The 144,179-nt window shown below is 38.2% G+C and overlaps 2 protein-coding genes and 1 long non-coding RNA gene across 13 annotated transcripts; 1 reads left to right on the plus strand and 2 right to left on the minus strand.

Annotated features, from left to right (window-relative positions):
- The first annotated feature begins 2,489 nt into the window (after positions 1–2,489).
- LOC131221456 (pentatricopeptide repeat-containing protein At4g04790, mitochondrial-like) lies at positions 2,490–95,974 on the plus strand. 2 transcript variants are annotated; one of them, XM_058216709.1, is made up of 17 exons: positions 2,490–2,944; positions 4,047–4,094; positions 4,662–5,294; positions 13,695–13,871; positions 16,145–16,209; positions 34,172–34,279; positions 36,683–36,758; positions 40,600–40,670; positions 43,773–43,868; positions 50,214–50,312; positions 52,652–52,771; positions 62,877–62,981; positions 77,803–77,967; positions 78,060–78,187; positions 78,274–78,343; positions 95,281–95,498; positions 95,693–95,974. In XM_058216709.1, the coding sequence occupies exons 1-17, from the start codon at positions 2,626–2,628 to the stop codon at positions 95,865–95,867; spliced, it is 2,673 nt and encodes an 890-aa protein (XP_058072692.1). In that variant the 5' UTR covers positions 2,490–2,625; the 3' UTR covers positions 95,868–95,974. The 2 variants fall into 2 exon arrangements, with proteins under 2 accessions (XP_058072692.1, XP_058072693.1); XM_058216710.1 differs by lacking the exon at positions 36,683–36,758 and having other exon boundaries at positions 2,490–2,950; positions 40,557–40,670.
- On the minus strand, positions 15,148–15,848 carry LOC131221458 (uncharacterized). The gene is made up of 2 exons (XR_009159284.1): positions 15,276–15,848; positions 15,148–15,240 (listed from the first exon to the last, which is right to left on the minus strand). It is a non-coding gene; the product is annotated as an uncharacterized LOC131221458 (long non-coding RNA).
- A 17,758-nt stretch (positions 95,975–113,732) lies between the features above and the next one.
- LOC131221459 (zinc finger CCCH domain-containing protein 13) lies at positions 113,733–135,060 on the minus strand. 10 transcript variants are annotated; one of them, XM_058216718.1, is made up of 12 exons: positions 134,619–135,060; positions 130,876–130,890; positions 129,772–129,882; positions 129,503–129,536; positions 128,470–128,611; positions 128,248–128,304; positions 126,707–126,804; positions 126,031–126,102; positions 125,554–125,768; positions 116,438–116,652; positions 114,371–114,580; positions 113,733–114,073 (listed from the first exon to the last, which is right to left on the minus strand). In XM_058216718.1, exons 1-12 carry the CDS (start codon positions 134,746–134,748, stop codon positions 113,978–113,980), a joined length of 1,395 nt encoding a protein of 464 aa, XP_058072701.1. In that variant the 5' UTR covers positions 134,749–135,060; the 3' UTR covers positions 113,733–113,977. The 10 variants fall into 10 exon arrangements, with proteins under 10 accessions (XP_058072701.1, XP_058072699.1, XP_058072702.1 ...); XM_058216716.1 differs by having other exon boundaries at positions 129,745–129,882; positions 134,619–135,059; XM_058216719.1 differs by lacking the exon at positions 130,876–130,890 and having other exon boundaries at positions 134,619–135,059.
- Positions 135,061–144,179: the final 9,119 nt, after the last annotated feature.

Consider the following 144,179-nt stretch of genomic DNA (forward strand, 5'->3'; position numbering starts at 1 on the left):
TAATTGTTAAAGTCTTTGTGCCAGAGCAGGTGACATGAGATATCTCAGTCTCTTGCAATATTTGACATTTAGATCCTTTAATTCTTCTAGACAATTGTTCTCGAAGTTGAAGCTCCAGGCATCTTCTCTGTTAAAAGAGGAGGAAAGATATAACATTTTAGAAAGCGCTATGATATCAAATTCTATTTACAAGCAAGAAAAAGAATAGTATGCCTGTGTCTTCCCCAAGAATGAATAACATACATAATCACTTATTGTGAAATGGAAGACATGTAATGAAACTGATAATCCCAATTGAAATGCTAGCCCCCAAACTACTAGATCTAAAGTTGTTTTCTTGAAAAGAACTAACTCGTAAGTGCATTCTATAACCACATCAGTAGTCAAAGAATCTCTATATATCTTCAAGTTGAGGACACCTCTCCACATAGGATTGCATTTTGCCTAAATTATCACTGGTGTTCTTTGTTAGTACCGAAAAGGAAACCAATAACGATTTGGGGAGGTAAAGGGCAGATAAACTAGATTTCTCCTAATATGGTCTATGTTTTCAAGGCCAACCTAAATACTAATCTGATAGAAAGAAGAATGTTATGTTTTTCAGGCAATTTCCTATTATGTCTAAATGAATGCTTGTTGTGGACCTCTATGAATGAGAGTTTAATCCGAAAATACTCATGCCCTTTCCTCCTCACTTGGATCGGTGATTGAACGTTCAAGAAGCTGAATGTGAACATGATTATGTTCAGCCCCAGGCAGGCCTTCTTTTAGCTCTTTTGGACTTCAGCTGGAACCTGCGGCAGCTGCTGCTCTATTTTTGGTGCGGGCGGCAGTAGGACATGTCCTGCTGATTTTTCATCGTCGGTAGTAGTAGAGCCTTGAAAGAGGCTACTTGTAGACGACACGACTCTCGACATTCTCTTTGTAGGGAGACTTTCAAAGCTTTTCAATCTCCGATAGTGATGGTGGCTGCCTCCTTTTTCTTCCTTGGGGCATATATCATGTTTGGTTTTGGCTCTATCATCATGTTTTTTAGATTTCTCTTTTTATAGTTAGTTCTTGTCTATATGGGTAGTTGTCATTGTGATAGGTGTGGCCCGTAACCGTGTAGGGCCCACCCAAATTTGTTTGTTCCCATAGTTTTCCTATATTCAACAAAAATACTTTAATAGCTCTAATTAGTGACATATGTAGTATTTGACACAATGGTTGTAATAAGCCCACTGAAATATATGCTTTGTCCGAAAGAGATGAAATTCCAAGTCTCGGATGGGCCACAAGCACAAGATCATGTCCAAGTGACTAACCAACTATTTTAACTGTTGATTTACATGGATAATGTTTGGACGGTGTTGATCATCATATTAAAGTAATTAATGGTGATGCCATTGATAATCTAATTATTGTTGGATATCATTAGTGGGCCATGTGCCCAATAGAATAATAGTATGGTGACACGCATGTTACATATGCAACTATTGAATTGATTTTAGGTGTAATCCAAGCTCTTATTGTGGATTATCAATAATAGGGGATTAGAAACCCCCTCAAATCCCCTCATATTCTCCCAAATCCATGGTGCCAAATGACCCCTTATGATAGAATCTAATAAGTTGATGAGTATGATTTCATATAGAACTTTTCGTCGACTCACATTAAACACCTAACAAGTTAACTCTAGCATAAGTTGGTGGAACTTAGTCTAACATGCGTGTACTTTCAATGATACATCAAGCCCTTAGACACTCATTATAGGTAGGTGATCCTCTCATGTTGGTAATTTTCATTTTTATAGATAAGTCACGTTAGATAAATGTCATAACATATGGTGATTATAGTATTGTGTCTTTCGATTGCTATCTCAACGTATATATACCCGTATGGATTAAGATATATGCTATATCAAATTTAAATTTATGGAACTCTTACATGTTATGCGTCTAGCATCAACTCACACTCTCCTGTGGCGTGGTCCACTCGAGCTTTGTATATGCTTCAATTTTGGGATCATACCATAAAAAGAGTGGTCCACTCGAGTTTTGTATATGCTTCGATTTTGGGATCACACTCTTAAAATAAGCTGCTACAGCGGATGGATGGAGTGGATAAGACACATAATTCATGGTAGGGCCACAGAGTTTACTCAGTACCCAATCTTCCCCGTGAAACAAGCGTTCTGAACAATTCTGGTCCCGCTTTTTACATTCTGCTGTCTGATCCATCGTTCATCTGTTATACGAGTGGACGGCAATCGCCACCGTCCAAATCGGGGATTCTACTGTGGGCGGCACATAATCTCAAATTTACACTGATCTGATAATCTTAACCGTTTGATTATGCTCATTGCATTTGGACTGCAGAATTCTGATATCTAACATATCCCGAGCACTAATCTCGCACACACAGCACACCTGTTGCTTTTGAGCGTATGGGCCGGGCTCCACGCGCCGGTGGGCCTTGACAGATCTTCCCTCTCTTTTCCACCCCCGCCATCCCCTCCCTCCACTGTGCTCGCTCCTACCAAAGCTTCTCGTTTCCTCCCGCCCGAAACCTTAAAAAGCAAAAACCCTCCAAATCTCAATCCCCAGCCAAAGGCTTCTCCCTTGGAATGCAACAACGCCTGAAATGCGCGGCCCAGAATCGAAAAAACTAAGTTCGATTTTCGGCTCCGCCTTGAAAAACATCTCCGAGAAATCCGATTCCAATCCTTTGGCTGCCGCAGCAGCTACTGATAAAACCATAAAGGAGCTGATTTCATTGCCTTCCTCATCCTCATCCTCCAGCAGCAGCATCAAATCCAGCTCCGGGAAGCCGCTGAAGTCGTCGAAGAAATCAGCTAGGGTTTTGTCCAAACCATCATCTGCTTCGTTGTCTCGGCCGAAGAAATCCCGTTCGGAGACCAGAAGTGAAACGGTGGATCTGGATAAATTCTCTCTCGACTCTGGTAATTGTATCCTTTTCCCTCTCTCATTATAAAACCTGGATAGCTGGCTAATGCCAGTTTCCAAAATGGTTTTTTTTTTTTTTTTTGAAAATCCCGTCTTTGGATGTGTGCTGTGATTCCCGCTGTTCATGGCCTGTTGGACATGTGTGCAGTGTATGGGGGACTGTAATTCCCACTGTGTTTCAGAATGGCATTTGAAAATAAGCTTTTGAAATGCATGCTGGGATTCCCGCTCGCCATACATGGATTCATGGGAAATAGGTGTGCTCCCTCTTCTGTTGGCATACAGTGTATATACTGAAGCTGAACCCTGATAAACCATACGACACTCATCTAGGCCAGCAATCGTGCAGCTGGAACCCACATTTCTATGGTACAGATTGTCCATCTGGTTTGGCCCATTTTGGGTTGTGAGTGGGTTATGCCTCAAAGCATGTCCCAGAGTATATCGTCTTACACTCTCCTGTGTAATTAGTTTTGTTGTTGACTATGGACTTTTGGCTAAACCATTGGTTGGACGGCTGATAATACAATGGAGGAATATATATATATATATATATATTGTATTGCGTATACATTGTAGGACATGAACATGTCTGATCACTGAAAGGTGGACCCCACCTTTGGCCTTTTTGTTTGGTTGAGCTCCGTATAAGCCCTCTTATCATCGTTGTCATCATCATCATCATCATCAGTATTATTATGTAAAATGTCAACTTCACAATGTGCAGTGGGAGTCTGTGTAGAGAATCTAGAGATGCACCCCATATTCCAAAGTGGTGGTAGGAATTTTAACATGCATTTCAAAATCTATTTTTAAACATTCAAACATTGAAGTCGAGTACTTGATAGATTCCAATTAACCGTCTTTAAGTGATGGGATGTATGTTCACACTGGCTCTTGATGCTCCTCATGCACAGCGAAGTCATTCCCTCATCATCATCATCCTTGTCATTTCGTAGTTGTTGTTATTATTATTAGTGTTGACAGCATTTTTTGAGTAGTCAATAGGACAAAAAGGGTTTTTCTATTCTAAATTTTTTGTTTTTTGTTTTTTTTTTTGTTGTTTCTTTGTTTTTTTTTTTTTGTTTTCTTCTGTAGACAACTCGCCAGGAGAGGTATTGAAGGAAATATCTTCTATATTACGTGGTATGCTCTCTCATAGAATACTATGCAGTGTTATTTTTTCTTCCAATTGCTTTTCATGTAATTCTGTTAGAGATCCAGTTCTTCACTAATGGAGAAATTCCCTATTGTCCACTGAGTGGAAGTTGGAGCCGTCGCCTCCTCATTGAGGCCATTGATCTGATGGCCGTGTGGAGAGACCATGCCTCAGTAATCTCTCTGATGAGATAACCATGACTTTAAAAAAAATAAATTTGATTCCTCAATAGATGGTTGAGATGAAATGACAGAAACAATCTACATTTGACTGGGGAAAAGCGCAAAGATTGAATGGTTAGTATCTTCAAATGGAGGAGATTTTTGGGTGTGGTCCATCTATGGTGGCGCTCACCAGATTGACAGTCTTGATGACTGAGTCATGGGCCTCGCCTGTACAAGTTTAGTGCATAATAGGAGACTTCCTTATTTTTGAGTAATAGAGACTTAGTCTCATACTTGTATCATCTTTCTGAAGAACATTCAGAATTATGCTAGTAAGACCATGTTGGTTATTCTGCTTCATTTCTTTGTTTGATTTTTATTACATTCCAGGCAATAACTCTTTGGACTCGCTCAGCGTACCTGCATCTAAAAAGCCTGATGTCGGGAAATCGCTGGACAAGGTCTTAGACATGCCATGGTTCTCGAATATGTCCCAGACCTGCATTTCACTACGTCGGAAGGAACTTTCACGGGAAAGAAAACAAAAATGGATTTTCAAGAATACCCAAACTCATCGTTTTGAGGGTTTAGTAAGAATGTGCGCACAAAAGCTGGGCACTGAAGCAACTCTTGAGGTTTTTGGTAAACTGGGAAGAGAAACTGGCGTCAAAGAATACAATGCCTTGATAAAAATATGCATAGAGAAGGCAAGGCAGAGTAATGATGAAGAAATTTCATTAGATGAAATTCAAAAGGCCTTTCAACTATTTAGATCAATGAGAGAGCAAGGATTTCAATTGGAAGAAGAAAGTTACAGCCCATTGCTTATGTATTTGATTGATATGGGAATGATTGAGGAATTCCACTTCTTTTGTGGACTTATCAAAGATGAGAACCCAGGTTCTTTTTCAAGATTGGGATATTATGAGATGCTGCTTTGGATTAGAGTAAACAATGAAGATAAGGTTCAGGAGCTATGCAATTCAGTTGTTGATAGTATTGAAGATAGTCTTGATTTAGCTGGTATGTAATTTTACATCAAATGGTAGCTTCTTCATATTAACTTGATTGTGTTCTATGAATCTTGCATGAGCAATGTTACTTTCCTGTTTGTGCTTCAGTTACCCTTCATGGCATGCAGTTTATGTCAGTGTTTTAAATAGCGCATAGCATATTGCATAGCGTTCAACCCCCTAACTTCTATTATTATTATTATTGTTGTTGTTGTTGTTGTTATTAAAAACTAGAAAACACATGATAAATAGTTAGAATAAAAAAATAGACCCTGGGCCGTGGCATAGAGCGCCACAGTGGACCCCACACAGGTGGGCCATGGCATAGAACACCATAGTGGACCCCACGCATGTGGCCCCACACATCTTTGTTAAAAAAAGATCCATAAAAATTGGCCTCCTAAAAAGAAAAAAAAAAAGAAGAAAAAATAACAAAAAATTTTCTGCAGAAATAAAAAGAAAACTCGTTAAGAAAGATTAAAGGGCCAAAACATACATTGAATAGAGATTCAATCAACCGGAAGCTGATTTTTTTGAGCTATGTGCCCGTGTGGTTGCGAAAAGGGGAAAACGTGATTTCTCTGTTGTTTGGGCTTCAATGCTCTTGAAAAATACAACAATAAGATGTTCTTGTAGGGCTGATTCAATGATAGAAGCTTCATCTTCAAAGGGCCTTTTGATCGGGAGAATTGAAGTTCTTCATGGACCGGGAGTTGCGGCAAGTGCGTCACTAAGATAGGGCTCTCTTTAGTAACGTTATAAGTAAAAAGGTATTTCTTAAAATATGAGTCTCCCACCATCTATTGAGAGGAAAAAAGTCTCAGCTGTACATTTGGAGGCCCATTTTTGAATGGTTTAAATTGTAGAAAAGGTTAAATGAGTACATATTTATAACCTACGCAGTGCCACGTGTGTGAAGGATGGTCTGGATAGCTCTACATGTTGCCACGTGTGAGAAGTATGGGCCACCACCATTTTAAAACACTTTGCTAACTCATAGAATAAAATAGATCTTTTATTTTAAAGAAAATGAAGCATACTCCTAAGGCATACGCAATACACGCTACATGTGCGTAGCGTACGCTACAACCCCTATAGCGCACACTACAGGGGAAATACGCTATTTTCATGTGCTACGTAGCGTTTTTGGTACGCTGCGCTACACCGCTACGTAGAGTATACTGCATGCTACTTTACATGCTATTCACAACACTGGTTTATGGTAGATCTTGATTCCAAGTGTTTAGATCATTATCATCATCAACAACTAAGCGTTATCCCAACTAATTGGGGTTGGTCACACAAATGCCATTCCACTCTATTAAGGACCATATTCTTAGTTAAAACATATCTCATCAAGTATTTTCTTACTATCTCCACTCACATCCTTTTGGGCCTTCCTCTTGCCCTTGTAGAGCTTTCAACTTCAATTGACTAACTCCTAACTAAGGTATGCAAGATCGGTTGGGTGGATTCTTAGATTGAATTTGATGATCAAAACAAGTTATTTCAAGGATTTTGTTAAATCGAAGCTTCGTGGGTCATTTTTCAGATAATCTTTAAAAATAGGTATTTATACGTTTTTTTTTTTTAAAATCTCTGTTGTTATGGTTGAATATGATGTGTTAATCATAGTAGAATGTATCAATGTGCATTTAACAGATTATGCAACTGATTTTTTTAATATATATATATATATATATATATTATTTTCGGACTATTTTCGGCCAATTTTTAAAAATCACGAAAATTCATTTTTTCCAATGTTTTTTTTTGTTTTAACGGTTGAATATGATGTGTTAATCATAGTAGAAAATATCAATGTGCATTTAACAGATTATGCAACCGATTTTATATAGTTTTATTTTTTTAAAAAACTTTCCAGATTATTTTCGGCCGATTTTTAAAAATTACGAAAAATGATTTTTTTTTCAATGTATTTCTGTTTTAATGGTTGAATATAATTTGTTAATCACATTAGAACATATTAATATTAATTTAACATATTATGCAATTGATTATATATATATTTTTTTATTTTTAAAAAAATTTTTGGACTATTTTCGGCCGATTTTTAAAAATTATGAAAAATCATTTTTTTTTTCAATGTATTTCTGTTTTAATGGTTGAATATGATGTGTTAATCATAGTAGAACATATCAATGTGCATTTAACAGATTATACAACTGATTTTATATTTTATTTTTTATTCTCGGACTATTTTTGACTGATTTTTAAATATTATGAAAAATCATTTTTTTCAATGTATTCCTGTTTTAATGGTTAAATATGATGTGTTAATCATAATTCATATTAGAACATATCAATGTACATTTAACATATTATGCAACTGATTTATATATATATATTTATTTATTTTCAGATTAGTGAGTTTATGTTTATATTTTCTTATTTTGGATAGGTTTTTGAGCTTCGTAGGGTTTATAACATAATTTCTTCTTTATTGATTAGATTCAGAAGTTTGAACTTTATTTTATTAATTTATTTACATTAAGTTTTAAGATTTAAATTAATTAATTCATTCTCCTATAAAAGCTATATTTAAACTTAGATAATCGAGTAGACTCTCACATAGGCCATATATATAATATACCTAAGAAAATGTTTGGGTCTGACCAACAAGGAAGTGAGTATATTGGATGTCAACATTGTCAGAGGGTAGGTGATACTAGGCACCAAATGAAGTGTAACTATTGTGACAAATTATGAACCGGTGGAATTATACGTCCCAAGCAACATTTGACTCATCGAAAAGGTCAAGTTGCAGGATGTACTAGAGTACTAAAAGAGATAATGATCTTAATGCAAGCTAGTTTGGATGAGTTGAAGGATAAACATGCTGCTGGGCAGAAGAAGAAAGATGAGATTTGGAGGCGGCCTGACAGGAGGTGTTTGGTCTTGAATATATGGGCGTTGGAAGTAACTATAGTTACGATAGAGAGCTTGTGTCTTGCTTGTGAAGAGGAAGAATGTTGGTGCATGTTTGGCGCGAGGGCATCTATACGTGATACAGCTTGGGGGGGGGGGGGGGGGGTAGGTTGGGTGGATTACGACGTATGTTTGGAAGTTGATGTGAGGCATCTTCATGTGATGCCCCTATACATTTGGACGAAGAAGTAAATGAGCCCAGGAGACCCTCTATTGATTCAATCTTGTTTAGGAAAAAAATCAACTAAACAAAAGAAGATAAAACAAACGTGGAGTAGAACTTCCATTGAGAAGTTAATTAGGGCAGCAATAAAGTTGTTTATACATGCCAACATGCCTCATAATGCGGCCAATTCTCCATATTGGCATGTGGTAATTGATGCAGTAACAGAAGCAAACGAAGGAATTAAAGCTTCCACGGCTAGGGAAATTAGGGAGAAATGGACAGATGCAGAGTATGCAGATTTGAAAGCATACGTGGCTGCCTTTAAACCCATATGGCAGGCCAGAGGAACGATCATATGCAATGGTTGGACTGACCCAACTAGATGCAATATGATTAACTTTATGGTGTACTGCCACTTAGGAACTGTGTACCATAAGTCAATTGATGCCTCGGCCGAAACAAAAAATTTTAATTATATTTTTTCCCTAATGAATAAAGTGGTGGATGAGATTGGAGAGTAGAATGTGGTGCAGATTGTGACAGATAACAAAGCAACATATAAGGCTGTAGGACATAAGTTGATGATAAAGAGACCACATATATTTGGGTCACCATATGCTGCCCATTGTATTGATCTTATATTGGAAGATATTGGGAAAAAGAAGAGTGTTAGGGAAATGGTCGAAAGGGCAAGACAAGTGACGACATTTATTTACAACCATAATCAAGTAGTCGCGATAATGAAGAAGTTTATGAAGGGACGAGAGTTGCTAAGGCCTACGACGACTGGATTCACAACAAACTTTATAGCCGTGGAGAGTTTATACCAACATAGGGGAGAGTTAAGTGAGATGTTCTCCCGAGATTGGCTCAATACAAAACATGGGAAGAAGATATCGGGGATACCAGTTGAAGTTGTGAAAACCATACGGGATAACAAATATTGGAAGAAGGTTAAGAGGATCCTAATAGTGATGGAGCCACTAATGAGAGTACTTCTTGTTGAAACCAACGAAACACCTACCATGGGCTTCCTCTACGATGCCATGGATAAGGCGAAGTTGGCAATTCAACGTGATTGTACAAGCTGTGAGTCTTATTGGAAGATGATCGACAAGAGATGGACAATACAACTCCATCACGATCTTCGTTCAGCAGATTACTACCTAAATCATAGGTACAGATATGCCTAATCATTTGTTGCGGATAATGAAGTTCGCGTCGGGCTAAAGAATGAGATAAAGAAACTAGAGCCTGACTTAGATATGCAAATAAAGGCGTTGAATGAATTAGATACATTTGAAAATTGCCAGGGTAGCTTTGGAGACGCTCTTGTATGACATGTAATATCTAGGCTGCAACCAGTTGAATGATGAATGAATTTCGGAGAGAGTATGAAGGCTTTCCAAAAAATTGCGGTAGAAGTTTTGAGCCAGATAACATCTTCTTCTAGCTGCGAAAGGAATTGGAGTTATTTTGCACTTATTCATTCAGAGAATAGGAATAGATTGCAGATTAGGATGTTGGATAAACTTGTTTTCATGCACTACAACATGAGGCTAAGAATGCGACGACATCATAAGAGCGTTACAAGTGCCAGTGACACGGACTACTGTCCAATAAACTTGGACAATATTTATGATGATGACGACCCACTTCTACCTTGGTTGGAAGTAAGGGAAAAATAGATTGAAGATGCAGTGAAGAATTGAAAGTTGATGACCTAATTATACACACGGCGCAACAAGAGAGTTGTGCAGCTGTGTTGGACCCAGAAAGAGGGGCAACTTTCATGCAAAGTCTGGCTCAAGTTCAACGGAAGAGTACGAGCAATAGTAGCAGTGAGACTGAGTCGGATGATCATGCTGGCGATGGTGATGATGCCCCTGATGCTGGCACTTCTGGTGTTGCTTAGCACAACACACAACCGTCTACAGATTGCAAGGCCAATGAACATCGACAAGGTACATGAGGTCGGACTTTTGAGTGCCCTGAGTCACGATACAGCTAGGAGGAGGAGGCTAGGTCCAGTGGTGCACCGAGAGGTCCAGAACATCAGCAGGGCCATGGTCCCGGGCATTATGATGGATATTCTTATGGAGGTGGAGGTTGAGCAACCGCAGCCTGATAATGGCGATGACATGGAGGTGGAGGTCGAGCAACCACAATAAAGCAGATTTTCATTTTGGTGGTGAGTGGTGACTTGTGATTTTCATTATGGTAACTGTAAGTATATATTTTTATTAAGGTAAGCATTGTTATATACCCATTAGTCCATTACCCACATATTCACCAAGCAAGCACACACTCAACACTGCCGAACTTGTACTTATACTAATTATATATATATATATCAAGGTATCCCAAATCGGTTACGTAATCAAGCGGATGACACTGAAAAAAAAAAAAAAAAAAAAAAAACCTTACATTTTTCCTTTCTTCTGCTTCTTCTTCTTCTTCTTCTCTTTCTTCTTCTTCTTCTTCTTCTTCTTCTTCTTCTTCTCTCTCTCTCTCTCTCTCTCTCTCTCTCTCTTCTTTCCCCCTTTCCCTCTTTTTTTTTTTCTTTTCTCTCTTCTTTCCCTCTTTTTTTTCTTTTCGTTTCCCTCTCTCTCCAAACTACTGCTGTAGGTACGTGTCACGCAAAGACGAGCGCTGACAGTCCTCGAGCTCCGAGTTGTACGAACGGTTCAAAAGGAGATCAAAGTTATATGGGCTCCACAGTGATGTATTTATTACATCTACACCGTTCACCTATTTTCAGAGATCATTTTAGAGCACCAGCCAAAAAATGAATTATATCCAAAGATCATCTGGACCACACCAAAAATAGCAGCAGGGATAATGATTTTAATTTTTAGGGCGCACGGTAACGTTTATTTTCCATCCAATCAGATCAGACCCAAGTGGGCCTCACCATAGTGTATATATTTTATCCATATCGTCCATCCATTTTGCCACGTCATTTTAAGTCAGGATTCAAAAAATTAGTAATATCCAAATCTCAGGTGGACCACACCATAGAAATAGTGGTTATAGAATGCTCACCATTAAAAATTTCCTAAAGTCCACTGTAATGTTTATTTTCAATCCTGTTAATTGGGTCACATTGACGTGGATGAAGGGAAAACACACATGTTAGCTTGATCTAAAACTTTTTTAGCCCCTAATAAATTTTTAACGGTGAACGTTTAATTATTATTGTGGTGCAATCCACCTGAGCTTTGGATGTGCCTCATTTTTGGGCTCATGCCCTAAAATTATTTAGCAAAATGGATGGATGGTATAGATATAACACATTCATCATGGGTGAGGCCCAAAAAACTTTGACAAGTGTGCTGCACTTTACATCTGAGTCCCTCCTAATTCAAGGCTTAAAAAATTGTACACGAGACATATATTAACTTGAAATTTGACAATTAAATTATGGACTGCAATTGCTAACTCACAATGCCAAAATCAAATTATTTGAATAGTTTTAATTGTTAATTTGTGAACTTTTATTTTTTAAAATAGGGCCTTTTGATTTTTTTTTTTTTTTTTTATGATTCACTATCCAATAAACGTCCACCAATTTATAAGTGGGATAATGACAATAAATGGCATGAATTTGAGGCTGATCTGGAGAATAAATTGGTCTTCCAAGTCAGCCCCAAATTGGCAACGCTATCTACCTGAATTTAATTTCATTTTTTTAAAGAACTATTGGGAGAAATGATATCAAGATGTTAAGTATATAAATTACATATTTAAAAAATTAAATATATGAATTTTGTAGTCAAATTCAAGTTACTTGGTTAAAAAATTAATCAGACCGGCCGATACAACTTCGCACTAAGGAGTGGACCGTTACACTACCATAAACATGTTCCAATTTATAAATGAATGCATATTTGGAATGCTTAGAATATTCTGGATTTAATCCATATTTTTTCATAATTTTTTAGAAAAAAAATTTGCACCATTATGGGGCGTTACGCCCCCGTATCCGTATCGGTATCGGAGGGCACCATTACGCCAACCGATACCGATACGGGACACCTTGATATATATATATATATTTGACTTGAGGATGACATGACATGAATCACAAGATAGGAGGAGAAGTCTTTGACATGTTGAAGACTTTAAAATAGAATGAACATTGTAATTTATGCAAGTCTAGGGACCTCATATGTTAATATAGAATAAATTATGAAAAATAATTCTAAACACCTACACATGTAAGATATTTTGATATTACATTCATTTTAATATATCTATCATAGATATTAGGTAGTTAGAAAATTAAATATGAGTTTTGCAGTCAATTCTAGGTTTTTAGGTTCATAAATTCATCAGACAACCCGATACAACTTCTCACCAAAGAGTGGATCTTTACACCACCATAAACACGTTCAAAATTATAAACGAATGCATATTTGGAATATTTAGAATATTCCAGATTTAATGGATATTTTTCTAGATTTTCATGACAAAATTTTTTTTTTTCGACCATTACAGGCCCCGTATCGGTTGTTACAACCCCGTATTGGCTGATACGGGGCGTATACGGATTGGTAATGGTGGGGACCGTTATGCCCACCGTTACTGCAATGTAAACCTTGCTTGGAATTTACACAGTTGAAAATATTGGTGATATTGATATATTGGCTATACAAGTGACACCTAGAATTTACATAGTCGAAAATATTGCTGATACATTAACAATACTTAGCGATGCATTACCAATACTTGGAATTTTTTAGACTACTGGTGTTGTCGATATTGCCGAGAGGGAGATACGGATAATATTGGGGATACTTCAAACAATGACGAGAACAACTATTTTTGTTTATAGGTTACAAACTTGTTTGGACCCTACTCACTTCTAACAATATCTTGTTTGTTATAGAATAGCAAATAGCATATGGTTGGAAGTATGTTTAGGCTACATAGTACACACTCCCACATCTTTCAGCGTAGCAAATTATTGCACAAGTTAATTGAAAACACATTTAAGGAAACATTTCGTCTAAATATATACTCCCACTAAACTTCAAAAATAAAAATAAAAATAAAAATAAAAAGATAAAATAAGAGTATACACTCCCACATCTTTCCGCTTAGAAAATTATCGCACAAGTGAATGAAAACCTAATTAAAGATACATTTTGTGAAATAGTTCCTTTTTTTCCCTTCTTTATATGGTCTTTGTTTGACACTCCTTTACACTTTGTTAGAAGTTCCTGAATTTATTTTACTTTATTTTTCTTCAGCCATAACTGGAATCTCACCAGATTTTGAATTGTTTGACAGTAAGCTATTTATTGGCTTTGTGCGAAACTGATAAGGAGGAGCTTTTGCAACTGTTAGAGGTGGTGGATATGACAAAAATTTCATCCATGGAGTATGTAACAACAATATTTAAATCATTAGGGAGGCTGTTATTGGAAAATTTTGCAGAGAAATTCTTTTTGGCATTCAAGATATCAGGTATGTATTAATTTATTTATTTAACTTCATGCATGTAAAAAGGCATGCTTTCTCAATAATAGTTCAAGTCCCTACCTTATATTATGAAGAATGATTGGAAAAATAAGTATGTTTTGACATGGACGCATTATTGCTTTTGGTGATCTGCCAAGAGTGTATGTCACTGTGTTTTCCTTTTACTATGGGTGGTTGCTCCCTCGACACTTTGTTTAAAAGACAGCAGCTCTTTATTATCTTCTGCTGGATATATTTATAATGAATTTGCTACTTTAATGGCTTGCAATCTATCTTATAGTGCCTGTTTGTTTGATTGTTTGTTTGGTTTTTTTTTTTTTTTTTTTTTCCGTATTAAATAACTTTATAAGGTAAAACATATGCTGGAATCAGGGTCTTTGTTAACTATTTTGTTGTCAAATATTCTAACAATGGTTATTGGTTTTAGTTGTGTTCAGTTCTCTTTCTTTTTATCACAAACTCATGTGACTCAACATTAGGGAAAATTTCCCATGTTGATGGGGCATTTCTTGTCACTTGGAGGTCCTTGTGTGTGTGTGTGTTTTTTTTTTTTTTTGAAGGTTAAAGCAATTTTATTAAAGGATCTCTGAGAAAGTGGAAAAAAAATACAATCTTCCATAGACTTAATACAAGAGGCCCCACAAAAGGATGAGCCTTCAAAAAGACCTCCACCACCTTGAAAGCTTCATTGCGGAAGCATCTCCCATTTTTTTCTCTCCAAATAGCCCATAGGGAGTCTAGAAGAACTAATCTCCACAATACTAAAGTGATTCTTCCAAGCCCCACCCCATGGAAAATCAAGAACAAATCCCCCACTGATTTGGGCATAACCCAAGACATTTCAAAGGTTCTAAAGAAGCTACTCAATATTTGCCTAGGGAAAGATTAGTGAATGAAGAGGTGACAAACCCTCTCAGCATCCGTCATACACATCACGCATACATTTGTTAACACCATTGACCGTCTCTAGAGATTATCAACGGTGAGAACTCTTCTTCCTCTTCCGACTAGCCATCCGAAAGCTGCTATCTTTGGAGGGGCTCCGTAGTGTCACACCTTAGTCGTTACCACTCTCAATCCGACCTCTTCCGAGTGCCTCAATAAATCATATAGAGACTGAACCAAAAAAACCCTGATATATCCTTTAGCAAATGCATTTTATCCCTTCATTTCTCAGCAGCAATCGAAATTTGAGACGCTCAAGAAGTCTTCTTCATTCATCATTCCTTTGGTGTAACTTGCAATGGATTCATTTTAAAAAAAAAAGATACTTGCAATAAATCCGTATGCATGTCATCTTGTTCTTTTATGACATTTGGTTTTTCTTATATGCTCCAATGGGCATGTTACATGCCTGCTGAAATAAGGATGTAGATATCACGTGAATACATTTCAGAGAAATATTTCCCTGTAAGAGATTTATTTTTGGATATATTGCACTGGAACCCCTTTTGATATAACAATTTCAGATCTACAAGATTAGAGTTTGTCATACTGATAACGGTTATGGATCCTACCAAGGCAAACGAGTTGGTTCTCTCTAGCTGGAGGAGTAGCTTCAACCTTCTACTAGCCACAGTGACAAATCTTGTTCTCAGCAATTTCTCTGCCAGAATTTTCGCAGGGGATTTTTAAAATTTGGGGTTTTTCTGGGGATCTTATTGGGAAAATCTTGCCATAAATAGAAATGATTTAAAAACATTTATTGTCAATTAATAAATAATTTAAAATTTAAATATATACTTAAATAACAAATTCGTGAAGGTTTTGACTATTTTTCCTGTTAATATCACAATATTATTGCAATAAAAATGTGATATTTTAAATTCTGCTGATATTTTGAAAATCAGGCGACGTTTGTCACATTACTAGTATCTTGTCTTATGATTACCATCATGGATGTTGTCTAGTTCTTTGTTTTGAATAAAATTTCTCAATATCAGCAAAAACATAGCTCTTGAAACATATGGTGCCACATGCACGGATGCTGCATGATTGTGTCATGGGTAAGGTTTTTAAACATTTTTATTTTTCCTGAAAAGTGGTAAAGTTCATAGACTTTTTCTTTTTTTGAAAAGTGGGAGGCTTTTGTCTGTTTTTTTTTTGGAAGGTGAAGTATTGATATTTGGTAGTGGTGCAAAATTAAGTACGTGTGTGTTAGCTTTAAACTGTTAAGATTTTATAAGGCTTAGGTTAAAATGGTTACTTCAGAAATTTGAGCCAATTTTACTTAGTGATGTCTTCCTGGGTTAATGCAGAGGCTCGAGAAGAAGATATCTCATCCTTCATCTATAACTATGTTATTAGCATGCCAAACTTAGCGGTGAGGAACTTCTCATGGAAAAAAAACACTGGTAATGCTCATGCCTGTTTGTAAAACAATATTTGTTCAGGTGGATATAAACGCTTTTCTTGGTTGCATTCATTGAAAGCTTTTACAGTTCACAGTCAAACGCTTCTTGAATTGAATGTGAGTGAATTTATGGTTAAGGGATGCTCCGGAGAGATTTTCTACTCAAGAATCCTGGAGAAAAAATAAAATAATAATACATCCAATGGGATTGGAAATTGACCTTTATTTTGAAGAGGACATAAAGCACTGGGCCCTATGACATTTTCTAAGGCTTTCCCAACAACTTGATGGTTGAGTTGGTTGTGGAAGACCCGGGAAGAGGACATAAAACACTGGGCCCTATGACATTTTGTAAGGCTTTCCCAACAACTTGATGGTTGAGATGGTTGTGGAAGACCCAGGCTTGAGTCCTGCTCATGAAGTGGCTTCAGTATGGTCAAAACCCAACCCCAGAAATTGGGCACCCTCATATTCTTCTAATGGCAGGTCTAGCCTATATTCTCTATCAATCTTTTTCCCTTTCAGTAAATGGTCAAAATTCTAAAAATTGTTCAACCAACTCATAAATTTTTTTTTTTTTAAAACTATTAAGTTTATTTTATCTACTAAGTCAGTTATTTATAGATAATTTTTTTAATGAAAAATCCCCAAAGGGAAAATGAAAATTCAAGAAAAAGTGAAGTGGGTCCTCTTGTAACTGATATTCCAAAACTAGTAACCTTTAATATGAAATAATTTTCTACGAGTCAGCTTACTTCCACAGTTTATAATGAGTAAACTCTGGCATCTATAAACTGATAATGTTCCTTGTATATTTGAGTATAGTGTCAAAAGTAAAAGTAAACTTTTATATATTCTATATGCACATGCCTAGTTATATGTTTATTGGGCAAAAGAGTTCCCACAATTTCACATTATAAAAGCATAAAAAAGTAAAGTTGGAGGGCAAATTTCTTGAAAACTTACAGCTAGGCAATGTCTGTGTTTGTGTAAAATCCGTTGGAAGTATGGAATTTAGTTTTAAATCAGCAAAAGCGATAATCCTTCGGAGACCAGCACTTTTGGCTGTTTGGTGGTTGCTATGGAAGGAATGGAACAATAGAATCTTTAGACACAAATTGGTAAGTGTGGGCCATCTAGTAAGCGGGCATGGTAAAATAAGATCATGGGCTAACCAAAGATGATCTCAGATTAGGACGTATGGAGTTATTAAGAACATAAAGCAGGTCAATAGATTAGTCACCGTGTGGGCTCCCCTCTTATGGGGACGTGGAAACTCAATTTTGACGGTTGCTCGAAAGGAAACCATAGTCTGGCTGGGATTGAGGGAATTATGAGGAATGACATGGGGATCACTTGTTGAGTTCTCGCGGGCCCAGTTGGCCTGTTGAATCAAATGAGGTTGAGATAGGGGCTTTGTGGGTGGGGACCAGTTGGCAGCCCTAATCGTTAGAAATTATTACTAAAGACAATCAAAGACACCTATTTTTCGACTCCTAACAAGTAAATTTCTCAAAATCTTTACTAAATAAAGATGCTAAAGAACCAAATTACAACCATACATAGGATCCCTGGTTTCCCAGCTCTTCAAAAATCTCTTAGCACAACTCAAAATGTGGGGCTAACCAATTACCAAATGGGCTATAAGACCCACAAATTGCCTCTTGGGTCCACATCTTCATCGCATGCTTCTTGCTATCGTTCCCACTCTCATAATTGTTTCAATCTGAGATGAATCTACCATTGATTTGATTGATGGATCAACTGAGAATTTTGTCTACGGACATGCTAGTGGATCTACAAAGGAACACTTCCAAAAAGGAAAAAGAAAAAGAAAAAGAAAAAAGAAAGATCTGCAAATGAATTGGAGAGTGATATGGTGGGTGAGCTATAGGTCGAGGTGAGATAGGAAGTGAGAAAGTGTGATGATCACATTTGTGAATCCTAAGGAGATTGTTGTAGTTGAGATGGATGCACATGTCTCATCCCAAAAATGATTGTAGCTCGCAGTTTAGAGGCTTGTAGTAGCGGCAATGGTGATATTGCGACTAAAAGCTAATTAAGATCAGCAGTGTTCCTCCTATCCAAGCCTGAGAATCTAACACTGTAGTAGTGAAAATCAACGTATAGAGCGTACAGACTGCAAAAACCAAAAGAAGGAATGGCATGATGTATGACACCACATTGTGTTTGCTTTCATCACCATCACCAAGACCGAAGAAGAATGGCGATTTCTACATTGTCTTGTCTTCTCGAACAGGGTTCTACTTGGTGGAAAGCTGTATGCCATATGAAGGAGCTCTTTGAAAATAACAAGTGCTTGGCTAGTTAAGGGAATTGTAGCTTCTAGTTTGACAATTGGTGGGTAATTCTCCTCTTATGGAGGAAAATCTGAATGGAGGCGTCATAAAGCAGGATTTATGGCTTAATTATGTTTTGCAAGTGAATGGAGTTTAGGATTTCAGTCATTTCACTTCTCTTAATGATGCTCTTCATGAAGATATTATGCAAGCGATAACAAACTACTGGCATTTCTCTGTTTTCTGTATAGGATTTGATGATTTGGAAGCTGTTTGTTCATGGAAAAATTTCCATCAAGTCAGCTTGGAATGTGCTGTGAGCCTGTGTCAAAGTGGCTAGAACTTTATTCATGCCCGCTGAGTGCGGCACAAAATCTTTCTATTAAGATTTCATGCTTTTATGTGGAAGCTTATTCAGGGTCACATTCTTGTTGATTTGGAAGTTAAAAAGAATGGAGTTTACTTGGTTTCAAAGTGTGTTTTCTGTAGAGATTCTCACTTGATTGAAGTTCCAAATCATCTTTCTAGCAGAAACTGGTGGCTTAGCTTTGGAAGTTTTTGGCATCATCCTCGACATTCCTTTCTCTGAAAACGTGTAAATTAGTCCGTGTCTTCAACAATGGTTTTCAAGACTGTCGTCTTCTGAAATCCAGCAGAGCATTTTAGTTGGCTTAGTTCTTTTGGACGTTTATTGGTGATCTGAAAAGCTAGAAACAAGTGCATTCATGAAGGCAAAGTCTGCTTTATTCCGCAAATCATCATAAACAACAGTGTTTCGCTCCAAATTCAGAGGAAGGCAAGAAATTTAGAAGTGACCATTCTTTCTATCAGAAATTACCATTCTATCAGAAATTGGCTCTTTCTTTTATCAGAGAGAGAGAGAGAGAGAGAGAGAGAGAGAGAGAGAGAGAGAGAGAGAGAGAGAGAGAGAGAGAGTTTATCCTAGCTGGGTGATATGAAATCTAATTAAATTTTTTTTTTCATGATATTTTGCAATATATCGCACGATATCGTGATATATCATGGCTATCGCGATATCGTGCGATATATCCACGCTCCCCTTTTCTAAATTCTTAATATATTGTGCGATATATTGATATTGAGTGCGATATCAAAAAGGATAAACGGAAACCAACATTGTTTTGTTTGAAAATCCTTAAAATTTCAGAAAAAAAAAAGAGAAGATTTTTTTGGCCAAAATAATAATAAATAAATTTAAAAAAAAACATTTTCCTATTACATTGTAAGGTGATTTTGACCAATCAACTCTAGTGTGTTGGAAGAATATCTTCGAAATTTCTCTAAAATCGCGATTGGAAGCTTTTTGGGGCCACATTCTAAAAGTTAATTATTTTTTAATTCTGATTCGTTTTTATATGTTGTAAATAGTGCCAAACGGTAAGAAATCCACGGTTCTCTATATTTTATAAGAAAAAATATGGATTTGGTGCTTTGATTTCGAGATTTGGGAGAGATGAGCCGAGTTGCAGAAAATTAGAAAAAATTAGAAAATTTTCAATTTTCTTTTTTCAAATTTGTTGCGATCTTAGTGTCCAAACATGCAATCAAACATGTATATTACTTGATCTACACATTCTTGGCAATTTAGAGATTTTGTCAAAAAAAATAAAAATAAAAAAAATGTTCAAATATATATATTTTTTGAAATCCGCAGGTATATTTCTAGTTTTCTACTAATGTTGCTTTTGAATGTAATGCTTGTCTTTCCATACATGTCTTCTTACATTTATAATTTTATGAATTGACTTTGAATATATTTGCATTAGTCTAGTTAGATGGTGCATACATTAGGACCCTATATAAAGGAAACCCATGACATGCACTTAAAAAAAATGATTTTTTAATTTCTAAGTGTATATTGGTGTCTTTTTTAACAATCCCTGATGTTTCATTGGAAAATTCAACCGATTTCTCAATGTTTCTCCATGTTTCCCAACAACATCTATAAATTACGCAATACAATTGATGTATCCTGTGCAATAACTAATATGTTTCCATATCCCAAGCATGCGATACATTATGCCATAACGTTATGGAAAACATTGGTTACAACTTTCTGGATAGGCTATAGGGGAACCGCAATGGTGTCGATCTAAGGAAGAGTTGCGAGTCCACTTGTAGAGCGTATGATTCGTTAGGGATGCCTAAAGGGAATCAAGTGCCCAACTACAAGTCTTTCTGTGATGTGGTGAAAGGGAAGTTACACATTGCATCAATGGGTTGACACTGTAACAACAAATCCTGCATTAAATGCATATTAGGAGCGAAGTTGTGGGGCCTAGGTCGAGGAGATGGAGTCAGGTAGAAAGGTGAAGATTCACCGAACAACTTTCCTAGTTCCTAGAAGGTGTTGCCGTGTTGGAATGGTGCTTGGTTGTAACCGTCAAAGAAGGGTTGTAAGCTAAGGAAGTCGAGGAGGATTTCGTTGCTAAGGCCCTAACAACTTTTTGATGTGGATTTTCCTATGCCCATAAGCTGATTTGATTTGGTCCTTCATGCAAGAAGAGTCTTAAGGAACAAACCAATTTTCTCTATATGTCAATGGGCAAAGTGGACCTTGCTAGGTGAAGGGTAGGAGTGGTTCCAACTATGGGACTTGTTGCTAGAGTCGTGGATTCCGGATGTGCTAAGAATCATAGGATCTTGCATTGGGGAGGTGGTTGAGATAGATCCAAACAAATTTCAACAAGATTGAATTTAGGAAGAAAAACTTTCTCTAACTCCGATTTGATGCAGGACATGAAAATTAAATATGATATGTAAGATTTCAGGCTTTAGATCATACTAATTTAGAATCAATCACATAAAAATTCCACATCCCACATAAAGTCAAGCATTCAACAAGGGGGATCTACGAGGGTCCAAGCCTACACGCGAGGGCTGGATCAATTGACAATTATGAACCAAACAATGCTCAAAGGAGAGTAAATTCATCCACACATGTAAAGGATTATTTCCCAATCCAAGAGATTCACATGTTTCAAATCGGGAAAACCTTGGGTTTGCAAAAGTAGAATAGAACTTGGGATTTAGGATTATCTAGGGTTAGGGTTAGAGAAATAAGGTGGGATAGGGATGAAATAGAGGAGAGAGAGAGAGAACCTGTAATCAGTCCACACGTGTGGACAACAATCTGACCTGACACATGTGCGTGGGTTGCAGCCCGCACGTGTGTGGGGCCCACGAACCCAAAAAGGGCCAACTAGGGGTTGGTCGGCCAGGGATGGGCCACCCACACACCAAGTTTCAGACCAATTGGATGACTGGTGTGAGCACGGTACTTCACCGAAGTTTCAGCCCGCCTGTAGGGCCTGATTTTGGAAATCTACTGTAGAGAAGGATGGGCTGCAAAATAAAGGTAGATTTGAAGTTTGGATGGTTGGGGAACATGATGAATATATAGGGTAGGAGATGGGGCGATTTGGAATGGGTGTGGCTTCGCACCACGGTAGTTAGCCTTTCGAAGAAGGGAGGGTTTTGCACCCAATTGGATTTCTACAACCCAGAGAATTAGAGAGGCAGAAAAAATGTAGAATTTTATTAATAATCTTCAATGAAAAAAAACTTACAGGGGTTGCCTATTTATAAGAAAACCCTATACCCCAAAAGCCGCGCCATGTGCGCACGCTATTACTTAGAGACGAAGTAACAAAAATAACAACTAATCAAGATGTTCCTAATAATGATAATAAGCAAAACTCAAGTCCTAGATCATCTATGGTAGTAGGCCATGATCATGAGATCCAATGGTGGGATCCACATGATGATCGGGTCCACCCCAAGGAACCAAAACACAGTCCTCTAACTAGGTGGCCCTCCATGGATGTCGTCATCGATCTAGATCGAAGGTGGGGCCCTCCTTGCGTATGTGCGTAGGGGGGGCGTCCGTGTGCGCGAGATGTCCCCATCACGATTAGAATTGAGGTGAGTGTTGTGGGCATGGTGGTTGAGATTAGGGTGCTTGAAGGGAAAATACTGGGGAAGATGAACATGGAGTTGGGAGGAGAAAACCAATGTCAAAAGTAGGCAAGCTTGATAAAGGATTATAACCTTGAGCTTTTGGGGGAAGACGAAGGGTTTTCGATGTGTCACAGACTACTAGCCAATGTCACAAACTACTAGCCAAAGTAGACATGTGCCTTGTAGTGAGTTGAGCACTAGGCGGTGAGGGGGATGTCTACGTGTTATTGTGCATTACAGTTGGATTCAAGGATTTTGAAATGGCGACTTGTGTGAAAGTTTTGGAGCATGTGATTTCCTTTAGGGCCTATTTGGATTTGTTGAAACATAAATTGAGGAAACACCTTTTCCATGAAAGTGGTGTTTCTGTTGTTTGAGTTTTAGGGGAAGGAAGGTGATCAAATCCAAATGTCATAAGTGCGTTTGTGGTCGTAGATGGTGTCAACCCCAATGGAGCATGGTACTTAGGATGACATAGAGGTAGTGTTGTGTGGGGTGCCTTAGACAAGTAACTTGGAGCTTGAAAACCCTTCGGAGTTGGCATTCGAGGAAACCAATGAGGACACTAGAGGACCTACTCGGGTGTACCAGAGATGGAGACGACCACCCACATTAGCGCAACTTTCTGTGGATGGGAGACGAGTTCCAGATGGGGCCCGCTGGCCATTTTAAATACCCTACATGCATTGGACGTGCATCAGGAAGACCCCACCTTGGGATGACGCATGTGGGCTTCTTAGGAGATAATTTTAGTCATAGTATTTCCATTTCGTGTCGATCTGACTGTTGGATCTTTTAGATCAGGCCATCGGGCCACCAGATCTTTTAGATTTGGGCTCCTTGGACTTTGATCTTGTTTTCTTTATACTTTTTTTTTTGTTATTTTTATGAGTTATTTGATGGTTGAGATTGATAATATATGTTCGAGTTTTCTTATTTTGGATAATAGGCTAGTTTACTTAAGTGAGTGACATAGTTGTAATTATGCTGGATTTAATTTCGAATTTTTAATTATAAAAGCATTGGGGGGGGGGGGACTTGAGAAAGAAAAAAAAAAAAGAGAGAAGCTCTCTTGTGTGAAAGAATTTTCCTCATTGTTTTCTATGGTTTTTTGAAAAAAAAAAAACCGTCCATTCCAATTGAATTGTGGAAAGGTACAAACTTGTTTGGTGGTGAATTCCCCAAGGTATTTTTCTTCTTACATCCTTCCTCTTTCTTCTTCGAAAGGTATTCTTCTTCTTCTTCTTCTTCTTTTATCTTCTCACTACAACCTTCTAAACCTTAGATCTTCAATTTTCTATTTTCCCCAATTTCTTAAAACCCTAATTCCAAAATCCCCAATTCCCATGAACCCTAATTTTTCAAATTTCAGATTTCCCCCTTCTTAACCCTAATCATAAAACCTACAAATTTGTCCATTGAGTGTGGAACGTGCCTATGCTAAATTGGAAGTTTTATCCTTCCATCGGTCGTAGTTTTAATTGATTTATGTGATTTCTTAGCATGCGGGCATGTGATTTAAGTTAAATTAGATTTTATTTCCTATTGTTTACTCTTAATTAATTGGTAGGTTAGCGTCTTTTGTTAATTGAATTACTTTATGGACTCTTTCATAATCTCCACATTGCATGCTAGCATTAAATCATGTGTCCTGCATCAAATTTGGTATTAGAGACCATAGGTTTAGCATAAGATTTTTGTGTTGCATCTTGGTTAGAGTCATATCTAGGGTTAGTAGAGCATTCATTGCATGTAGGATCATATTGCTGAATTTTTGTTGGAGTATCCTATTGCTGAGTTTTCAGCTAGCGCTTCGCCTTATACCATTGCTGAAATTTCAGCATAGTAATCTTAAGTTGTCACATTGCAGAATTTTCAGATTACATTTTTGCTGAATTTTCAGTTTGGCACCGTCGCATTACTATCCTGCTGAATTTTTTCCACAAAGATTTGAGGATAGCGACTTGCTGAATTTTCTGGTTAGTATGTCTAGCGTGATCTCTAGGTTAGTAGTATCATTGTCATCATATTGTCCTAGGACATAGGGTTTCCTTGAGAGTGTTCTTGTCTATGCCCACTCGTTCAGGACGTGGTTTTGGCTTACATTCTACTATGAATCTAGAACAGATTGCCGAGGCTCTTAACGTTATTAACAATCATCTAACGACTATTGAAGCGCACAATAAGATCATTGCGACTCAATTGACCGTGACCAATGCGCGTATCAATCGGCTTGAAGCCTCCCTTCAAGCGAACACTGACATTGGGGAAGATGTCCAATCACAAGTCAGGGATCAAATTGAAGGAGTTGAGACTGTGCCACTTGTAATTATTAGCCGCACCTTAAGCCAAATTGTAGAAAGTGATGATTGGTGCAAGAATTCAATTTTCCACACTTACACCAAGTGTGGTGGCAAAAACTGCAAGGTGATCATTGATAGTGGCAGTTGCATCAATGTGGTATCTGCTCACACTGTGGATCGCTTAGGTATGCTAGTTATTCCTCACCCTCAGCCCTATCCAGTCTCATGGGTTGATGCTTCTTCAATTCTGGTTTTTTAGCGTTGTCCCATTCCCATCTAGTTTTGTTCCTATACGAATACGTTGTGGTGTGCTGTTTTGCTTATGAATATAGGCCACATCATTTTGGGCAGGCCTTGGTTGTATGACATGGACGCAACACTATTCATTCGATCGAATACGTGTTCATTTCTGTATGGAGGCAAAAGGATTTTCTTGAAGTCTCTTCCGCCCAAAAGCATCCCTAAAAAGGAGGTCAAGACATGTGGTCCTGAAGATGTGACGAAACTCCAGCTTGAGTCTCTTTCTACAGTTAGTGCCAAAGAGTCTGAAAGAGAGACTAAAACTGATTTGATGTTGTATGCACACGTGGCAAGTGAGGTCACACATAAGATTATTATGGAGATGCCACCTGAGGTTTCACCCAAGGTTAGTATAGAGTTACCAGTTGAGGTGAGTCCGGTAATGGAGGAGTCCAGTGTTGTCATTCCAGAGGACATACCGGATGAGCTTATACCCATGCGAGACATTCACACATTGACTCTACCAAACCTTCATCATGATCAAATGTGTCCTAAGGAGGACATGGATTTAGAAAGACAAGTAGATGAGCCTATGACCTCTATAGATTGCATACCCATGTCTGTGTTCCATAGCCCTTCATAGTTTGCATATGCATCTGCACAACACACGCATGACTTGCATGTGGAGATTAAAAAAGAATTAATATAAGTAATGAAACATACAAAATGATTGCTGACTCACACCATAGGTTTAAAGAGTTTGTTATGGGTGATGAAGTCATGATTAAAATGTCTAAAAAGGTTTCCACAAAGAACCATAAAAAAATTACAAGCCTGTAGCGCTGGACCATATAAAATCTTGAAAAGATTGGGTTCGAATGCTTACTTGATAGATCTTCCACCTAACATGGGTATCGGTTCCACATTTAATGTGGAAGATCTTGTACCGTTTCATAGACATTCCCCTAACCCTCACATGAACTTTGATGATGATACCCCTGACTTGTCCCAAAACCTATGGCCATTACCTGACCCCTCTTCTCAACCTTTACCATCCATACCTATGAGAAGAGAGGAGAATGAGGATATCTTAGATGAAGAAGTGGTTTCCACACGACATGACGGTTACCAGGAGTACCTTGTCAAGTGGAAAGGCAGACCAAAATCAGACAATACGTGGACCACAGAGTCAGAGCTTAATTGACGAGACCCGTATCTCCTCGAGCATCACTGTAGCTTTATTTCGCCAGAGGCGAAATCTCCTTAGCCAAGGGGAATTGATGAGGACATCAGAGAACCTACTCGGGTATACCAGAGATGGAGACGACCACCCGCATCAGCGCAACTTTCTTTGTGGATGGGAGACGAGTTCCAGATGGGGCCCGCCGGGCCATTTTGAAGACCCTACATGCATTGGACGTGCATCAGGAAGATCCCACCTTGGGATGATGCATGTGAGCTTCTTAGGAGATAATTTTAGTTATAGTATTTATATTTCATGTTGATCCGACCATTGGATCTTGTAGATCAGGCCATCAGGCCATCAGATTTTTTAGATTTGGGCCCCTTGGACTCTGATCTTGCTTTCTTTATGTTTTTTTTTTTTTTTTGGTTATTTTTAGGAGTTATTTGATGGTTGAGATTGATAATATATGTTTTAGTTTTCTTATTTTGGATAATGGGCCACTTTACTTAAGTGAGTGACATAGTTGTAATTATGCTGGATTTAATTCCGAATTTTCAAGAGAGTCTAGACCATGGGCGCAGAGTGGGCTAGACTCTCTTGTGTGAAGGAACAAGAGAAGGAATTTTCCTCATTGTTTTCTAGGGGTTTTTTTGAAAAAAAAAAAAAAACCTCCCAATTGAATTGTGGAATGGTACAAACTTGTTTGGTGGTGGATTCCCAACGGTATTCTTCTTCTTACATCCTTCCTCTTTCTTCTTCGAAAGGTATTATTATTGTCATTCTTCTTCTTCTCCTTTCTTCCCACTACAACCTTCTAAACCCTAGATCTTCAATTTTCTATTTTTCTCAATTTCTTAAAACCCTAATTCCAAAATCCCCAATTCCCACGAGCCCTAATTTTTCAAATTTCAAAATTTCCCCTTCTTAACCCTAATCATAAAACCTACAAACCTGTCCATTGAGTGTGGAACGTGCCTATGCTAAATTGGAAGTTCTATCCTTCCATCAGTCGTAGTTTTAATTGATTTGTGTGATTTCTTAGCATGCGGGCATGTGATTTAGGTTAAATCAGATTTTATTTCCTATTGTTTACTCTTAATTAATTGGTAGGTTAGTATCTTTTGCTAATTGAATTACTTTATGGACTCTTTCATAATCTCCACGTTGCATGCTAGCATTAAATCATGTGTCCTGCATCAGAAACTCTCTCCATCTTTCTTGTATAGATTATAAATGCAGGTGGTTGGGAGAGTGCGTGATTAAATCTGCATTGTCACAGTGTGCTTCATTTTTATCTAGTAGGAGCCCTTCAAGTTAAGCTAGGGAGGTCTCTATTAGAAAAGGGTTGAGAAGAATTTATAACAAAACCATTTTGGATGTATGCTAGGAAGGTCAGCCATTGAGGTTGTTTTCATACTTTGTTGATGAAGAAATATAGTTAGAGGAAGGATCTCCACATGGTTCTTATTGACTTACAAAAAGCTTACGATCGGGTCCCTAGAGAATTAACTTGGTGGATGTTGGGAGAGACAAGAGTCTCAAGTGGATATATTAACAAAATTAAGGATATGTATGATGGTGTGGTAACAAATATGAGTACAACTAGTGGAGCTTCAAATTATAGTAGGCTTACACCAACAGTTGACACTGAGCCGTATCTTTTTTACATTGGTCAAGGACTAGATAGCAAGGCATTTATAAGAAGAGGTCCCATGGTGTATGTTTTTCTCAGGTGGCATATTTTTGGTTGATGAGATGAGGGAGGGGGTAAACACAAAGCTAGAACTATGGAGGGATGCTCTAGAATCTGAAAGTTTTAAAATTGGTTGGAGTAAAACGGAATATATGGAATGTAATTTTACTAACAAATAGGATTGGAAACATGGAATTAGTTAAGACTTGAGATTGTTGAGGAAGTACTGCAAAAATTACAATTTTTGATATCTTGGGTTGATAATTCATGAGAGCAGAGAGATTGAGAAGGATGTTGCTCAGAGAACTAGAGCGCCTTTGCAAGTCTATGTGATCTTCGCATATCAGTTAAACCAGGGAAATTTAATTGGATAATTGTAGGACCGCCATGCTTTATGGGATAAAATGTTTAGCAATTAAGGAACAACATGTTCATTGGAGTGTTGCTGAAATGAGGATGTTGAGATGGACAAGTGTCAGGTTGAGAAGGGATAGAATTCGAAATGATTGTATTATAGGGAACTTAGGAGTAGCACCAATAGGTAGTAAGATGAGGGAAAGTAGGCTTAGAGTAGGCTTGGATGGTTTGAACATTTAACAGAGACCTCCAAGTTGAAGGTTCTAAAAGGGCAAAGGAAAGGCCGCAAAGGACATGGGTGGAGGTAGTAGGAAATACTTGATGACCTATGGTTTAATTGAGAATGTGGTCCTTCATATATTGGAATTGTGGAACAAAATTTGTGTCGTCGTCCCAAATTAGTTGGGATAAGGCTTAGATGGTGATGGTCATGATGATGCAAAGAGTGGAAGAATCCTTCTAGGCACACGATTGTTCATGAATCATAAACAATTCATCACTTTTAAACAAAATCATTGCAATTAACTAAACATGAAATGACTTAAGAGTGCCATCCAGGATTGTTCCCAAATCATAGAAAGGGAGAAAGTAGCTATAAAACTCTATGAGATGGTTATTTTTGCTTTGCGTTATGTTCAATAGGTCCCATTGGCAGTAGAATATGACTTCCAAGACTCTTTATAGGTTAGGTGTATAGCATGGGGATACAACTATAGCCCTGTCGCCTAAAGAAATTGTCTTGACCAGTGTTTTAAATATTGACGATATTGGCCGATATATCCCACGATATATTTTATATCCCACTTGTGCGATACGAAACGCATTAGTAGTGGGATATATTCGACATGTTCGATACGGTGAGCATTTTTTATATTTTCGATCACTTTTTTTTTTCCTTCTATAAATCATGCTAAATCAATGTCAAATTGTTACAAATCCATGATTTTTCATGTTTTGCATGAAAAATCATGGATTGAGAGCTTCGATTTTGAGATTTGGAGGAGAAGGACCGAGTTACGGAAAATTGGAAAAAATCAAAATCAACCATGTATGTAACCTAATCCAGCGGTTCTTCTTTTGCTTTTAAATGTATTGCTTGTGTCTTCACACGTCTTCTTACATTTATAAATTAATGAATATACTTTGAATATACTTACATCAATTTAGTCAGATAACACAGATTAGAACCCCATACAAAGAAAAACTATTATGTGCACTTGTTTTTTGTAATGTTTTGATTTGTGAGTGTATTGATGTCTTTTTTAACAACCACTAAAATTTCATTGAAAAATTCGACCAATTTCCAATGTTTTCCCATGTTTCCAATAAAAGCGATACATTACGCGATACAACTGATATATCCTATGTGATAACCGATACGTATTTGTATCCCAAGGGTGCGATACGTAATGCGATACCAATATTTCGAACACTGGTCTTGAATACTTTAGCCTAAACTTGATCATATTTAATTCATGTTTTATTGTTGTGCTAATTTTTAGTGTTTGGTAATTTTTTGTAATCTTTAGTAATATGCTACGATATCCTTTAGGGCATGTTTAGATACATGGAATCCATGGTAAAGAAAAGGAAAAATTAATAGTCACTCAATGATGATTTTGATGAGAACTATTGAAACATGAATTTCAACCAATGTTTTAAATATCGCTATCGCATAATGTATCGCACCCTCGGGATACGGATACGTATTTCTTATCGCATGGGATATATCGATTGTATCGCATAATGTATCGTTGTTGTTGGGAAACATGGGAACATTGGGAAATTGGTCGAATTTTTCATGGAAACTTCAAGGATTGTTGAAAAAGACATTAATACACACTTAGAAATCAAAACATTAAAAAAAAAGAGTGCACATAATAGGGGTTTCCTTTGTATGGGGTCCTAATACATAATAGGGGTTTCCTTTGCATTATCCAATTGAACTGATGCAAGTATATTTAAAGTCTATTCATATAATTTATAAACGTAAGAAGACATGTATGGAAACACAAGTAATACATTCAAAAGCAAAAGAAGAATCACTAGATCAGGTTACATACATGTTTGATTTTTTGTTTGGATACAAAGATTGCAAGCAATTGATTTGCGAGAAATTGAGAAATTTTGATTTTTCTCATTTTTCCGCTACTTGCCCCATCTTGCCCAAATCTCGAAATCGAAGCTCCAAATCCATGATTTTTCATGGAAAACATGAAGAGTCATAGATTTGTAACAATTTGACACTGATTGAACGTGATTTATAGCAAAAAAAAAGAAGAAGAAAAAAGGATCAAATATCGAAAATGCTCATTGGATCGAATAGGTGGGATATATCGGCACTACTTGTGCATTTCGTATCGCACAAGTGGGATACAAGATATATTGTGGGATATATCGGTCAATATCGTCGATATTTAAAACACTGATTTCAACTTTAGAATCATTGTTTGGATAAGAAGTGGAAGTCTCATATTTCTCTCACAAAAGTTACCTAGTTTTGATGCAGGACAATTAACCATTTTCTCTAAAAGCTCGAATTGATAGATCATGACGAATTAATCGCTTTATCTTATAGCCCAGGCCCCACATTCCATGGGTTAGGACCTCGACCGAACCCCCCTAGTGGGCCTCACATTGCATGGGCACTGCTTCATATGGGTGGGGCCCGCCTCAAACAAGCCGCCCACCCCGAGTGTGTCCTCGCATCCCACAGGCTACCCCACTCGAGCCTGGTGTGAAAATGCCCCCGCATTAATCACCCCCAGTGAGGAGTCTCAAACACGAGCAAGGTGTTAAAAAATGGTTACGTTTTGGTCGTAACGACTGATACGTAACGGTAACCGCTGTGACTGTTACGCGTTACGGAGCTGTAACGGCCACCCCCCTTTTTTTGTGCCCGTAACGGCCGTTACGGGGCCGTTACAGTCCATAACGGCCGTTACAGTACCGTAATAACTGTTACGGGCCTAAAGAAAATAGGAAAAATTGAAATAAAAATGGAAAAAAAAAGAAAAAAGAAAAGAAAAAACTTACCTTTTTCTTTCTTTCTTTTCTTCTTCTCCTTCTCCTTCTCCTTGTTCTTCTCCTTCTCCTTCTTCTTCTTCATCTTCTTCTTCTTCTCGGGCTGCTGCGACCCTTCTTCTCTCTCTCTCTCTCTCTCTCTCTCTCTCTCTCTCTCTCTGTCTCTGTCTCTTTTCTTTCCCTCATTTCTTTTCGGTTTCCCTCTCTCTCTCTCTCTCTCTCTCTCTCTCTCTTCTTTTCATTTCGTTCTTGAAAAATGAAAGCACTTCAAATTTCATTTTTAAAATGTTCGGCGGACCTGCGGTGCACGCCGCACAGTGCACTTGCAGAAATCAGATTGCGCCCACAGAGAATGTATGTGGTTTATCCACACCGTCCATCGCTTTTTCAGCTCATTTTAGGGGTTGAGCCCAAAATTGAAGCTCATCCAAAGCTCAAGTGGACCATACCATATGAAACAGTGGAAATAATGATTTCCACCGTTGAAACCTTGCTAGGCTCCACAGTGATGTTTATTTTTCATCCAACCTTCTCATAATTTCATTCAAACATGGATGAATGGAAAATACAAATATAAGCTTGATCCAAAACTTATATGGCCCCTGAGAAATTTTCTACGATAGACATTCAATTCACACTGTTTCCTATGGTGTGGTCCATTTTAGCTTTTTATATGCTTCGTTTTTGAGATAGGGCCCTAAAATCATCTGGTAAAATGTATGGATAGATTGGATAAAATACATAAATTATAGTGGACCCCACAGAGTTTACTCATTACGCTTAGCGTACTGAGTAACTAAGTACGCAATCCGCCTCTGCACTTGCACTGTTTTGTTAAGTGGGCCCCACCTTGATTTATGTGTAGTATATCCATGCGTCCACTATATTGTTTATTTTCCATCGAACTTGTTCATAAGGTCACATAGACTTTAACCTTGATGAAGGGAGAACACAAATAATAGCTTGATCCAAAAAAAAAAAAAAAAAAGTCTTAACAAATTTTTAATGGTGGGAATTAAATCCTTATTTTGTGGTTCACCTAAGTTTGGATTAACCTCATTTTTTGGACCATGCCCTAAAATAAGTTGGCAAAAAGGATGGACCACATGGATATACAACAAATGCATTGAGGTGTGCCCCACTTTTAAAGGGATACTCACTAGTGGTCCACCGAAGATTTAGATTTACTTGAATTTTTGGACCATGCCTTAAAATGAGTTGGCAAAACATATTGATGGCATTGATATACAAATACATCGAGGTGGCCTGCCTGGCCCACTAGTGGTCCACTTGAGATTTAGATTTACCTTATTTTTTTCCAATGCCCTTAAATGAGTTGCCAAAACGGATGGATGACATGGATATATAATACATAATCGTGTGGACCCTAGTACATGGCCCTAAAAATTTATACATGATGTATATATCAACCCAAAATTAACCAATTAAATTTTGGGACCATTGTTGCTAAGTCATAATCCCAAAATTAAATAACTCCTATAATTTTTACCATTAGTTTGCATACACTTGTCTTTTGAAATAGGACCATTTGATATTTTTCATTTTTCACTGTCCAATAAATGTTCACCAATCCATTAGTGGAATAAGTGCCAATGGATTGCATTAATTTGAGGCTAGTTTGGGGCATCAAATGGTCCCCAAACCAGCCCTGAATCGACAACACAATTTACCTCAATTTAATTATATATATATTTTTTAAAGATTTATGGGGGAAAATGATATCAAATTATTAGGTATATGAATTACATAATGGGATGTGAAAGTCCCCAAACTCTATATATTGAAATAAAATGCATGTGAGTCATGAAGTATGCAATGCGCTAGCACTATAAATAAAAGGAAAACTTGAAAATATAAGATGTTTTGGTATTACATTCATTATAGTAAATTTATATAGATATTATATAAATTTGAAAACTAAATATAAAAGGTTTGCAATTAATTCCAGGTTGGCAGGTTCATAAATCCATCAGACAACCACCATAAACATGTTCCAAATTATAAATGAATGCATATTGGGAATATTTAGAATATTTTGGATTTAATGGATATTTTTCCATAATTTTTTGAGAAAAAAAATTGCACCGTTACACACCCTGTATCGGCCGTTACGCCCCGGTAACGGTGGGCACTGTTACGCCCATTGATACCGATACCGAACACCTTGAACACGAGACCTCCTGCTCTGATACCAATTTGATGCAGGACAATTAACTATTTGCTCTAAAAACTCGAACTGATAGAGCATGGCGAATTAATCCCTTTATCTCATAGCCCAGGCCCCACATCCCATGAGTTAGGACTTCGGCCAAACCCCCTTGTGGGCCCCACATCACATGGGTACCGCCTCACACGAGCCACTCGCCTCATACGGGTGGGGCCCGCCTCATATGGGCCGCCCACTCAGAGTGTGTCCCTAAATCCCACAGGCTACCCCACTCGAGCCCGGTGTGAAAATGCCCTTGCATTAAGTTTCCTGTGCCGAGAATCCAAATTATGGAAAAGTGTAACGACTGCTTGCTGGAATCCACCATTTTCTTTGCTATCCAAAAAACAGAAGTCATCACATCAAAGGGAAAACACTTCTCCTTTTTTTTTTTTTTTTTTCTTTGGTTTGGATTCTATGTTTCCAAACATGGTGTTAGTATCAAGCTGCTATAAGCTATCATTGAAAATTTCACATGGCTATTAAATCTTCACTTGGAAGCGTATTTGGTTCTTTTCAATCAAAACCCCAAGAACTTAATTGTTTCAACAGTATTTCAGATGAACACTTTATGCTACTTCTTACTAAATCTTTTGCACTTCCTGATTTTGAATGCTTAAGGTTGAAGAAGTCATTTCAAAATTTAAAGACTTGCATGAGAAACTCGAAGTTCTACCTTCTTCCGCATCATATGACAAGCTCATTACGTATTGTTGTAATTCACTTCAGGTGGGGATTCTTTTTAATCTAAGATAGATAAAGTTTTATTTTATTTGAGTATAGGGAAAGCTTGTTCCTATATGTTGTGGCATATTTTGAATATTTATTGTCATGTAGTCTTATTCTTCTATTCATTACCTTTTGTGAAAGCATGCATTAGCAGGGATTATTGAAGTGTTCGACATAAAGAGTACTAGGGGCCTGTTTGATTTTCAAATACTGTGTAAATGCTTTGTAAATAGGTAATAATTTCTTACCTAGGTAATTACAACATCACTCCCAAGGCTGACGCTGATTGAACACTAAAACCAAGGGCGGATGCCAAATAAACGTGGGGCCCACCGTGATGCACATGGCTTATCCAAACCGTCCATCCGTTATGCCATCTGATTTTAGTACTTGAGCCCAAAAATGAGGCAGATCCAAAACTCAAGTGGACCACATCATAAGAAACAGTGGGAATTGAATGCCTATCGTTAGAAACTTTTTGGGGGCCCCAAAAAATTTTGGATCAACCTGCTATTTGTGTTTTCCCCTTATTCATGTCATGCTGACCTTATGAACTGGTTAGATGGCCAACAAACATCAATGTGGGCCCGATATAGGCAACAACTTTCAACGATGGACCTTTTAAAGCTACTGTTTCCGTTGGTGTGGGCCACTTGAACTTTGGATCTGCCTAATTTTTTGGCTCACACCCCAAAATGTTTCGGTAAAACCGATGGATGGCATGGATATGCCGTATATATTATGGTGGCCCCACAAATTTAAGTCCATATTTTTGAACTGGTTTTCGAGACGGAAATACAACCTGATTTGCAAACAAGCTAAAACAATGATAATTGCCTATTTACAGCCCATTTACGGAGGATTTAAAAAATCAAACAGGCCCTAGAGGTCAATTTTCTTTCAATGTTCACAAAGAATGTTAGTGATGGAGACAACCGACCTCTATCCATTCCTTGATTCTCATTGTTAGTGTACTTTCTAAACCCTTAGTATGTTAAGTAAATTGAGCAAGTCTCTGTGCTTTAATTATCTCCTTTCATTGAAATTGTTTAGTAACTTGAAGTGTGGCATGTTTTGTTCACTTGATTGGGTTTGTTGTTTTAGCTTTTTATTCATGCTACCAAGACCATTCAGCTCGCATCGTGGACCTCAGATGAACTAGTTATGGAAGAACATAGAGATCCCTTGTGAACTTTTTGGTCCAACTTGGATTTTAGTGAGCAGGTGATTCAAGTGGGAGAATGGTAGTGAGCAGCTGTGGCTTATTTGGAACAATTGAGTATGATGGCTAGTGACAGTTGCATGAACCTTTAACCAAGGTGCCACTCTTGCTTTATGCTTGTGTTCCTGCTCCTGCTCCTGCTCCTGTTTCCTAGCCCTTTGCACTTGTTAGCATTTCAAAATAGTTGTTTCCTCCCTCCTGCACTTGCAGCCCTCTCTCAGGAATAAATAAATAAATAAAAATCTTGCAGTCCTCCCTCCTGCTTGCTCTCATGCTTTCTGCAATTCTAGTCTTAGGAATTCCAACTTATCTAATTTTCACTTGGAATATTCTCCTCTTTTGGGATTAGCAGGATTTGATTCTTGCTAGTAAGTAGTGGGAGTACGGATCTTGCATTCTTTCTATAAAGTGGATGGTGAGAACAAGGTTTAAGAGCCATTAGACAAGCTTAGAAGAGTTAAGAGTGCCGGTTTCAATGGTAGTTTCTTAAGCTACATTGAATTCTCTGGGAATGGGGGTATCGCGGGGTGTACTCAATTGGAGAGGTTTATTTTGAATTCTCCAGCCCCATTGGCATCAATGACTCAATTGCAGAGGCAGCTGCTTGTCTCCATGACTCTCAGTTGTTTGTGGACTATAATCTCTTCAGTATCGAGGGTGACTCACTGGCTACGGTAAAGATTTACATTTCTCCTTGCTCGAAGAGATGCCAATGGTAATGCAGGTGCTTTGAATAAAGATGGTGCGTCTACATCCTCCCTCCGTGTAGTTGACAAGAAATGAGTCTCCAGTTTTCTCTTTATTTTTGTTTGGCTTGGATGGTCTGCTATCCTATCTTATTTTGTTTCTTGTGTTTTATTTCAGGGTGGTGAGGTAATGCTGTGTTTGTCCTCAGTTATTGTATTTGTATGAGCATGTTGTCTCAGCGGGGGGCCTTTTCTTGGCCAGTTGTCTCTCCTTTCTCTTTCAATAAATCTAATCAACTTAAAAAAAATTGTATCTGCTTGCGCTCTATTAGCCAATTTCAAATAATTTTCAGATTTCTCTCTCTGAAATTATTATTGCTTTAGATATTTGACATCACATTGCTGCAAATTTTGTAAAAATTAAACAGTTGTTTCATACCTCCCAAGCAATTCTAGGTCTCTGCCACAACGTTGCTTTTCCAATGGTTCATGTAGGTTAAATTAATTGACTCAGCTGATGATATCAGGAGGGTCTTCATCAAATTATTGATGCGAATGTTTCAGAATTTGGGTACGGAGTTATGCAGTTGACCTAATCCATCCCTTAACCTAAACCTAATCCTGTCCTATTCCTACTAGGAGTCCTCAATAAGATGAAGAGTGTGGAGCCCGGCCTGATTTTGGTCCAGGACCCCACACCTTTGGTTTCTTCAGATATCTCTAGCTGGAGGAAGTCTGATTTCTGCTAGCTAGAGAGAAAATTGATCTTCGGGGGTCCTCTTTGGGTGGCGGGAGTCTCTTTTCTGCCAACCAGAGAGCCTTTGTTTAGTTTTCTGGCTGGTGGACAATCTTTTCCTCCCATCTACACTGCACATACTGCAAAATGCCATTGTCAGGCCATCTTTTCTCTCTCTACCACTATCTGGTTATGATCTTTAGGTCCATTTGTAGCCCTTGAAACATTCTTTTCAATGGGCCCTAGATCATCCTGATCTGAGCTTTGTGCACTAAACAATGGACCCTGCAGTCGGAGGCTTTGCAATAGTTGTTCACTGAAATTTTACAAAAAATATAGAAATGCTTCTATGAAAATTCAAAATCCAAAATTCCTTTCCCCTCCAAAATTTGAACTTTGTTTTCTACCCAAACACCCCTAGAGTATCCTATAAACTCCCCTCCTACCATTAGAACTCTACCCATGGAAATTCCAAATACTAATTTTTTAAAAGGGTAATTTGCAATCCCAATTTCCCCCCTTTTGAAGCCAATTCTCTAATTCAAAATCAAATTCATCAATACCCTTTAGAAAATGCCCTAGATTCCTTCCAATTACTTTTCGACTATTCAAAATTTCTATAAATAACCTTCCTCTCTTAGATAAAGAGGTCTTAGCAATGTTTGCAACATCGACTGTATAGGCCCAATGTTATCAAATCACATATGCAATTATGTGTGATTAGCATAGTTGCATATGCAATCACATGGTTGTATATGCGATTGCATATGTTTTTATTTTTATTTTTTTATTTTTATAAATTTAAATATATTAAAAAAAATAGAAAAGGGAAAAATTTTAAAAATTTTAAAAAAGTATGGAAAACTTACAAGTACCACTTAGAAAATAATGAAATATAAAAAATAAACAGTAACATAGACCATGACCTTGACATTTCCCACGTTGTTGGAGTTGTGAGTCAATTTTTACATAAGCGTTGTCGACATCATCTCAAAGTAGTGAATCATAGGCTCAAGTACTTAAAGGCTTCCCTAGGTGGACTCATATATTCCAATCATGGTCACCTAAATATAAGCTGATGGTGCAATATTGATTGAGCTGGTTGTACATCTAATTGTTGGTCCACAACTGGTTACTACATATTTGTGGGAGGCATTCTTATCACATGGAAGAGCAAAAAGCAGTCTGCTGTGACCAGCTCTTTTGCCGAAGCTGAATATTGTGCAATGGAACAAGTCGCATGTGAACTCATTTGGGTCAAATCCCTTATGAATGATGTGGATTTTTCCATGCTCGTGTCTATTCCTATACATTGTGACAATTAGGCAGCAATCCACATTGTCTGAAATCCTGTCTTCCATGAGAGGACAAAACACATTGAAGTCAATTGTTGCTTTTAAAGAAAAGCTAGTTGCCAAAATTCTTCATACACCTTTTGTTCACTTGGTGGATCAATTAGCAAGTATCCTCACCAAAGCATCCTCATCCATTCACTTATGCAATTCTATTAGCAAGCTTGGTGTTTACGATATCCATGCACTAGCTTGAGGGGGGAGTGTTACTGTTTCAATTGTATGTATGGAATACAATGAGGGGAAATATGTAGTCCTATGGTACTCTAAAGCAGTGCTCGAAGTATCGGTATCACCTTACGTATCGCATCCTTGGGATACAAATACGTATCAGTTGTCGCATAGGATATATCATTTGTATTAGGTAATTTATTGCACTTTTTGGGAAATACGGGGAAAGTGGTTGGAATTTTCAATGAAACTTCAGGAATTGTTAAAAAAGAACTTAATACACACTTTTAAATTATAACAACTCAAAAAGAAGTGCACATAATACATTTCCTTTGTATAGGGTCCTAAGCTATGTGCTGTTTGATTGAACTAATGTGACTATATTCAAATTGAATGCATAACATTTAGAGCATGTAATGATCATTTTGTCAAACACTCCTAAATACTTGTAAATTAGTCTCAACTGACAGCTGGTTGAAGGGAATTTCGAAAAAAAATATTTTAATAATATTTTATTAATTATTAATAAAAAATGAATTTTATTTTCCAAAAATTGACAAGGACTTAAGAAATTAGTAAATAAACCATCATACATGCTTGATTTCATGTTTGGAGTGCAATATTGCAAGCAATTTGGGAGAAATTGGTGAAATTTTGGTTTCCCCCCAATTTTTCCCAAATTGGACCACCTACACTTGAATTTTGAAATTATAGTGTATGCAATAGTCATTTCATCAAATACTCCTAAATACTTCGAAATTAGTCTCAGTTGAAGGGAAATTTTGAAAAAAAAAACAAGGAGAACATGAATAACCAATGGATGTCAAAATCAAAGCTCCAACTCTATGATTTTTCATGCAAAACATGAAGAAGCAAGGGATTTATAACCATTTGACACTGATTTAACATAATTTCAACAAAAAAGGGGTCGTTAATTGAAAATGCTCACCAGATCGAACATGTGGGATATATCGGCACTATTTATGTGTTTCGTATCGCACAAGTGGGATACAAGATATATCGTGGGATATATCGGCCGATATTGTTGATATTTAAAACATTGAGTCTAAAGTACCATACCATTCCTTGGTATCTTTTTATCTTTTAGATGTGTATCTTAGAGATTAGGATTATCTTTTTGTAACCCTTCAGTATAAATAGATGGCTTGGGAAAGGGGACAGTCCGTTCTCTCTCTTTCTCCTTTCTTTAATTGTTCCCAAACCCACAACACAAATTTCCATTTTTTAAGGGGCAAAATTATGTGTTGAAATTATGAGGTTATATCCAAAATGAGTTCATATCATTCCAATGTCATACAATGCAAGCAGCGAAACACAAACAATACAACAAAGAAACTGAACGGAACAACAAATATACCGTGGTCTACGACCCACGTGGAGTCACGAGGTGGTTTGAGATCTCCCCCCCTATTGTGATTTGTCTGCCAAATGTGTGTGACACCAAAACACAACTACAGAGGAAATCTCCAAAAGATCTGGAAAAATGCTTTTTTCTTGTTTCTAATTTTTGCTGTTTTGGTTGCTCGACTGAAAAGGTGCTATTTTATCACTAGAGGTGTGCCGATATATCGGGACATGTCAGCAATATATCAGTGATATTATCGTCAATATATTTTAAAATATTTATTCCAGATTTCCAGTCAGATATCATCTCACACTTATAGGGAAATGATATATCAGCCGATATCATCAATAATTAAAACGGTGCGTGTGTGTGAGTTCTTTCAAGTCCCACCAAAGTGTTCATTGGTCATTCATGACGCTCCCCCCAATCATCGCCTGACTTGCATTTCACCTTGAACTTTAAAAGTTAAGCTGCCATCGAAATTGAGGTTTCAAGTTGGGAACTTCTGTCACATCCGTTTTAAGAGCACCTTCAGTACGCTAATTTGAATGCTGTGTGATAAATAACATATATGAGGTGTTGCATAAGAACTAATGTGATTCAAGATAATGCATTTTGCTGAATCTCTTAATTTATATGCTAATTAAATATTTTAAATTTGAAATGGCTTAATCAATTCTCTGTTTTCTTTCTTGTTTTACAAGGCGAATTAATACCAAGCTTTTTCTTATAATTGTTTGGTAGGTGCATGCAGCTCTTGATATAGTTGATCAAATGTGTCAATCAGGTCTGGCCCTGTCTGTTGAAACTTTTCAACCAATTCTTCGTGCGAGTGAGCAGAGCTTTGAGCTTGATTTGGTAAAGTCCAACGCTCTGCTTAATTCATATTATATCTTTCGTCTTGTGCTTCACATGATTATTCTATGTATTTCTATTAATACACATTACCTTCGCAAATGCATGAAGCTTCACTCAGAAGAATTTTCCATGTTGCCAAATATACATTGTGCATGCCTGAATGATATGTAAAAGTTCTTTCTTGGTTCTTATCTTTAATATGAAGATATTCCCTATGGCATATTTTGCAACCTAATACTGGAGCCAATTTGCAACATTTGCCTCAGCTCAATGCACTCGGACATAATATGAATATGAACATCAACTGCCTTTCTAACTCAGTGGGTGATGAATCTAAGTTTCCTCTCTTCTCATTTGGATATATATATATATATATAGGTTTTTCCATATAACCGCCTGCCTTTAGGGTCATTGACCTATCATTGCCCAATTTTAAAATATTTAAATTAACAAGCTCATGCTTTGCACCGTTAGTCATCCCAACGCTTGCGTCTAATGGCGTTAGTGTTTTATACTGTTGAAAATCTGTATTTTCAAAAATGACAAAACTGCCCCCTAAGTAATGTCAACCAGCTCTTTTACTAAAGAGTGTGGATCATTGGTGTTGAAGGCAAGAGCAAATTGCATGTGGCTGTGGTGTCCATAGAGATGTCCATGACAAATCCACTTCATCCATCTGTTTTTAAAGACCACAATAGGACAGGATTCTAAAACTCAGGCAGATCCAAAACTCATGTGGGCCACACCAACAAAACAGTGGGAACAACAACGTCCACCACTGAAACCTCCTGGAGCTGACCATGATGTTTTTATGCCATCCATACCGTTCATATAACTATTACCGCTCAGATAAACTATATGAACACATATCATACTGATATAAATATCAAGTGGACCACATCATAGTAAACAATAGGAATTGGACTCCTATTGTTGAAAACTTCTTGGGGCCACAGAAGGCTTTGATCAAGTTGATATTTCTATTTTACCTTAATCCAGGTCTGTGTGACCTTATGAATGGGTTAGATGGCAAATAAACGTCACAGTTGGTCATATGAAGGTTTCAATGGTAGTTTGTTCATTCTCCACCACTTTTAGTGGTGTGGTCCAATTGAGCTTTGGATTTGTCTCATTTTTGGACTCATGCTCTAGAATGATCTTGAAAAATTGATGGACGGTGTAGATCTAATACATAAATCATGGTGAGGCCTAGACGAGCTTCACATGGTAAAAGTTGCGTTGTGTAGTACGCAATTTATTCAGGAGCAAGAAAATTGGTGTGTTTGTGAGCTCTTATCATCGGCAATGACGTGTACCAATGAGATTTCTTGCAAAAGGCTTTCGCAGAAAGTTCATGCACTAGGATGCTAGGTGGGGCCCACCGCGTTGTTTGTGAGATATCCACACGGTCCATCCATTTGGGAGCTCTATTTAGGACGTGCGACCAACAATGAGGAGGATCCAAAACTCAAGGGGGCCACATGAGAGGAAATAGTGATCATTGAACATGCACCATTAAAAACTTCCTAGGGCCCACAGTGATGTTTATTTGTCACCCAACCTATTCATAAGGTTACACAAACATGGATGAAGGGAAAACATATATATTAGCTTGATCCAAAACTTTTATTGGCCCCAAGGAGTTTATAATGGTGGGCGTTCAATCACCATAGTTTTGTGTGGTAGGGTCCACATGTGATTCAGATCTGACTCATTTTTTGGGCTGACTCCTAAAATGAGTTGGCAAAATGGATGGACAGTGTTGATCACACAAATAGATAAAGGTGGGCCCTGTCAAATCTTCTCACCCACCCCCTTATAACAGGGTATAACCGTAAATACCAAAGGGAGTGAGAGCAAATATGTCTTTTTACACCTTAATGGTGTTTTTCCGACCCTCGGTGACAGTCAAAGTCCAAGAGGCAGCTATTTTTCCATATTTGTAAAGCATAAGCTTGTTAATTTAAATATTTTAAAATCAGGTGATTATAGGTCAATGGCCCTAAAGACGGACGGTTATATGGAAAAACCTCTATTTTTTTTTATAAAAAAATATATATCTAGGGTTCATAGTTTTAGATATATGGTTTTGGGCATTGAATATAAATTTAGAAATAGGATGATGGGATGGTTTTAATTTTAAGATATAGACGCTTAGTTTGGAAAATAAAAGTTAACTATTGAAAATTACTCAATATAGATACTTTAAACTTGTGAGAGTGCATAAAGGAATCATAGAGGAGTTTTGTGGTCTCCTGGATCAGGAAGCGAACTTTTGTAATCCCTTGGGCCAATTTGTTTTCGCCGTAGGTTGGGAGTACTCTCTGCTTTGGTACCATGCTGGAAAGCTAGGAATGAAAATATTACCCTTTGTTTGGAATAAAAATTTGTATTATATTGTTTGTACAATCTGCTAAAAGCGATACCACAGTGGTCAGTAGTGAGTATCACTTTCCATTGATTCAAACGGATGGATCATGTCCTTACCATTGCTAAGGTGCTGAATTTTTCACTGTCTTTGTAGTGGTGCTTTTGTTTGCATTAATGATTTGCTAGTTGGAAAAATTTTCTTAAATAGAAATTCATTAAATTTGTAACTGTTACGGAATATTGATAGCAATTGAGTGTTTGTATCATTTTCCATATCATACATGCGTGAGTCCAGCCAATGAATCATGGGTAGAATGTGTCCTGCATAACCGATAATGATTGCGATGGCAATAGTTTATTGTTATTTCCATGGTATCCAGAAATGGTTATCCATGTAATGGTAAGTATCCAGAAATGGTTATGCATGTAATGGTAATGGTGGGTACTGTTATGCATTACGGGGCCACAATGACCATTATGGAAAAAATGGCCCATAAGGGCCGTTACAATTTTTTTTTTTTTTTTAATTGGCCATAACAGGCTAACAGCCTTTACAGACCATATCTCAAATTCTCAATGGTAACGACGGTGGCCATTACAACAACTGTTATGCTATTAAATACCTTGGTTATTTGTCTGTGTATTTCTTTAATTGTGCTTTACTAGGTGTAGGTGTTTATAAATCTTGATAACTTTCAATTATTCTGACTTCACTCTAAATTTGATCCCAAGGTCCATCCAATTTATTCAGTTATACGTCACTATGATTTGAAGCCGAAAGGCGTGACCTTCAAAAGCATGATAAGTTTGTGTGTGAAGATGAAAGATGTAAGTCTCTTTCCTTTGTACTCTTTTTACTCACATGAGTTTATAGTTCTCTTAGTTTCTTTTCGTGTGTGAAGATGAAAGATGTCTCTATCCTTTGTACTTCTTTGTTTACTCAGGTGAGTTTGTAGTTCTTTTGGTTGGTAGTATAACATTTTAGGTCTTTTTATTTGGCTTTTCGAATCTTGTCTGTCAAGTGTCAATCACTGCTATTCAAGGTCCTTTCATTGGTAAATGAAACACATATTAAAATATATTGGACTTATTCCATAAACATTTTATAAATTAATTAAAACCTGTTTTAATGCTTAAATTGTAGAAAATTAATAGCTAAAAGATTTAATTAAAAAAATTTTGAACTTGTTTTAGATTTATCGACTTCTAAGATGAGGTCCCATAGTGTATGTTGTCTGCAATTGTGTAGTGCCATGAAACTGGAGAGGCGGGTAATGCTCAATTGGAGGTTTGGGTGAAGGATTCAAAATCTAACGGTAAAAAGGAAAGAGGAGGGAGGGAGGGAGGTTGTCCTAAAACTTTTGCCAAACTGCCAAAGGAACTAATCTTGTTTCAAATCCTAATCAACCTAGCAAGTTCCTTGGGAGCAACACACAACTATTTGTAACCCAGTTGAAGTGGAAAGGAGCGAAGCCAAGAGATTAGAGATGGCTAAGAATTGTTTGTTTATGAGGAAGGACAATACTAAGAGCGTGGTATGGATAGTTGCTGACAACGACTTAATGATAGAATGACAGAGGTTAAGAGAATGAGAAGTAGACTTATGGCATCGAAATTAATTTGGGGCTAGGAGATCATTAATATTATCAGTGCCTATGCACCTCAAGTAGCACAAGAATAAAGTATTGAAAGATGATGTTTGGAAGCATTTGGTGAGCTAATGCAGAGGATTGCCATAAGGGGATAGGATATTTAAAGATGCACACTTGAGGGCATGTAGGGAAAGATAGTGGTGGGCATTCGAGGGTACATGAGGGACATGGGTTTGGTAAAAGAAATGAGCCGGGAGAGGTGGCCCTTATAATGCAAACCCTAAAAGGGGATGCAAATAGATCAAAGGAGAGAAGAAAGAGATTATGGAAAGAACCCAACAATCTTCTAGCCAAATGCTGGAGATCGTGAAAAACCCCCTCCCCGAATCTTCTATCAAATAAAAACCAAGGAAAGAAACATAAGAACTTTTTCTTTTATTCCATAATCACAATAATAATGCATTATACATCCATAACATAGCCTTATATAGGCTTAAAACAAAAAGGAGAAACCCTAATAATAGAAAATGTCCAAACTGCCCCTGAACCCTGTCACTGCTGTATGGGCCTTATGTAAATGCCCCTCCCCGAATCTTCTATCTGACCAAATGGCCTTGGAATTGCATGATCTTAGGCTCATTTGAAAGCCTACTCAATAGGCTATCAAATGGGACCAATTTCGTGTCATTCGGACATCGTTTGGTGCCTCAAAAAGTGGCCCGCCAAGAAAGTGACGAAAATACAAAAGCAAATTTATTAACTAAATCATGAATTGGTTCAATCTCACCCCGATGTTAATTTAATAAATAAAACCTATGAATTCATGACCATATGATTGATCCCACATGCCCCATAATTTAACTGTTGATCCCATCCAATTGAACATTAGATGATTGATTTGGTCAAATTATCCATCAAGACAATTTGAATGGATAGATTCTTCAAATCTTGATCAATTGGCTTGTGTGGCCATTTAGTTGCATCGCCTTGGTTTGCGATGACATTAACATATGACTTATATGATACCAAATACTTATTATAAAAGATATATGAGCATTTGGTAACTTTTAAGAATGGGTCATGTTTATGTCAAATATTAATTTGCCTGCTTAGGTGGATGGGGCAATTGATATGTAAGGACTGTAAGGTAAGGTTATACAGGTGAGCTCCTGATTCGGCAACATAGACTAGCGGTTTATAGATGAGTGTATTGGGAGCTGAAAAAGCGGACAAGATTAAAAGCTTCCCAAGAATAAAATATTGAACTTAAGAGGAGAAATGTCAATGTTACTTAGAGAGATTGATAGAAGAAGGCAAACGGAGTCTTGAAGCGGAGGTTGGGAAGATGTGGACAGAGGTGGTTGACCATCTAAAGAGTGGCCAAAAAAGTGCAGGAAGAGCCTAAAGGCAAGAAAGTCGGGTAAAGAAACGTCGTGGTTGGGGTTGAGGTATAGTGGCTATTGACAAAAAGAGGTTTAATCATAAAGAGTGGCAAAGAAGTAGAAATGTGGAATACCTTGAAGCATATAAAATGATTAAAGGGAAGAAAAAAGAAGAAGAAAAAAAGCAGTCAATAAAGTCAAGTATACTGCATGATGAATGGTACAATAGGTAAAAAGGAAGAGGAGCATCTACAAAGAAAAGCAAGAGAGAAAAGGTAGACCATATTAGACGTTTTGAGGTGAAGGGTCTTGGCGAGAGACGGTGAGACAAGGAGAGATGGAAGGACTACTTTGGAGCTTGATGAATGAAGATGCATGCACGGGAATAGAACTATGAGGGGCCTAGGGCCTCAGGGCTATGAGTGCTGATGTGCATTATTGAAGACTTCAGTTTAGAGGAAGTAAAGGTAGCCTTAACAAGGACGAGGAAAGCAAAAACCGTGGGAATAGATGCCCTACCTATAGAAGTGTAGAAGATACTGGACAAAATGTTATTATATATATATATAAAATTGCGGATAAAGAAACTGTTAGATGAGTAGAGGAGAAGCCTTGTAATACCTGTTTACAAGAATAAAGGTGATGCACAAAGTTGCACCAACTATTGGGGCATCAAACTTTGAGTCACACTATGAAGCTTTAGGCGAAGGTGGTGAAACCATGATTAAGACAAGAAACTAGGATTTTGAGAAATTAGTTCGGCTTCATCCTAGGGAGATCAACAATTGAAGCTATTTTCTAGTTATACAGTTCATTGAAAAACAGAGAGATAAGAGGAAGAATCCATATCTTGACAAAGTGTATGGTATAACACCTAGGGAGGTTATGTCATGGGTGATGAGGAGGAATGGGGTCTCAAGAGGATATACTGACATCATTAGACTGTATGAGGGTGTTGCACAAGAATGAGAGTTGTAGTTAAAGGTGGTAGGTCATTTATTTTATTAGCATCAAAATTACATATTTAGTTAGCACCACTTCCAAAACCTTACATCTACTCAAACATTCCATTGAATCTAAAAAACCATATAATCAATGGTTCCCCAATTTCCTAAACATAGAAACCCTAATTCATAAAATTCCCAAATTCAAAATTAAGTCTCCAAATATCCATTTTCCCTATTATGCCAATTCCCAATTTCCTAACTTAACAAAATTCCCCCACCCAGAATCACAATTTTCCAAAATCATTTAAAATTTCAAATCCTAAATTTCAAAATCCCCAAACCCTCTAATCTAGATGTTTCAATTCCCCCAAATTCCTCCATTCATCCTCAATCTCTTGTGCATGATACAACAAAACTGTAAGCTTAAATTGCTTTGAAGAATTCCAATGTAGTGTTTAAAACACAATTAGAAGTAAGAAATCAAGGAAAAGATCTCATACATTTATGAAAAATATAAGAAATTTGGGAGAAGTGTTTTTAATAAATCAAGGCATTGATTTGAAAAAAAATGTAAGAAAGAGTGTTCAAAGAATCCTTATTAGGAGGGTACATCACAAAAAATTTCGGATGCATGCCTATGGATACCTCACACAAATTTTCTGGTGGCACCCAAGCTACCGTGCCCGCCTAAGGACAATGCCTCGCCTGGGGCCCATGTGAGGCGCAAGTGGCTGAAGATGAGTGTTTGACCATGGTGAAGGCCAATCCCTAAGGTATTCTTGTTTTTTATATGCTAAATCAATCATATGCCATACAAGAGAACACACCAACTCTCATGTAAATCCCAAACTGTATGTTTTCCTTAGCTTCCTCATGAAAGATCCATCAATCCCTCTTAAAGAACGTGTCAATTATGTTACACATGTCAAAGAAATAAAGAAAAGAAGTGACACAGGTACAAAGATGAGACACGTGTTCAAGTTCCATACAAGACGGGAAGTTTTCTAACACTTGGCATATCATGCAAACATATGCACTTTAAAGTTTAGAAAATTTCACATATGCCATTATAAAGTTGTAAAATCCATTGTTTTTGCTCAGAATTACAAAACTACCATTCATGCAAATGGCCTATTGCTTTCCAACCAAGATTACAAAATTTCCATCTTGCCCATGAAAGAATCAGGTTAAAGTGATTTGGGCAAGAGTACTGTTAGGATGAGTGAACCCTTGGAAATATTAATTTAGGCATCGGATTTCTTAAGACATCTTAATTTTACCCATCTTCTTTTCAAATACGACTCATTGTAATCAGAAAATTAGATTGGATATGTCAAACCATTTTATTTGTATAAACATACATGGGGATCGAGGTGTCAAGTGCTATGGTAGACATTAGTCTTTGAACTCAGCTATTCACTAGTTAGTGATACTGGTCTTTATCAATGATATGCGAAGCATTTATACTGGGGGACCAACGCACAAGTTCATGAATACAGTTCAATTCCGAGGCTAGGAAGGGTGATTCTCCCTTGGGCAATTTTAAATTCATAATTGAACCAAGCCGTCTTGTACCTTTGATTATCTATAGAAGACCTGAAGTTGTCTTTGCCAAGGACAACTCAGTGTGGGCCAAACATTAAGCATTGAATGCAACCTTCTTTTTTCACATTGGTGGTTCATTTGTTTCACTAACTTTCAATAGTGCCCTTTAAGGATCAAATCTCATGATGGAGCCATGTAGTGCATTACACATCCATATCACATGAAGGATTTATTTCACAATGCTTTGTTAAGGGAACAAGTCTCATAGGGTCATATCTCCAGCCATTGGAAGGGAGGGCACTTGGGGCAGCCTGATAATTAGTTCAGACTGTCCACCACTCCATCCAGCTCTTGGCAAGTGACCACAAACAAATCACAATAATTGGACAATCCTGACCATCCAATCAAATTCAATGTAAAAATGCACAATCAAGATTGAGAAGATAAAAATAACTCTTACCATCAATTTGAAACATCTATTTGATAGGCCCCTTCTTGGATTGTTTATCCTTCTAAAAAAATACTTATGACTGGAATAGATGGTTCAGATTGATTACTGGATTGCCCCCCCCCAAAAAAAAGAAGATCAGATTGATTACTGGATTGCCGCTTATGTTCAAAGCTACTACTTGTATTGTAAGCCTCTCATACATCTACTTGTGAACTAGGGAGGGAGGAGATTGTGGCCTTTAATAATAAATGATAGATTGAACTGCCATGTAAGGTACCAACTAAATAGGTCTGAATTTGATATAAGTGTCAAAATCCTAGATGGTGTAAACCATCAATTTCATTAGGAATTGTGGTCATTTTAACATAGTTCCTAAGGGATGCCTGAATATTGAGTCAGGAAATTGTTCCTAATTTCACGGTGACTGAACTTGGTGACAAACCTTGTAATCTCTTGTATTAATAAAATAGGGATTTGTTACAGTACTATTTCAAGATTTTCATACTCTCTTTCTCCTCTCTTCCCTTCTTCTTCTTCCCACTTTATCTAATGTTGTAACCTTGTGTCCAAATCACTCTGTAAAGCTAGCTCATAGGAATATCTTTCCTTGAGTTGAGGCATTTCAACTTGGGCCAAGTGAGAGAACGGGGAAAGAAATAAATGGTAATAAGAGTTGGGAGTTTAAAAGATGTTTGCATAACCTTCACTTGTCTGAAACCCACTTGACTTCAATAGATGAGTGGTAGTGAAACTAAAGAGTTAGAAAAAGTACAACTACAAAGTCAAATGATATGGTGTACCCATTTTGACAAAAAGAAAAAAGAGTGTTCATAGCATGACACCACTGCTGGAGCACCTAAATATTTGTAATAATGTGCAAATAAAGTTCTTTTTGACTAATACATAATGTTCATTTGATGGATAAAATTTTGTTGCTTCCTTACTAAATAGCAGGGACAAGTCTAAGATGATTGTGATGACTATCTAATGCTTTCATTTCTTTGTAACTGAATTATTTTCTTATTATTTTTTCATTTGCTTCATATTTGTATATTGGAGATGCACATTGCAATAGCAAAATCTTCCAAACGATGTATCTTCTGTATTTTTGTTGGGAATCAAAAGGATAATTGGTTAGTTCCCTGAAAATGTTCATTGGAAATTGGACTTGGATACAAAATTTGGTCTCCTTTGCTCCAAATAGATTCTTTTCGCTGGGATTTTTTTAGTTACCCTTCTTTTTTTGTCCCACGCAGTTTGAAGGTGCATACAACATGCTAAAAGATGTGGAAGAAATGAACATAACGCCAACAGCAAACATGTACAATGCTATAATGGCTGGATACTTCAGGGAGGCAAGTGATGTTGTTGAAATCCTTGAGATGCTATTATTGGTCTGATCTTTCTAAAATTTTGAAATTAAATATGCGCCACATTCTTTTTCTTTTAATAGTTCTCCCGTGAAATCATGTTTTCTGGGTTATGTCGTTTCTGAACATGCGATGGGCAACATCGAATAAATAACAGTAGATTAGGTCAAATTCCTTAGGGCGTGATTTTTTTTCCCAATTTCCTTGGTAAATTCAAGGAAATGGCCATTGAATTTCACTCAAAAGAGGAGCCTTATAAAGTTGTTTTTTCCAATTACCTCAGTAAATTAAAGGAAATTGGCAATGATTACAACTGCATTTACCTATGTTGCAAGACACATGATTTAATGCTAGCATGCAATGTGGAGACTATGAAAGAGTCCATAAAGTAATTCAATTTACAAAAGATGCTAACCCACTAAGTAATTAAGAGTAAACAATAGAAAATAAAATCTGATTTAACCTAAATTACATGCCCGCATGCTAAGAAATCACATAAGTCAATTAAAACTAGGCCCGATGGAAGGATATAACTTCCAATTTAGCATGGGCACATTACACACTCAAGGGACTGACTTGTGAGTTTTATGATTAGGGTTAGGAAGGGAAAAATATGAAATTTGGAAAATTAGGGTTCATGGGAATTGAGAATTTTTGAATTAGGGTTTTTTAGAAATGGGGGAAAATAGGAAATTGGGGATCTAGGGTTTAGGGTAGGGTTATGGACGGAGAATCAAGGGGTTTTGATGGGGGAAGAAAGAAGAAATCAAAGGATTGAGCGGTTGTCCGTACGGTCAGCAATGGTTGATTTTGGTTGGGGTTGAAGTTAGATGATGCAGAGTTGAAGAAAAAGATGATTTGGATAGTCTTGGATAGGAAGGGATGAATAGAGATGAAGTTTTTAGGAAAAAACCTCTTTTGGATAGAAAGGAAGAGAGAAGGAAGATGATAGATAGAAGCTTCGTACCTCCGTTGAATGGGGAATGGAATTATACCACACCAAAGCTCCAAATCACATGAAGTATTTTTCAAATCATATGAAGAAAAGAAAACACTAACTTTTTTTTTTTTCCAAAATAATGACATTAGGACTTCACACACCTATATTTCTCTTTTATAGTCTCGGAAAATACCTTTTACAAAAAGATGCTTTCAAATAAGATTCTCAACATAAAGATGCTTAATAAATTAAAAGTTGTTCCTAACTTCCTAATCTCAACACAAATATAATGTATGCTAAAAATAATGAAGCATGTAAACAATCTAAACAACTAAACTATTTCGCAGCCCATGGGGTCCATGATTAAGATGTCCGATGATGATCCAACGGTCCGATTATCGTGTCCACCCAATCCAACGGTCCGATGTGTCCATCAAACTCCTATATGTAACCCACGTACATCTTCCTAGTGTGGGGTCTTCAAAGATGCATGAACAAGCACGTTAGGTCTTCAACGTGGCTAGGAATGTGAATTGGGCCAAGTGGGTCCCGTGTAATGGTCGTCTAATCATTAGGAGACTGGCTCAACCCTCTTCTAGTATGGTGCTCGGATGTCCTCATCAACCTATTTAGTGATTTCAGCTGCAATTGACCACAATTATGACAATGCTTTCATTGTTTGTTTTAGCCATGTGAAATTGTAAGGATGGCAATGTTATAGTGTAAAATTGTAATGATTACAAATGCATCTGCCTCTATCCCCTTACATATGCATTTGACTCTTGATTTATGTGCCGTAATACTTGTTTATAAAAATATTGGGAAATAGTAATGATGGCTCACTTACATTACTTTACCGTGGAATTCGGAAAAACAAATAGGCCCTTAGTTGTAGAAGGCTCAAAGAACTTTATACAGGCTGCTTCGGCTTGTTTTTCAGCACATCAACATGCATATTGATATCATCTTAATATGAGAATTTCCAATGTCATGGGTGCATATCCGTCTTGCGAATTTCATTGGAAGCTCCCAGATGCTAGATATGTGCTGGATGGTCACTTTTCTTCTCACACTGTTAGTGGATCTTCTAGTTCAGATTCTCTCTGTCAATGTAGGTTCATACATATGTTGGCAATCATGATTCTATTGTTTGCACTGATGCGTAGTTTCCCTTTCTACATTTAATAGATTCTGTTATTCTTTGTTTCCCAAATAGTGGGGACAAGGCTATGGTGATGCTATTCTTCTTTTCTGCACACAACTGTAGAAGTCTTCTGGAATTGGAGTTAATTTCTTATTAGAATCTAGGTTTTGGTTTATTCTGCACATTTTGTTTCCTTGCATCTTATGTCTGAATTTATGAGGGTTTTACATTTTTCTACAGAAAAACATTCCTGGTGGGTTGATGGTTCTCAGGCAAATGGAATTGGCAAATGTAAAACCGGATTCTGAGACTTTCAGCTATTTAATAGGAAATTGTGAATGTGAAGAGGATATCGTCAAGGTAGACACTGTGTGCACATTGTATTCAGCAATCTTGTCCTTTGGAGTTTTTTTTTTTTTTGGTCATTAATGTGATGATGAAGATCTTAGCTTTACCTTCAGTGATGTGTGTTCTTCTAGTTTATCTCTTCATTTTGTGCTTTAGATTATTGATCTATCAGAGGTATGAGTACAGGAAATTTAATATTGAATATTATGAACCTGTTTTAATCTGTGATGCTTAGTTGTTTTTGCAAAAATATGTGAGCAGGTGTGAAGATTTGATACTAATTAGAACACATTGGTTGCTGGTCAGGTCTAGCTTAAGATCTACTATTGGCAGCAACCTGCTAAAATAATGTTCATATGTTGCTCAGTTGTTGGAAAATAGTATGTGAGCAAGCGTGGAAGATTTGATTACTAATTAGAACCTATTGATTGGCACTAATCAGGACTAGCTGAAGATCTGCTATTGACAGCAAGCAGCTAAAATCATGTTCATATGTAGCGCTATTAACCATTTGACATGTTTGAACTGCTCTTTGCTGTGAACAAAATTTTGATACTGTTTCTTTATTCAGTTTCATTTAGTTGGAAGTTATTTCTGATACACACGCCTGCACGCACATAAATACATGCTACTAACATCATGACTCTATATTTGCCTTCATAAAATTTTCAAATTTTCTTTCCGGAATCTATATTTTGATAACCATATGTTCTATAACATGTGCTGCATAAGTAAATTTTATTGGTCTTCTCTGTATCAATTCTTGTGACTTAAAGGAGATCAGCATGTTGCATGGCAGTTCCTAAGCACTACAAGTTCCTTTCTTTTAGGAAATTATTACTTTCTGCTGTTCTTCTACACTTTTTGCAATGTCAGCAAGGGTCAGACCATCGGGTTCAACTTGTTGATACATCTAGAAAATAGGAATGAGATTAGGATGTGTATAGAGGAAATGGTTTCAGGATGGTGAATGCTTCCTCATCAATGATGAGTTATAAAGGCAAGCGTGGAGGAATAATAATGATTAATAGAGTTCAAGCATGTGTTGACACCAGGTCTCCATCAAAGTTCGGGGCTGGTCATTTGCGACAGGTGGGGCTTCACAAAAAAACAACTTATTAGTTTCCTCCAACAGGTAAGTGGAAACTAACATCAGCAGTTCCAATGGCAATCAGGGCAGTTTTTGGTGTTGGAGCTGTTGGAAATGATAAAGTTCAATTTGTTTAGTTTTCTCTGTCCCAGGAGGCAAAGTTGATTCGGCTCTTGTGGAGTTGACATCAATCTTAGGATCAATCTGTTTCTCGAGAAGTTTGGAGTCCACTAATAGCGGAAGATCACTCAAAGATGCTATTTCATGGAGGCATGATTTGTGATGAGGTCCATATGGAACAACCTCAAAGCTTTTGTGATTCTTCACACTATGGTTGGTTTAGCAGTGCCCTTCTTGAGCTTGGCTTCGAGCTTGGCTTCAAGTGTTCCCTTGCTAACTCATTTCATAGTGACAAATCTTGTTCTCAAGAATTTCCCAGCCAGAAATTTCTTGGGAGATTTTAAATTTTGAGGTTTCCCTGAGGACGTTATCGGGAAAATATTGCCAAAAATAGGAGTAATTAAAATATTGATTATATATTAGTAAATAAATTTAAAACTTAATTATGTATCTAAATAACAGATTCCTTAAAAGTTGTTACTATTTTCCTGTATTATTGTGGTATTAGAAAACGGTTATGTAATAAGAAGTACGTAAATATAACGGTGGGAACCGTTATGCTATACGGGGCTGTAATGCTTGTTTTGAAAAGAAAAAAAGAAAAAAAAAAGGCCTGTAACAGCTGTTACGGCCACCGTTACCGTTTTTGATGACCTTGTTCGCAGTAAAAATGCAACATTTTAGTATGTGCCAATATTTGAGAATCTCGCGACAATATATTGATAATATTGTTTAGTGTATGTTTTGCGATGTTATCACGAGATATTCAAAATCTCATTGATATTTGTTACACTGACTCGTCTATGGGCCTGTTTAGTTTGTTGGGGAATTCATTCGCTAATTTTCCCAAGGCAATGTTAGACTTGGCTTAGCAATTCCTTGGGATGTTTAAATTCTGTTTGGTTGGCAGATTAGGTTTTCCTGTGGAAACTTGGGGAAGTCTAAATTCTGTTTCTTTTCCCAAACAATGACCAGAACTTCCCCAAGTTTTTCCAAGTTTTCCATTCTCCTGCTAAAAGCTAGTGTGAGTTTTTTGGCAGTAAGCTGCAGAATGAAATTCATGCGGAATGCAAAAAGCAGCCATGAAGTTCGAAGAACACTTGGATTTTGTAAAAACTAGAGAATCACTAAGCTGAGAATGAACAGGACCAGCAAGCAAATGCCTCTTTGTTTGTTCTATTGGACTTGGTCTTATCACTCTTCTTCCGTATGTTGATGACATTATTATCACTGGTTCCCATGAGTCCTCTCTTCTTTGCTTTATTTCACTTCTCATAAGCCATTTTGCATTGGAGGACTTAGCAGGCTTAGCTTCTCTTTGCTAATTATTTTTGGTATAGAGGCTAGCCCTATTTCCCCATGGTTAATTTTGTCTCATATCAAAAGTGTTCAAGATCAGTAATTGCCACTTGTCACTACTCTCACTATTTCTCCTAATCATTCCTCTTTATGACAGTGATCCTCTCGTCGACCTATCCAACTATTGTAGACTTACAGTATCTCACTCTAACTCGAACTGACTAAAGTTACGCTGTGAGCTTAATGTGTTACTTCATGCATCAGCCTACTATGTCCCATTTCCATCTTATAAAGCATATTCTTCAGTTTGTGAAAGGGACCCTCTCATGGCTTTCACATTTGTCCAATTCCTCTCTCCCCAACTTCATACTTTGATGCCAACTTACTTGGTTGACTTGATGACAATGGTCCTTTTTTTTTTTTTTTTCTTTTGACAAATTGTCTATATTGGGTGTTTGTGTATATCTTGGTTGCACTCTTGTTCTTCGTGAACCACTAAGCAATCTACTTTTTTCATTCTCGACTTGCATATAAGTATCATTCTACGGAATCTACAACAAGTGAGTTAATTTGGCTGTAGTTTTTTTATGTAGAGCGGGTCGCGGACAATTTCATGGCCAAGATGGACTAGAGAAGGCCCGATTGGAGGCGGAAGTGATATGGACTGTTAGAACCTTAAAACGGGCATATCTTTCAAATCGGAATGAGTTATTCGATGTACCATATATAATTTTGGGGTAGGAGAAGCTACTTTAGCCAACCAACCCCGCTACGCCGGGTTGCCCACGCCGAATTTGCGAGATTCCATCAGATCGACGGTCGAAATTCCGTTTTATTTTCGTTTTCACTATTTATAGTAAGTTTTAGTTTGATTATAATTTATAACTCTTCATCCTTTGAGTTTTAGAAGTTGTGTCCAAGAGGAAAAGTGCTTAGAAAAGTTAGGAGAATAGCACGGTGAAGCCAAATAGGACACTTACTATTTTTGGCTGAAAACCATGAGGTCTAGTAGGAATCATGACCGTCTATAAATAGTGATTTTACTATTTGATTATGGAACTTCTTCCTAGGGTTCATATCATTATTTAAGGGATTGTAAACTCATTTTTTAGTATCAATCAATTTATTTCAAATTTCGAGAAATCATTTCTATTTTCTTATTTTCCTCTTAGATTCGAGGTATCTCTGTGAGGAGTCCAGAGAAACTCCGTGGATTTAGAGTAGTTATCCCCTGAGGAAGACGGTGCTCGACCTCAACACGTCCTTCCCTGCGTCATTTTTACTATAGGAACTTCATATTTTAGCATCTAACCCTTCTATTCTTTGGTGTGTGATAATATTAGTACTACATATATGCCAATAGGTTCGGTATTACATACATGCACAAAACACATCGAGCTTAACTATCATTTTGTTCATGGGGAAGCTTCTTTAGGGACGCACCATGTTTGCTCCTCAGCACTTTGCTAATATTTGTATTGAGTCACTAACTCAAAAATTTCATGGCTGGATATATAGCAAACTAGGTGTTCAGCCTTCACTCACACAAGAAGTTATTGAGTTTGGGTCACAAACTCTTACCCTCAATCCTACACAAGGAAAGAGAGTATGGACTCATGCATGATGATGCAGGACATGAAAATTAAACATAATATGTAAAAATTCAGGCTTTAGATCATACAAATTAGAAACACTCACAAAAACTCCACTTCCCACATAAAGTCAAGCATTCAACATAAGGGATCTATAAGAGTCCAAGCCTACACATGCTAGGACTGGATCGATTAAAATTATAGACCAAACCATGATCAAAGGGTAATAGATTCATCCACACATGCATAGGAATATTCTTCAATCCAAGGGATTCACGGATTTCAATTCGGGAAACCTTAAGGTTTTAAAAAAAGAGCATGAAAATAGGGATTTAGGACAATCTAGGGTTAAGGTTAGAGAAATCAGGTGAGGGAGGAGTGAAAGAGAGGAAAGGAAGAACCTGGAACCAATTCCGCACGTGTGGATAGCGAACCCGCCTGACGTGCGCGCGCTGGTGGTGTCCTGCACGTGTGTGGGGCCCATGAGTCAGAAAAAGGCCAGCTTGGCCCTGGTCGGCCAGGGGTGGACCACAAAATCCGAGTTTCGCGACAATTCGACAATCGGTCTGTGCGCGGTGCTACGCAGAAGTTTCAGCCCCCTTGCGGGCCTGATTTTGCAAGTCTGCTGAAGAAGATGGATCGGCTGCCAAAAGAGGGCGGGTTTGAAGCGTGAAAGTTGTATGAGATAATGATTATGGAAGATAGGCGATGTGGTGATGGCAGATGGGCGTGGCTTTGCACCACGGTAGCTAGCCTTTTGAAGAAGGGAGGGTTTCGTACCTAATTAAGATTTCACAACTCGGAGAATTTAGAGAAGCAAAATGCTGGATTTTTTTATTCAATCATCAATGAGAAAAACAACCTACCAGGGGTGCTTATTTATAACAAAACCCTATTCCCCAAAACTCACGCCATGTGTGCAACCTGTTACTTAGAGATGAAGTAACCACAATTAACAACTAATCAAAGCAATTTAAATCGTCCATGATATTCTTAATAACAAAAATAACCAAAACTCAAAGTACTAGATCGTTTAGAATAGTGGGCTATGATCATGAGAACATATGGTGGGATTCCTATGACGATCGGGTCCACTCCAAGGGACCAAAACGCAGTCTTCTAGTTAGGAGGACATCCCTGGATGTTGTTATCGATCCAGATCGACAGAGGGGGTTCTCCTCCTTGCGTACATGTGTAAGGGAGGCGTGCGTGTGCTCGTGATGTCCCCATCACATGACACTTGTCAAATTTGACGCACCGTGTTTGAGTCACTTCTTCAAAGCTCTCACATGCTTTAATTCGCTCCTCAATTGCTTCCTCAATTGTTGATGTTGATGCTTCAGCTCGTATGATCGTTTGTCTTGCATACGATGTGCCAAAGTGGTGACCAAGGCAAGGGAGGTTGATTGAATCTCCTACAACTAATGAGAATGTTGTAATCTTAGGATATTCACTTAGGTGGATCTTCAGAGGATTTAGACAATGGATATGCTAATAAGATTGGGTCTAATTTCTAGAAAATGGTGGAGTTCATGATTATCTTCAAGGTGGGGGTTTGAATCCTCATTAGAGTGAAAATCTCAAGGAAGATGACTTGGAACTCATGGATTAGAGGTCTATAGGATGTGGGATATGAATGTTGAATCACCTAGCCTTTTATTGCACCAAAAACCCATTAAAATGCCAAAGAACCAAATGCCCTTTATAAAACATTTGAGCTCCAACAGTTTAAAAAAAGGGGTGCAGAAATGGCTCCTGTCGATCGATTGAACTTCGGTTGAATTTAGCCAGATATGTTGCTGGGTAGTTTTGGTCTTGTTCGGTCGCTTGAGCCTGATCGATCGAGGATCGATCGATCGAACAAGGCTAAAGCTGTCCAACAACATATCGATCGACTGATTGATTGAAGATTGCTCGATGGTTGCTGTTTGGGCAGTTTGTTTCACAGCAGCCTGCACCTCTTTTAGCCTTACTTATCATGTTCCAATTTTGGTTGTTAAGGCTATGAATGATAAACAAGGTTTACCTATAAAAGTTAGGATCATCTCGAGGCTAAGAGTTGTTTTGGGTCAAAGGTTAGGGTCACCAAGGCACCTCATATATTTGTTCTTTGCTCCTTGATGCTCCATGTCCTCGTGTCTTCGGTCTTCAATTTCCAGGGGTTTAATCGATTACATGACATACAGACTCACGTGACTGACAAACAAGCTGCACAAATCAGTGCACTAACAGATTGTGCATCCTCTACTTGCCAATATGTTTCTAAATGATTGTCCATAAGTCCACACTTTATTGTATACTTCATTTGAATACTTCGAATCTATGTCATAAGAATTGGGCACTTTAATTCCGAGTCTTGCATCAGCTGCCGCATCCACAATCACTTGAAAGTATGCCCAGTTTACAACATGTGGATGAATACTATTGCGTAAGAACAACTTTGCAACTGCCTTTCCAAGATTATTTACTATTCGCTTTGACCATATATGTTTGAATTTATTTATTTATTTTGCATGCTAGTGGCCTTTCTAACCAATGTTTCATCACCACTAGGTGCTCATGGTTCCCTCTTATCATCAAGATATGAATGGGGGTGTTCTTTTTCTTGTTGTTGCATGCTAAAGATGCCCCCCCCCCCCCCATCAAGAGCCGAACCAGTCCTCCCAAACACTTGGTGCCGCTCCTCATCCCCATGTCAAGATCATAAACTTTTCCTCCCTTGACTCAACATCCGCATCCAGTAGCGGCATAGGATCCCTAAACACTTCCGCTCTATATGGATCAAGCATAGCCTTCTTCTCCTTCTCCTTCATTGTCTATGTACTGTTAATTTCTTCTAAGTTCTTCATCTCTTCGCTTACTGCTCGAGGGACACTTAGACAACCTGAAACTTGACCCTTTTGATGGGCCAAGTGTTGTTTTAATCGAGTTATGCCCTCGCTCATACTCCTGTTGCAAATCATGCACATTATTTGATGTCTACTCTTACCCAGTGTTCGAAATATCGGTATCGCGTTACGTATCGCACTCTTGGGATACGAATACGTATCAGTTATCACATGGGATATATCGGTTGTATCGTTGTTGTTGGAAACATGGGGAAACATTGGGAAGTTGGTCGAATTTTTCAATGAAACTTCAGTGATTGTTAAAAAAGACATCAATACACAGCTGTAAATCAAAACATTACAAAAAACAAGTGCATATAATAGGTTTTCTTTGTATGGGGTACTAATCTATGCGTTGTCTAACTAAATTGACGCAAACATATTCAAAGTCTATTCATATAATTTATAAATGTAAGAAGAAGTGTGGGAACATAAGAAATACATTCAAAAGAAAAAGAAGAATCACTAGATCAGGTTACATACATGTTTGATTTTATGTTTGGACACAAATTGCAACTGATTTGCAAGAAATTGAATTTTATTTTATTTTTTTCAATTTTCTGCAACCCAGCCCATCTCCTCCAAATCTCAAAATTGAAGCTCCCAATCCATGATTTTTTCATGCAAAACTTGAAAAATCATGGATTTGTAACAATTTGACACTAATTTAACATGATTTACAGAAGAACAAAAGGGTCGAAAATCGAAAATGCTCACCGGATCAAACATGTGGGATATATTGCACTACTTGTGCGTTTCGTATCGCACAGGTGGGATCCAAGATATATCGTGGGATATGTCTGCTAATATCATCGATATTTAAAACACTGCTCTCACCTATTCTTACTCCATACTTCCACCCTACATCTTCATTCTCATTCCTAGCCATCCCCAACAAATACAATTATACAACAATGGCCACTCTATAGTTTGCACAAACCACAAACACCACAAACAATAAATAAAATTTGTTGTCAATTTGCATCATCAACTAAGAAATTAAACATATGAAATAGAAATTAAAGCAACTAAGAAATTTGCATCTTCCCTAGACAATCATTACATTTCAAGTTTCAACATGTTTAAAAAAAAAAATGAAATTGAAGAAAACTAGACGTAATATTTCAAAAAAAAAACAACCAAACTACTCAAATGATGTAGATCTTAACAAAATTAGCCCTCCCAAAGAAATATATTTGGAAAAAAAATATTTTCTGGAAATTTCAACGGAAATTACCAAAAGAAAAAACTTTATTTCCTAATCGAAAATGTCTCCCCTCTTTAGATTTGTGATCAGATAAAAAAAAAAAAAAAATTCTACAGATTTAATTAAAAACTTTTTTTTCTTGATCAGACCTGTTGTAGATTTGATCGGAAATGGTTCCCCCCTCCAGATTTGGGATCAAATTAAAAAAATATTGTAGAATTTCTATAATTTTCGACAGATCTGATCGGAAATGGTTCCCATCTCTAGATCCGATATTAGATTTTTTTTTTTTTTAAAAGTGATTTTTAAAATTTTCAAAAAAAAAAACAAACTGAAAAATGATCAAAACAATCTTCAAATCTGGTAAGTTTTGGTAGATCTAAGCATATAATAAACATTAATATGGATTTCAACAAGGATCAACAAAAAAATGGATATTTTAACCTTCTTTCTAATTTTTTTCAAAATTGGCCCCAAAATGGTTTCAATCCTTCAAATCGGTTGAAATCTGATGTTTTGATCCTCCAAGTAGCTATTAATGGTGCTGAAAATCCCTTTAGGCGGATGTATTTGTGGGATTTAAAAGCTCGGAGGAGAAATGAAGGCGAGAGATCGAAAATGGGGAAAATGAGTGTTTTAACCCTTTTTATACCTATATCGGTCTTAACCGATACGGTTACAGAATATCAGCACCTGATATAGGACAGCGGATACCGATATGGCTGATACAGGCCCATATCGTGTTTCGTATTGAGCCGATACGGACACGATACGCTCATATCGGTCAATATGATACCATTTTTTGGAACTATGGTAGACCCTCCATCATCTAGGAGCCACTTTTCATTGATGATCCCAAAAATCACTATGATCGAATGATCTTAAGCATTCCTCAACAGCTATGAAATTGATGATCCATATTTATTATACCAAATAAAGGTTTAATTGTTTATATTATCATATAGGGTCCACCTTTGATTGTCCATCACTCTTGAAAAATACTTTGATCCGATGATGATAATCACCTGAGCAATGGCTCGGCAACTTGATACCCATATTGATTTTTACTCATTTATTGGACTTTTCATCATGTGTGGTCCAGTTTGATTACTTATCCCTCTTAAGCATCACTTTCATTGAATGATCATAGCCATCAAACCAATGGATAGAAAATGGACATTTTGTGGAGAATGTGGAACAATTCTCAAGGTTAAACTTGGGAAGCCCTTTATATTCCAACTTCACGAATTGCAGAATTTTAACTTTTATTTCTTATTTTCTAAGTTCATGATTTATGCCCTTTTCACTATTTCGGCAATTAGTAAATTTATCAATTAAGACTAACACAAACACATTAATTTACATAATTGATGAATTTGGCAATTAGAAATTTGCCAAATTCATGAATTTGGTGTTTCCAAACTGGCCCTTAGATATTCCCCTGGATATGATTGTAAATACGTGGAACATGGATGTCTCAGGTTTTGTGGTGCTTGATGCTGCTGGTTTTGTGCATTTATAGTTTTCTTTTTTGCTTAATATTATCATATGGTTACCAGAAAAATGAAAAGGTGGCTGTTAACAGTGGATCCCTATTTATATACATAGAAAATATACATTGTAACAAGTTTGTACTTACAATATTGATGGCAATACCAAATTTTGAAGTAAAGCATCGTTGTATATGCACAAGGCTTCATTGATTTGGCTTGAAAATTTTACACTTTGAAGATCAATCCCTTTGTTATCGGTTAAAAATAAAAAGAGATCAATCCGTGTTGGTAATTTTTGTTGTCTGAAGACCTGAATGCATAGAAAGGGTAACTTATTGTTTTGGGGTGAACTGTCTTTGGTGAAATCATAGAAACAACTGGATGGTGCCGTACCAAAACTGAAATCCTGATTATTGAACTACTTGCAGTATCATGACAAATTGCAGCGTGCTGGAGTTCAAGTTACAAAGCATGTTTATATGGCTCTTATAAATGCATATTCAAATTGTGGGCAATTTGAGAAGGCAAAACAGGTACATTCTACAGCATGCATGCACTTTTCATTTACTCATTCTTGAAAGTTTTGCAAAGAAAAATGTTTATCTGATAAAATTTATAGAATTAGCCTCGCCTACCCTAGATCTTTCCTTTTTATCGGGCAATCCATATCTCTCATTTGACCTTTTTCTTTCTGAATAAATTATATTATTTATCCAAAAAAGAAAGCAAGCATTTTCATACATATGGAATTCAGCAAAACTAAAGCTTCATTTGGTTTTACTTAGTTTGATGATACTGCTCTTCCTAGTTTAAAGTTGCAAGATCTATAATTAGGGTGCTGCTCTCCTGTTCCAAAATCTTACAAATCTTGGATTCCCTGCCTCCTAAAATAGCTCACGCCCTTGCCTCTCCTGCTTCTAGACCCACCTCACTTCTTGCTGCTAGTGGTTACTAAAAAATTTGATTATTACTTCAATGAGGTTATATTTAACAATTAAAGATCTTTGTAGATAAGTTAGTGAATAAGTGTGTGAGTGTGTGGGAGAGGTTATATTTAAGAATCAACCTTCTTTAGTTGTCCGATGACAGTGTCGAGGGTGGCTCACCTTGAGACGTTTAGATCCCCCATCCTGCTTCCATTTCTGATGTGAAGACTTCTTCTGGTATTTATTTTTTTTTATTTTTTTTTCAGATTTATGTTAGTCTGAAGCCTTCACTGTTGATTATTGAGTTGTGTACCCGGCTGCATCTTGGTGGAATGTAGCACATGGGTAGATAATAGAAGCTTATTAACAATGAGGCACTATCAGAGTGATCCTTCTAGGTTGGTGCTAACTATGATCAAGCTTGATGGTAAAAACTATCTGGAATGGTCTCAATCTGCCAAAATGTTATCGGAAGGGAAGAGAAAGCTTGTGATGTAGGACCTATGCATGTGGATAAATGGTGAAGTGAGATCAATCAACAAATTAAATTAAATAATTAAAATCGCAAATCATGCTACAATCATCAAATATCTTAAGAATCCAATATGAAACTATTAATAGTCTAGGCCACAATCAAGAAACTACGCTATGCATGATCATTGAATACTAGAAAGTAGGATCTAATGGATGTAAGAACACCCAATTAGCATAGGAATAAGTCTATTTCAAAAGGAAATTACTATTGTTACCTAGAGTTTGCTCGATTAGAATGTAGGCTAACCTATGGTTTGAGGAATTTGGGGGAAAAGGTGAAATTAGGGTTTAGACGGTTTAATTGGCTAAGGGATTTTTGGTCATGGGTATTACTTGAAGGGAATTAGGGATTTTAAGTGGTTGGAGGTTTGGGGTTTTAGGTTAATTAGGGAAATTAGTATTCTAGGGTTTGGGGATTTTGGAATGAGGGTTTTTAGAAATTTGAGAAAATAAGAAATTGGGGATCTAGGGTTTGAGGTAGGGTTAGGGATGGGGAATCAGAGGGTTTTGATTTTGGGTAAGAGAGAATCCAAAAGGAAAAAGGGTTGGACCGTACAGCTAGCCTAGGGGCTCGCACGTGTGGCCGTACGGTCACACATGTGGGTTGTTGGCTAGGGTTTTGGGATCCCCAATGGTTGGGTTCGGTTGGGTTTGAAGTTAGATGATGAAAAGTTGAAGAAAAAGATGATTTAGGATGGGAACGGAAGAAGAAAGATGAAGTTTTGAGATGATCTCTTCCTCCTCTGGTAGACCCTGAATGGTGCTTTGATGTCCTCATTAGCTTGGTTACTGTTGAGAGTACAAACTCAACATTTTCTTGTGTCGTGTTTTATATTTATTGTCTATTGAATTTTGTCCTACATTGGATAAATGTGCAAGAGTGGGTTGTAACTACTATTTATATAAAGGGGCTCAACATATCTAGTATGTGTGAAGTGTGTAACCATGTTGCACCTTATGCACCTTAGAGCTCTAGTCTAGTAAGAGTGATCCAACCCTTCATTTAATATAGATCTCATGTTCTTCAACCTCAACACACACACCCCCATTTTGTTTGGTTAACATGGTCCCCAACCAAGTTAGATCGTGTTAATCTTCTCTTCTTCAATATCCTCATGTAGCCGATTCATTTGCAAGGCACCCGAAATATCTTCATGATTAACCGCTTCTTCAGTGTCCATGTTTTCACCTTTGACGCACCTTCCATTTTCCATCCCGTTTAGTCCTCAAGTTGCTACATAGGTAGCCCATTGTCATTGTAAACATGGTTGCCCTGCGCGTTAAGGATGCCCATCTTTGTGGTGACTTGTTGTCCAAGTGATGTGGTCTGGGTCTTACATGCTGATGATGGAGTGGTGGATTAGGCACTATACGCACATTCTAGCATCCTCAAAATACATGAGTTTCAACCTTGTTTGTGCTCAATGCACACAAATTGTTTGACGTCATGTTCAACCCAACATGACTTGAGAGATTTCAACAGTGACATGAGCTTTTCTTTTCCATTTACCTTTTCTATATGATTCTGTTTTGTTTATTTATTTATTTTTGAAAGGATTTTTTCTAAATGATTCTTAAAGTCCTCGCCAATTTAAAAATATAAAATGATAGTCAAGCGAAGCTTAAAATAGAAGAGAACAAGTATAATTTGAATCATAAATCGGGATTTGAATCATAAATCATAGGATTCAAATCGTAAAATTATAGATAAAAAGGGTTTCAAAATGTGGGATTCAATTCATTTTGCTTGAGATTCGACTCAAATCATATAACACAGGATTTTGACAACACTGCCTGGAATTTTTTTTACTATCCAGTGTTAATGGTATCACTACCAGTATTATCGGTATCGTCGAGCTAGAGATACGGATAATATCGGGGACATTTCAATAATATTAAAGATACTTCGAACAATGTACCCAACTCAATAGAAGGGAGTAACAGAGAGAGAACCATCATCTTTTAGAGGTTAATAGATCCATCACGCTGGAAATGGATGTTCGTAAAATCTATGGGATGTAGCATAGTTGACTGTTGTGTATATGATAAATAAGATGCCACACTAACATTAGATGGAAAGTACCTGGAAATAGTGTTCGCAATATCGATACTATCATCCGATATATCGGCCGATATTATCGGTATCGCAACGCAACGATACGAAACCCGTTAGAAGATACCAAGATTTTTTATTTTTATTTTTTTGTATATAAATATCCAAAAAAGAAGAAGAAAAAGAAGAAGAGAGAAACCTTCAACAATGTGGATTTCGAATTGATTTCAGAAGTTTGTAGGTAATTGATTTCGGAAGATAGTGTGAAAAAAATCCGGAGAAATCCGGAGATTTGGGAGAGAGATTAGGGTTTTAAGGGCCGAAACCTCTCTTCTTACAAATAGGGCTTCTGAGCCTTTTTTATTGTGCGGTTGTACGCGGATTTCATGTGAAAGACTTTCATTTTTGCGCTGGGATGGTAGGTGGGGCCCACTGTGATGTTTGTGAGAAATCCGCCACGTCCATCTTTTTGCTTGTTTTAGGACATGCGACCAAAAATGTGGTGGATCCAAAACTCAGGTGGGCCGCATGAGAGGAAACAGTAGGGATTCGGTGACCATTGTTGAAACATTTTTATGGCCACAGAAGTTTCATATTAGTATAAGTTTTTTATGTTCTCACTTCATCCCAGTGGAAATGACCTCATAAACGGTTTGGATGGCATATAAACATCAAGGTGGATCCTAGGAAAGTTTCAACGGTAGAAAACTCTTTGCCCAATTTTCCCTCTCGTATGGCCCACTTGAGTTTTGGATCCACCTCATTTTCGGTCGCATCTCCTAAAATGTTCTTGTCAAATGAATGGACGGGGTGGATTTCTCACGAAAATTATAGTGGGCCCCATCTAGCATCTGAGGCAGGAACATCCTGCGAAAGCCTTTTGCAGGAAATCCGCGTCCGGCGTGGATTGAAATCCTCGCAGACAGACGGTATTGTCAGAGGCTCTGTAGGGCCCACCATGATATATGTGTTTTATCCACACCGTCCATCCATTTTGATAGGTCATTTTAGGGTATAAGCCTAAAATATAGGTAAATATAAGGATCAAGTGGACCACATGATAGGAAGTCGTGGCAATGATATGCACCGTTGAAGCTTTCCCAGGCCCATCGGTGAGTTTATTTACCATCCAATCTATTCATAAGGTCTGAGAGACCTAGATGAAGGGAAAACATAAATATTAGCCTGATCCGGAACTTTTGTAGCCCCTAAATTTTTTTAAATGGTGGCCATTCAATGAACACTTTTTCGTGTGGCGCGGTCCACCTCATTTTTGGATTTGCCTCATTTTTTGGTCAATTCACTAAAATAATATGCCAAAATGAATTGATGGTGTTCATACATCATATTATGTCGAGGTGGCCCCACAGCCAGGGTCCCACCATGTTACTTACGTCATCTTATGTGGTCCACTTGATATCTGGATCTGCCCCATTTTTTTCTCAGCCTTTAAATTTATCCCAAAAAAAATGAATGGATAACATGGATAGAATGCATGGGGCCCACACAATCTACCTCATATTTTGAGCCAAGACTTATCAAAAAGTAAATATATCAACGTCATGAATTAGAGAGCGGATTAGGTGAGACCCAATACCCACCCACAAGGGTGCGGCCCTTAATTAGAGGTCCACCTTAACGTCTGTTTTTTGTATCCATGTTGTTCATCTGTTTTTCCAAATCATTTTAGTGTCTTATCCAAAAAACGAAGCACATCCAAATATCAGGTGGACCATACCAAAGGAAAAAGTTGTGATTGACTATTAATGGGCCACAAAAGTTCTGGATCAATCTGCTATTTGTTTTTTCCTTTCATTCAGGCTTATGTGAACGTATCAACTGATTGGATGGTAAATAAACACTATGAAAACATTAAGGTGAGCCCTAAGAAGGTTTTAATGGTAGGGCCTTCAATCAATACTGTTTCATATGGCATGGTCCACTTGATAATATGGCATGGTTTTAATGATATGCTTCATTTTTTGTATGGTGCTATAAATTAAGGTGGCAAAACAGATGGACGGTGTGGGTATACATGTCTTGATGCATTTATAAATGTTATGCAACATATTTGAATATAATTGTTTTAGTTCAATCGGACAGCGCATGACTTAGGACCCTATAAAAAGGAAACATATTATGTGCACTTTTTTTTAGGAGATTTTATGATTTAAAAGTGTGTATTAAGGTCATTTTTAATAATCTCTGAAGTTTCATTGAAAAATTCAAACATTTTCCCAATGCTTCCCTATGTTTCCCAAAAAGTGTGATAAATTATATGATACAAACGATATCCTGTGCGATAACCGATATGTATCTGTATCCCAAGGGTGCGATACCATGTGCGATACCGATATTTCAAACACTGCCTGGAAAGATGTCGAAAGCGGTTTTCCCTTGTTTTCCCTACCTCTAAAGGTTTTTGGATGTCGGTGCTTCATGCATAACTTAGGAGCATCTAGAAGCAAATTGGGCCCTTAGTCTACTGTGTGTTTCTTAGGGTAAATCATTTTTAGAAAGGTTACAAATGTTAGTTTTGTGTAAAAAAAAACAATGTCTCAATAGATGTTGCATTCTTCAGGAACATACTCAATTTTTCTTCCCAAGATAGCATCTCTTGGTAGATGTCTAAATGAGTCATCTCCTCTTCCCATGGTTGTGGATCCTCCATCTCTTCCCTTTGTTGAGCCTCCCAAAGATGATCCCAAAATGTTGTAGGTGTACATGCAGGACATGGAAAATTAAATATGATATGCAAGATTTCAGGCTTAGATCCTACCAATTCAGAAACAATCACACAAATTCCACGTCCCACATGAAAATCCAAACATTCAATTAAAAAGGGGAATCTATGCGGGTCCAAGCCGACACAGGCTAGGACTGGACCAATAAAAATTATAAACCAAACGATGTCAAAGGGAAATAAAATCAACTACTCATGCATAAAATCAGTCCCTAATCCAAGAGATTCCCTAATTTCAATTCAAGGAACCCTAAGGTGATAAAAAGGAGTAAATCAATTAGGGATCATGTAATATAGGGTTAGGATTCATGAAAAACGGCTATTAGAGGATAAAAGAGGATAAAAACCTGAGCCAAAAGATGATCTCGCGTGTGGACAACAACAATGGCCCAGACGGACGTGCGTGTGATCCCGGCCGCACGTGTGTGGGGCCCACTATTCAGAAAAAGGCCACATTGGCCCTGGTCGGCCAGGGATGGATTCCAAAACCCCCAAATCTCAGCTCGATCCGATGTACGGTTTGTGCGTGGTGCTCCGCCGAAGTTTCAGCTCGCCTGTGGGCCGAAATCTGGAAACCTGCTGTAATGAAGAAATCTGATGCAACAAAAGGACAAATTCGAAGTACGGATGGTGGGGGAAGATGGAAAAAAAAGATGATGGAAGATGGGGGTGAATTGGGATCGATGTGGCTTCGCACCACGGTAGTCAGCCCTTCGAAAAAGGAGGGCTTCGCACCCACTTTCGAATTCTTCTACAACTCACGAAGAGAGCAGAAAAATAAAGCAGGAATTTTTTATTAACTTCAATGAATGAAAAGAACTACAAGGGGTGCCTATTTATAGGGAGAACCCTATACCCAAAAACTCGCACCATGTGCGACACCTATTACTTGGCGATGAAGTAAACTAAAATAAAAACCAAATAAGGAAATCTAAAGCGTTCACGATGTTCTAAATAATAACAATAAGTAAAACCTAAAATATAAAACCAATCCGACGAGTGGGCCACGATCATGAGATCCCATGGTGGGCTTTTCTTGACTATCGGGCCACTTTTCTGAACCAAAACTTGTTTTTTAGTTAGGAGGCCCTCCCTGGACGTCGTCATCGAGCCAGATCGATGGTGGGGTCCTCCTTCTGCGTACGTACGTGCGTAGGGGTGGTGGTGTGCGGGCGTGCGTGTGCATGATGTCCTCATCAATGTCGCTATGGATACAATAGTTAATGACCACCACCCTTTTATTCCAGATCCCGCAGATTCACTAGTTACAATCTGCGCTCCATTGGACCTTATCATTGCTCTGCTCAAATTTTAAAAGGGTTTTTACTTCTCACCCCATTAACAATTTTGTTTCCTATTAACTCCATTTCACTTTCTTTTCAATCGTCTTCTATTTCTTCCATTTTAATCCCTACTAAAGTTGTAGATACCCTAGTTGACCTTAAATGGTCGGCAACTATGTTGGAAGAAATGCTTGTTCTAAAGAAGCAAATGTTGGTATTATGTGTGCCCTAAAAAGCCAATTTCATTCAATTGATTGTTGATTGGAACTTGGTCATTAGTTGCCTTTATTGATGAACGAATAAGGTCACAAGTGACTCACTTGTCTATGTACATTGTTGTTAATTTTTCTTGGAAACTTGGACAAATTACTGGGTTATAGAGATTTCTTCTGTGCCTTGGGAAAGAATGCAATGACATAACTTCTCAAATGGGCTATTGGAGAGTTGGTGTTGTGTTTTAAATAGCAATGGTGTGTTGCGTAGCATTAGCATGTAGTGTAAGCTACACGATACTTCTATTTTTTAATTTAAATATAGGAAAAATATGATAAATAGTAAGAAAAAACAAAAAATATAAAAATGCCTAAAAGATGATTAATTTTTTCAAGTATAAGAATATTTAAATAAGTTATTAATTACTATTTATCAAAAGCCAATCCACATAAAGTCATAAACCAAATCAAATAATTATCACATCAACAACTTTCTAAGCAATCCATTTTAATCTTTTTTCTTAATCAAACCACTTTAATTAATAATGACTAATTGAAACCACAAGCCACAACTCACAAGTATGAAAAATAAAATAAAAATAAAAATCCCATAGGTTAAGAATATCAAGTACAATACGGATGTCATCTATACAAAGCAGGGTTTTCGAAAACCCTTTTACTTTTAAGTTTAGTTTTAAAGGTTTTTTTAACGTGTGAGGTTCACACCAACTTTAACAAAGGATCACCATTTTAAGTGAAAGTAAACAAAAAAAGGTTTGGTTTTAACTTTACATTTTAAGGTTTTTATTTTTTAAATAATAATACTAGTTCTACACTATTTTTAACAAACAAAACTAAAAAATAAAAATAAAAAATAAATGTTCTCATCACTCTTCAAAAATAAAATAAAAAATGCATTATAGTGTATGCTACAAATGCTACATGCTACGTAGCTATAGCGTATGCTACAACCCTTGTGGCGTACACTATAGGGGATATACGCTATTTTGCTATGCTACGTAGCATATGTTACCACTCCGCTATGGGCGTTATTTGAAATATTAGATGTTCCACATTCTTGAGTACCCGAAATATTCCATGACCACCCTAGCAGGTATGGGAAACTTGGGATTTCTTTATGATCATTCTATGTGATATGAACAAATGACAAGTCAGGATGGATAAATCTCCAATATGGAGCATTCAGTTGTCATTTCCTTTTATACATTGAGAGTATGGATGTTCATTTGTTTATCGAGACCTAGTTTTAGGATCGATTGAATATCTCTGTTGGATCGTCTTGATTGTGCACCAACTTAGATTGGTCCTCTGTCCTGATATTGCAAAGGGACTTCAGGGGTTTTGATGCACCTTTTTATGCTACATTTGTACCTGATAGGCAGGTGTTATTGGGCCTCATGTTGAGATTTAGTTAAGATTCAACGTACCTCAAAAGGGAATACGCTTGTTGCTCAAGATAGAGATTAATGGCTAGATCTCATCTTTTAGATGTTCCATCACACTCAACATAGCCAGTAAAAATGTTTTCAAGAGGTTTTATGATGAATTTCAACCGTTGAATCTTTTATTTTCATCATAAATTTGTTTTTATCTAGCTCGATGAAAATTTGATTTTCAGATTTTGATGCAGGACATGATGATCTAACCTAATATGATGCGTTGAAACTAGATTGCGGATTAACTAGAGAATCAAAAGTCAAAATAACGCTAAACTACCACAAGTTAAAGAAACTCAAATTTGTAACATGTAATAGTGCCGCAATGTGATTCTTATAAAGTATCAAGTAATTAGGATCGTGTAGAAGATAAGACTCTCACTTAGCATAGGTATTAAATCTAAGCATTCATGGAATTACTTGAATTCTAAGGATTTTGCATGTTTGGGGCTGTTTTAAGGGTTAGGGAATGTAGGGAATAAGTTTAGAGTATTTTGCGAACTAGGAATTTAGGGTTTTAATATAGGGATTTGAGGATTTTGGGATAGGAATTTGAGGGTTTAGGGTTACTAGGTTAGGGAAAATTGGAGAAATTAGGTTTAGGGTTATAGGATTTAGGGAGAATTCGGATAAGGTTTAGATTTGGGGTTAGGTTTGGAAAGATTGAGGATTTTAGGATTTGGGAATCTTAGGGTTTGGGATTTATGATTAGGGGTTTTGTAAAGGGAATCAAAGCAAAGAGGTAAGTCGAAGATTTGAAGCAAGGGGGCCACAGATTGGGGCTGTCTGTACGGACACTGTTCACGTGGTATTGTTCCTGCAGTACTGTTCATGGCTAGAGCTTGTGATCAGTTGGGTGTAGGTTAGATCTAGGTTGGTTTAAAATCATTAAAAAAGAAGAAGAAGAAGAAGAAGAGAGATGAGATGAGAAGAGAAGTACCTTTAGAGAGATAAAACAAGAGGATAATGAGGGGAATCACTCCCCAAATGGTTTCACACCATCAATCCCATAGCATGATGAATTTCTAAATCACATAGCAAACGAGATGAAACTTTTTCATTCATGGTTCATAATAATCAAACCCTAAATGGGGTCCAAACCTTTTATAGTCTCAAAAAGAGACTTTTACAAAAAACCTCTCTTAAGAAAGAATTCTCATAAAAAAACCATATCTTAAGTAAAATATAAAATAGTCCAAAATTAATAAAATAAATGACAAAAACTACTCAAAAGTAATAAATCTAAAGTATCTTAAGCTATTCGTGGCCAATGGGGTGGTCCATGATCAAGAGTAGTGCAAAGGTCCATCATGTTCGATCCAATGGGCTGATCGATGCTCGCATGCAATCCAACAGTCCAAACGCTCCAAACAAGCAACCCACACACATCTAGCTAGTGTGGGGTCTTCAACGATGGCTAGGAATGCGACTTGGGCCCCGTGGGCCCCATGTGATGATCGTTTCGCAATAAGTGCTCGGATGTCCTCATCAATTCCCCTCAGCTGAGGAGATATCGCCTCTGGTGAAATAAAGTGGTGGTGATGCTCGAGGAGATTCGAGTGTCTTTGTTGAATCTCTATCTCTGTGATCCATATATTGTTTGAATCTGGCACGCCTTTCCACTTGATGAGCTACTCTTGATAACATCCATGTAGTGTGGAAACCACTCGCTCATCCCAGATATCCTCTATCGTTTCTCTCTTGGTAAGTGTGTATGGTAAAAGAGGTAGATGCTGAGAAGAATAGATGGGTATGGGCCAAGGGTCATAGGATAGGTTAGGAGGGCTATCATCAGGATCAATGTGATGGTTTGAAAAAAGGCTAATAGTAGTAGGTACCGGACCCTCAAAAGATAAAAGATCTTCCACTTTGATTATGTATCTATAACCCATGTCAGGTGAAAGATTCACAACATACGCATTATGTCCCTATTTACTCAGTATCTTATAAGGTCCTGCACTATGGCCTTGTAGTTTCTTAACGGCCCCTTACGGAAACCGTTCGGATCTCATATCAGATGGTCACCTATCTGAAACTCTCTGAACTTGTGATGAGAGTTAGCGAATATCTTGTGCGTTTCATTGCTCATGATAATCCGTTTTCTAATTTCAACTTGTGAATCATAGATATGACATGAAAATGCATTTAAGAACTCTGACAGCCTATAGGATACTGACATAGGAACTGACTTTATTGTTCCATGCTTAGCCTCTCTGTCAAATTCTTTCATAGTGATAATATGGTGAGACTTAGGCTGCGACTCTTCGTTGTTCTCACTTTCGTGTTTTTCTCATTTTTTTGTGACGATTGTGGGAGGAAGAGGATCCAAGATACACTTAACAAATGCAAGGGGTGTGATCTCAACAAGCTCAACCTCTTCATCACTTGTACCAGTGACATCAAGCTAATAAACTTCTTCTTCATACTCGCCCTAATCAACCACATCTTTATCCAACTCGCTAATGGCAAAAGCCTTATTTCTTTCTTTTGTAGGACATTGATGTGCGAAATGCTCATGTCCTCAACAGTTGTAACATTGTGTGGACTCATCGGTCTGCACACCAATAACAGCCAACCCTTTCCCCTTTTCATCTCTGTAGGTGAGTCTTGAACTAATATAGTAGGGCCCTTGGGTTGAGTTCTAACGTTTGGTCTAGCTCCTTGTGAAGTGGGCTCGATGTTATAATCTCTTGGATCAACCCGCCTCATGAATAATAGTTTCGGATACCGCTCCAACTCTTGCACCACCTGCTAAGCGTGCTCTAGAGTGCTCACATTGTGATGAATGAGCTCACGCTGGATCTTTGGACGGAGGCCCATTCTAAAGCGAGACAGTGTGACTAGTGGGTTCTCCTGAATATTACATCGCATCATGTATTCATCAAAGCGCATGATATAATCAATTACAGACATGGATCCTTGCCTAAGGGATTGCCATTGATCTAGGAGACTTTGTTGATAGGAATGGGGAAGATATTTCCCTCTTAATATTTCTTTCATCTCAACTCAAAGAGAAACTGGATCCTCTTTAGATCTTTCCACATTTTGCTCCACATTCATCCAGAACAATTTAGCTCGGCCCACCTTTATCTTGGCAAACCTCACACAACGGGCATCAGACATGTCATACCACTCAAAGTAGTGGTCCAGGTTCGCCATCTAATCAAGGAATGCCTTGGGGTCCATGCAACCATCAAAACTTGAGCCCTCAACTTTAACGCTCTTCATGACATGGGCATCTGGGTTATGGCGGTCATGACGCTCCTCACAATGTGGTTGCACGTGTGCCACCATGACCAACACCTTGGCCATGCCCGCGTCCATGGCCTTCAACTTGCCCCAAACTTGAGAGTGAAGATCTTCCCTAATGTCAGGGTTCGCCCAAAGGGAGGGTTCTAGCTGATTGACGTGCATGTTGGTTGCGATCAATTGAGTAGTGGTGGTCTTATTGTGGGCCTCAATGGCGATCCAACGGTTGTTGATAGTGTTAAGGGTCTTGGCAATCTATTCTAGGTTCATAGGAGTAATGTGAAGACCAAAACCACACCTAGATCGTGTGGGCATGCACTAAAAACATAAGGTGAAGACTCGGCCATACCCTAGATGATCCTAGACAACTTTAGATAACCTTATATGACTCTATATGCATTGGATGCGCTAACAACCCTAGATGTAATGAATATGATAACCTATGCTAAACCTATAGTCTCTGATACCAAATTTGATGCAGGATGGGATGATCTAACCTAATATGACTCCCACTTAGCATAGGTATTAAATCTGAACATTCATGTAATCACTTGAATTCTAAGGGTTTTGCAAGTTTACGACTGTTTTAAGGGGTAGGGAATGCAAGGAATAAGTTTAGAGTATTTAGCAAACTTGGAATTTAGGGTTTCGATATAGGGATTTGAGGGTTTAGGGTTAATAGGTTAGGGGAAATTAGGTTTAAGGTTACGGGATTTTGGGAGAATGATGATTAAAGTTCAGATTTGAGGATTAGGGTTTGGAAATATTGGGAATTTTAGATTTGGGAATCTTAGAGTTAGGGTTTGGGATTTATGTTTAGGGATTTTGTAAAGGGGATCAAAGGGAAGAGAGAAGTCGAAGATTCGAAGCAAGGGGGCTATGGATTGGGGATGTCCGTACAGACACTGTTCACGTGGTACTATTCCCGCGATACTGTTCATGGCTAGAGCTTGGGTTTAGTTGGGTGTAGGTTGGTTTATAATCATTAAAAAAAAAAAGAAAAAAAGAAAAAGAAAAAGAAAAAGAAGATAAAGAAAGAGAGATGAGAAGAGAAGTACCTTGAGAGAAAGAAAACATGAGGATAACTGGGGGAATCACTCCCCAAAGGGCTTTACATCATCAATCCCATTGTGAGATAAATTGCTAAATCACATAGCAAAGGAGAGGAAACTCTTCATTCATGATTCATAATAATCAAACCCTAAAGGGGGTCCAAACCTTTTATAGTCTCAGAAAGATACTTTTATCAAAAACCTCTCTAAGAAAAGAATTGTCATTAAAAGAAACTCTATCTCAAGCAAAACATAAAATAGTCCGAAAATAATAAGATAAATACAAAAAATACTCAAAATAAATAAATCTAACTATCCTAATAAACTATTCGTGGCCAATGGGGTGGTCCACGATCAAGAGTGGTCTAAAGGTCCATCATGCGTGATCCAACAAGCCGATCGATGCACCAATGCAATCCAGCTGTCCAAACGATCCAAACAAGCAACCCACACGCATCTACCACACTTCAATGATGACTAGGAATGCAACTTGGGCCCCATATGGTGATCGTCTGGCCATAAGTGCTCGGATGTCCTCCTTAGATCTTTTGATGTTCATTCTAGAACCCTCCATAGGGTTTTAGAAGCATGGATTGGATTCCATTGTAAATTTGAAGGAGAAGGACACGAGTATATTCGGGTGAGTCAATTAGGCAGGATAGTGAGCAATACCAAAATCCCTAAGGTGGAGCTCCAAAACAGTTGCTACACATGAAACCTGAAAGTTCTGCTCACTCAATCCTCATCAAGAAAAGAACGCTTGCACAGTTTTGTTTTAGTGATATTGTGTTGATAGGGAACAGTCATGTGAAAATCTAAAAGAGCAAAAGTTACTTAAAAGAACATTTTGAGATTAAAGATTTGGGTCCTCTAAATTTTGTTCTTGGGATAGAAGTTGCTTGGTCCAAAAGTGGCATATTTATATCTCAAAGAAAGTATGTCCTCGATTTTCTTGATAAATTTGGCATTAAGAAAAATAGCCTTTGAGAGACTTCCTTCCCAAAAAGAAAGTGCTCCCTTCATGTAAATTTTTTTTTTTTGTTAGCTTGTTAGTACACCCCACTGTCAGTTCACACTTCACTGTTAGCCACCCCCACTAGGGAATCGATACCAAGATCCCTTCTTGTAATTGATCAAGTCAGACAGTCATTGATTTGTACGTCTTTGGGAGCTCTTCTAGTTGATTCTCCTATTGAAGTGTATCATCGCTTGCATAAGAAATAATCAGAAGCTCTTCCACACCCTGGTTTATATCAACATCTTGTGAGACAACTAATTTACTTGATGTTCCCGTAACCCAATATTGCTTATGCAGTCAATGTGTTTAGTTAGTTCAGGCATGTTCCTCGTGTGCATCATCTAAGGGCTTCTCATCAGATCTTGCAATATCTAAAATCTGGTCTTGGCAAGGGTCTTTTGTACTCCAACCATTGTCACTTTAATCTTCGTGGCTTTTGTGACACCGAATGGGAAGGATCCTTTGGTGATAGGAAGTGCACAACTGGATGTTGAGAATTTATTGGTGGTGGTAGATCTCTTGGAGAAGTAAGAAATAGTGTTGTTGCTCAATCATCTACAAAGCCTGAATATCGGGCAATGGCTAACACAATCTATGGCCTTTTATGTTTAAAGCCTCTCTTATGCTGATCCCTCTTCATTGTGTGTGCATGTGCGTGTGTTTCAATGGTCTAGTGGAGTACCTAATGTAATTTCATTCTAACCTTAGTAAAAGTGGGGGTGGGTGGCAGCTGGGGATCCCATCTCTCCCTCCCTCCCTACTTTCTTCTTTTCTTCTTTTCTACTATGTAAATCCTTTATGATATTGAAGTTTCATTGTGTTGCTAGGTGGTCTTGCATCAAGGAATACCAGTAAAGAACATAAATGAGATTAAGAGCGCACTTGTATCAGCCCTTACATCAAATGGGCAAATATTAGATGCACTGGAAGTATATGAAGAAATCAAGCAAGCTGGATGCCATCTGGAAGCCAAGGCCATTATATGCCTCATTGTAAGTTCTATTTAGATTTATGTTCATTTATCGTCGATGGTGTTTGCAAGATGGAGGGCTCGCGGATATCTGTTTGTCTGCTTTCTTTACAGGAGAACCTCCGGTCTGAAGGAGAATTGGATAAGCTGCTTCAGCTACTTGGCGAGTTGAATGATTTCAACAGTTGGTTTGATGGGTGCAGCAGAGTTGTCTTGTACTGTGCTCGATACAAGCTTCTAAGGTTCACTGATAGCATATTCATGCCTTATTGGAACTTTGCTTTTCATTTTTCTTATTTTCATTAGTCTTATTCTTTCTTTTCTTCAGTTCTGCTGTGGAATTGCTCAAACAGCTTAAGGAGAAAGATGAATTGGCTACATCTGTTGTTTTTGACCAGGTTTTGATCTAATTCAATTACTGTTCTTTGATGTAATACTTTCTACACAGGAACACACAATTGTAGAAATTTTCCGAGTATATGGAGTCTGTTATGAACTTGTTGATTGTAATCAACCTATGTAATGGACTATTAGATAGTGCTTGATTGCAAGCAACCTATGTAATAGTCTATTACATTGGACCTGTGGGAGTTTTGTACTGTTATTGCTGGTCCTCAGCCCAGATAAATGAGGAGGATTGCATCAAGCTGGCAGCCAGTGTCAAACTTATTCCATTACTTTCAACATGAATCCAAACAATATGATGACATGGAGTGTTATGATTTTTATCATCAGAAGTCATAAAGCAGCAACTACAATTAATTTATATCATATATTTTTTCCATTCTCAAAATAAAAGAGCAGCAACTGTAAAGAAACTTTTCTGTTATTATTAATATTATTAGGAAAATGATAATAAAAACTTCTGTTAGAATATGGAGGCTATTATGTGGCCCTTCTTTTGCCGACACCTCTTTTCTATTTTTGCAGATACCTCTTTTCTATTTTTGGCATTAGTAGGGTCCTGCTCTTCCTGCAGTTTGCCTAGCAACTGTCCCATCCATGACCCTAACTTTGCTTTCTTGCCCTTTGGGGCATGCATGCAATTGTTGGGCTGAGCCTCATACTGGGAGGGGCTGTTTTGGCATGTGAGTGGTGCCAATTTGAGCCTCTGCCTAGAAGATGAATGCTGATTTCTGGTGGGCAGTCGATTATGAAACTTTTGCCTATCTACCATTTAAAACCAACCTCACCATCCAAAGGGTGTCCAAAGATGGGCCACACAAACTGACTGATTGAATATCAGCCCAAGCTGTCGTCCAAATTGACTCTAGGGCCCACAACCTCAATTAGATTGCCACAATTAGGAATCAAATGGACCTTTCTGAGGGCTATGTACAAAGTGCATCCATAAAATGAATGCCAATTTTAGCCTCTGGCTAGAAGATGAATGCTGATTTCTGGTGGGCAGCCAATTATGAAACTTTTGGCTATCTACCATTTAAAACCAACCTCATCATCCAGAGGGTGTCCAGAGATGGATCGCACAAGCTGACTGATTGAGGATCAGCCCAAACTGCCATCCAAATTGACTGTGGGGCCCACAACCTCAATTGGATGGCCACAAGTAGGAATCAAATAGACCTTTTTGAGGGATATGTACAAAGTGTATCCATAAAAAAGGGTTTTATATAAGCATACAGCTCTCCTTCAGAGCCATACGATTCTATATGTAGAGTATTTGAATAGTATTGGGAATCTTTTACACTTCTAAAAAGAATGAATGTTTCCAGTCATTGGTTTCTTTCCTTCTCTTATTTCCAACTTTATTTGGGTTACTTTCGAGCTAAATTAGTGAAGATATATTTGTTGTATTAATAGGATTTAAGATTGAGATTAAAATTCATTTGAGGAATTGCATTGTAATTAGGCCTATAAATACGTTCAGGGTCCATACAGATGAACCACGATGACATTATGATTGAAGAAAAATCGTTTTTGGACTTCTATTTCTAGAAAGAGTAATTCTTGTTCAATTCTAGTGGGTTTATTCCTATAAGTCTCTTCGAATTTTGCAATCATATTCCACATCTTCTCTCTTACTTAGATTTTCTTTCTTTCTCTAATTGAATAAACTAGAAAGGATGCTGGAAATTCTATTTCGGTCCCTTGGGTTAGATACATCTTGTGGCATCAAAGATGAAGATTGAATGTTTACACCAGTAGTTGCATTCTTCCTAATCCCTCTTGCTACATCAGCACTGCTCTATTTTAGTGGGGATACTCCCCTTGTCCTCTTTTTTTTACTAGCAAAGCACCAGAAGCGTCCTATTGTAATACCGAAGGATAAAGAAATAGAGGGAGGAGGGGCTGTGTGTCATGCCCCGAAGTTCGGGTACCGATAGTGTGTATCTCAGCCTCGATTTCCGTGACGCAACACACATACTAAGTGTACTACATTTAATGGGATTACAGTTCATTCAGAGTAGATAAGTAAATCTTTGTGGTTCATTCTAGTTCCATTCTCATACATTCACATTCATTAAACACATTCATATTCCTCAAATTGAATCCAATAAATTCATAAATACCAATCAAACTGTCTAATGGCCCATAACTTGGGTCCTTGGTCCAATGTAGAACGCATAAACCCGGGAAAATTATTCAAATTTATGTCTAGAAACATCTTAATCAAATCCAACCCAACATCATCTTCTCAACTAAACAAGGTGTTGTAAACAGAATGTAAAACTAAGAATTTATCAAGTTCAAAACATAAATGAAATCAATCTATGGCAATCAATTCTTCCGTGAGATATGGCCACATCTCCTATGGATCTTTCACAGGCTCGGCCACCAGTTCCTGTTCGTGTGTCAATTGTTCATCCTCATTCATATCTGTATGGTTTTATAGATCAAGCGTTAGCTAGCCAGGCCCAGTGAGCGAACCCAACATGGTTCATCCAAATAAGGGAAATGTAGAACAATACAAGGATAATCAGAATGGAGCACCATTACATAAAATTAAATGGTTCAAGTGGGGGTAACCATCCACTTGCATGGATTGGAATTTGCCAAACGAAATTCTCCAATCTAGGAGACCTCCACCTGTTGGTAGGTAAGAGTCGTCTACCGTATAGTAGGCATATATCATCTACCGATTAGTAGGCACAGTCATCTACTGCATAGCAAGCATAATTCATCTGGTGGGCACAATCATCTACTGTATAGTAGGCATGTTATAATTCAATCAACAACAAAAAGTTAATCAATAGGAAATCAGTTCATCCATACTAGCGCAAAAAGAAACAGTTATACAGATTTAAATAGAAATAAGCATCAAGTATATTAAATCAGTCAACAACAACCATTACAATCAACATACCAACTGCATTAAACTTAATTGGAGAGGAAACACATTGGGATCACTCACCGGGATAAACACGTAATTGATTCTGGTTGCAAGGTTAATCCAATTGACGAGGCTAATTAAACCCTAAACAATTTATACATTCTCAATAAGTTCTTGATTGAAGAGTAATTTAATATTGTGGGTTCTACCTCTGATTGATTAGATCCCCAGAATGGGTCCACACAAAGGATTCACAATCTTTACAATTTAATTCTTTCCGATCCTACCCTTTACACAGGGTTAGCAATCCCAAATCCTAAGGTGGAACTCACTTGATCAAATCAAGTGGCTGACCACATCCAGCGCCATCTAATCAATCTAAATATGTATCTTTTACTTGAATCTTAAGTTATAATGGACCCATCATTTCATATTTCAACTTTGAATTCAAAAGATCTTATGTAAAATTTGGGGGGTTTTCCTTTAATTAGGGGTCAACGCCTGATTAACCACATTGGTCAAATCTAGACTGACCATAGACTCCCTCACGCTTGTTCTAGAGAGGGCCAATAGATCCATCAAATCTGAACCATCACAGGTCCACATTCTTCTCATAACGTGGTTGATAACAATTGTTCTTTGATCAATGCGGCCCATCAAATGGTCAGATTGATCAGATAATCTAGGTATTACTGTATGTCGATCCCAGAATTAAGATGGATGGTGCAGATCTGGTAACATACTTTAGAATAACCCAGTACAATTCTCTATACCAAGTAGCAACTGGCGCAGAAAATTATACCTTCCGAGTTATAATCCATACATTGATACTTGGATTGTCTGTTCAATCTGAATTGTTTAGCATAATTCCCAGCTAGAAATACCCTACATTACTCATAATTAAGAGGAAAAATCATTGGATCTCTATCGATTAATGCGGCCTATCAGATGATCGGATGGTCCTGATCCTTGAGATCTTACCATATGATCGGATGGTCCCGCTTCTAGATAGTTGGATAGCGGTCTTATCAAACCCATCATTTTGGGTTCTCTTGCTATTGCTGGCGATAGTCATTTTCTTAGTTTGGGCTAGGATGATTTCTAGCTTATTTCTAAGTTCTATGTCACTATTTTCCAGCTGTTTAACTTCTTCTGCTATCCTTTTTAGTTGTAGTTTGTCTCTGACTGATCTATCCCTTTATAGATCTTTGATGATTCGCTCAAGATTTTTCTTTTTATGCTAGTTGTATCTTGTCTGATGCTGAGGTCTATTTCTTCGAGTTTTTGGTCTTGTAAAGCTATGAAATTTTCTATAGCTGTTTTGATTTGATTGGCCTCACTCCGTTGTGTGCTTAATAGGTTTTTCAACATATTCTTTCCTTCATTAAGGCGAGCTAGTACTAGGGCTAGTTGCTGGTTGTAATTATCTATTTTACTGTTTATTTCTTCAAGGGACTTTCCGATTTCTTTGAAGATAAATTTATAGTCGTCTGGTTTGACTTATTTTCTTTGATTTCTTTGGCTATCTTTTTGCTGTTTAGGATTTTGGTGTAGATGAAGTCTATTCTTTCTTCTATCATGTTTGGTTCTAGAATTAAGTCATTGCTTCGGAAATCAATTTGTTCTATTATTATTCTTAGTTGTCTCATGGCTATATCAAGGTTAATCTAGTATTGGACAAAATCTCTATAAAAGACTTCTGGTCCTTTTTGTTGGGTTTTTATAGCTACAGCAAGGTAAGATTCATTATGGATGAGCCTACTTAGAGTGACTATTCCTGAACTAATAAAATTTACAGATGGTATAAGATTTTGTTGTATCACAATGTTGTTGTTGCTTTCCTTTTTCTGGATTATCTATTCTCTTTCTGAATGGGAGATAATTTTGTATATGATGTAAAAAGGAGTCTAGGCTGGCTTGTTGATACGATGTCACTAAGGGGTGTACACAAACCGAGTTGGCTTGGTTAGCTCGCTCGACTTGACTCGAAAAAGCTCGATTCGACTCAGTTCGAGCCGAGTCGAGCAGATTTTTTTGAGCTTCGAGGTTGCCCGAGCTCGACTTGACTCAAATCGAACCCCGACTCGAATTGAACTCCGATCGAACAAGTTCGGTGGCTCGGTTATTTTGATATTGATGTTGCTCAGCAAGTGTTTGATGAAATGACTCAACGAAGTGTCAGTTGGTGGCGAGGAAGGTATGGATATGAAACAAATATCCTTGTATTTGGATTTTTATGTTGCCTGCTGAGTGTTTGATGAAATACCTGTAAACCGATGTTGCTACCTTACATTCCATGAGAAATTGAAGGTGCACTCCATGTGTTTGAGAAAATGCCGCAGAGGCTCGATCTTGGCTTGAACTCGGCTTGAATTGGCCCAAGTTGCTGACCGAACCAAACCGAGCCGAGTTGTCTAGTCAGGCTCGAGGATCGAGCCGAGCCAAGTCAAGCTGTGCCAAGATCGACTCGGTTTGACTCGTGTACACCCCTAGATGTCACCTTTGGGAATTCGTGTTGGACTATTTCCATGATTAGATTCCTAATATTTTCTTGATTTCTTCTATATCTTTCTGCAAGTCTTCTAATTTCTTAGTGATGACTTGCCTATTCGGTTCGGAGTTACGGTTTACTAGCCTGTCAACTTCAACCTCTATCTCACAGAATCTGGTTGGTATTATTAACTTGGATCTGAATAGATTGGTTGAATCCTATTGGAATTTGCACGTCGATTCTTTTTACCTGCTCTTCTAGATCTAGAAGCTGCTTTGCTATCTTTGACTGTGCTGATAATATCCACTGGATATTATTGCTAAGAGTGTTTCCTAATGATGCTAAGAGGTAAGGATTTGCTTGGTTGGTTGGGATATGGTCTGTATGGTTAGTTGGTGTCTCTAGATACCAACACTCGTTATTTCTAATAGTTATAGGGGGTAGGATTTGATACTCCCTTTTAGAGCTGAATAGATATTTCTTTATTCTAAAAATGGGTCCAAACATAGAAGGCTTAAGGGTTTTGTCGAGATAGGCTAATAAGAAATATTATCCCTTTTAGGATAACGGTTTTGTAGATAGGATAGAACGAGTCTCTTCTTGCTACTGCTTCCAGATAGTTTTGATTGGGGTTTTTATCGTATACTCTACAGAATGTTATATAGTGGTAATACCCGATGATATTTCTTCTGTTTGTATCAGCTATATGTACTTCAAAACAAAGTTGATGATATTGTTCAAAGATTCGAAATTGCTCAGGATTTCTATGAATGAATAATAGTTTGAAGTTTGTTAAGTCATTCATAAGCTAAGAAGTAGTCTTCCTTCTAAGGGCCTGTTTGATTTTCCATGGTACATGTTGTTGAGGCATAAAAAATATTCCATCGTTCTCTTTGGAAATCTCATTACACGCCCATTGCATTAGTAGGGGAATTCCATTGTGCAGATCCTTCCCAGGGTTGTGCGCCCATAATAGTAGAAAAAGCCTTATGAAGCGTTGCTCCATGTTAGAAGAGGTTGTGTGCTCCACAATCTAGGATGGAAGGATGGGCGTCATCTGGAACAGAGGAGTGAATGGGGGTATTTTGGAATAAAGGAGTGGATGGGCGTCATCTGGAATAAAGGAGTGAATGGGGGCATTTTGGTAAAAAGGAGTGGATGGGTGTTGCCTTATATGGAGGAAGAAGTGGTTGAACACCACTATTTAAGGGAGAGGTTGGTGAACACGACTATGTAAGGAAGAAGGGTGGAAGTTGTACGAAGAAAGAAGTGGTGGTGATCACCACTATATAAGGAAGGGAAGTCTATAAATACCCCTCCCCATGCTTCATTTGAGAGGTTAAAAGACAAGAAGGAAGGAGGACGAAGGGAGGAAGACAAGAAGGGAGGAGGACAAGAAGTGAAGAGAAGAAAGGAAGTTCCTTTGCGCCATCTGCGCAAACCCCCTTTTTGGGGAAGTTCCTTTGCGCCATCTGCGCAAACCCCAGTCTTTTGCGCCATCCGCACAATACCACTTTGAAAGGAGCTTGCGCCGCTTCCTAAGGGACTTTGTCCTAAGGCTTGCCTCTTGCACCTCTTGATATGGAACATTGTTTGAAGATAAGGTTTGGGGCGCCACTTCTTGTGAGACATTGTCCTAAGACAAGCCTCTTTGCACGAGCCCGCGCAACCATTCCTGCAATGAACCCTTTGTGCGAGCCCACGCCACCACTTTTGCAAAGAAACCCTTTGCGCAAGCCGCGCAACCATTTCTGCAAAGAAGCCCCATGCGCCACTTTGTGTGGAGGCATGTCCAAGAGAAATCTCCATGCGCCACTTTGTGTGGAAACCTTGTCCTGAAGACAGGCTTTTCATGTCCTAATGGATGTCTTGGTGCACCACTTGGAGAGGAGTGTTGTCCTAATGCAAGGCTTTTCTTGTCTTGATGGAAGCCCCATGCACCACTTGGAGAGGAGTCTTGTCCTAATGCAAGGCTTTTCTTGTCTTGATGGAAGCTCCATGCGCCACTTGGAGAGGAGCTTTGTCCTAAAGATTGCCTTTTGCGCCATTTTGCATGGAAAGTTGTCCTGAAGCCTGCCTCATGCGCCACTCCTTGTGGAAGCGTGTCCTAACGCATGGCTTTTGTTCTAATATAAGCCTTGTGCACTCTACATTCCCTGTCTAGGCTTGTGCAGTTCCATCTTCAGACAGATGACCTCCACACCTGTTGGATGTCTATAAATACCTCTTTCCTACTTCCATTTGGAAAGGGCTGTAAGAGAGAGAAGCAAGAAAGAGAAAGTAATGGAAATGCGAAGCATAGAGAAAGAGTTCCGGGAGAAAGAAAGTCCGTCCATACGACTGGAAGGATGATCAGAACCTATCGCACGGCCATATCAAGGGTTTTAAGTCTGCACAACCCATCCGCCTTTGCGATGAACATCAAAAGCGTCGAAATATTGCCAAAATTGCCATTAGACTGTCTTCTCGTTCATTCATTGCGTTGATTGATTGTACTCTGTTTTCAGAATCAAGGGAATGCGAGGATGTAAATGAACTCATAATGAATAGATATCTTGTGATCATTGTTCTCTCATCGAATTCTTTGTTATCATTGAATAAATTTCCCCAAATCGAATGCATTTATTTCTTGTTGAAACACTTGTAAATCATGGTAAGTAATTATTACTTTTTCCCCTTGTTTGAAAATATGAGAGTGATTCCACCTCGAAAATTGAAACAAAAGTGTTGACTTAAATATGTGGACCCCATCGTAATGTATATGATATATCCACACTGTTCATCTATTTTATTAGAACATTTTGGAGCATGCACCGAAAAAAGAGGCAGATACAACACTCAAATGGCCCACACGAAAGGAAACAATGGCCTTAATTCGTCCACCATTGAAAGTTATTTTCTTCACTAGGCCCACATTAAGGTTTTTTCATCATCTAACCCGTTCATAGGGTCACACAAACATGGATAAGGGGAAAACACAAATATCAGCTTGATCCAAAACTTTTAAGGGCCCGAAGAAGTTTTTAATGGTAGGCGTTCGATTCCCGTTGTTTCCTGTGGTGTAGTCCACTTGAGCTTTGGATCTGCCTCATTTTTTTGCTCATGCCATAAATTCGACTGGCATAACAAATGAGCGTCATGGATAAGTAACATACATCACGATGGGTCCCACATTGATGTTGTAAATTTCTCGATTTAAGTGTTAAAAAAGTAAGTTGTCACATCTGCATTGGGAAAGATGTGGTAATTACCTAGGTAAATAATTATTACCCATTTACATGGTAATTACACTTGAGTCGAAAAATCAATTAGGCCCTAAAACAACCAGTACTTGATCGGCAAAGATCGTTGCACTGGATGCTGTAATTGTAAGGACATGCAAGTCCTCAGTAAGCTCAATTGCTTGCTTTAGATTAGACTAGCTTTTATCTTCCTTTATTAACAAGACAGACGAGAACAAAAGATTTTTTTTTTGAAGTAAATTTTTTTTTTTTTTTTTTAATTGCTCTAATTGCCTGTAGAACACTCGGGCTTTGATACCATTACTTGCTTAAGCTCCCTATAGCTAGTTAACTAAGAGAGTTGCCTCTATCCCTAAACCCTAAAACAAAATTTTTTAACAAACAAAATAGGACAAACAAGGAGAAAACAAAATGCAGAATAAGGCACAGGTAGAGAAGATGCAAAATGACATTTATCATAGAGCTTAGTAGAGTAGAGAGAGACAATATGAAAGATCAGTCTTCGGGTTCAAGCATGCAATCACATAATATCCTTGCTTTGATTAGGGTCCATTGCTGCTTCCGCACGTTCTCAGCATATTACTTCCTACTTTTCATAGCCTTCACATACATATGGTCTCATCTTCTCTGTCAGTTCTAAGAGTCCACCGCCATTAACAACCTTCCATGCCCTCGGCTTAGGCTTCTTGAGTAAGGCTCTTGGTAGATCACTATGGCCACATTTACGAGTTGTTCGTAGTGCTTTTGCGAGGCTTGCTTAGATTTGGATACAATTATGCATAAAAAATGCGGGAAACGCAAATATGGATATCATTTTATTACTCAAGCAAACTAGACATTACACAATTATAGAGCTATCCCCTTCGGACTGGAAGGTGATTAGCCGACCATACCTTTGGACTTCTTAGGCTAGATGGATTTCCTTGCTTCGCAATCCTCTGCCTTTACAAGACAAACGACTCTCCTAATATAGAGTCTGGACTCCAGTTTTATAAAACTATATTGAAATAAAAGATAAGATTGCAGGAGGCCATCGTGTCTTATCATGATGGAGTCGGTGAAGGCCTTTGTCGTTTTGCAATCTTTTACTATCAAAGTTGCTGCTGCTACTGTGCCTGTTAGGAGTCGAGGCTACTGTTGCTGCTGGATTGTCGCTGCTTTTGTCAAACTGGATCCAAGAATAGCAGAAGGAAGACTATGAATATATAAATTTTGGCACGTTCCAAACAAGAATCCAAGGACTCCATTCCCCAAAAATGGAGATAGAAATTCTATGCTGCCTAGTCGACGAAAGATGGGAAAACTTTGAGAAGAGCCTTTTCGGAGTAGCCCAGCTGCAACTAACAGAGAATGTAGGATACTTTAATGTCATTCCTGGATTCTCTATGCCAATCAAAGCAACATAAAAAATCAAGTTAGTAATATCGACAAAAGGAACTTTGACCAAAGCTATGGAAACATAAACATAGAATTTCATACCTATGTTCAGTTTAGCCAGACCGTCCAAAAGGGACTTCATAACATATTCGAAATAGGAAAACACAACGAGCAGATATTTGTTAGAACTAATAACTCTGAGTTCAACCATATGTATCAGATAAAAAACAACACAAAAATGATATTAAAAAAATCGTCCGACCTTTGGGAGTTGAAAACGGCAGTCCCAATGATTACTCAACAAAAGGAGTTAAACTTAGTGAGGATCCTAGAATTGGAGACGTCACTCTCCAGTTCAAGCCAACAAGACTAATTCTGAATCCTGACTAAGAACCATATTTAGAGAAGGACCTTCTAAATTTATAGACGCAACTCGAAGGGAGTCCTTCAACGTTGAGAGAGGAGAAACCAGTAATCCTCAACCTAGAGAATATGACGATATCAACTTGGAAAAAAATCAAAATCCAGAACTTAGGACAGCCCTAGCAGAGAAGAAGTCAGATATTTTAAGAGAAACTTAAGCCAAGCCAGGAGTCATCGATCAAATATGGTCTGAATCATTAGAAACTCAAAAACTCTAGACGAGTTAGAAGAAGCGTTGAATAGTCAACCAAACCCAAACTCCAGAAGCAAGAGATTCTTCGAGCCAGCAGTCAGGGTAGCAATGGCTGATACAACCAGATAAATTAATCAGGGCGTCGTTACCGAATGAGAGAATCCCCAGAGGAATCGAGTAAGTATCGAAACCCACACCAGTGTACGAGCACAAAAAAGATAAGCCGAAGTTCTTCGAAGAATTGCCAACATCTAGCCGAGAATTCCAAGGGACTAAAAAGATGGTTCAGATACCCATCAGTCCTTTAGGCATATATCTAAATATAAATAATGTTAGAAACATCAAAGAAGCTTTAGAATCATGGAAATCTAAAATGGAATTATGTTTCGCCCAAAACAACGAATGTAATACAGAATCTTGCCATGCTAATACCGAAAAATCTCCTCAAGGGGATGTGGCAAGGTTCCTAGCAACTATTAGAACGGATAAATCGCCCAACTCCTACTAGATGACAGAGATCGTTGGTACACCTACCATATAGACGAATATCTGATCCAAGTTTCCGAAACATATAATGGGACGCTTGAGAAGAGCAAGGAAGTGACTATCAAACTTCGTCTGGAAGCCACCCTACTTGAAGTAGGAATACTAAGTCTCTTAGACGAAGGAACCAAGCAGAGGCTCAAGGTGATCCTCCCTAACATCTTTCCGGCATCAGACGACAAAAGGACTCCCCTCCATCTCTTGGGAGGAAGTTCGCCACATCAGAAAGGAGAAGCAGCCAAAGAAGAAGACAAAAGTGAAATTGCGGCAAGGATTGCTATAATAGAAGTGGGAATAGGTCAAAGTGTCCTAGAGGGGGGTGAATAGGACTTTATAAAATTTTATGCCAATTTAAAATCCTATTAACCTAATCTTGATCTAATGTACAACAATCAAGATACACTCATTTTAACTCTAATGGCTTCCAAGCCAAATAGAGGATCCAATCTCAAGACTACTCAATATTTAAACAAGATCTAGTAATTAGTTTATGATGGATGACCTGTGAGAAGATGTGCGTGGGATGTGATTCTTATCAATTCTAGATATTCATGTTATCATGCATCATGTGTTCATTCAAAGTAAACATAATAAAAGAACATGCAAATATCAATCCCAAACACAGTCGTTTATAGTGGTTCAGCTATGTGCCTACTCCACTCTCGGCGGACGCACTCATTCCTTGAGTATACCGGATTTCACTAAAGGAGGTTTCAAATCAGGTTCACCTCTAACCTTTACAACCTACACAAGGTTGACTCTAGGACCTACACAAGGTTCCTAAAACATGCCTACGCAAGACAAAAGTTTATGCCCTACAAGAGCAAAGGTCCTACACAAAGTACCTAGGTTTTATGCCCTACACAAGAGCAAAAGATCCACACAAGGAATCTAGGTTTTATGCCCTACACAAGAGTAAAGGATCCAGACAAGGAAAAGGATCCACACAAGGAACCTAGGTTTTAGGCCACACAGGCCAAGGATTTACATAAGGAACCTGGTTTAGACCACACAGGTCAAGGATTCACACAAGAACCTTAGTTTAGGCCACACAGGCTAAGGACCTACACAAAGGACCTAAGTTTATGCCTACACAAGAGCAAAGGTTCTACACGAAGAACCTAAACGTACTCTCCCGTCGGAGGCCTCTTATGAGGGCTTATAAGGGGCGAGAAGCACCTGTGACCCAAACCTACACAAGGAATTATCAACAGGGTCTCTAGACTCTAATGACTTACAGATAAGTAGATAAACCCCGTTCAGCATGTCAATGAAGACGATCTCCCTTGATGACAGAGATTCTTCAGCTCCCTTGATGCGCAACACTGATGATGCTCCAATGTAAGGCTACGGGTTGGGTTAAGATTATGTTGGAATCTATTCTAATGAATATCATTCATTTAAGGGACGGAGTAATTCCAAGCTCTTAAGCATTCAAGGGATCCCAGCTCAATGATTTGCCATTAAGATGGTAGCTGGGTGATCCTTGAATGGGGAAGTTCATTCACCAATCCACTTTATTGAATATCAATGGTTGGGGTGGATTGAAGGATGAACTTCCATGAGTAAAAGGGCTTAGGGTAGGTGTTATGCAGTTGCTCTCAAAGCTCTCTTTCTTTTTCTCAATACAACAACCAAGAACAAGCTCACTTTATAAAGGCAAAAAGCTCCAACGGAAATAAAACTGTCAAAGTTTGACCGAGTTCGATGTCATCGAACGTATACTTTTGATGCCATCAGATATCAGTTCAATGATATGAACTCAACTAAAAAAACATTCCGAGAACTTTTTGATCGAAGATCGATGGAATTGAACCTGATTCGATGTCATCGATATTTAAACTTCGATGTCATCGAATAACAGTTTGATTCCTTGACGTTATACACATATGAGCTTGCTGGACTTTTTAAAGGTTGTCCACGATGTCATCGAATCCCAGTTCGATTCATCGATCTTTTCAGATAATATTCCTTGAAAGCTCACTGGACACTTCTTTGTCCTATTTCGATGTCATCGAGGCTCCCTCGATATCATCGAAGTTTGAATTTCGATGATATCGAGTATATCTCGATTCCTCGAACATTTCCAGTTGATTTTCCTTTGAAGTTTGCTGGACCAGTTTTGTTCAGATTCGTGTCATCGAACCTTGCTCGATGTCATCGATATTTTAATTTCGATGACATCGAAGCTCGTTCGATTCCTCGAGCAAAGTCAGAATATTTTCCAAGAAATTTGTTGGACAATGCTCTAAGTTTTTCTATATCATCGACTCGCCTTAATAACATCGATTACTGAAGTTCAATGTCATCGAGGTTATGTTCGATTCATCGACTTTTCGTGTCCAAATATTATGTGGTTGTTGGACACAAAATGTCTCAATTCGATGTCATCGTAGTCTGTTCAATGTCATCGAACATGAGTGTTTGATGTCATTGACATAAGTTCGATGTCATCGAACTAAGCAGAAAACTTAGAAAATTTTCCTGTTAAGATCAAGTTTTCAGACTTTTTATCCCTATGTTGTTGATGCAGGACATGAAAATTAAATATGATATGCGAGATTTCAGGCTTAAGATCACGTTAGTTTAGAAACAATTACACAAATTCCATATCCCACATGAAAGTCCAAACATTCAATTAATGGGAATCTATGCGGGTCCAGGCCTACACATGATAGGGTTGGATCAATAAAAATTATGAACCAAACGATACTCAAAGATAAAAAATAATCATCCACACATGCATAGTAATCAGTCCCTAATCCAAGGGATTCACCAATTTCAAATCAAGGAACCCTAGGGTAAGAAAAGGGGCATAAAATTGGAGATTTAAGTAATTTAGGGTTAGGTTTAGAGATTTTGGATGAAAGCGGAGTGAAAGAGAGGAGAGACGAATCAGAGAAGTACCGCACGCGTGGACAACAACAATGGCCAAGACGCACGTGCGTGTGATCTCGGCCGCACGTCTGTGGGGCCCACTATTCAGAAAAAGGCCACCTTGGCCCTGGTCGGCCAGGGATGGACTCCAAAACCCCCAAATCTCAGCTCGATCCGATGTACGATTTGTGTGTGGTGCTCCGTCGAAGTTTCAGCCCTCCTGTAGGGCCAGATTCTGAAATTCTGATGTGGGGAGAAGAATTGCTGCAATAGATGATTAATTCGAAGTGTAGATGATGGGGTGAGATAAGAAGAAGGGATGGTAGAAGATGGGTAGTAGAGATGGCGATGGATGAGGGCGAATCGGGATAGATGTGGCTTTGGACCACGGTAGTTAACCCTTCGATGAAGGGAGGGCTTCGCACCCAATTAGGCTTCACAACTCAGAGAGTAGGAAAATGCAGAATTTTTATTAATCTTCAATGAATGAAAAAAGCTATGAGGGGTGCTTATTTATAAAAAAACCTTTACCCCAAAACTCGCGCCATGTGCGCAACCTATTACTTGGCGATGAAGTAAACCAAAATAAAAACTAATAAAAGAAATCTAAAGCGTCCATAATGTTCTACATAACTTTAATAAGCAAAACCTAAAATATGAAATCAATCTGACTAGTGGGCCACGATCGTGAGATCCCATGATGGACTTTTCTTGACTAATAGGCCCACTCTTTTGAATCAAAACTTTGTCTTCTAGCTAGGAGGCTCTTCCTGGACATCATCATCGATCCAGATCGACGGTGGGGCACTCCTTCTGGCGTACGTGCGTAAGGGGGGGGGGTGGCGTGAGTGCGCGTGATGTCCCCATCAGTTGTTCAAAGTCTTTTAAGGTTTTAATTACCTGGGTGTTTTGGGACATGGGATGTGAGGCTTGTTTTACCTGTGACGAGCTCGGAACACATCCGGTTGAGGCGATAGCTTGATCGATCTTCATATGAGGCTCACCTGACTCACCGACTCAACCTTCACGCTGATTAACAAACCAGGGCACTTTCAAAAACATCTGACATGAGCAGCACCAAGTGCTAATAGGCAACAGTGAAGCACTACCAGACAGGAGAATCGTAGCAGAATCCTCCAGTCAGACAATCAACTTATCAACAACCTCGACCCCCATGAAAGCAGCAAGAATCCAACAGCAGCAGCAGTAGCCTCGACTCCTGACAGTTGCAGTAGCAGAGGCAGCAACTTTGATAGTAAAAGATTGCATAATGACAAAGTCCTTGACCGACTCCATCATAATAGGACATGACAGCCTCCTGCAATCTTATCTTTTATTTCAATATAGTTCTGTAAATTTGGAGTCTGAACTCTTTATAAGGAGAGTCCTTAGTCTTGTAAAGGCAGAGGATTGCGAAACAAGAGAAATCCATCTAACCTAAGAAGTCCAAATGTATGGTCGGCTAATCACCTTCCAGTCCGAAGGGGATGGCTCTGTAATCGTGTAATGTCCAGTTTGCTTGAGTAATATAATGATATCCATGTTTGCATTTCTCACATTTTTTTTAATGCATAATTGCATCCAAAGCTAATCAAGCCTCACAAAAGCACTATGAACAGCTCGTAAATGTGGACATAGTGATATGCCAAGAGTCTTGTTCAAAATCCTAAGTTGAGGGCATGAAAGACTGTTAATGGCAGTGGACTCTAAGAACTGACAGAGAAGATTAGACCATATGTCTGCGAAGGCTACCAAAAAGCAGGAAGTAATATGCTGAGAATGTGTGGAAGCAGCGGTGAACCCTAATAAAAGCAAGGATATTATGTGATTGCTTGCATGAACCCGAGGACTGATCTTTCATACCGTCTCTTTCTCTACTCTGCTAGGCTCTATGAGGAAAATTGATGGACCGCATGGATTGATTTATCCATGTTCAATTTATTATAGAATTTCGTGTGCCAAAGGCCGTAGACACTTTCGTAGAATATCTCCTCTCTTTACGACAATCTTGCTATGGGATTTCGCAGAGAAGCGTATCTCTTCATTAAAATCACCGTGTAGAGAAATGCATTGATCGTGCAGCCAATCTGGCCCGTTCATTGCATAAATCTAGTAAAAATACATAAAATTGACATAATAGAATTTATGAAGGACCTACCAAAAATGAGCTCTCTTTTCCTTTTTCTCCTTCTCTCCATGTTCCTCCTTTCTTTCATTTGTTTAATTTTAGGACTACTCCTCTCCCAAGTCTTCTCCCTTGAGAAAAAGAGTTTGTTGGGGAGAGGAGAGATACGAGGGAGAGATTAGACGGATGAGGAGAGATGAGAGGGATCTACGGATCTCTCTCTCTCTCTCTGAAATTTCAACTTAAAAAGTTTAAATTAATTTTTTTAATACATGTTTTTTTAAAGAAATCATGGGCGTTACACTGATTATTAGGTATCAGTTTTTCTTTGCTAATTTGAGATATTGTTTTGGATGGACATGATGCAGTTAAGGTAAGCTATGATCTTAGTTAAAAGTAGCCACTGAACATTCAAATTTCTGATCTAGATCTTTGGTGTTTACCACTGTCAATTTGTAACCATATACATTTGGAAAACCTCTCAATAATCATTAAGGAGCAATGCTCTTTCTATACTTTCACTAGAATGTGGAGTTAACTATTTTCCAAAGAGAATTAAAGAGAATTAACTTCACTAGCTTCCTATCTCTATTCTATGCTTATTTGGAAACAGTCATTTATATACTATTTATACTATTGTTTTTATTCTACTAGAAATTGTCTCTATCAGATACTTTCCTTTGTTGAATTAGATTGTGATTTTTTTCGTTGATATTTTCAAGTGGCAATATCTTCTCAATCCTTAGGTTTACCGATTGCACTTGTGGAACAGATATTTAGCCAAGCATTGGGGTCGGAGCCTACAGATTTAGAGACTGGATTAAGTTTACTCCAGTCTATGAAGGAAGATCTCGATCTTCGTCCTTCTCGTACAAGTCTTGATTTCCTACTTAGTGCTTGTGTAAGTGCAAAGGATCCATGTAGTGCTGAGCTGATCTGGGAAGAGTATAAAAAAGCTGGTCTTTCCTTCAATGTATTGACATTCTTGAGGTTTGTTAATATTTGCTTTGTTGTTTGTTTACATCATTATTTGTTTCTTGTTTTCTTGTTTGGATCTTTGGTTTCCTTTTATTGAATCCGCGCTACTTTCTTGTTTGTATCAATCTCTTGTTTCTTTTTTTCCTTGTTTGGTGAAACTAGAACCATGCGTCTATTGCTGGTTTTGATTCGTAATGTTTGTGCAGGAAGTACCAAGTTCTTTTGGCTTCAGGGAAGCATACATCTGCAGCCAAACTGCTGAAGAAAATACAGAAAGACGACCCACATGTTCGCTGCATCATCAATGCATGCAATGCAACTTACTGGAAAACCACATCCACAGGAGAGACGAAGAAGAACAGTCAGATACAGAGGTATTAAATAGCATTTTACTTGTGTAACTGTCCGACACCCGTAATTAAGGGACTTGGATTCAGAATTATTCAAATGTATTAGAAAATGGAGTTTTTAAGGTGGTTTTTCTTTTTTGCCTGTATTGTACCCTTATAGAAGTTTTTGGATTACATATGTTGGGTGATGCCAATCTTTCAAAAAATATAAGTAAAAGAATTTGTGGGGTTCCGTTAGTTCCACATACATAGGAGGACATTTGAAATACCCTTGTGGGAGAACCCAATGGTTAGATACCCGAGCCCAAAATTAGGCCGTTTTTCTTTTCAGGTGGGTAGCATCCGTAACGGCTCGAGTAAACAGTTCGTTTTTTTCTTTTCCGTTCAGTTTTTTTTAGAAGACGTCCATTTGTTTCTTACAATATGACGCACTTTCAGTGGATCAATATGATTCTTTAGTGAGGCTATCTAGTTGTTGGGGGCTTGCCAGGTGGACGGTTTGTTTTTGCATGCATGCCATGTCGGCCCATGTGTGTGGAATACATATGCAGAAAACTTCTACATGCTATGTACCCTTGGGTTCTTTATAGTTCTTTTGTAACAATTTTCTGGCACTGGTTGAGGTGATTGGTGGCCCCATCTCATGCTCCACACTCTGCGTATTCATCTTTGGCACTTGGAGCCGTTGTTTTTGTGGGCCACCTATTTCATGGGTCATGCAGAACTCTTAACCCAAAAAATCAGACTCAGGGCTCCTGCGATCCAGCTAAATGGCATCCAGAAAAATGGTTCAAAATAGTATGAGAGGTGGTACACAATCTACATTCACTAATATTGGACAGCCAAGATTGTTAACCGTTGCAATTATTGGGCTATATCCTATGCATGTTATTAATGGATTTTATTTCATTTTTCTTACCTTTCTTGATTTCCTTTTTTGTGTGTGTGTGTGTGTGTAATTTCCAGACACTGTACATGTCCCCTGTTTTTATTTATTTATTTTTTATTATTACTTTTTACGTCCTAGTGTTTTGTTTCTGACTAGTCAGGTCTCATTGTTGGGGGATTCCGACTGCTGGTCTGTTGTTATTCTTGGCTCCCATATTGGAAAGGACCTCTTAAAAGTATATAATATGGACCAAGCAAAATTTCAATGACAATGATTTTAACTATCTCACCATTCTATTATAAAATGGAAGCATTTTTATAAGGTAATCCCAGCCGCTCCCATCCATGGCTTCGGTAAATGGGTGCCCAGCTTATGGATGGATTGTATCATCCCACATGTGACTGGAGTCTACACACCAGTCCATAGTTCTAGTTGTAGACTGAGTGAAGATAACCCTGTTTCAACAACATTGAGGTCTTGGTATCGATTCCCAAATGGAGTGTGTACTAACGTACTAACCATTTAGAGCTATCCATGAGCCCTTACCATTTGAGCTACACCTGTTCAACCTTGACATGAGCCAAGCTTTGAGCCTATGTCTACCTGTTTGAGTTTGGTTTGGTTTGGTCAAAATATTCGAGCCTAACTGAGCCAATTCGACTCCTGCAATAGCTTATTGAGTAAACTTTGAGGGCCCACTGTCATATGTGTATATATGTGTGTGTGTGTGTGTGTATTATCCACTTTGTCCATCTATTTTTACATATCATTTTAGGATATGATCCAAAATTGAATCATATCCAAAGCTCAAGTGAACCAAATCGCAGGAAACAGTGTGCATGCATGTGTGTGTGTGTGTGCTCACCTATGCACATGTGTCATAGTCACAGAATCTAAACAGTCCACATGATACGGCACCCCTTGAAATCTTTCTAGCCCAATTTTGGGTCATGGCAATAGAAAACAGTTTCCTCCCTTGATTTGCATTTCTCATTGCTATGGCCCACCGGAGTTTTGGATCGAGCTGAAAATTGGGCTAATAAAGTTTCAACGGTGCCGCATCATGTGAACCATTCATATTCTGGGACCACACGTGTGTGTGTGTGTGTGTGGACTTCATGGGAACTTCCCATAAGGTTGAGCTGTGTGGGCCCCACCATGATGTATGTTGAATATCAACACCATGCATTTGATGGGTCACATTTAGGTTATAGGATATCCCAAAAATCTGCCGTATGCACAACTCAGGTGGGCCATACCATTTAAACTCATGTGAAGACATGCCTAAAACATATAAAATCACTTGGTGAGGTCCATCTGAAATTTGGATGAGGCTGAAACTTGGTTTGACCCCTCATCCAAGTGAGACATGCACAACGGATGGTTTGGATTTGTGATACATCTCGGTGGGCCCAATAAATGATTATAAATGTTTTAATGGGTTCGTAACCCCTCTCAACTGTTTTATGTGGTGTGGCCCACCTAAGCCATGGATTGACTTGATGTTTAAGGTCGTGGCCCACCATAGGATGGTGCATTTGACTGATGGGGTAGATGTTCAACACACATCACAGTGGGGCCCACACAGCTTGACCTCATGGGAAGCTCCCATGATGTCGGCGTCATGGTACCATTTCCTATATATATAGAGATAGAGAGAGAGAGAGAGAGAGAGTAATGTATTATCCACATTGTCATGGGATAATGCGGATAATACATTATCCATCTGTTGTTACATATTATTTTAGGACATGATCCCAAAATTGAATCATATCCAAAGCTCAAGTGGATAGCACAACAGGAAAGGTATGCATACAATCTACAAGCCGAATCAAACCAGGCTGAATCAAACCAAGCTTTGACATGAACCAAGCCGAGCTGCCATGTTTGAGCTTGGTTGTTGTTTTTTTTTTAAAAAAAAATTTATTTTTAAATGAACTTGACTAGGTTTGGTTTGAACTTCTAATTGAACCAATCCGAACCGAGCTTTCAAGGTGACTTAGTTTGTGTCCAGCTCTACTAACCAATTAAAAAATTGTACTAATGGGCAGTCCAGGTCCATTAGCTGGAATGTTCAAGTGTTCAGATGCAAGTAGGTGCATTATGAGCTAAGAGCATTATAACCAAGTTTTTCGAAGGCAGAGGATCATTTATCTTTTTTGTGCTAATTGTTTGAAATTATACAGATTAATATAATTTCTGTATAATGTGGAAACGGAAAATTGCAAATAAATCTGAAATATGGATAGGCTGAAGCACGTCTGAAACGCTGTCCTTAAAGCGTTATTTGCCCCTACTCAAGTGAATTGAGTATGCTGATAGGTTACAGGCAAATTGCTTCTAGGATACGATGAGCCTGGTGTGGGTCTGTGTTCAGCAAACACGAAGGCCCACCTATCGGAACTCTATTACACTTAGTCTGCTAGAAATACAATAAAGAAAAAATCCCAGAAGAAAGAAAAAGAAAATTGTGATTTAGACCACTGCACTGGTCAAGTCTTCAGCCACTAGTTCAGTTAAACTGTTCTAGACCACACCGTTGGTCTGTTCTTCTTGCAATGGTTTAACCGTTGTTATCTTGCTGGAATTACTGGAGTATAGAGAGAGGAGTAGTGAGCTGTCATAATTCGTATGGTAGTGCTGGATTGGGTTGTGAGATGGTTTGGAAACCCATCCAGGCCCTCCTTTTATAGGCTATAGTGGCTAGGGGGTTATGGTCCAGAGACATAAATTCCATTAAGTCATTTCTGGCTGTTGGAAAACTAGCCGTTTCATGGCCGTTTTTTTACTATTGTGTATGGCCATTAATCTACTGCATGTTGACTGTTGTAAGACATCAACTAGCTGTTTTCTAACTGTTGGGCTAGCCATGCAGCAGTTACAGCTAGTCTTTGCATTAATGGCATAGCTGTTACAGTTTCTACTACAACAGCTCTTTTCGGTCCCTCTATATATCTCTTAGCCACTTAGTCGCACCGCGAATCGCACACGTCTCACATGCCTACGCCCTCACACCAAGCCCGAGCCCAAGCGCGAGCCCGCGCGTGCGGGTGTTCCAGTGCGACCATAGTCCTTGGTCTAGGTAAGTAAATATTATAATACTCCACTGTTTTCATTTAAACCACTTTTTCTTCTCTTCCCTTTCCCATGTGGGACTATTCTTAAAAACCCCCAAAAGAAGTTTTTCAAATACTTTATATATTATATTATATTTAATTTAAAAAATATATTTTATATAAAATCAACATTTTTTGTAACAATCCCCCACTAGATTTTTATAAAAATATATTTTCTCGGTTAAACATTTCTGCCAAAATAATCAACTTATATGCATAAAGAAATATATTTTTCGATTTTAATCTTTCCTTAGTGTAAGTATTTCAAAACTCTGTCGAAATGACTGATAGCCGTAGCGTTGTACCAGTTATTCCTAGATAATAGAGTCGGAGAAACCACACACATATTTGCTATGTGTTTATTAGAGTTCCCACAATCTTTCTTAGCACAATTAATGGTCATGTGTTTATCCTAATTCGTGAACGATCCCAAGAGAAAACTCCTAACTCTCATGAGAGACGGCACCATATCTACGTTCATATAGGTGAAATCCTTCCAGTGTCTCCATTACTATAAGACACATGTCCTATAGACTGGATTTCATTAAGAGTTCTAAGACTCAACCCTTTTTCGTAATGCTCAGTACTTATCTATTATGGATGAGGTTTTATAATTTAGTGCTGAAAACTTTCTACATATCAGTGACTTGTTCTTATCCATTAAACCTAAAATTAGAGATTTTCTGACTTTAGGTTGGGTTACCATTACTGGTGGAACTTTGGTTGAAGAGTTTCAACCTCATCCCTCTATATGTAGCCTTTACTACCTCTCTCGGTAGAGGTTTAGTAAAAGGATCTGACAGGTTATTGTTTGATTTCACATAGGAAATAACAATGATTCCATCTCAAATTAATTGTCTGACATAATCATGTCGAAGACTGATATGTCTAGACTTTTCATTATATGTGTCGTTATAGGCTCTAGCTAATGTGACTTCACTATCACAATGTAGTGACACAGTCGATATAGGCTTTACACAGAAATGAATTTTTAATAAAAGATCCCTTAGCCACTCAGCCTCTTTGCTTGTTGCAGCCAGGGCTATAAATTCAGACTCCATAGTCGAGTGCGTTATGGAAGTCAGTTTCTTGTATCCCCAAGAGACAGCTGCACCTCTTAGGGTGAATACCCGCCCCGTAGTAGACTTGTTGTCCCCTGCACTTGATATCCAGCTCGCATTGTTATATCTTTCCAATACGGCAGGAAACTCTGAATAAAATAGTCATAAGTCTTTGGTTGCTTTTAAGTAACCAAGTGTTCTACTAATTGCATTCCAGTGTTCAGTACTGGGGTTACTAGTAAACCTATTAAGTTTACTCACAGCATATGCGATATCAGGTCTAGTGCATTGCATAACATACATAAGACTCCCTATAGCACTCGCATATTCTAATTGTGTAATTGTTCTCTCAGTATTTTCTTTTAGCTTGATACTTGGATCAAATGGGGTTTTTGCTTCCTTTATAGTTAGATGGTTAAACTTGTGTAGTATCTTCTCAATATAATGAGATTGACACAAAGTATAACCCCCACAATGTTTTTTAACTTTGATACCTAAGATGGTATCAACTTGTCCAAGATCCTTTATTTTGAATATGGAAGATAGAAATCTCTTTGTTTGAGTCACACCTTCCATTTTATTACTTATTATTATCATGTCATCAACATACAGACAAATAATAACGATATAACTACCATCTACTTTAGAATATATGCATTTGTCAGCTACATTATGCTTGAAACCATGAGAAAGTATTTTTGAATCAAACTTCTCATGTCATTGTTTTGATGCTTGTTTTAATCGATACAAAGATTTGACTAATCTACATACTTTGTTTTCATTTCCTGATAGAACGAATCCTTTAAGTTGTTTCATGTATACCTCCTCATTGAGGTCACCATTCAAGAATGCGGTCTTTACATCCATTTGGTGGATGAGAAGATGATGTATGTAAGCTAATACAAATAATATCATAATGGATGTTATCCTAACTACGGGAGAGTATGTGTCAAAGTAATCTATTCATTCTTTTTGTCTAAAACTCTTGGCTACTAATCGAGCTTTGAAGGTTTGGACAGCCCCATCAGTATGATATTTCTTTCTAAATAACCACTTACAACCTATGGGTCTAGAACCTGAAGGTAAGTTTACTAGTTCCCATATTTGATTTGATAGTATGGATTTTATTTCATTGTTTATAGCTTCTTTCCAGAAAGCTGAGTCTCTAGAGGATACAGCCTCTTTATATGTTTTAAGATCATCTTCTATAGTCATCACTATAGGTATTTTTCTAATAACATTTTCTCTATCTCCTCTACAAGATGGAAAATGACACGTTGTGAGTCTATGTAGTCATCTCCTAGACTCTTCTCTATTCTTGTTCTTTAACTCTTGCGAGGTTCAATAGAAGCTTCCACTGTTTGTGGAACTGTGTTATCTGGTTCTCTATTAGGAGTTTGGATTTCATTATCCTTTAACTCCAAGAATAGTGAGTTCTCAAAGAACTCAACGTCTCTTGATTCTATTATTGTATTAGACTCTATGTCTAGAAGTCTATAAGCTTTACTATTTTGTGCATACCCTATGAAGGCGCACTTAATAGCTCTTGGTCCTAACTTAGTTCTTTTTGGATCAGGAGTTCTGCAGTATACAAGACACCCCCACACTTTTAGATATCCTAGGTTAGGTTTTCTGCCTCTCCATGTTTTATATGGAGATATTTTATATTTTTTAGACGGAATTCTGTTTAGTATATGGCATACTGCAAGCAGTGCCTTACCCCATAGATTTAGTGGCAACTTTGCTCTTATCAGCATTAAGTTGACCATTTCTACTAATGTTCTATTCTTCCTTTCAGCTATTCCGTTTTGTTGAGGTGTGTATGGCGCTGTACATTGATGTATCAGTCCATGTTCTTCACAGAAGTTATTGAATTCATTTGAGAAGTATTCTCCTCCTCTATCGCTACGGAGAATTTTTATCTTCTTATTTAGTTGATTCTTTACTTCTGCTTTATATATTTTAAACATGCTCAATGCTTCATCTTTGCTCTTTAATAGGTACACATACACATATTTAGAGTAATCATCTATAAAGGTTATGAAGTACCGTTTACCTCCACGAGTAAGAATGTTGTTTAACTCACAGATGTCACTATGCACAAGATCTAATACTTAAGACGATCCTTCAACACTTGGAAAATGTTTCTTCGTCATTTTGGATCGTATGCACACTTCACATTTTTCGGTTTCATTATCTGTGTATGAGATTAGATCATTCTTAGCCATGAACTTCAAGGTACTATACCCTATATGGGCTAGTCTCTCATGTCACAGTTCAGCAGATTCAACCATATACGCAGAAGTGCTACTTTCATTAAGAGAAAACTTAACCATTTCGTTACAAGCATATCTCTTTCCGACAAAATTTTCATTTTTAAACAGAATCAGTTTACCTGACTCGTATACCACCCTTATGCCTAGTTTTCCCAGAAGATTCCCAGAAACTAAGTTTCGTCTCATGTCTGAAATGTGTAGTACATTAGTCAAAATCACTTTCTTCCCAGAGGTGAATATCAGTTCGACAGTTCCTTTGCTGACGACCTTCAATCGGACTTCATTACCCATTTGAACTTCTTGACCATCGGTCAATTCCTTATAGGTTTTGAAGGCTGATTTATTATAGCATACATGTACCGTATCGGCAGTATCATACCACTAATCTAAAACTTTGCCTTGGATGGTATTCACCTCAGTGATCATAGCCACAATATCACCTTCTTCTATTGCACTTGCCTCTTTTTTAAACTTGGGATATTGGCATACTCGAGCATAGTACCCGGTTTTTCCACAGACATGGCATAGCCTTTGAACTTTCCGTTCTTCTTTTGGGCGTTTTTCTTGAATTTTCCTTTATTGAGTTTCAGGGAATCGTCCTTCTTGGAATTCTTGTTATTAGTGTTCTCTACTGCTTGTACCTTAGACAAGGTAATCCCGTTATTATTCTTTCTGTCGTGGTTACAGGATTCTTCCTCAATTCTAAGGTGTTTCTAGATTTGTTCTAGTGTGTAGTCCTCAGTTTTATGCAACAACTTCTTTCTATAGTCTTTTCATATAGGTGGCAATTTAACGATTACAGCCCCGACTTGGAATATTCGGGAAGGTCAATTTTTATCGCTTTAATTTTGTTTACTATTAGCTACAGTTCTTGGATTTGGGGCAGCAGCGGTTTATTATCTACCATGCTGAAGTCAAAATACTTGGCGATGGGAAACTTGTTGGTACCTTCTTCTTCAGCCTTGTATTTGAACTTCAAAGTGGCCCAGATCTCCTTTGCTGATGACGTCTGTTGGTACAGATCGTATAGGCGGTCGGAGAGCACGTTCAGAATGTGTCCTCGACACAAGAGTTCGTCTTCGGCTCGTTTGTTGCGGGCAGCAACTTGTTTAGGTGTGTCTGTGTCGGATACTTCAAGTAGTGCTTGCAGATTTGGATCTAATATGTAATAGATCTTCAGCGCCGTCAGGAGAAATTTCAGCTTGTCTTGCCATCTTGTAAAACTGGTTCCATCGAACCAATCAAGACGTATCAAATCCTGATTCATCAACTTGATGGATGAAACACTGTCGGCTTCCATAAAATAATGCTTTAAGATTGTTTGAAATTATACAGATTAATATAATTTCTGTATAATGTGGAAACTGAAAATTGCAAATAAATCTGAAATATGGACAGATTGAAGCACATCTGAAACGCTGACCTTAAAGCGTTATTTGCCCCTACTCAAGTGAATTAAGTATGCTGATAGGTTACAGGCAAATTGCTTCTAGGATACGACGAGCCTGGTGTGGGTCTGCATTCAGCAAACACGAATACCCATCTATTGGAACTCTATTACACTTAGTCTGGCAGAAATACAATAAAGAAAAAATCTCAGAAGAAAAAAAAAAGAAAATTGTGATTTAGACCACTATACTGGTCAAGTCTTCAGCCACTGATTCAGTTGAACCGTTCTAGACCACACTGTTGGTCTGTTCTTCTTGCAAAGGTTTAACTGTTGCTATCTTGTTGGAATTACCGGAGTATAAAGAGGAGTAGTGAGCTGTCTCAATTCGTATGGTAGTGCTGGATTGGGTTGTGAGATGGTTTGAAAACCCATTCAGGCCCTCCTTTTATAAACTATGGTGGCTAGGGGGTTATGGTCCAGAGACATAAATTCCATTAAGTCATTTCTGGCTGTTGAAAAACTAACCGTTTTATGGCCTTTTTTTACTATTGTGCATGGCCATTAATCTGCTGCATGCTGACTGTTGTGGGACAACAGCTAGCCGTTTTCTAGCTGTTGGGCTAGCCATGCAGCAGTTACAGCTAGTCTTTGCACTAATGGCACAACTGTTACAGTTTCTGCTGCAATAGTTCTTTTCAGTCCCTCTATATATACTGAGGGATTTCTCTCCCAGTCCTCTAGTCTCTCTGTCAACCAGTCACCCGTCTTGACCACTTAGTCGCACATGTCTTGCTCCGGTTCGCGAAGGGAGCGACCCTTTGCGACACGATGCGTACGTTTGAAGTGCGCCACTAGTGCCTCTACAGCCACACTGCCTCACATGCCCACGCCCTCGCACCGAGCCCGTGCCCGTGCCCGAGCGCGAGCGGGTGTTACAGGTCTATAGTACTTGGTCTAGGTAAGTAAATATTGTAATATTCCACTGTTTTCATTTAAACTACTTTTTCTTCTCTTCTCCTTTCCATGTGGGACTATTCTTAAAAATCCTCAAAAGGTGTTTTTCAAACACTTTATATATTATATTATATTTAATTTAAAATATATATTTTATATAAAATCAACATTTTTTGTAACACTAATGGACCCCAACATTTCAATGTCAAGATTGGTGTGTATATACCACAGCTTGTAGACACGTGTGAGTTGCTTCACTCGTAGCAACAACAGCATGACATATAGTCTAGCTCATTTGCAACGCAAGTTAATGACATTTTTAAAATAGCAATCATTCATATCCATCCTACCATATATAATTCGAGTAGCAACGAACATTTTTTAGTATCCAATGGCTTGAGACACAACTCTTATATCAGTCAAATTGACTAATATAGTTATTGAAGCCATAAACGATGTTGCTAGCCATTTATATTCAAAATTGACCTTTTTTTTTTTTCTCTCTCTCTCTCTCCATTAAAGACGTAACTGAACCAAGATTTCTTATGCATAAATATCATGTAATGTGAAATGAAAAAATACAGTTTTGACTCATATTTCATGGTATCAAAGGCATATGTCCATCGACATTGGCTAATATATATATATATATATATATATATATATATATATGAGTCATGCTCCCCTGCACACTTACGCACGTGCGCACCTTTGCACATGTGTCATGAGTGTCTAATCTAAACGGTCCATGTGATGCGGAATCCCATGAAACCCCCTGTGGCAAATTTTCACCTTGATCTAAAATTCTGGTGGGCCATAGCAAAGAGAAATGTAAACCAAGGGAGGAAACTATTTTCATTTTTCATGGCCCATAAAAGTTTTAGATCAAAGTAAAACTTAGTCCCGGGGGGGTTTCACGAGGTGCTGCTTCACATGAACGGTTTAGATTTTGGATCCACATCACGTATGATGGGTTCTCAAAAAAGTTCGTATGTAGTACATATGAACTGGTTCGCAGGTGAGTTTCCGTGTGTGTGTGTGTGTGTGTGTGTTACTATGCGCTCGACCTCACGAGTTCGTCCCATGAGGTCGAGATGTGTGGGCCCCACCGTGATGCGTTTCGAACATCTACCCCATCAGTCAGATGCACCATTCCATCATGGGCCTAGGTCTCAAAAATCAAGTCAATCCGTGACTTGTGTGGGCCACACCACATATAGAAGTGGAGAGGGGCCGTGCACCATTAAAACATTCATAATCATTTTTTGGGCCCACCGAGATGTGGTTTGCAAATCCAGCCCATCCATTATGTGTGTCCCACTTGGATGAGGGTTCAAACCAAGTTTCAGACGCATGCAAATTTCAGGTGGGCCCCACCAAGTACTTTTATATGTTTTAACGGTGTCTTCACATGATTTTAGATGGTATGGCTCACCTGAGTTCCGTATACGGCTGATTTTTGGGATATCGCATAATTTAAAGAGGACCCATCAAATGCACGGTGTTGATGGTTGACACGACACAGATCAACCTCACGGGAGCTTATCATGAGGTCAAGCGCATAGTACCTTTTCCCATATATATACATGTGTGTGTGTTTGTTAACGCATAAGACATAAGAAGGAAAGCACTCCATGTTCTTATGTTGAAAATTTTTCGTGACAAGTCCTTTAGGTTGAAAATTTTTCATGATGGGAGTCTAGCTTAATGGGGAATGAAGAATGCCCCACGTGATTATTATTATTTTAACCCAAACTTGTCTTCTGGGAGAGAGATTTTCTCTCTTGATCGTTGTACGTACACATCCCAACTTCTAGCATGGGGTACTTCTCTAAGCCCACCATGATGTATGTGTTTCATCCATTCCATTCATTCATTTTTAAAGATCATTTTAGAGTTTGATACCAAAAATGAGAGGAATATAAATCTCAGGTGGACCACACCACAGGAAAACAATAGTGATTGGATATCCACCATTAAAATTCTCCAAAGGCCCAATGTACTGTTTAGTTGACATCCAGTCCGTTGATTAGGTCATATAGACCCAGATGAATGAAAAAAAAACAAAGATAGGCTTGATCCAAAACTTTTATGGCCCCCAAAAAGCTTTTAATGTTCAACGTTCATTCAACACTGTTTTCCTGTAATGTGGTCCACCTGAGATTGGTATATACCTCATTTTTGGTCTTATATCATAAAATGATCTAGAAACATAGATGAACGGCATGGATAATACACATACATCATGGTGGGGCCCACTGGCTGGTGGCAGTGGAGTAGCCAATCCGTTTATGCGGACGCGGATGGGATACTGACAGGTTTCTGCGCAAGGATTCTGTGTGGGGCCAATTTAGATGTTTGTTAGAAATCTATCCCCTTTATCTATTTTTTTAAGCTCATTTCATGACGTGAGGCCAAAAAAGAGGAGGATCCAAAACTCAATTGGGCCACACGAGAGGAAACAGTGGAGATTTAGTGACCACCGTTGAAACATTTATATGGCCATAAAAGTTTTGTAACAGTCTAAGTTTTTGGTGTTTTCACTTTATCTGAGTGAAATGGACCTTATAAACGGTTTAGATGGCATATAAACAGCAAGGTAGAGCCTAGGAAGGTTTCAGTGATAGGCATTCCTTTTCCCACTGTTTCATCTCCTGTGGCCCACTTGAGTTTTGGATCGTCCTCATTTTTGGTATAATGTCTTAAAATAATGTCGAAAAACAGATGAACGGGTTTGATTTCTCACAAACATCACAACAGACCCCAGCCAGAATCCTTGCAGAGGAACTTCATGCGAAAGGCTTCCACAGGAAATCCCCCTTCCAGGGTTGAGTAGCGAGAGTCATCGCTGAAGTGACATCACCAAGTTATGTGGGCCCCATCATGATGTATGTTTTATATCCACGCCGTCCATCCATTTGGAAAGATAATTTTAGGTAAAGATACAAAGAATAGTCAAATTCAAAGCTCGTACCTCACCAAAGAAAACAGTGGGGAGAGTGACGCCCACCATTAAAAACTTAAATAGGCTATAAAAGTTTTTGATCAAGCTGATATTTGTTTTTTACCTTCTTTCGTGTCTATGTTAACTAGTGAACATGTTGGATTTCAAATAAAAATCATGGTGATCCTTAGGAAGGTTTCAACGATAGGCATCAATCTCCCCACGGTTTTTTGTGGTGGGGTCAACTATATATTTAGATGTGCCTGATTCCTTAACTCATGCCTTAAGATTATATCTCCAAATAGATGGATAGTGTAGATAAAGCACATACATCATAGTGGGGCCCACATACATCATAGTGGGCCCACAGAACTTGGTGATGTCACTTCAGTGGCGAATCTCGCCATTGTCTCACCAGTTCTGTGGCCTTATTTGAAGGTTTTGTCCCACTAAGAGGAATTAAGGGCCTTATGAAATATTTTAGTTTTCTATTAAGTATTTTAGATCATTTAGATTAAATATAATGATTTTATTTTCATTTAATAAAAAATAATTTCTTTATAATGTAAAACATTTCCAAACGGGGGATATGGGCAAATGTGTCAAATTAACATATTTTTGACATTTTAGATCTTTGTTAACAAATCAGTTGTTTCAAATTCAGTACTTAATTTTCAGACTTCAGCCATAATTATCAAACAAGTTTTTTAACTTCAAATTTCATATTCAAGCTTTAGATTTCAGATTCGGTCTTTAGACTTCAGATTTAACAAATGGGGCCATAGTATGTTCGCAAAAATTTAAAACAAAATTCAGCTGCTTGATATGCTATTTTTGGGCTTTGTTTAACACATTTTTAAAAAGTCCTTAATCGCAAAATTAATTTAAGAGTTGTGTATGTACGTAAGTGATTTTGACGGAAGTGAGTGATTTTAAGTTAAAGCATTTTATTTTTTCTAAATGATAACTCTGCCCTTTTTGACGTAACTTGGGGGAAAGCTTTTAGTACTAATTGCATAGATACTATGTGGACGTGGCAAAGTTCTTTGGGCCATTATGATGTATGTGCTATATCCACCACATCCATCCATTTTGCCACATCATTTTAAGGCATGAGTAAAAAAATGAGGTAGATGCAAAGCTCAAGTGAACGACACCACACAAAGTTGTTGGGACAATGACACTGCCGTTGAAACCTTCATAGGGACCACCTTTACTTGCCATCCAACCTGTTGGTCACACAGACCTGGATGAAAGGAAAACATAAATATCAGGTTGATCAAAAACGGCCTCTAAGAAGTTTTAGATTGTAGGCAATCAATCTCCACTGGTTTCTGTGGTGTGGTCCACTTTATCTTTGGGTCTGCTAAATTTTTGGGCTCACCACCTAAAATAATATGACAAAATGTATGAATGGTATGAATCTAACACATCATAGTCAGCCCACAGAACTTTGTTATATCAACACGGTACCCACAAAGGTGTCCTGTAATGGTTAGGCAATCCAATTCTACTTTGGAGGAGGATTTCTTTCCAAAGTCTTTGCAGGAAGTTCCTACCGTGGGAAGCTAAGCGGGGCCAACGTGATGTTTGTGGGAAATCCACCCCATTCATCCGTTTTGCCATATCATTTTAGGACATCAAGACAAAAATTGAGGCATATCCAAAATTCAAGTGGGCCGCACGATAGGAAATAGTGGGTAGGGAAATGCCTATCGTTGAAACCTCCTTGGGGTCCACCGTGATGTTTATATGCAGCCATACTGCTCATAAGGTCATTCCTACTGGGATGAACCGAAAACACAAAAATATTAGCCTGATCCAAAACTTATATGACCCTACAACTGTTTCAATGGTGTACGTCTAATACTTAATGTTTCCTTTCACACGGCTCACTTGAGTCTTGGATCTACTTCATTTTTTGTCCCATGCCATTAAATTATCTAGAAGAGCGTAGGCGGATTTCTCACAAACATTCTCAAGAAATCTACGTCCTTCCCACTCAGCTACCTAGGTTACACAACATTGGGTGTTGCCATGACCATGGGGCCCACCTTGATAAATATATTTTATATCCATGTCATCTATCAGTTTTTCAAGCTCATTTTAGGGTAACTCTGGGCATGGTCCCAAAAATAAAGTAAGTGGACTACACCACATGAAACAATGGCATTGAACGACCACCATTGAAAACATCTTATAGCCCACCATAATGTTTGTTTGTCATCCAACCCATTTATAAGGTCACATAGACCTGGATGAAGGAAACATACAAATATTAGTTTGTTCTAAAACTTTTGTTGGCCCTAAAAAGTTTTTAATGGTGGAGATTCCATCCCCGTGGTGTGGTCCACTTGATGTCAGGATCTTCTTCATTTTTATGACCATATCCTAAAACGATCCAAAAAATGGATGGACCATGTGAATATACAACACATACATCAAGGTGGGCCCTACGGTCCGACATTACCCCACTAACACCTAATCCACTCCAGCTTTGGAAGGAAGCCAACTAGGTGAGGCCCACCATGACGTTTGTGAGAAATTCACATCATCCATTCGTTTTTTCAAATCATGTTATGGTATGGACCCAACTTAGGGGTAATTTGGTAAAATTGTCAAATTTCATACATTTTTACCTAACAGAAATTTTTAGATTCGGTAGTAAATTTTAGTGTTCAGAATTTTTTTTTAAAAGACAGTTTACCAAACAGGCATTCCAACACTTATTACTGCTTAAAATTCAGTACACAATGGATTCAGTACTTTTCAAACTTTTTTATTTAGTTTACCAAATGCACCCTATATCATATGGTTGGCACAAATTTTTCATGTTCTTAAAAGCAATAACTGCTTAGCTTTGTTGATGGAACAAAGTATTGTCGTAATCAATTTCTTGTTTAATAAAAACATGAATCAAACTCTTATGGTTGATTCGTGTTATCTTACATGGCAACAACATGATCAACTACTTATCCAGATCAATATGGCATAGTGCATTTCATCTTCTTAATTAATTTTTATGAAACATGTTTGTGTGGCTTTTAAGAAGCATTGCCTTTTATGATCTTGAACGCTAGAGATTGGACAAAACTGCCTGTAGCCAAGGGAGAGTTGTGTTTCATGGATCTGATTGCCTTGGCCATGACCATATATATTCCTCAGCATTCTTATATTTTATCGGATGGTCATTTCAAATGAGAGGATTGGCTGGTGTCGGGATGGACGGTCTCTGACCATCGAGGCCGACCTGGTGTCAAATCGCCTCCTTCCCTACTTCACATGTGTGTTAGTGAGTCATTGATGGTTCCTTGAATTGGGTTTTTTGGTCAGTTACACTAGCATGGATAGCTTACAAGCAGTAACAAGCATTAAGACTAGGAAACCCATCATATGCCCATAGTTATATAGTAGTTATATAGACTTGTTGGTGCACTAGCTTTGTCAAAATTCCCATGACTTGGGATGTGCGGATGAAGAGGCTCTTCATCCCTGATTAATTATATTTTGGCTCTCCTTACAAGGCTTCTATATAACCACTAAAAGTGGGTGTAGTTGGGCTTCTGTATTAAAGTCTTCGAAGTACACATGATCTAATAGGAGATCCACAATGCCTTCTTAGGATACAATAATGCATGAATGAGTGAACTTGTGGCTTGGATGGTTCATCAAGTGTCTTAAAAAACTGATCAACACCTTTGAGGTTTTCAATTGGTTGGCTGAAGTTTTTCAACCATTGATTTGTTTTAAATCACATGTAATCGACATTTAATGATTAAGATTTGAAATGATCCATACCCTGGGTGGCATGGTAATTACCCACGGATGGTGACAAATAATAGCGGAGGGATTTGAAGGGATGGGGTACATGATTTCTAGAGGTTCACAAACATCCTTCACAATGGTGTACACGTTCAGTAGTGAAGCACCATATACATTGCATTGTCTTACAACCCTAACTTCTTATAAGATCCTATTCCAGGTGGGAGGGTGTTGAGACCCCTACCCTTTTCCCATATGGTGGATGTCCCAGCTAGAGCGAGATACAGAATAAGAGAGTAAAGGTGGGCTATGCCTAGACCTTATCCCACTTACATGTCCACACCTGAGTGTGGTAGTCTGCTTCTAAGACGACTCAAGTTCAGATCTAGTCCCTACCACGACAATGGCACTCGATCAACAATTCATCGCCAGTCATATTTAATTGAATTAGACTTCTTCTTCTTCTTCTTTTTTGAAATATGGTCAGATTTAAATGAAATTTCTTATTAATTAATTAAGATTGATTTTTTTAAACCCTTTAAATTATCTCTGTTTCAAAATTCGTCTTCCCTTCACTGGAGAATTTTTCATATATATAGAGAAGAAAAAAAAGTCCCACCGGTTAAAAGGCCACAAGCTACGGTCTACCTAGCTGCAATTACCAACCTTTGCAAGTTCTCTTGACATCCAACCTTTTTAAGTTCTTTTGACATCTAGTTCTGATAGATTGGCCCAATCACATAGTAAAACCCATCCCTCATCCACCAATCAAGTCGGCCACACCTTAGAAAACAATGTATAGTTATTGATAAATATCAATATGCATATGCCATCCACTTGACGAGTGGCTATGGGTGATTTTTGCACAAAGTGATTATTGCGTTGGGGCCAATCCATTGTACTGGGTTGGACTAGACCTCACAGCGACATTAGCTACATCCTTTTAAAGGACACGCAAGGTGACCTATCATCCATTCGAACCATTTATTCTTACAATGAGCAAGCCATGGTACAAGAAATGGTGCAAGAATCACACTGATCAGATGATCCTAACCCTTTGAATGGGGCCAATTGGTTACAACCGAATGCTATTTACAACCCATAAATCACATGGATAGAATCATTAGACGAAAGAGTTACTTAAGAATAATAGAAAATACAGTGGGATCTATGTACTAGATGTTTCAAGATGATGATTGGACCTATTTTGTTTCTTCGGTCAATGTTGATTGTCCATATTCATTCTATTACAAAAGATGCCGTGGTTCTGAAAAAATTCTGGTTGAAGCGTCTAGTTAAAAGGATCTACCCTGTGGCCCAAGGGCCTAATAGATATCATGGTCCAAATCACAGAGTCATGGGGTCCACTCATGCAAACTGAAAATCTGAGCATACTGTGCATGTCCCCGGCTCAAGGCTCATATAACCACACCAGTCACAAATAAATGATTACAGGGGGGGAAGGAAAAGAGAGAATGCAACACCATGTTGAATTCCTATTACATGCTTAAACCCCAATCTGCCATTGATTAAAATCTAATTCCAGTTCCTCAACAAAAACTTGCATAAAGAAGAAAGGACAAATAGCAAAATACTGAATTCAGGAGTCTAAAACTACACAACACTAGGGCCAATGAACTAGGGAATTCAGATGATACCACCAGCCATTATCAGGCCACTGCAAATAAGATGATTGCCTTTCTTGGTCAAAATCGAACTGAATAATTGATTGGTTAGAAGATGCATTACTTACAGCTGCTCAATTTCCACTTCGCTGTTGACATCTGCATCTCCCACATCCACATCGAGCTCTTCCACATCCACATCCTCGTCGGCACCCTCATACTGCAACACCAAAAGCCCAAACACCACTATTATGCATCATCCGTCAACAGAATAACAATAAAAATGGCAAAGCACCCGAAAGGGTTAAATGGGGTAATCCACACGAGCTAGCGTCGAAAAGAAACATCAAGAAAAAGAAAAAAGAAAAACTTAGCTTCACAAAGTAAAATCACAGTACAAGAAAGGATGCTCGCAAGAAGCACATCACCAAGATGTGGGTCCCAAAGACTAAAGTTGTCAGCCCTAAGGCCCAATGTGGGGACATACATGTCTACATGAAGAACAGGATGTTCTAACCTGGGTATAAATCTTCTGAGGGATTTTTGGAGGTGGGGGTGGCAGAAAAGGAAAGCCTGCCTTATCTTCTGAGGTTCCATTCTCTGGAGCAGTAGCAGTTCCCCCTGTCTCAAACTTCTCCTCCAATTCAATGGCTTCGATGAATTCATCTACTGCATGAGCAGCCATGCTAGTTGGAGGCAACAAATGTCCTGCTTCTGAGCCCTTTACCTGCTCATTACAACAAAGCTAGCTAAAGAGATGTTGTCTGAAGAGGACTAGTATGGAGGACATGTATTGTTCTTTGGCCCTTGTATCTGCAAAATTGAGTCCCATGATTTCATGATCCAGACCGTTGATCTAATGCTAAGGGACCATTCCCCAAAAGTCTTCCCAAGAGGACATCCTAGCCCTTGGGCTCTATGGCCTGATCAACATCTATAAAATAAAATAAAATAATTTTTAAATAAAGAAAGAAGAGAAACCAGTAGTCCCTACAAAATGGAAAAATGACAAAAATAATGACCAGTGTCCTATTGAAAGCTTCTCGCCCAGTACAGAGCCTATCAGATCAATGGTCAGGATAACCGAACCACAGGCCCACTTGTACACACTAGAGGTGAGAGGATGCTATACATCCTTCGACCATGATGAAATGTTTTTTCCCCAAAACATCCAACAAGCTTTATCTATAAAAAGAAGAATAGAAAAGATTTTAATCCATGTATGCAAACTTGCAAAACATGTCCAGTAGCATACCAAAGAGGAAAGAAATAAAATGAACAGACTCCTAGATTGACGGAACAAAGCTTTGCTATGCCCACACGCATGTACATGGCAACTATGTACATGCCACCACATTTTCCATCGGGAGGGTAAACTATATAGATGCCTTGGCCCAAGAATTAGGCTCATCCACTAATCAGGTGGCCACTGTTTACAGAATGCATGAACTGCAGAAGAAGACTAGGCTGAAGTTCTCAAAGCCATCCACCTTTTTCCAACAATCCAAATGATCCATCAGGAGGGTACACTACATAGATGACTTGGCCCAAGAATTGTCATTCCACTAATCAGGTGGGCCACTGTGTACAGAACGCATGTACTGCAGAAAAAAACTTGCTGAAGTTTTCTAAGCCGTCCACCTTTTTCTAACATCACGACCCACCGGATAAGTGGGCCAACCTGATTTTTGGGCGAGAATATCTTCATGGTCAGACCCACCTGGTGGTGGTCATCTTGGATATGTTGTACCTGTCTCATGCTAGCACATGTTGTGGTGTGGAGATGGTATCCCTTATACACTCAAGTGGCTTAGCAAACCTCAATGGAACATGTCTCAAGTTAGGCTTTTCCCAGTTTCGTTGCCTCAAGCTGGCACACGTCGTGGCATAGAGATGGTATCCCTTGTACACGCATCTGAGCTGAGCAAACCTCAATGGAACGTGTCTCAAGTTGGGCTTTCCCAGTTTTATTACTAAAGAATCTAAGTTTTAATGTTTAACAGCACTACTACCAATTCTACAGCAAACATTTTTAAATTAATAGATGTTTGCTAGCAAATGATCTTTTTCTTTTTCTTTTTCCTTTTTCCCTTTGATTAGTGACTATGAAGTAAAGAGTGATGTAATGAATTGAGGCAATGCATAAGAGTCTCCAATATACAAAGGCCTCAACGTCCTTTGTCATGGCTTCTCTAGGGACAAAATTGATACACAGATGTAAGCCTCTTAGTTCCGTTCACGATAAATTGTCACTTCCATGGAACTGGCTTCTACCTAGAAACCCATGCAATACCACTCTCGGAATTACCCACAACGATAATTCCCGATAACCCCGAAAGATCATTGATAAGCCTTAAACAAGTCTTGATTGATTCCAATTCCGCTTGGTTTGCTAGAGACAATCTCACCAGGGAAGTTGTTCTACGAACCTCTTTGTATTGGGCATTCTCCGCCCTCCCTTCATCTGTCTCCTCATTCAAATTGTCACTTACCCGGAAGAAAAAGGGAATACTTTGGCCACTTTTACCCATAAAAGAAGCATTGAATTGGTGGTAAACAGGAAAAAAAAATGCATTGAAAATACCTTATCCAAGGAAGCAGTGCTAGAAGAATCGTTCTTTCCTCGTTTATGCTTGATTGCATTTGCTAGGGGCCTACGAACATTGTTCCCAGTTGGGATTTTGTTTAGCAGTTCAGCTTCCTTGCTGTTATTTTCCACTTGGGCAGGTCCTTGCCACCGAGTAAGCATCTCTAATTTAATCTTTCCTGACAAGAGCCCCTCTCTTCTTCTTGAGAGTACTGTAATAGTATAAATGTTTTATTACCAAAAAGCAGCAATCAGCATACATAGAAGTCAAACTGGAACTAGGATTTATAAACAAAGCACTGACAATATCACATGCATCTCTAACCATAGTCATGTGACCTCACATGGCTTTTGTTTGGGACATCCAACCCATGCACCAAAATGGGCATCGCCGCGCGGATGACCTGGACTAAAATCCAGGACCATTCATCAGGCAGACCAATAAGCAGCAATCACCATTCATGTTGCCCACTTGATAAATCAACCAAGTTTGATTTCTGGACCAGGTCATCTACATGCTGCAGCCCAACTGATGCATGGCTTGGATCTTCCACCCACAGGCAATGTAACACTCTTTAAAACAAGGCAAGAAATGTAGTAAAATATGAGAAATATAATCAATCACCAGAACGAGCAAATGGAATATCAGCTGAACTAGATGGAACCATCCAATAACTAAAATTTGCTTATGATCTTCCCATAAATGGATAAATTATATGCTTCAGTAAGTGTGGACGTGCAGAGGTCCATCGGCATGTTGCATGGTGTTCAAGGTTAACTTTATGTTGAAATTGGAAGCCAATCCTCTCTCTCTCTCTCTCTCTCTCAGCAAATGGAATATCAGCTGAACTAGATGGAACCATCCAATAACTAAATTTTGCTTATGATCTTCCCATAAATGGATAAATTATATGCTTCAGTAAGTGTGGACGTGTAGAGGTCCATCGGCATGTTGCATGGTGTTCAAGGTTAACTTTATGTTGAAATTGGAAGCCAATCCTCTCTCTCTCTCTCTCTCTCCTTTTTTTGAGCAATTAACTTTAGATTTCATTGAAGAAAAGGAACCACGGAGCAGGGACACAACACACTAACAGAGAGATGAGAACAGAAAAAACATAAAGACTGGAACCCATGCCTTCTGGTTAAACGATATCTTTAACCACAAAGGAGATTGATGCTGGAAAGTCCCCTCCCTGCTGCACCACTCCTTCCATAGAGTGGGCCCTGACTTGACACTGAAATATGAAGACAGGACCGCTCATTCTAAAGTAGAGCCTTTAATATTTTTTTTAAAATGAGGGCAGCAATGGGGATCTGAGTTTCCTTGAATATCCTCTTGCTCATCTCTTTCCAGACTTCCCGACAAATGGTGAATGGAGTCGCCTTCCATGATGCCCCTCTACCTCCATTGATTAGGAAGCTTTTCAGACCCCTCCAAGAAGGCGCATCTTGACCAACTCAAAGTGAAACCAGTTCATAACTGGTTGTAGTTTGTAAGAAGAGTAACACTAGCATAACCACACGGTGCATAAAAATTCTATTTAGTTCTCTACTCAAGGTGCATGATTGCATGTTCCAAACATGGTGATAGAGACTGCTGAGCTGGAGTACAGTGTGGAAGGGGGCTTTAGGCCAAAATCTGCAGTGATTGGACAATTTGACCGTCCAGCTGTGAGTTTCGATCGTGCAATGTGGACTGCTGCTCCAACCATTCCTTTTGCAGGTCCCTACTCAGACTGCTGTGACAGTTCATTCACCTCGATTTTTGGGAAATGACCTATCCACTTGACACCCTGTCAGAACAACAATTTCAATCACCACATGTTTTATTCATTCACCTTGAGAGAGCTAATGCATAGAAGTTTTATACAACGCAAGCTGCATGCTAGTATTCCTCTTTTAGAATTTTTCATATGGGCCTCTTATGGTCTACATTCAATGGCATCGTGGAGGAGACAAAACAGGAGTTATTTGATATACTGACAAAGTGTGATGGTTCACACACGTGCAGCGGTGAGCATTCCTCTTTTATAAATAAAAAATAAATAAATAAAAATTAAAATTAAAATTTTAAATAATAATAATAATAATAAATCACCGTTGCTCTTTTAGCCTACCATGCAATACAGTTTCCTAGGAGTTATTTGATACTCTGGCACAGTGTGATGGTTCTCATGCATGCACTCAGAAACATAAATGTGGCATACAAGCAACTAAATTAAACCTTTCAAAATGATGTGAACCATTGCAGATAAGTCATAATCCTATAATTAGATTAACTGAAAGATCCTAACCTCCCATAGTGGATATTTGTGCGTTTACCACTGATTATATTTCATTTTAATTGTCCATTAGATGTCCGTCAACCGATCAGATAGACATGAGTATAAGCTGAAGTTTCGTTTAAGACGCATCAAAATGGGGCCCACAATGGTATCATTAGAGTTACATGCGTACCATGGCTATAATTTCTTACAGCATGTATGAACTGTCACATGCTGCCATCAGATCAGGGCTTTACTCGAGAGAGAAAATGGTAAAAGGCAATTAGTTTGTGAATACTGACAAGGACTGGGTCGTGGATTGCTATTCCATCCTCGGGGAGGAGGTCGTGTGGGGTCCCGAATGTAGAAGAAATCTCCACGACTATGAGGTCGAAGAAAATGTAGCCCATCTCAACCAAGGTGTTCCGTATCTGTTATGAAACGCCCATCAAGGCCGATACATATAGGTAACGGCCATGACCGTTACGCGATACGGGGGTGAAAAGGGGCACTTAGTTTTTTGAGACTATATCAACTGTTACGGTGGCTGTAAAGGCCGTTACAGGGCATAACAACCGTTACTCCCGTAACGGTCGAAAAACGATCACTTTTTTTTTTCTATTTAAATTCATTTTTCTCATCTCTTTCACTTTTCTTATTCCAAAAACTCTCCCATATCTTTTTACAACAGATTTCGACCACTCTTACTATAGCTTTTAAGATTAAAATTTTGATTGAAGTGATTTGAGTGAATAGAATCTTTGAGGGCCTTTTTTCAAAAAAATGCAAAAGGAGTATTTATGCCTTTTTCTTATTTCTAGCTCTAATACTTGATTGTGATGTGTAAACAATAGAGACAATCATATTAAACAATTCACTAGACAGCCCGAAACAATACTCTCACCAAAGAGTGGACCGTTACACTACCATAAGCATGTTCAAAACAAAAAATGAATACATATTTGAAATATTTACATTATTATTGATTTTCTAAATAATTTTTCAGAATTTTTCGGGTAAAAGAAAATTTTCAACCGTTACAGGGGTCGTAACGGTCGTTACGCTCCCGTATCGGCCGTTATGGCCAATACCCGTATCGGTAATGGTGGTGACCGTTACTGATACAGAATACCTTGTTCTCAACCGCATCCAGGACGTTAAGTTGGATCAGTCAAGTACGGACAAAATTGTTTGGAAAAGTGACAAATCTGGAATATTCTCAATCAAATCTTTTTATATGAGTATGGAGGGGGATCCCTCAAGAGGAGAGGAGACCCTTACTAATCACGTTTGGAAATACAAAGCGCCGCACACCCCCACCCCCACCCCCCCCCCCCAAAAAAAAAAAAGAAGAAGATTGTGACCTTCACCTGGTTGGTTGGTAAAAAGAAAGTCCTAACAATGGATAACTTGAGAAAAAGGAGCATGATTATCACCAATGTTTGTCTGTGTTGCATGGCGAGTGAAGAATCGGTGGACCACCTCTTCATCCACTGCCCCTTTATCACTTGGATCTGGTCAGATTTCCTTTTCCGTTTTCATATCGTCTAGGCCTCCCCAAATTCTACTAGAAATCTCCTAAAGGCATGGCACGGTCTAAGATTGGGTATTCAGAGGACTGATTTATGGATAATGTCCCTTCTTGCTATCTGGTGGACAATATGGGAAGAAAGAAATGGAAGATGTTTTAATGGTGTTTCTAATCCGTCTGATTCCATAGCAATTAGAGTGAGGAGACTGTTAGTTGTATGGGCTTCTAATGTGGAAAATTTAAAGGGCTGTAATCTGCAGTTTTTAGGAGTGTAGCTTGCCCGCTATCTCAGTGGCTTATCTATCTCTGTAATTCTCCCTTTTTAATATAAATTGTGATCTTTCCAAAAAAAAAAGGTCTAGGCAAAATATTTGAGATGGTATAAGATTTAAAGTTGGAAGGGTGATAGAATAAGATTTGGGGAGGATTATGCATGGGAAACTGCACTTTGGTTCAGTGGTTTATAAGACTATCGAATTTCGCACAACACATTCTAATTAAGGAGCGTTTTGAGATTCTGGGTGGTAAGGTGGTGTTTGACATTCCACTTAAAAGAAGTCTGTTGGGTGAGGAAATTCATATGTTATCTAAATTGTACACATGTTACCTGAATTGTACGGCTCTTTTGATGGGATCACTCTGGACAACAAGCCAGATCAAAGAACTTGCGCCCCCTCAGTTTGCAGCATTTTTTCAGCTACAAATATATTACCCCAATCCAATCTTTGAACCCCCCTCGCACTTCTGTGTGTGTGGGGTAATGGTCTCTCAAGTGGATGCTTTTAGGGGTCGTTTGGCACCATAGATTGGAGGGGATTTGAGGGAGTTTCAAATCCCCTGGTTGTTTGGTAGCATAAAGTAACTGGGGGTTTCAAATCCCCTCTTTGAGGGGGTTTGCAATCCACGGTTAGAGCTTGGATTACACCTAAAATCATTTCAATAGTTGCAGGTGTAACATGTGTCACTATACACTATCATTCTATTCGGCACATGGCCCACTAATGATGATCAACACCGTCCAAACATTGTCCAGTGCCGTCCAAATATTGTCCATGTAAATCAACGATTAAAAATCATTGGTTAGTTACTCAGACATGATCTTGTGCTTGTGGCCCATTCGAGACTTGGAATTTCATCATTTTCAGGCAAAGCATATATTTCAACAGGCTTATCACAACCATTGTGTCAAAAAATACATATCTCACTAATTAGAGATATTAAAGTTGATTTAGTAATTAAATTCAAACCCCTGTAAATATACCGTGCATAGGTACTTTTGGATTAAAGTTGATTCACGCTCCAAGGTGCCAAACACACTGGGAGGATTTCAAATCCAGGGGGTTCCAAATCCACACTCCCAAACAGGCCCTTAATGGATTGGTGGCTAAGATCCTAAAAATTGATAATTTGAAGAAATGGAAATGGGCCCTTCGATTAGGAACATGAGTTCATTGATCATCTTTTTTCAGCAAGCAAATCTGCAATGGAGATTTGGTTGCTTTTCCTTCACAGGTGCCAAGTGAAGTTGGTGAATCCAGCCCCTGTTCATTTGGCAATTTTGGGTTCGTCACAAGGACATTTGGTCAGAGAGGAAAGATTCTTTGGCGAATGGTTCGACCTGCTGTATGGAATGAAATATGAGAATTTTCTAATCTCGCCAGTAAAAAATCAAACCCAATTTGGTGTTGCAGGGCATCAGCTAACTATCAGACTTGTCAATGAAATGGATGGAAGTTGAATGGAAGCAAACCCAAAGAAGTTGAACCCCAGGTCAGCAGGGATCTGTGGGGTGATCCATGATAAATGTTTCAATGGGGATAGGTGGGGTTAGGATCAATGTTTTTATGTACTATAATCATAATATTTATTACACCCCTGAGATAAAGAAACATGTATTGATATGATTGATAATATAGCAGATACTGGGATGTAACACCGAGGTCATGATATCGATTCCCTAGTGGGGGTGGCTAACAGTGAAGTGTGAACTGACAGTGGGTGTACTAACAAGCTAACAAAAAAAAAAAGATACTGGGATGTATTGCTGTCCATGGCAAACATAAGGAAAATGGTAGAATTTTTCACTGGAACTTTAGGAGATGTTAAAAGATACATGATTAAAAAAAAACATAAAACATAATAATAATAATAAACTATGCATATTAGCTTTCCATAGACAAAACCATTAGTTATCTAAATGGCCTTTCAAAAAAAAAAAAAAACACCATTTGTTGTCTGAATGGCCTTCTTAAAAAAAACATTCGTTGTCAGCCACAAGTGATGTAAATTATATCCAAAATCTTCTGCTCTTGAATCACAATTTTTCCACCAAAATCATCTTTTTATGTCTAACAACTTGAGTTGTTAAATACTCATAAGAAAAGAAGCCCAAAAAAATATTCGAAAAGGCTGACGATTTATAGGTCTTTTTCAATTTTCAATTTTTCTACTTTTTGCAGGAGTCACATAGTTATCGTCATGGTATGCCGTAAAGGCCGTTATGTAAAGGTAATGGTGGCAACCGTTATACGTTACAAGGTCGTAATGGCCATAACAGCCGTTATGGAAAAAATGACATGTAATTGCCGTTAACAGCACGTTACATCCCCTAGAAACGCCATGATAGACCCGTAATGGTCTATTATTATGGAACACATACAGGTTTTTCATACTTTTTAATCAACATTACGGAGTAGAGGCTTTTCGGGAGTTTTTTCAATAAATAAAAAAATAAAAAAGAGAGACCGCAACGGCCGTTACGGGGCCGTAATAGCTGTTATCAAGGTGTTCCGTAATGGTAACGATGGCCGGAACGGCCACCACCGTTATCTTTACGATTTTGGGCATAACGGCTGTTACGGCCCTGTAAAGGCCGTTACGGTCTCTCTTTTTTATTTTTTATTTGTTGAAAAAACCCCCGAAAAACCTGTATCTATACTATAATGTTGATTAAAAAGTATGAAAAACCTATGTGTCCTGTAATAGACCATTAAACGGCTATTATGGCCTTTATAGGGGATATAACGTGCCGTTAACGGCAATTATGGGTCATTTTTTCCCATAACGGTTGTTACGGCCGTTACGACCCCGTAACATGTAACGGTTGCCACCATTACCTTTACGTAACGGCCTTTACGGCACACCCTGATCGTTATGCCCCGTATCGTGTAACGGTGGCGGCCGTTACGGCCACCGTTACCGTTACGGAACACCTTGGTTATTGTTGATACACAATATCACACGTACAAACAATACAATGTGTTTATACTGAACATGACTAGCTGATATCTCGCGATATTTCTGATATCACAAGATATTGGCAAGTGCCAGCCGACATTAACGATATTATCATCAATCTTTGGCAGAGTCCGTCGTTGCCCCTATGTTTCATATCTATAGGTGCAATACCTATATTATCAGTTATATCGCTGATACATAGAACACTAGTTAGGATGGCCTTCTATGTCCAAATGGAGTAGGGGATTCAAATATACCAGAATTGGAAGGTATTCTCATGGACATAGAGCTTGTTCGGAGTCTACCAGTTGAGACATGGCAGACTATTTCATTGAAAAATTCTCCAGTTGAGAGGTGGCACACTGTAAAACCCACTTCAAACAGTAGGCCTCCCCGCTGATATGGGATGTATGGTCCTCATTTTCTGTAGAACTATTCTTAGTTATACAAAATGTGTGTAAACCATTTACCATTCTTAAAACACATTCACACATGCATGCATGCCACATTAAAGATTGAAACTAATGCTCAACCATAGATTTCTGTTTGACTTGGGCATGGTGTTGGCAAAAAAAAAAAAATTTGATGGAAAGAATAGTAGCATAACCCCAAAAAAATGACATATGTGCACGTTTATGACGCTATTAATAAACTGGGATACATTAGGTGCCTGAAAGGATTTCAAAATGTGCAATGGAAGGCTATACACATTAGATTCTAGAAACATACTAAAGTTATGCTGACGCAGGATAATTAACCACTTGCTCTAAAAGCTCAAACGGATAGAGCATGGCGAATTAATCCCTTTTATCTTATAGCCCAAGCCCCACATCTCATGGGTTAGGACCTCAGCTGAACTCCCCTTATGGTCCCCAAATCACATGGGTACTGTCTCACACGAGCCACCCACCCAAGTGTGTCCCTGCATCCCACGGGCTACCTCACTTGAGCCCGGTGTGAAAATGTCCTTACATTAATCACTATCGGTGAGGAATCTCAAACACAAGACCTCCCGCTCTGATACTACTTTGATGCAGGACAATTAACTACTTGCTCTAAAAGCTTGAATTGTTAGAGCATGGCGAATCAATCCCTTTATCTCATAGCTCAGGCCCCATATCACATGGGTTCCTCGGCCGAACACTCGTTGTGGGCCCTAAATCACATGGGTACCACCTCACACAAGCCACCCGCCTCACATGAGTGGGGCCCACCTCACACCGGCCGCCCACCCCGAGTGTGTACCTGCATCTCACAGGCTACCCCACTCGAGCCCGGTGTGAAAATGTCCCTGCATTAATCACCTTCGGTGAGGAGTCTCAAACACGAGACCTCCCACTCTGATACCACTTTGATGCAGGATAATTAACCACTTGCTCTAAAAGCTCAAATTGATAGAGCATAGCGAATTAATCCCTTTATCTTATAGCCTAGGCCCCACATCTCATGGGTCAAGACCTCGGCCGAACCCCCCTTGTGAGCCCCAAATCACATGGGTACCGCCTCACACGGGCCGCCCACCCCGAGTATGTCCCCGCATCCCACAGGCTACCCCACTCGGGCCCAGTGTGAAAATGCCCCTGCATTATATATAATGGTGCATAAAAAGAATAGTAAAATATGAGGGGAGAAGTTATGCTTTGTTTTATATAGCATCCACGCTCAGCTGCAATGTGAAAAAAGCAAGCTCATCATTGTCGCGCAGTTTAAGAAACATCCAAAACCATAGTAATAAATCTTGTTCTCAGCTACTTCTTGGCACACAGGAAAATCGTGGAAGATTTTAAAAAATGTGTTTTTTTCTCAGGATATGTTCAAATAATCTTGTGAAAAGTATTAAAATAAAGATAATAATAATAATAGATAAAAGAACATGTGAAAAACAAGAGATAATGAATAAAAAAAAGTTAACAAAAAAAAAAAAAACCAATGCAAAAAACTATGGAGCAATTCCCAATCCAATGTGTCCAAAACATGAATAGGAAATTATTGAAGGTCAGAACATCCTCCAACAAATTGCCACTATGGCATAAATCCCTGTATCCCACAGAGTTATTGACATGAAAGATTCTGAAGATCACCTTGTTTTGATTCCTCACCAACTCCCAAGTCACCTCGCAGCCTTTTCCTGCTTGGAGATGCATGGTTCTGCACTTCGTTCCTTGGACTCATCCGGTTATCCTCATTAGCCTCTCCATCACTAACAATGTTAACACTTGAACCTTCTTCATTGGCACCTGCTCTTGCAGTATCTGAACCAAGCTGATCCCCCAGTCTTTGAAGTCGAGCTTGTGTTCTGTGCACATTGATCCATATGAAATATGACTCATTGACCTGGAAAAGAAATACTTAAAAGAAGAAGATAGCCCAAGAGAACTCCAAGCAGATCCAGGAAGTTCAAAATGTGGTTATCCAAGCCCATCTGGCAAAGTCAAGTAGTTACAGAGAGAACTTTCTTTTTCAGCTAGGAGTGCATCCAAGGGAAGCATGAAAGAAAAGAAAAGAAATGAAAAAAAGAAAGATGACTAAAATAGAAAAATTGAAAGTTTGAAACAGACCTTTTTAGCTCCTCTTGTGCACGTGAGTAACGATTATGTGCTTTGATGAACTTTTTAATTTTTGAAGTAATCCTGGAGAGAGAGAGAGAGATCACAAACAAAGAGAAGGTAAACAAAAACAACACCTAAAGAGAGCACTTCAAAAGATATGGTAATTTTGATAGGCGGGAAAGCAAATTATTGCAGGGTTTATAACCCAAGTGCAATGAGTTTCTTTTTCTAAACCAATGTGCAGACTACCTCTTGAATGAACCATGGGAAGAGGAAATCTCTCTGATTGGAAGTCACGACATCCAATATCACCCACTTTTCAATGGTGAATAGAAGTTTGGAGCAGTGGTCCGAAAAAAATCAGTGTAAATCTATACAGAATAAAAAGTTGGAAACAGCCAACCACTACAATCTTTTACCATTGGTGCATACATGAGGCGCCCTATCATTTGGTCAAAAGGATTCACAGTTACATTCACCAATCTTATGATTGTTCAAAAAGAAATATCACCAATCCTATCAGTTTTGCACTGATATAATCTATTAGATGGGTACTTTTGAAACAAGCAATCTTATGATTGTTCAAAAAGAAATATCACCAATCCTATCAGTTTTGCGCTGATATAATCTATTAGATGGGTACTTTTGAAACAAGATACTGACTTCTGGTTGTATTCATAAGCACCTTTTACAATCTTCTTGCTCTTTGTTCAATTGGGTTTCCAGCTCCTCAATTCTAGTGGTAAGGGTTTCAGCTTCTTGCGCCTTCTCCTCTACGATCATCTTTAGGAGGAAAAAAGACAACCAAAATAAGAGGAAAGCAATGCTATACTTTACAGCAATTACAGCGACAAGTGCACAATGTGCTTAATACTCAGCAGAGACATGTCATGTTCAAAGTTATGCCACCCTCAAACACATAGCTCCATTTAGGAAAATAAATGTACCAAGAGAAGAATTGAAAGAACAATTAATTATCTGTTCACCAGCCACTGAATCTGAAAATTATTACAAGAAGACTAATCACATGAAAATGTTTTCATCAATGCAAGATGCTGCTTTATCGATGGGACAACCTTACATGATGCTGACAAAAAGAGAAACTGAGGTGATTTTCAAAACTTAAACAGCACAACGTCCTTGCATTCTCTCTATCTTTTGTCACCCAATATTTTCTTATTCTCCTTTCCCGCTTTCTACATCTTACCATGTGATTACATGGTATCTGAGCACGGATATTAAATCCCGCTTCTTCTCCCTCCTCCCTTCTCCCTTAATTCTCCTCTTTCCCTTCTTATCCTTTTTCTTTTCTTTCTCTAGAGCTGGCACACCTGCCCACCACCAGCTGTGTGCATCAGCCGGCACACCAGCCAGCACCATCCAACGCACCAGCGTGTCTGCCTGCCTACTGGCATTGTCAGTCACGCTAACTGGCACACCAGGGAGCCAGATACCAGCATCGTTGCAGTACCAACTGGAGCTGTCTGTCGGTCGATTTTGTGACTTGCTCTTGACCTTTTGGGTGATTTTCAGTTGTTTTCTCAAATCTGGACAATATGCAGTAAGATATCTTCCCCGGGGTATTTTAAATTGTATTTTCAGTGCATGCAATAATATCCCAGATATTATCAATAATACCTATGAAATTCTAGAAAATCAAAAACCCAAAATAAATAAATAAATAAACATTTTTCCAAAATTGTGTTGGGGGATCTCTTCCTAGGGGTGTTATAAATCAGCGCATTATATGATCTGAGTAATTGCATTACTTCTTAAAAATTATTACAATCGCATTTATTAATTAAATATGTTTGTCCAGTGGCACATCGTTTGGGCCACTATACAATGGGAACCTATTATGCATAGTTGTTTAATATTTGAGTCCTAAAGAGTGAAATCATGTGTCTTTTAGCATCTCCTGAAGTTTCGCTGAAAAATTCCACCATTTTACTAATGTTTTCCTAACAACAACAATATTTTGAATACTGCAGCAATGTAATATTATTCATTCACAACACTATAAAGGCACAATATTACTTGAACTCAGTAAACAAAGCAAAGGACATAATATTTTACCAAAGAGGAACCACCACACCGTAAAAGTACATCTACGATAACAGTCCTTAGATCAAGTAACCTAAAATAAAGGTTTTGAAAGAGATCTGTGCTAAACCAACCTTCACAGCTTTCTGGAAAAAGGACTCATTCACAGTTAGAATAACCCACCTCAAGTTGACATTTATGGTCATCGAGCATGTCAACATCCAATTGTGCTTGCTTTAGCTGCACAATTTCCACATCAAGGAATAATTTTGTTAAGTTGCCATGCAAAACTAAAAGTTTGAAACTGCCCCAGCTAAACATCAAAGACTCCTACATCATAATCTTTAATTGTTCTAATGACTCAAATACCTTCATAGTGACATACAAAATACTATTAACTCAAACCTGTTCTTCCAGGACATCTTTATCATCATAGGAAGAGCGCTTTCCATCTTTAATTTGATCTTCAGCATCATCTGAGATCTTAAGACTTCCAGAAACATCACTTTGCCCATCTAAATGCTGCTTCTTCCTGTGTCTTCTCTCACTGAAAAGTAAATAAAGCATACAAGTCAGAGTAAAAAAACCAAATTAGGTGAAATTGAACAACAAAGAGATGCAACAATAGAAATAAGAATATGTATAAAAATGATAAGTAAAAACATGACAGCCTATAATAGACACCACAACAACCAAGAATCGAAAACCCGCATTATCAAAACTGCTACAGCTTATAAAAGACACTTTAATAGTCCCATGTAAATGATCTTTTTCTTTGTTAATGGATTTTTTCTCTCTTTATAAAGTAAACTGCCGGTCTCATTTATGAACATTTCCGAACTAATAGAATAGATATATATATATATATATATATATAAGTAAGTAAACAAACTGCCATTCTCATTTATAAACACTTCCAAACTAATAGAATGGATTTAAAAAAAGGAACCATATGGTCCATCTGCAGTGCATGAAAATTTAGCATCCGTTGGAGATGCAATGGTTGAAGCCATGAGGTCTAAAGGCAACTTTGGCTGTCATGTAAGTGGAGCCTATTACATTCATCAGCATCACCACCCCTACTAGGGCATCAAAAAGATAACTGTTATACCAAACTATCCAGTAGAGTTTTTCATCTATGACCATCTGGCCAAAAGGTAACCCTTCAAACCATCAAGTTTATCCAAGAGCCTATGAGATTGAAATTTTCAAAATCATATAATCACAACATTGCAAGCAAACAACAAATTCTTCCTGTCCTTATTGACTTGTAAGTCCTAACCATTACATTAAGAGCAACAAAAGTCTTCGATGTGTCACAGGAAAACAGATCTAATAACCAAGCCTCAATAGTGAACATCTTTCAAAGACGAGAAAAATAAAGAAGGAAAACTAATGGGAAGAATAGCATTATTTATGCAAACTTTGAGTACTTCACCTCCTTTTACTGGGGGACCTTGAAGGGCTGTATCCTGCAAAAGAAGTTGCATGGGGACAAAACCAGAGAAATGGATCAGGAAGTCATCTTACCGAAAAATTAAATTACCCACTAAAATTGAAGTAAATTATTGAAATAAATCACACAGCAGGAGCAAACATCAAAATTGATGTGCTACAACAATATACTTCTTTATAACAAGCCACTTAACAAATTAAAATAAAATTAAAGAGACCATTTACCCCTATCATAAGGAACTGGTTTCTGACCATGAAATGCACGCCGACTTCTAGTATCTCTCCCTGGAGAATACCTTCGATGTGGAGAATGCCGTCTTTCAAGCTTGTCCCTCAAATCACTAGCTCGATAATCCCGCCTACCTGCAACAAAATGAAAAAAAAACTTTTCCAGTAGGAGAAGAGATTTCTTTTTCCTTTTCCTAGTTAAAAGCCAAGTGATGAACCCATAAACTATATCGAAGGTTAAGCTTACCATTACCCAGAGCAATGTGAAAAATATAACAATGAATAGTATGATTGCCTCTGTGTCAGTTCGAAAAGGGGCCATGTAAACTAACATCCCATAAAAATGAACATATGCGGCTATACCCTGTTTGAGCTTATACCAATACCACTGATAAATCCTTTTGAGCATCACAGAAGCAACTATCAGAGGATAGCTGATATGGCTGCCTTCTTGAGAGTAAGAAAAATGATGTAACTTGAACAGTTACAATTCGACCCTTGTGCCATAATAAGATATAATAATCAAAAGCAACTCCCATCTGATATAAATTCGGTCAGCTCTGTTGACCATAGCTTTCCATAATAAGTTGTAATGTCTCTGTCCATAAAATCCTTTTGCCATCCCAATCAAGAAGGATCTCATAGGTGAAGTGAATACTGCTTGCTCCACCATTAAATCAACTGCACTGTAAAGTACATCGGGATATACACTGTAACATCTTTTGGTCTAAAAAAGTGGCCTACGAAACATTTAGAAGATCCCATAGTAGCAATCTAACTTCTAAGGTCACTTATATATGCCTCCATTGTTTCAAAGAACCATAACCAGAGTATGAAAAATACGAGCATGCCATAGGAAAAGCTACCACAATGGCTGAACACATAAGGAAACACCAGCCAGCATAGTCCTTTGAAGAGCAAAGAATAATAGGTCCTTTGCCTAGTACAAACTTCATACTGATGAACCCCACCTGTCTTCCTGCTAAAATACTAGCTAATGCTGTTTAAAAAATATATTTGGATGACCTGTTCGATTACTAATTCAAGAAACCAGGATTTACTCCACATATGCTCTGCAATATACATATGAGCAAGAATAAGGCTCTGATATATGCTGAAGAAAATTACGTGTAAAGTTTTCATCTGCAGAGATATTCAGTTCCAAAATTATTCAAGATTAGTTTAGTAAAATAAATTTAAATCACAACGCGCAAGTAAACTGAAGCAATCAATTCACAAACAAGTTATCCCAGGCAGATAAGAGCAAAGAAATGCCTCTGAAGTTATATGAACATTGAATTTAAAAGATAAGCTAAGATTGGAGAGCGAAGTGTAGGTTAGCATCTTTGTGAAAAGAACAGGCTTGCGTTGACAAAATGTGACTCATGCCATCCATAGGTCTGCCTCTGCGTGTATGTGTTTACATCTGTGTTATTTTCTTTATTCACCAGGATATCAATTTTTAGTTCAACTGAATTATCTCATATATGTATCCCAATTGGTTACCGAACTAACACAGACGGATGTTATCTTGTTTCACCTCTACTTAACTCCTCTTGGAGAATCTTGTATGTGCATGCTGATTTTTGAAGCTGAACTGTCAGCCATTGCCATGTTCGTGTTACAAGGTACTTGAAAAAAGGAAGATTGTTGGATTGGGCAACCATAGGAGAAGGTTCAAGTCCTATATGCAAATTAATGTTAGTGCACCATCTCCCACTTAGCTCACAGATTAGAGGTTTCAATCAATGATAACTCGAACAGAAAATTAATCATTGCTAATGCAGTTGTTCCAAGGAAACTAGTAACCAATTAAAAGAAAACACCCTAATAGTAACCAAAGTCAGTTTGAAAATTCACCAACACAATATCTGCAGGCCAACACCCAATTTTCTACGGCTTTACAAGAAACCCATAAAGATATCATATAATCCAACAACCAACTTTTACGAATAAAATGTCGAAAGCCATTCTTATCTCAAAGGAGAAACTATAAAAACAAACAAATGGAAAAGACTATATGATGATGAAACCAATTAACAGTAGTTCCATCTAGAACCTCTTTACCTGCATTAGTCTAAAACCATTTGTTTTAAGATTAGGCAAGTTTATTAAAGACAGGCCAAAAAAAAAAAAAGAAAGAAAACAGTAGAAACAACAAAAACGGCAATAAAAAAAAAAAAAGAAGGGAAAATAGATAGAAAAATACGAGGGGAAACTCTAGGGCACCCAATCCCTAATATACATCACAACCCGGTTGAAGACCCCGACCGCAGAACCACTCTTATTATGAAAGCAACAATTATTTCTTTGACTCAAGATAACCTAGAAAACAGCAAGCAAGGCAACCATCCATCTCGATTTACCTAAACACCCCCCTCCACCAGCGTGCTAGGAATGGAAATTGGAAAAGACTCTTAATTGAGCTCGGCATTGCCTAGGAAACTTTTGAAGAAAGGAGAAAGCCATTAATTTTCTTTTTTTTGAAGAGTGATCGAAAATTTTATGCTAGGGAAGTAGGAACACAATACAAAAGGGGACCCAACGGTCACCAAGGAAAACCAGCAATTATCGATTACAACTTAGTCTTCCATTCTGAAACCAACACTTCGACCACTTCCAAAATAGCCCCAAGCAACCGGGAAGAATCCCAGAAGCGTCGACTACTCTTTTCTCCCCAAATGACCCGCCATATAGTTGGCAACACCAAATGCCAAGTAGAGTGATTTCCTTCCCTCTGCATCCCTCGTACCAAGCCCACAAGAGGTCCTGGAGAGATCCATGCATGACCCAAAACTCCCCAAAGTCTTCTATGAAAAAAATCCGAAACCTTGAACGTAAACGGGCAATGGATGAACAAATGATCGATGGAATTGGCATCTTGATTACACATGTAGCACATGTTCCGGATAACCAAGGAAAACGATTCAAATTTTGGAAGTGCTGAAAACTAAATGGTGATTTTGAATCTTTGTCCATGAACAATGCAGCCCATCTACAACCCCACTATTTGGTGTAAGATCCAAGCTATCTAGCAAGTGGATCCCACAACGTAAAAGCCCTGATCAACCTATGCCAAAACGGTTATGTAATAGTGGTAACCGTTATGTGTTATGGGGCCAAAACAGCTGTTATAGGAAAATATATGGCCCATCACGGGGCCGAAACTGATTTTTTTTTTTTTTTAAAGAAAAGAAAAAGAAAAGGACAGAAAAGGTTGTAACGGCCCATAGTAACAGTAACAGTGGTTGTCATTATGGCCACTATTACCGTTATGGAATACCTTGGCTCTGATCCCAAAAACCAGGCTTGAATAATCATCAAGTGGCCACAGTTTATGAAGCAAATGTACAGAAGGAAAAAGCTTGGCCAAGTTTTCTAAGTTGTCTCCTCTTTCTAATATTGCAAACAACATAATCAGTGGACTGGCCAGACTTTAGGGCTAAAAGCTCCACACAGTCAGACCAACTGAGATGTATTAGATCTCCCACCCTCAGGCAGCGTGAGCACATGTGGTGGCGTCTCAATGGGCTTCCTTATGCATGTGTGGGCTACTGGGCTTACTCCATGAAGAGCATAGAACAAATTAATCCAAAAGCACTTGAAAACTTTTTTAAACGGCTCAAAGAAGTATATAATTATGACCTAATTCAGAAAATTTTCTCATAAAACTTCATGATTCAAAGAGTTCTGCTAAACAACACCATGAGAGCCTTTCCAGCAATGCAGCACCACAAATCAATGCTTCCGAAACTAATTCTTCTTCCCCAGAAATTGCACAGAACTGTATAATCATGAAGAACATAAAAACATCCTATACTCTAGGATGCATAGATGGACTTTGTCAACATGTACCATGAGGACCCCTTAAGAAACTGCCACCACTAATCATGCACAAACCATAATGAGGCTGTGTTTTGATGTACTCCAAATCACTGGTGATTAACATATTTTGGCAACAAGAACAACCATCAACTCACCAAGCGTTTCAGATAGAGTAAGAAACCAGAAACACATTATATGGGATATGGTGTCTCTGCCTTCTCCGCACAAAATAATCTCCTAAGTGTTTAATCCTACCCAAAACAGATAGGTATTAATATTACAGAAAAGCATCCCATCCCACCTTTCTAAGAACATCTGAAATCCAGGTACGTTTATACCCAATTGTGAAGTTCAGGAACAACCAAAAATGTTGACTTCTCATTCTTATATCAGTATTCTTTCCAAGAAATTGTATAAAGCTGCAACAAACACCCCAAGTACGTAAAGTGATTATTGTAACATACACCCCAAGCACCCATTTCCCAATCACTGGCATCGATACTGCAGAAGCTACAATCATACCCACATTCAGAATTTTTTTTCTTTTCTTTTTTAACCTTTAATACCCTCCAGGCAGTTTAATTTTAGGCGCATGTGCAATTTCTGAGTGCCAGTGCATCATCCATCACACCCTGCCAAAGTATCAATTCATATACAGCAGCGTGGGGCCCACATAAACGTGCTTGTGACATCCAACCCATACAAAGGGCACACCCCACCACGAAAACACGATGCCACAAAATTCAGGCCAATCCTATCATCCATAGTGAATTCAACTGCCTAAACCTCGACTTGCACAGTGCAGCCCACCAGATGATTGGATTGGACTGAGTTATTCAGGTGCGTCCCATTTTCATTGCAAGGCACATATTCTGGACGGGTTGCAGTGGGCCCCACACCAGAGTCCACTGTACATGATCATTTCTCCTTTATCTGGGCCAAGATTTCATCTGTATATTAGAAAGTGTGTGTGCGCGTGCGTATTCGATGCCTCTTCGTAAGGGCGAGTGGAAGAGAAAAAACCAAGAATACAACGATTTTCTCACCGGAAGAGAAAGAGCCGGAGAAGCGCCGAAGCTCGGCATCACCATGCGCGAAGGAGCAGCTCTGTCGGGGACAGTGGCCTCTCTGATAGAGAATGCAGAGCTTCGTCTTGTACAGCTTCCTTTCCAGCATCGTATCAGATCGAAGGTAGAAGAAGACAATATAAAAAAGATAATCTCGATTCTTCCCTTGCAGAGCTGATATATACAGAGAAAGAGAGAGATTAACCACGCCAAATCAAATCAATCGACGGTCGTGAATGATCTATAGAAAATTCGACAGCAGTTTCTCCTATAAGAACGAATTCTACGAGTGTTTGGCTGGATTCTTGAATATCGGAGAGAGATGAAAACCCTAGAGGGACCTGAAAGTCAGGGTCACTGACGAGAGAAATCTATATATAGGGGGTCGGTTATCCCCAAACGCAACACCGAGTTCGTTTTTCCTTCGTCGCGACGGAGGGGCATGGATTGCGTACTAAGTATACTCTGTGGGGCCCACCATGATGTCTGTGTCTTATCCACGCGGTCCATCCATTTTCGAGCCCATTTTAGGGCACGATCCAAAAGAAGCATGAGAACGGATTAGGTGAGACCCGTCCTCACCCAAGACGGACCGGCCGTTACCGTGGGGCCCACCTTGATGTATGTATTTGGTGTCTACACCATCCATCCATTTTTTCCAAATAATTTTAATGCATTATCTCAAAAATGAAATAGATCTAATGATCTGGTGGACCATCCAATAGGAAGCAGTGGTTATTGAACACCCTACTGTTAAAAACTTCTCTAGCACCCGTGATGTCTCCATATTATTTATCTACCATCCCGTCCTGATAACGTCAAGTAAGCCAGGATGAATGGAAAAAAGCATATCTCACCTTGTTTCAAAACTTTTGTACCCTATTAATGGTCAATCACCATTGTTTCCTATGATATGGTTCACCTAATAATTGAGCTTAATTCATTTTCAGGATAATACCCTAAAATAATCAAGGAAACAAATAAATTGCATGGATATATAATACATGCATCAATGAGGGCCCTACAATAAGGCCGGCGCGGTCTTGGGTGAAGCTGAAAATCTCACCTAATCTGCTCTCAAGAAGCATAAAGTAGACCACACCACAGGAAATAGTCAAGGTTGAGTGCGTTGAAGACTTTCGGAGGTCACAAAAGTTTTAGATCAAGTTGTTATTTGTTTTTCTTTCATCCGTGACTTATGACCTCATTAACAAGTTAGATGACAAATAAACTTCACCATAGCCCTAAAAGGATTTCAACCATGGAAGTCATTATCCCCACTTTTCTAATGATGTGGTCCACTTGAGCTTTAGATATGCTTTAATTTTGAGCTCATACTCTAAAATGAGCTGAAAAATGGATGGACAACATAGATAAGAAACACACAACATGGTGAGCCCCACAAAATTTATGAGTATGCAATCCCTATCCGTAACAGAGGATCTTGTGCATATCGCCCACTAGGGCCCACGTGATGAGATGGTCGGATGCTTTGAGCGGTCCATAAATTTCATCATTGCAACAAATACAATCCCAAGGCCATGTTTCAATGGTGATAATGACCTTCATTTTTTATTGAAATTTGATTCACAAAAGGATTTCTTCACAAATTAACCAGGTATCATTGTGTATCATTTTTTAAAAAAACTAATAAAGTAAGAAAATTTTAGAGTCGGGTGGTATGTGTTGAAGTGGTGAAGGCGCACCATTCTGGTGATGACATCTCACAGTGGGAAACGTCTCTCTCTTATCTCCTTCTCTCTCTAACTCCACCTATCATGCATACGTCTATATAGACGGCTAGGTATGTGAGACGAAGCCTATTTCTTTAGGCTTTGTGACGTACTCTCTCACATGGTATGGTCTATATAAAGGAGGGTCATAGGTAAAAGGAGACACTTTATTCTATTGTATTCATCTTTTAGGGTATTTCTTGGTGTGGGATTTCTTGTACATGTTAGAGAGAGTTTTGAATTCCTTAAAGATAAAGAAAAAAATATTAGCAATTAAATAAATTATTAAATGAAACAAAAGCTAATATTATGCCTTAAATTAGAAATTTTAATACTGTCGAGCGGTTTATTTAATATCTGCAAACTGCTTTTCAGTTTTAATGTATTCCAACATAATCATCTTTTCTTAAACCAACTCTCATATATAATGATATTTGACGTCAATGTGTTTAGTACGAGAGTGTTGGATATGATTTTTTGATATATTAATAACACTTGTGTTATTGTAATATAAATTTATTGTATTTTGAAGTATGTCATAATTAGCTAGCGTTCGTTTTATCCACATAAACTAAGTATAAGCATTCCGTGTAGTGATATATTCCGCTTCTATAGTGGATAAGAATACTGAATTTTGTTTTTTGCTCATCTAAGAGACTAGACAGTTTCCAATATAGAAACATCCACCACTAGTGGATTTCTTATCATCAATATTTCATGTATAATTTGCATCAGTGTATCCTACTATTTGAATACACGTATCATGCAGATACCATAAACCAAGATTAGAAGTGCTTGCAACATATTTGATTATCAGTTTGATAGCCAATAAATATGATTATTTAGGGTTAGATTGATATCTCGCATAAATATCGACACTAAATGATATATCAGGTCCACTAACAATCAAATAGAGTAAGCTACCAATCATGCTTTGATAGAGACGAGAGTCAATACTTTTACCTAATTCATCCTTAAATAATCTGAGTGTTGACTCATCGGAGTATTGAAATTTCTACATTTTTCAAGACTAAACATTTTTATCGAATTTTGAACGTATTTGGTTTGGAAGATGAAAACTTCATCTTCGAACTACTTAACTTGAAGTACAAGAAAATAACTTAGCTCGCCGACCATACTCATTTCAAATTTTGATTTCATAAGTTCTGCAAACTTAGAAGAAAGATTAACACAAGTAGATTTATGGATAATATCATCAACATATATTTGTACAATCAATATATCATCATTTGATTTTTTAACAAACAAAGTTTTGCCAACACTACCTATTTGAAAATCATGACTAAGTAAAAATTTAGTCAACTTTTCATAGCATACTTCAGGGGCCCCGTTTCAAACCATACATAGCCTTTTTAAGACGATACACATGATTAGGAAGTTTGGGATCTTCAAAACCCTTTGGTTGTTAAAGATAAACTTCTTCATTCAAGTCACCATTTAGAAAAATAATCTTAACATCCATTCGATATATTTTGAAATTTTTATAACAAGTAACATAAATAAATAACCTGATATATTTAAGACGAGCAATTAGTGCAAAAGTTTCTTCATAATCAATTCCTTTTATTTGAGTGTAACCTTGCATAACTAGTCGTGCCTTATTTCTAATAATATTTCCAAGTTCATTAGATTTAATTTTAAAAATTCACTTGGTTTCAATAACATGTTTATCAAATGGTCTAGGAACAAGATACCATATGTCATTTCTTACGAATTGATTTAGTTTATCTTGCATAACCAAAATCCAACTTTCATCAACTAGTGCCTCATTTACATTGGTTGATTCTATTTGGAAAGTGAAGCAAACATGATCACGGACATTTTCCAATTATCTTCTGGTTTAAATACTAGTACGAGGGTTACCAAATATTAGATCAGTTAGATGATCTTTTACTAACCTTAACTCAGTAGTATATGATTTGGATAATGGTTCACTTTGATTAATAATGATAATATCACCATCACCATCATCTTGGTAAAGATTGGGATTGATCGACTGATCATTAATTACAACGTTTATTCTTAAATTACTCCAGTTCTTTTGTTTAGAAGACGTATGCACGACTGTTTAATGCATATCCCAATAATATTCCTTGATCACTTTTCGCAACAAATTTTCTCAGATTTTTTCGGTCACGTAAAATGTAGCTCTTGCTTCTTAAAGTACGGAAACATTTTACAGTAGGTTTTTTGTCAAACCACATTCCATATGCAGTTTTTTTCCATCTCTAAAATAAACACAATTAATTATATAACATGCGATATTCACAGCTTTAACCCATATATATTTAGGCAATTTCATACTGTTTAGCATTGCACTTGTTATTTCCTACAGTACTCTATTTTTTCTTTCAGCAATTCCATTTTATCGAGGTGTTTTTGGTGCTGAAAATTCATGTAATATGCCATGGTCATTGTAGTATTTCTCAAATTTTCTATTTTTGAATTCAATTCAATAATCACTTCTTATTCTAACCGCAAATAGTTCTTTTTCAGTCTAAGTGCATTTAATAAACTTTTTAACATCGTCAAAAGCATCTAACTTTTCTCTCAGAATGCTATTCAAGAGTATCTATTGTAGTCATCAACTATTACTAGAAAGTATTTCTTTCCTCCTTTACTCTTCGTTCTTTTTAGTCCAATTAAATCCATGTGTAGAGTTCAAGATGTCTAGTAGTGACTAAGGAGTTCACTTTTTTGTGATAACTCTTAATTTGCTTGCCAACCTGACAAGCACCACATATTTTATTTTTTTTCTTTCTTAACTTGGGTAAGCCTTACAAGTGATCTTTTTTGCTTAATTTATATAAATCTCTATAGTTTACATGTCCAAGACATTGGTGCCATTCATTCATTATCTCCATCAGATTTAGTACTCTTCAATTGAGGGAATGTAGCAAGTTCTAGCGCGAATTATATTATCCAAGTAGATTTACTCATCAATTTGGCTTTAATTAAGCTGTGCTAGAAACTTGTGATACTGTCACAAAGTTAATGAGGAATTATGACATTGGGCTATATAACTGGGCCTTGATATGGATGCAACTTTTGAACATTCATTCTGAATCGCGCGTCTTAATTCCCAGTTATAACTATCCAGTTCATGCTTCTTATTATTGGATGCGTTGGTAGGCTCATCAATATTACTTGGTTCAAATTATTATTCAGTAGATCATGCCATATGGATTCCTCCATTATGTGTAAAAAATTATTGGAAAGACCAAGACATAGGTTACTTTGAAAAAATAGATCATACCCTATCTTCAGGCCAGTTTTGCATAAAGATTTCTTTGGAAGATACTATTTATGAATTGAAACCTGCTGATAGCCTTGAAGGATGGATAACATTTGGTATTCCTTTAAAGAATTTGAAGAATGCATCTGAATTCTCAGCTCATCTAGAAAAAAGTGATGATTTTTCGCGATTTCATCTTCCTCCACCCTTGCGAATTTTAGGAGAAACATTCTTTCATCATCAAGAAACCAAAAGAAACGCCATCATCTTCTTCAAAAAGATAAACATATTATAATTGAGGACTCGTAGTCAATCTTGAAGGATTTGACTTTATAATAGAAAGTAGCAAGTATTTTAAACAAACTTGCTATCGTTGTGATTTGAACTTGATTTAATAGAAATGCATTTCTGTATATTATTTAATCAGTTTTTGAGATTTTCATGATTTATTTTATTATATCAGGCAATTGCAAATTTGAGCATATCTTAAGTAAAATAGATGATTATATGTATCTGTAAAATTTTAGTGATACACAGTTTAAGCTCTTGAGTAGTGGAACTAATATACTTTTGACTGAACATACTTTGACCGGACTTGACTTGACTTGACTTTCACACACAGTTTAAGCTCTTGAGTAGTGGAACAATCATAGTTTTTCAGACTCTTAAGTAGTTGGAGTCAGGTCTTATGCAAGTGGTCTCTGTAACTCTTATGAGTTCGTTGAACCATTGTAGCCGGGAGTTCACAAATCGCGATCCATCAGAGGGGCTCGGTGACGCTATCGGGGCTATGAACTCAGTAGGTTTTACGTACAGGGTTGGTCGTAGTAACTCTCTAGAGTTCACGGGGCTTGCAAGGCTATATTAGGGGTAGAAAATCCAAGGCCGTTAGTTCATCAATGAGGGGGTAACTTCGTTTTAGAGGTTCGTCTCCATGAGTTTCTACTGAAATCATGCTAGGAATTTGGGGGGTCTTATGTATGGTTAACCTATCAATGAATGGGCCAAAGAGCGTACATTGCAGCCCGCTTTTTCTTTGTTTGTCAGGTCGAACCTGTAATACGCCGAACTTTTCAATACCTGAGTATTGAAAGTCCTCGAGTATTACTATGAATTTAGCCTATTATGTACACGTATACGATACCAATCTAGCTAACCTAACTCTACATCCATCCTCCAATGTAAATTTGACCGAATAATAATGATCTTCATCCATAAATCAAGTCATCTGACCGTTGATCATGTGGTCTGTCATATGTACATTTCCTTGACTAAATCAGTGAATACCTCTTTATCTATAATGATTTAGATGTAAGTTCTTTTGTAAGAATTGTTTAGAAATTGGCATAGAACCATGTAAAACCATTAGATTTCATAAAACTCTTATATCAACAATAATTACAAAAATGTCATTAACCTATACCCCTGGATTCTAGATCACATAGTTCTTATGATCCGTTTCATATAAAATTTTATATCATCTTAATTATCATAAATTAACTGTATGCGTCGAATTTCAACCCTAAGCTCATGGTAAACTAGCTACTTGACCTCTACATCTGTCCATACACTTTTCGGATAAATATTTTGATCTGTTCATTATGTTCACCCCATATGAATATGCTTAACCCACTATTAGAATTACAACCTGAGGACTTACACATGTGAAAAATAACTCGAATCTAACAGTATACATGTCCTACCCCTAATCACTCTAGAAACCCACTTTATGTCCATCTGTTTACGAAACTGACCATGCATCCACCTACATACATGACAAGACTGCTAACCATCAAATTCTCTTATTTTTAGCAAGTCATCTAACTATCCATCATGTTTGGATTCACCTAACGGGCCACACGAATATTGTGGTAAACTAATCATCATGAAGATCTCAGAGTATAGGCCTAAACCACCTGATAACTAGTCAATTAGGCAAGTACAAATGTTAATTTAAAATTTTAAAGTGTATTAACCATTAAAAGAGCATCTTAGTCATCATCGAGAGATCAAGGCTCAAATTTGAGCGACGAAAAGAGCGCGAAAAATAAACATCACCCGCCAAATCTCATCACATTTGGACGGTGGAGTCGTGAGTTACGGACAATGAAAGTTTGGACAAAATAAAGGGTAAAGTTGTAAATATGAGGATATCAGGTGGATGGCACCGTGCGGATGAGAATTCCAATTAAGTTTTCAATGGTGAATGTTTTCAAGACTCAGTTAGACCCTTTGGGCCACCTGATTAACAAAATTATTTCAATTTTGACCCCGTGTCCTAAAATGATGTAACAAACCGGACAGATGGAGTGGATTCCTCGAGAAATCATCGTAAGTGGACCCACGCAATTCGAACAATCTAACATAAGTAAGAGTGAGGGTTTTAAGCGGAGGGAACCACCCGCACCCCGACTGATCATGCGGCCCATCCAAAACTCAACTCCACCTCATATTTTGGCCCATGACCTAACTTGACCTTGCAAAACAGATAAACGGGTTTGATCTCCCGAAAGATCACCAAAAGTGGACCCCACATACTCTAGTGACCGAACCAAGTCGACATCTCCTCGCTCGCAGCATCAGAGTCCGAGCGAATCACGTTCGCTTGAGTTCCACCACCAAACTCCTGAACTAGAGAAAAATCAGAGCCGTTCAATCTCCATCGGAGGGAGATCCGACTCCAACCAAGACACCCGAAAAATTGGAAAGGCTTCCACGACGCCAAGATTTCCTATAAGGAGGGAATCCTTCTGCAAACCGTGTTAGAAACGAAGGATGCGCATTGTCGCGGGACCCACCAACCAGGACAATCCAAACCTTCATTTGTAGGAGGTCCTGAGCTTTCCCTGATGAATCCGGACCATCCAGAAGAAACCCCTTGAACAAATATAGATCAGGGAACGATCCACCATTGAGGAGGAATCATCTCCCTTGTCCAAAGTAACGATCTAAATGATGATCACTGACTCCATCATAAGATCTAAATCATCCAGACAGCGACCGTTACAGATCTGACTCGATCTCTGGAAGCAAGAAAGGGAGAGAGAGCAATGGATGAATCAAAACAGGACCGTGCAGACAATATCCATGCCATTTCGCCCTGCGTAATGCGAACAACGTAACAATTATGCAGGAAGACCCTATAAGCCTTAAACCTATATATTCTCCCTTCGTTTGACGCTAGAAAATATTCAGCAAGAGGAGGAAAGAGAGAGAGTAGAAAAGAGAAAGGGAAAGAGAGAGAGAGAGAGAGAGAGAGAGAGAGAGAGAGAGAGAGAGGCCAGTTGCAGTGGTGCGACTCACTAAGTCACTAGCTGGTACCAGACTTGGGCCAGGCCTCTACCAGACTACCTAGACAAAGATAATAAAAGAGAACCAAGTTTAAGTTTCCTAATTGAATGAGTTATGTAAATCTATAGCTGAGGAAGAATCTACAACACGGATACAAGCAATTAGCAAACATGTGAAGGTGAGGGTTTTATCCTTTAGGCTTACATTAATTTAAGTTATTATATTTACCTTACCCTTACATGTCATCCTGTTGTGTTATCTTACCTTTACATATTTTCCTGTTATTTCTACTTTGCCTTTAACATGCCTTCATGTTACTTTGAATTATTCCTGTAATTATATATTTTACCATCAATTATTTGCCCTTTGAGATTATAGTATAATGTTATTTACAAGTGATCTTTCTAAATTTATGTGGGGTCATGGATACAAGCCTTGCCCTTGCAATGGTGTCCTATAATGTAAAATACTCGGTGAGTTGATCAGGTTATTTTTTTGCACTAGATAAGCCTATTTGTTCGACTGTCCTATTGAATGGGTATATGGTGCACACAAGGTGATAGTTTATGATTTATTTTATGGTTGAATGTCCAATCGGTGTCCAGTTGACCCTACATTCAAGTTGCCATGGAGCCTACTATATGATGTGCTTGTGGCATTTGAACCATGCGCTAGAAGCCCATGAAAATAAAAATGGGACGCTCCATAAATCAGATTCAAAGTCCAGGTGGATCGCATTACAAGAACAATGCCAAAATCATGCATAATTTTGGAATCACATGATTATTTTTGTTCATTCATATAGGAGGGATGCACATAATTAATAATTAATGAATGAGGTGGCATATAAACATTTAGGTGGGCCCACGCATATATCTATTATGAGTGTTCTATTTCCATTGTTCCGTTTGATGTGGCCCACCTGAGCCACGGACCCGGCTGATTTTCAGCTTACTCTGATCACCTCCTCAATTTCAAGTTTAATTCATACTCTACCGCTTGGGTGAGAGTGCATGATCCAAGCTTTCGTTCAAGTGGTCCACAAATGGACAGTTAAAATGATTTATCCTAGCCATACTACATTGTAGCGTACCTGAGAATTGGATTTAGGTCTTGTTAGTTCTGAGTGGGGCCCACCAAATGAATGGACTGAATTTTGTTCACCTTTTCCATCCGTGTGGGGATCGAGTCCGTTATAACTGACCTAGATGTACGTGATGACCTAGTTGAATTGCCCTTTTGAATGTTCAATAGGGTGTG

Source organism: Magnolia sinica, chromosome 12 (assembly GCF_029962835.1).
Source record: "Magnolia sinica isolate HGM2019 chromosome 12, MsV1, whole genome shotgun sequence".
Lineage (NCBI taxonomy): Eukaryota > Viridiplantae > Streptophyta > Magnoliopsida > Magnoliales > Magnoliaceae > Magnolia > Magnolia sinica.

Coding starts and splice junctions, on each gene's coding strand:
- LOC131221456 (XM_058216709.1), top strand. CDS start 2,626: ATGCGCGGCCCAGAATCGAAAAAACTAAGTTCGATTTTCGGCTCCGCC. Junction 2,945..4,046: donor TAAATTCTCTCTCGACTCTG/GTAATTGTATCC, acceptor TTTCTTCTGTAG/ACAACTCGCCAGGAGAGGTA. Junction 4,095..4,661: donor AATATCTTCTATATTACGTG/GTATGCTCTCTC, acceptor ATTACATTCCAG/GCAATAACTCTTTGGACTCG.
- LOC131221459 (XM_058216712.1), bottom strand. CDS start 130,156: ATGCTCAAAAGGATTTATCAGTGGTATTGGTATAAGCTCAAACAGGGT. Junction 128,305..128,469: donor AAGATGTCCTGGAAGAACAG/GTTTGAGTTAAT, acceptor GAAATTGTGCAG/CTAAAGCAAGCACAATTGGA. Junction 125,769..126,030: donor GCACAAGAGGAGCTAAAAAG/GTCTGTTTCAAA, acceptor CAATGTGCACAG/AACACAAGCTCGACTTCAAA.